General features: G+C 35.4%; 13 protein-coding genes, 1 long non-coding RNA gene and 2 pseudogenes across 28 annotated transcripts; 6 read left to right on the forward strand and 10 right to left on the reverse strand.

Annotated features, from left to right (window-relative positions):
• The first annotated feature begins 5,485 nt into the window (after positions 1 to 5,485).
• On the forward strand, positions 5,486 to 8,537 carry LOC110693846 (scarecrow-like protein 8). Its single transcript, XM_021871005.1, has one exon. It carries the CDS (start codon positions 5,760 to 5,762, stop codon positions 8,061 to 8,063), a length of 2,304 nt encoding a protein of 767 aa, XP_021726697.1. The 5' UTR covers positions 5,486 to 5,759; the 3' UTR covers positions 8,064 to 8,537.
• Positions 8,538 to 13,839: 5,302 nt separating this feature from the next.
• Positions 13,840 to 15,977, forward strand: LOC110693847 (protein PATRONUS 2). Its single transcript, XM_021871006.1, has 4 exons — positions 13,840 to 13,960; positions 14,760 to 15,224; positions 15,320 to 15,378; positions 15,479 to 15,977. The coding sequence occupies exons 2-4, from the start codon at positions 14,801 to 14,803 to the stop codon at positions 15,653 to 15,655; spliced, it is 660 nt and encodes a 219-aa protein (XP_021726698.1). The 5' UTR covers positions 13,840 to 13,960; positions 14,760 to 14,800; the 3' UTR covers positions 15,656 to 15,977.
• A 5,813-nt stretch (positions 15,978 to 21,790) lies between these two features.
• On the reverse strand, positions 21,791 to 23,422 carry LOC110693848. Its single transcript, XR_002505694.1, has 4 exons — positions 22,872 to 23,422; positions 22,610 to 22,668; positions 22,208 to 22,268; positions 21,791 to 22,114 (listed from the first exon to the last, which is right to left on the reverse strand). It is a non-coding gene; the product is annotated as an uncharacterized LOC110693848 (long non-coding RNA).
• Positions 23,423 to 27,764: 4,342 nt separating this feature from the next.
• Positions 27,765 to 34,860, forward strand: LOC110693849. Of its 5 annotated transcripts, XM_021871009.1 has the most exons (6): positions 27,765 to 29,384; positions 29,542 to 29,629; positions 30,002 to 30,301; positions 30,401 to 32,534; positions 32,631 to 33,003; positions 33,101 to 34,860. In XM_021871009.1, exons 3-6 carry the CDS (start codon positions 30,113 to 30,115, stop codon positions 34,533 to 34,535), a joined length of 4,131 nt encoding a protein of 1,376 aa, XP_021726701.1. In that variant the 5' UTR covers positions 27,765 to 29,384; positions 29,542 to 29,629; positions 30,002 to 30,112; the 3' UTR covers positions 34,536 to 34,860. The 5 variants fall into 5 exon arrangements, with proteins under 5 accessions (XP_021726701.1, XP_021726699.1, XP_021726702.1 ...); XM_021871007.1 differs by having other exon boundaries at positions 30,401 to 33,003; XM_021871010.1 differs by having other exon boundaries at positions 30,157 to 30,301; positions 30,401 to 33,003.
• Positions 34,861 to 35,469: 609 nt separating this feature from the next.
• Positions 35,470 to 36,565, reverse strand: LOC110693852 (germin-like protein subfamily 2 member 4). The gene is made up of 2 exons (XM_021871015.1): positions 36,342 to 36,565; positions 35,470 to 36,245 (listed from the first exon to the last, which is right to left on the reverse strand). Exons 1-2 carry the CDS (start codon positions 36,451 to 36,453, stop codon positions 35,704 to 35,706), a joined length of 654 nt encoding a protein of 217 aa, XP_021726707.1. The 5' UTR covers positions 36,454 to 36,565; the 3' UTR covers positions 35,470 to 35,703.
• Positions 36,566 to 38,529: 1,964 nt separating this feature from the next.
• Positions 38,530 to 47,522, reverse strand: LOC110693851 (ferric reduction oxidase 4-like). 2 transcript variants are annotated; one of them, XM_021871013.1, is made up of 9 exons: positions 46,028 to 47,522; positions 44,697 to 44,765; positions 44,466 to 44,565; positions 43,203 to 43,409; positions 42,595 to 42,829; positions 42,095 to 42,422; positions 40,646 to 40,886; positions 39,456 to 40,171; positions 38,530 to 39,369 (listed from the first exon to the last, which is right to left on the reverse strand). In XM_021871013.1, the coding sequence occupies exons 3-9, from the start codon at positions 44,534 to 44,536 to the stop codon at positions 39,230 to 39,232; spliced, it is 1,938 nt and encodes a 645-aa protein (XP_021726705.1). In that variant the 5' UTR covers positions 44,537 to 44,565; positions 44,697 to 44,765; positions 46,028 to 47,522; the 3' UTR covers positions 38,530 to 39,229. The 2 variants fall into 2 exon arrangements, with proteins under 2 accessions (XP_021726705.1, XP_021726704.1); XM_021871012.1 differs by lacking the exon at positions 46,028 to 47,522 and having other exon boundaries at positions 44,697 to 44,905.
• An 11,404-nt stretch (positions 47,523 to 58,926) lies between these two features.
• Positions 58,927 to 63,320, forward strand: LOC110693955 (annotated as a pseudogene).
• LOC110693856 (germin-like protein subfamily 2 member 4) lies at positions 59,896 to 61,018 on the reverse strand. The gene is made up of 2 exons (XM_021871023.1): positions 60,804 to 61,018; positions 59,896 to 60,688 (listed from the first exon to the last, which is right to left on the reverse strand). Exons 1-2 carry the CDS (start codon positions 60,913 to 60,915, stop codon positions 60,147 to 60,149), a joined length of 654 nt encoding a protein of 217 aa, XP_021726715.1. The 5' UTR covers positions 60,916 to 61,018; the 3' UTR covers positions 59,896 to 60,146.
• Positions 63,321 to 63,589: 269 nt separating the features above from the next.
• On the reverse strand, positions 63,590 to 69,689 carry LOC110693853 (ferric reduction oxidase 4-like). 2 transcript variants are annotated; one of them, XM_021871017.1, is made up of 9 exons: positions 69,605 to 69,689; positions 67,726 to 67,791; positions 67,534 to 67,633; positions 67,016 to 67,210; positions 66,664 to 66,898; positions 66,138 to 66,465; positions 65,526 to 65,766; positions 64,358 to 65,076; positions 63,590 to 63,959 (listed from the first exon to the last, which is right to left on the reverse strand). In XM_021871017.1, the coding sequence occupies exons 3-9, from the start codon at positions 67,599 to 67,601 to the stop codon at positions 63,820 to 63,822; spliced, it is 1,926 nt and encodes a 641-aa protein (XP_021726709.1). In that variant the 5' UTR covers positions 67,602 to 67,633; positions 67,726 to 67,791; positions 69,605 to 69,689; the 3' UTR covers positions 63,590 to 63,819. The 2 variants fall into 2 exon arrangements, with proteins under 2 accessions (XP_021726709.1, XP_021726708.1); XM_021871016.1 differs by having other exon boundaries at positions 67,726 to 67,897; positions 69,605 to 69,688.
• A 214-nt stretch (positions 69,690 to 69,903) lies between these two features.
• LOC110693854 (uncharacterized membrane protein YjcL-like) lies at positions 69,904 to 76,151 on the reverse strand. Of its 5 annotated transcripts, none has more exons than XM_021871018.1 (7): positions 74,850 to 76,148; positions 72,731 to 72,957; positions 72,022 to 72,132; positions 71,177 to 71,332; positions 70,873 to 71,114; positions 70,289 to 70,608; positions 69,904 to 70,113 (listed from the first exon to the last, which is right to left on the reverse strand). In XM_021871018.1, exons 1-7 carry the CDS (start codon positions 75,131 to 75,133, stop codon positions 70,101 to 70,103), a joined length of 1,353 nt encoding a protein of 450 aa, XP_021726710.1. In that variant the 5' UTR covers positions 75,134 to 76,148; the 3' UTR covers positions 69,904 to 70,100. The 5 variants fall into 5 exon arrangements, with proteins under 5 accessions (XP_021726710.1, XP_021726711.1, XP_021726712.1 ...); XM_021871019.1 differs by having other exon boundaries at positions 69,905 to 70,113; positions 70,257 to 70,608; XM_021871020.1 differs by having other exon boundaries at positions 70,025 to 70,113; positions 70,873 to 71,105; positions 74,850 to 76,151.
• Positions 76,152 to 77,769: 1,618 nt separating this feature from the next.
• Positions 77,770 to 87,960, reverse strand: LOC110693857 (ferric reduction oxidase 4-like). Of its 2 annotated transcripts, none has more exons than XM_021871025.1 (12): positions 87,237 to 87,960; positions 87,095 to 87,149; positions 84,774 to 84,990; positions 84,027 to 84,117; positions 82,716 to 82,913; positions 82,488 to 82,587; positions 82,136 to 82,327; positions 81,187 to 81,421; positions 80,376 to 80,703; positions 80,031 to 80,271; positions 78,252 to 78,970; positions 77,770 to 78,137 (listed from the first exon to the last, which is right to left on the reverse strand). In XM_021871025.1, the coding sequence occupies exons 4-12, from the start codon at positions 84,061 to 84,063 to the stop codon at positions 77,998 to 78,000; spliced, it is 2,190 nt and encodes a 729-aa protein (XP_021726717.1). In that variant the 5' UTR covers positions 84,064 to 84,117; positions 84,774 to 84,990; positions 87,095 to 87,149; positions 87,237 to 87,960; the 3' UTR covers positions 77,770 to 77,997. The 2 variants fall into 2 exon arrangements, with proteins under 2 accessions (XP_021726717.1, XP_021726716.1); XM_021871024.1 differs by having other exon boundaries at positions 84,027 to 84,541.
• Positions 87,961 to 92,403: 4,443 nt separating this feature from the next.
• LOC110693860 lies at positions 92,404 to 93,404 on the forward strand (annotated as a pseudogene).
• On the reverse strand, positions 93,164 to 105,530 carry LOC110693858 (uncharacterized membrane protein YjcL-like). 2 transcript variants are annotated; one of them, XM_021871028.1, is made up of 7 exons: positions 105,059 to 105,530; positions 104,351 to 104,577; positions 96,536 to 96,646; positions 95,971 to 96,126; positions 95,481 to 95,722; positions 93,652 to 94,015; positions 93,164 to 93,299 (listed from the first exon to the last, which is right to left on the reverse strand). In XM_021871028.1, the coding sequence occupies exons 1-6, from the start codon at positions 105,367 to 105,369 to the stop codon at positions 93,692 to 93,694; spliced, it is 1,371 nt and encodes a 456-aa protein (XP_021726720.1). In that variant the 5' UTR covers positions 105,370 to 105,530; the 3' UTR covers positions 93,164 to 93,299; positions 93,652 to 93,691. The 2 variants fall into 2 exon arrangements, with proteins under 2 accessions (XP_021726720.1, XP_021726718.1); XM_021871026.1 differs by lacking the exon at positions 93,164 to 93,299 and having other exon boundaries at positions 93,413 to 94,015.
• Positions 105,531 to 105,887: 357 nt separating this feature from the next.
• LOC110693859 (probable RNA-binding protein 18) lies at positions 105,888 to 109,482 on the reverse strand. Of its 3 annotated transcripts, XM_021871029.1 has the most exons (5): positions 109,195 to 109,482; positions 108,110 to 108,203; positions 106,790 to 106,863; positions 106,592 to 106,718; positions 105,888 to 106,477 (listed from the first exon to the last, which is right to left on the reverse strand). In XM_021871029.1, the coding sequence occupies exons 2-5, from the start codon at positions 108,122 to 108,124 to the stop codon at positions 106,205 to 106,207; spliced, it is 489 nt and encodes a 162-aa protein (XP_021726721.1). In that variant the 5' UTR covers positions 108,125 to 108,203; positions 109,195 to 109,482; the 3' UTR covers positions 105,888 to 106,204. The 3 variants fall into 3 exon arrangements, with proteins under 3 accessions (XP_021726721.1, XP_021726722.1, XP_021726723.1); XM_021871030.1 differs by lacking the exons at positions 108,110 to 108,203; positions 109,195 to 109,482 and having other exon boundaries at positions 106,592 to 106,702; XM_021871031.1 differs by lacking the exons at positions 106,790 to 106,863; positions 108,110 to 108,203; positions 109,195 to 109,482 and having other exon boundaries at positions 105,888 to 106,488.
• A 2,303-nt stretch (positions 109,483 to 111,785) lies between these two features.
• Positions 111,786 to 116,392, forward strand: LOC110693861 (probable receptor-like protein kinase At5g24010). Its single transcript, XM_021871032.1, has 2 exons — positions 111,786 to 114,503; positions 115,914 to 116,392. The coding sequence occupies exon 1, from the start codon at positions 111,957 to 111,959 to the stop codon at positions 114,441 to 114,443; it is 2,487 nt and encodes an 828-aa protein (XP_021726724.1). The 5' UTR covers positions 111,786 to 111,956; the 3' UTR covers positions 114,444 to 114,503; positions 115,914 to 116,392.
• A 2,444-nt stretch (positions 116,393 to 118,836) lies between these two features.
• LOC110693862 (NF-X1-type zinc finger protein NFXL1-like) lies at positions 118,837 to 123,291 on the reverse strand. The gene is made up of 2 exons (XM_021871033.1): positions 123,043 to 123,291; positions 118,837 to 122,745 (listed from the first exon to the last, which is right to left on the reverse strand). Exon 2 carries the CDS (start codon positions 122,606 to 122,608, stop codon positions 119,084 to 119,086), a length of 3,525 nt encoding a protein of 1,174 aa, XP_021726725.1. The 5' UTR covers positions 122,609 to 122,745; positions 123,043 to 123,291; the 3' UTR covers positions 118,837 to 119,083.
• Positions 123,292 to 126,489: the final 3,198 nt, after the last annotated feature.

A 126,489-nucleotide genomic window follows, 5' to 3' on the forward strand; every position in this document is an offset into this window, starting at 1 on the left:
TTTAATTTAAATTTGATGTACATACAATTTTTACCTTACAATAATAATGCGGAGTACATACAAAACAGTCAAATTTTATTTTACTTATTGTAAGTTAGTCGTAATTCCCTAAACTTTATCATGGTAAAAACCGCCAATTTATTTATTTTATTTAAAAAATCGCCAGTTAATTTAAAAAAGTATTTCATGCAAACTAGCCAACAATTAATCTACGAACAAGACCAACACATATACATGCGGTAGATCAGACAAGGGGGGAGTGGGAGATTTATTCCAAATAATACATATATACACAGTTGTAAAACTAAATATTGATGATGATGACAATAATTTTGCAACACTAAATTCATGAAAGGAAAAAAATAAATTGAAATCTGCACTAATTAGTAGATATAATTAACTCATGACCTTCGTGTGGTTCCTTTGCCTATTAATTAGTGGTAGTTAGCTGTAACTTAGTTGCAAATTGCAAAGGGTAAGAAAGAATGAGAGGGTTTGGTGAGACATTATTATATTTGTTTATAATAATTAAGCTAAGGCACTGTTTGGATTTGGGAGATTAGTTACGTAGTTTGGTATTTAGCCATTTAAATTAGAGGATATATTATTAATTATTAATCAAATTAAATAAAGGGTTTGATCATTTCAGGAAAATTGAACAAGTGTACAAGTTTCTTAAACATGGTTTACTATTAGACAACTGTCAGTGGATTGTCCCTTTATATATTCTATTTATAAGACTACAAATTATATCTCTTCTAATGTCCTTATTTTATTGTCAACACGGCAACACGCAACTAGTTGGATTTGATTAACTCTAAAACATGGAAAGTAAAATTTGAGTTCAGATCTATTTAATTATTCTCTCGAACATATCTTAACTAGTTTTCAATTTTTTTTTTTTTTGTTTCAAATCTCAATCACTTAGGTTATTCAGAATAATTAAAATTATGTAAGTCATTAAACTCATGTTAATGTGTAAGTTTCCAATGAAAATTTACAATTTTTGTATTATAAATTAAGAATATTTAGCAATAAATCAATAATTACAGAATGCTGGACAAATAAAATAAATATAATTTGATCTGATTTGATCATACATGATATAACCAAGTACGAGTATTAGCTTAAATATCTTAAATTAGCTAGGTGAAACTCTATAGTAATTTAACAAGCAGTAAGAAAATTTTACCCCCTAAGAAGGAACTTGTGGAAATGTGGTCAACACCTCACAAACCTTATTCACCATCATTATCATCATCATCAATGGGGAAAAGAACAAGACAACAAGTAAAAAAAGTGAATTAAAGAGAATTTGACTCTTCATGCATTGCATGAAAGATGTTGACATTTGGTAATTTTAAATTAACGGCGATTTTTGTGAATTTATACCATGTAATAAAATAATTAGTTTTCATCTCAAGAAAAACTAATACCCTTCAATTCATTTTTTTAGTGTTGGTTTGTTTGACCTAGTACATTATTTGAAGTTTTTTTTTTTTACCCTAATCAGCTAAAAATCTTGAAATGAAAGTAGAGACAACATGTTCTTTGCAAAATTTGAAAACTCACGTGAAGGAGCATTAAAAATAAATGGTGATTTTATTTATCTTCGAGAGGTTTATTGGCCGAATTGATATTATTCTAATAAATCAAGTTCCACCAAGATAAACTAGCGCAGAAGAGTTTAAAATACTTGATCAATCCCTTTAGGGCCTGGGTGATTACTAATAATCAAGCTAGCTACTAAATGAGTTACATCATAATTGGCAATTACGAGAAAAAGAGACGAAATTAGAGCTTAATATACAACCATTTTTAATGATTAAATCTGAAGGAGTTCTTCCCAACTTCTTGTCTTGGTTTCTTGGATTGCCTTCACCACCTTATTCCACATCACAAATTTCTTTACCAATCATTATTCATTTTGAAAATAATATGTAGTCTGTCATCCTTTCGTAATTAGTTTTTCTATTTTTCTCAAACTTTGCTAATTATTATTTTGAGATGGATTTACCTTATCAATTTTACAATAATACCTTTTTCCAATAGTTGTAGTAATTTGGTGGTTTTTCTTTAACTTTGTTTAAGTATCTAGTGACACTGAAAAATGTGGTCAATTTTAGTCATATTTTTATATGTAACCATTCTTTTCCTATGAAAATTAATTTAAAACCTAATTAGTCAAACCATATTGATCCGTACACTTTTGTTACCACAAGGCCGACCAAAATTATTTTCAAAATAAACCACATCAATGAAGATTAAGTGTGAAAGAATTTCCTTAACAATATTAGCTACACATTCCTGATTATTATGTTCTATTTTGTAAAATAAATCAAATAAATAAAATCTTTTTCATTTTGTATGATACAAAAAAGTGATGATGAATAAAGAATTAAAGCCGGACTCAAACAAATAAATTGCTATATTCTTTATATGATACCGTATAATGCATTATTCCAGTATGAATTTTTCAACACCAAAACTACCCCACTTATCACTTACTTGTTATTATATAAAGTCAATTACATTTTTAAAAATTATGTGTTGGACAAAGTGTAACACTTAAAAAAATAAACGGTTGTAATATTAATTTTTTTTAAAAATCATTATTAAAAGATTTTATAGGGAAAAAATAAAGAAGATTGAAGGATATAATACAGTATTGAATATGTATATAGAGGATGATACGTGATTAATACTCTAATGATGTTGTTGGATATGTGGGAATAATTTAATGGTTGGGGCTTGGCCAACATAAGACTACCTTTTTAGTTTGAAATTTTGCATTTAGAAGTAAAGCCCCGTGATCACACCGACACGTGGCGGTAAATCTCTCACAAACATAATTATAATCATACCCGATCTATCCGAATATGAAGAATTGTGGATACAATTTTATTTTATTTATTTTTATTTTCTGGGTGCACGTTAAATGTTATTTCATGATTTGTTATTCTATAAAATTTGATCACGCACTAAAGATCTTGAATGGGATTTGAGATTTCCATTAGGAATGGGAAATAAATAAATGGGATTAAAATTAATGCACCTTTAAAAATTAAAATTATATACCCATTTGGCCACATGGCTTATAAAATCAAGGAGAAAAGATATAAACCATTAAAAAAAAAAATAACATGCAACCTTTAATTACCTTTAAGTGAAAATAATATATTGTGATCAACATGAGATTTTATCACACATTATTGAATCAATTCTTCAATTTAAATTTTCATTGATTAAAATATAAAGTGTTCTTCTTTTAATTTTCCATTGTTAGCTACCGTACGGGAAGAAAACAATATATAGTTGTTGCTAATTGATTAGCAAATAAGGGATCGTTTGAAGCTAAATGTCATTCGAGTTCCTCTACTAGTTGGGTCGTGCGTTACACAAACATCTAATCCCAAAAAAAATAAAAAAATAATGCTCTTTTTATGCATACTTTATTTTCACTTAAATAGTTTAATGGGATGCATATATTAAATGGATTGTTTCTCCACAGCTATTTTGTCAATCTCTACAAATATTCATGTCAGTGTAAGTCTTTGTCAAGATTAAAGGTCTATAAATAATGAACAATCGAGCAAATGTATTCCAATGTGTATGAGTTTTCAAGTCATATAATTCACAATATTGGATTTTATTGTTGTACTCTTGAGTAGTACTCTCTCTCATTTGCTGTTGTCAAAAAAAAAAAAAAAAAAAAAAAAAAAAAAACAAATTAAAACTTTCCTACAGAAAAGTAAAATACAAAGATATTCTTTATTCACCACTCATCTCGGATTTTAGAGGAGCTAAAGGCTAATATGTTCGGTATATGCTCATGTAATCAAGTTTGGCCATTGAAAATGATATGAGAGAGGATCAATCAACAATGTCCATTGAATAAATACACTTATACACTCACATTGAATGTACAGAAATTTCCAATAATAAACAAAACTAAAAACATATCAACAAACTACAAACTTATGGATTAGTATTAGTTTATGTAAATCCAGTGATAGATAAACCTTAATTTTTTTGGTACCCTATTCCACCTTTAAGAAAAAAAAAAAAAGAAGAAGTTTTACCCTTTTTCCCTCTAAAAAGCTTAAACAATAAGATAAATTGGAGATTAACACACCTATTAACGATATGATAACTATGTTTATGCTATCGATATGAGAAAGATTCAAATGAAACAACACCATATTCAACTATCTAAATTTGATTTTTTTTTAATTTTATTTTTACCCTTTAATTACTCTTGATTAGTTTACATTCTAAAATAAACTACAAACTTATGTATCTATCAACTATTCAATACTATGTTCTCACAAGCACATTATCGATAAAATAAAGATCTATTTTGTACTCCATATAATTAATTACACAATCCATATTTTTATGGATAACCTTACATTAATTGCATGATGATATTAAGCTTTCACTTCCAACAAAGATTTATTGGGTTCAATTTTCACCACCTTCAATTTATATATATATATATATATATATATATATATATATATATATATATATATATATATATATATATATGCTTCATGGTAAAATAGTAAATCGTTATGTGTAAATTAATTTCAAAATGTTTAAAATCTTTCATTTATTGCACACTTGTCTATGATGTATCACTATAATTCCAAAACAATTTTAACAAATTTAAGATAAGCTAAATTTGTACCAATCTATTGAGATGAAACTGTGTATTATCATGGGACCACATACCTTCCCATCAAATTGTAGTAGGCGCTCAAAAAAAAAAAAACAATTATTTATGATTTCACACGCGCCAACGTTAAGAGAGTGTGTGAAGAAATTAATAGCCAGTAGTGGTGTGAAAGAGCTGGAAATTGTACCCATTTATATGAATAATTAATTTAAAAATATTCTCTTCAAAATTTTAAGTACTTCAAAATAGAATACGTGTTTGGTGAGTCAGCACCGTTGGAGTTATTTACTTTTCATCGACGCTAACACTCTTAACTCCCAATCCTACGGCCACTAATACGCAATTGACCCTTCTACAAAATTCAACAATTTTTACATAAATTTTTAATTAAGGCGAACTTTCATTAATTTATTATAGAATGGGTTAAAGCCTTGAAAATTGTTAAAATTATCTTCCTAAATAAAATTAACATAAGTTTGCCCTACACATGACTTATTGTAATTTTTATTAGATTGGATTGACATGTGTGAGGTTTAACTAGATAAAGCTTTCAACTTATCTTAAAAAATCAACAATTATTACAATATTAGTGAGATCTAATATAAGCTTTGAATATATTTCCTAATACAAATTTTTAAGATATTAATATTATTCTGTCAATAATTAAACAATAATTTTAGTTATGGAAGGAAAGTAGTACATAGTAATTACGTGTCGATCAGTGTTATTGATATCAATATGAGGGTTAATGCTTTAACTCGCTTTGATGGGTACCTATAATATTTCCAAAAATAAGAAAATAATAATAATTGAAAAAAAAATACCACATAGGCTTTAAGAAGAAACTAATGTTTTCTCTCTCCTGGGGGGTTATAATTAAGAGAATCAATTCAATATCACAAGAGAAACTCTCCCTTCTTTTAACATTCACATTGATATTCTCTCTCCTTTTTTCTTCCTTACATCACACCAAATGTATGAAATTTCTCTCTCTTAAATTCTGTTTCTCTTCCTTTTGTCCGTTTCTAATGTATTAGCAATTTCTTAACCCAAATAAATTTGAAAGCATTAGAATAAGATGACATCTGGGTATTCCGGTGATCTTTTCTACGCCGGAGGAGGGGCAGGGACGGGTGCAGGGAGGCCATCGTCGTTAGCCGGGATGGCGGGTTTTCAACAACAACAGCAACAACAACAACAGCAAGGGATGTTAATCTCGCCGATTGACCAGATCGCTCAAAGGAGAGCGGATTTGTTGATGGGTAAACGCTCTTTTGGTGATTTTTACCAACAACAAATCATCCTTCAACAACAACAACAGCAACAGCATCCGCTTTTGTATTTGCAAAAACAACAACAGTCGCAGCAACAACAACAGCAATCTCATCAGCAGTTGTCGTTCTTGCAACAACAATACTTGATGCGATCGGTAAAACAAAGAACCAATGCTTTTGCTTCTTCGCCGATATCTCCGCTTTCACCAACCATTGATCTTTGTTCTCCTACTAGCAATAACAATTCTCTCTCTTCATCCTCAACTCGTTTCGGTGTTCCGATTTACCAGCAACTCCGTCAACAACAACTACAACAACACCAGCAACAACAAGCAATTTCTGTTCTAAACAATAACAACAATAATCACCAATTTCTCCACCATAACCAATTCAACAACCCCACAAATAATTGTTTAATCCCAACCCTTTCTAATAATTCCAACAATAACCTCATCAACCCGATTCAAAGCCCGAACGTGGGGTATTCAAATTACGGGCCAAATTCGGTCAAACCGAAACCCGAGCCTCAGCCCGATACTTTTTCTGGTTCTGGGTTTTCAAATTTGGGGCAGAACCCCAACCTCGTTGAGCCGAAGATGGAAGCTGATTCAGAAGATCACAAGATTCTCAACACCCTTCAAGAGCTTGAGAAACAGCTTCTCGATGACGACGACAACGACGATGAAAACGATGCCGTATCGGTAATCACCAACAGTGAATGGTCCGAAACGATTCAGAATCTCATGAGTCCCAGCGGAAATCCAAACCCGAGCCCGAGTCCAAGCCCGAGCCCGAATACCAACCATGCTTCTTCCAGCACAAGCGGGAGCAGCAACACCAATAATACAAATACCATTGCAAGCAATAACAATAACATGATTTCGCCTTCGCCAACATCATCTACTTCATCATGCTGCTCTACTTCGGCTCCATCGCTTCCACCGCAGCAACAACCGCCTCCCGAGACCCTCTCGGCAAAGCAACTGATTGCCGAGGCAGCGATGGCTATAGCGGAAGGGAAGAACGAGCCAGCAACCGATTTGCTGGCTCGTTTGAGTCGAATTTCGAACTCGAAAGGGAGTTCGGAGCAAAGGTTGGCCTTTTACATGGGGAACGCGCTACGTTGTCGCGCGTGCCCCAATGAGATCTCTGCCCCTGTGCATGAACTCTACTCAGAGGAACAAATGCTAGCGATGTACTCGTTGTATGATATCTCCCCTTGCTTTAAGTTCGGGCTATTGGCCGCAAACCTCGTGATGTTGGAAGCAATCACGAGTGCTTTGCAGGAAGGGATTAAGGTTCATGTCATTGATTTCGACGTCGGCCACGGTGCGCAGTACATTAATCTACTGCGCGCCTTGGCTGAGCGTCGGTCACAAATTGTATCGGCCAGGGCCGGGTCTTATGAGCTGAAGGTCACTGTCGTCGAGACAGAGGTTAACAATCGCGGGGTTAAGGAGTCTGTGAGAGAAGGGTTGATCAAGCTAGCTGAGCGGGTTGGTATAAATTTGAAATTTCAGGGTTTGAGTCGGAGGATCACCGAGTTGACTCGCGAGTCACTTGGGTGCGAAGATGGAGAGGCGATTGTTGTGAATTTTGCTTTCAAGCTTCACCGGGTACCGGATGAAAGCGTATCAATGGAGAATTTACGTGACGAGCTACTTAGGCGCGTGAAAGGGCTTAACCCACGCGCAGTTACGTTAGTGGAGCAGGAAATGAATGGGAATACTGCGCCTTTTATGACTCGCGTGAATGAATCATGTGCGTACTATGGGGCGTTGTTGGATTCCCTCGAATCGACTCTCCCTAAGGAGAATTCGGACCGGGCTCGAGTTGAGGAGGGGCTAGGGCGGAAGATGTCGAATTCGGTTGCGTGTGAGGGGAGGGAGCGCGTGGAACGTGCGGAAGTGTTTGGAAAGTGGCGGGCCCGGATGGGGATGGCTGGGTTTGAGCTAAAACCGCTTAGCCAGAGCGTGGCGGAGTCAATGCGGGCTAAGTTAAACTCGGCCCGTGGTGGGAACCCGGGTTTTACGGTGAAGGAAGAAAATGGTGGGGTCGGGTTTGGGTGGATGGGTCGGACTCTTACCGTCGCATCTGCTTGGCGTTAACTTCACTCATTATCTTTCCAAACACACCCTTAAGGAAACTTAGTATTAGTATATTATCGTTTTACTTACTTTTGCCCACAATTGTCATAGTATATGTTTATTTTAATTTAAGTATTAGTATATTTTTAATCAATTTTTCCTTTTTAAATTTTGTTTAAGGGAGAGGGGAATTGCGTAAGGAGGGAAAACCCCACCAAACAAAGTAATAAAAAGAAGGTTGGGGGAAGTGTTTGGATGGATGTGAGCGAAAATTCTTGTGATCAATTATTTTATTTTGTTTTTAATTTTTAATTTTAAGTGGTTAAAGGAAGGTGGGATTTAAGGGATTGTTGAAATAGGAAAAGTTTGTTTGGCAAATTGGGCTGACTTGTATGGATAGGTTCTTCTCTTAATTGGCAAAAATATATTGAATGGGGTCCACTGTTTTATTAGCATTTGTAGCATTATTATTATTATATTATATCATTTTTATTATTTGGCATGTATGTATAAATTTGTTTTCTCTTTTATCATAAAGTTTTTGGATACTTGGATCATATGCTTGAATATGTTCTTTTTAACAAGCAAAATGTAAGGTTGTGTTAGAGAAATAGGGTTTACTTGTCCTATTTTTATTGGCTAAAATAGAACGATAATAATAATTTTTTTTCTAATAATATCTCCAGTTGATTCAAAAACAATACAAATAATTGATTAGGCCTTTTCCCCTATTTTGTGGGCTATGAATGGCTAGTTGTTTATGAGCCTTATAAAAGCATGCTTTGACTTAAGCAGGCAAAAAAATTTAATCTTTTTCACCAAGTTGCAATAATCATTTATGATACAAATTGCAACAATGGTTTTCGTATTTTCTACCTTCATGTACAAACAAGATGTAAAAGTTAGGTCAGCACGAATTGGTTGCCAACTTATTTTGTCAAATGCCAACCAACTATAATTAGAATTTATTTGTTGAACTTATTTCGCCAAATTAATTATCATTTTGGATGCACGTACACATACTCGCTCATAGTCCTCATATACTACGCATATAAATAAGATTGGTTGAGGTTAAAAAATTTCCTCTAAGGATATATAAAAATCTAACCTATTTTTGCAATTAATAGCAGTTCGTACGTACTCCTCTTATCAATTATTTAGTTGGTTCACTAATCACTTGTACGAGTGTACGATGTTAGATCATTGACCTCTTTGCAATACAAAGAATTTCGATCACTTTAAACAGATAATAGGTCGTGGCAATCCCGTCACCAATTACTTTATAAGTTTATCCATATGTGTACTATTTTTTGAGTTTTTGTACAATCAATATTAAATTTGACTATATTTTATGATTAGTGTGTAAGAATAATGTATCTTAAAAAAATTGTTGTTGAGTCAAAATTTTAAAATGTAAACTTTTTATTACTTTAACCTAGTAATTTACGAAGTATAGTTACGGTTAAAGTCTGAGTGTTGATAAACATGAATTTTAAAACATCCGAAAATTGCAAAACGGAGTAAAAATATGTTAGTTATTTCTACATTTTTCTGGCCTTTTTTGGATTAAGGATGAGAGCTTATTGCCTTATTATCATCTGATATGGATTGTAACAAGCTAAAAGGGGAAGTTGGTTTATTTTCCTTGAATGGAATGCAATGTGAAAATATTATTTTACTTATTGCCAAAATAATTGCTTCATTTGCGCTCAATTCAACTATGCAATGCCAAATTGTACTATGCGGTCACTAAGGATTAAGTCTAAATGCGGCTAATCTGCTTCAAGGAGATATCAATCTTCAATTTCAATAATATTACAAAGTCATTTATTAAAAGTTAGGGTGGATAGAGCGTGAATTCCTAGGGGCTAACACCATATGTAGAACTCATACGGGTTTAGAAAAGTCGGAATAACTCAATCAGGAAGTAAAATCGTCAAAACAGTACTAGAACCGGTCAAAATTGTTTGTCAAAAATTTTGCAGGTACGTGAAAAACCAAGGCCTATCCTTGTTTTAAACAAAATTGCAATACCGCAAAATAAAACCGAGGGAAATATCAAGGCCAGCATAAACCAGGCCCTTAACTCCCATTAAATGGTTGGGTGCTTCTAGGTTGCGTGGCCTAGTAGGCACCTGATTGTGTCTCCCCTAAAACCAAACCTAGTGATGGATACCTTTCACGTCTTTAATTACCAAATTAGGTGAAAAATTGAAGAGTCTTGTGAAGTTCCTTATAACGTCCTAGGCATGATACTAAATGGATTAATAACAAACCCTAACATGTCACTAATAATAATAATAATCAAAGTATTAGCCTAAACATGATACTAGAAAACATGATATTAGAAATATTAATTAAGACCCTTACTCAACATCAAAAATCAAAAGCCTTACGTGATTTGAGCAAAAGGATACACTAAGCAATATTATCCATTAGAGGTTGCGGATCACCGATCTTACTTGATTGAATTTTGGTCATTAATATATATATCACCAAGTAAATTTTAGACACTGGACCTATTAAATACAATCAACAACTTTCACGTTGACCTATAGAGGTCTTTTGGTCTTGGCCTAAGGGTTAATTGGCCGGGCTTGTGTACACAGGTTACATGTTCAAATCGTCCATCCTATTTGTTATTCAATTCGTAGGCTACTTTAGAAGTGAAGATGCCTAATAAATTTCATCGTTATAACTATAAAAAATAATTCAATAAGATATTAACAAAAACTCAAAAAAGACACAATATTTAACATTATCAAAGTAGAATCTATACGTTCTATAGGGAAAAAAAAAGAAGTAATTCGTACTAAAGTAGCATTGATGAAATAGAAAAATATGATTTATACCATATTAAAGTAATAATTAATTTATTGTTGATGATTTAATTATACACCATGGTCAAGAAATTTATATTAAAAAAAAAAAAATTGATGCAGAAGAAAATTTTAAAGTATTGGAAGTTACATATGTATAATTATTAATAAATTAATACGGAGTATATAAGTTTAAAATTGCAGCAATCGTATAAAAATAAATAAATAGATAAATAAAGCTTACCAATTGGCCTTAACTCTAGTTAATAAGGCCAAATTTGAACAAGAAAAATTAGTTTTCCGTAGTCCTAATGTATTTAAAATTTTGTAACAACTACAGAACCAGTGGAATAACAAATATTCTAAATTTTGTTTCCAACAGAACAACATTTTGTATGCGTACTTGTGTGAGCCTAAATTACCCAAAAGATGTAAAAGAATGTTACTGCATTTTTTTTCTAGCGTCATAAATGTTTTAAATTCATTAATTGCATCACAATTCACAAACTATTTATTGTGGTACCTTTTTTTTTTTTTTTTTTTTAATTTTATTTTACTATAACAGTTTTCTTTACTAACGATTTGGATATGCTAGCTAGAGCGTTTCATATAAACTTGGATTTTAAAATGAGGAACTATTAGCCTCTAATAATTAGAGTCATGGATGACTCTAATAACACACGATGGATTGGTATTTCACATGATACAAACAACAAATTATATCGAAACTAACAAAATTTATTTACATTCGTTGGTATCACTGAATAAGGTTGTTGGTATCATGATGATACCATCTAAAGTATAATGAAATACCAACACGTGTTATGACATTTTTTTTTCCACGTACGGTAAAATTGAACTGACCAATATGCCCTTATTAGAGGCATTTATGACTCTAACTACTAGAATCTTAGAATTCCTCAAAATGAAATTTACCTTATTGTTTCACACATTATACTTGTACCCTTTTTTTTTTTTTTTAATTTTTTTTTTTTTTTTTTTTTTTTTTTTTTTTCAAGTTGCAAGTCATGGAAATTTTGTTAGAAGCTAGAATCAACTCGATTTCTACCTAACAATTTCCACATCTACTTCACTACTTGCATTTTTCTATTCAATTCTGTTACTTGTATAATATAAGGTTCAGAGTTTGAACTTCAACTATGGTACTATTGTATAATTATAGCTTAAGTTACCTCCTTCCAAATAATATACTAAAAATGATTGTGTTTATTGCAATTCGTTTATCTTCATATACAATACAAGTATCATTAAGAAACATAAAGTATGGGTTGGAGCTAATGATAGGGTCCAACAATTTCGGGTATTGGGGCTGTAATTGGGCCTTTTTGGGCTATAACCGGGCTGTACATCAACCAATTGAGGCTAACTAACGTAGTAACATAGAGTCTATGTCACACGGACTATTCATTTCATCTCAAATATTCATGTCAAATCCTCGAAACTCAGATATGGGTATGATACTTGGACACTTCACTTTTGGTTCAAAACCATGGATTTTTTTTTATTATTATTTTTTTCACAACATAACTGAGTCGGATGCCTGGACACATACCTGTGTCGAACACGGGTACCCGAGTCCATATAACATAGCATAGAGTATTAAGTATAACAAGAATAAAACTAAAAATATTAGTATTCGTTTGTCAATTTAGTAGGTCATTAACATGGAATCAACATAAAAAATAAGAGATTAATAAGCAATCTAATGATTTAGTGAAGGGCTTGAGTATGAAATAACTAACAGATGCGTAATACTGACCCAATAAGTAAACATGAGTGCAAAACCATACTAACAAAATTCTTTTATTGAAACTATTTACTACGTACAATTAATTTTTTTTTTTTTTTTTTTGTTGTTGTTGTTGTTGTTTTTTTTTTTTTTTTTTTTTTTTTATTATTATTATTATTTACAAGATACAATGTAATAATATAACCATTACTATAAAACATGTTGGCTAAAGAATGGCAATGAGTCTAGGATTCTGTACGGTATCTATTAGAGCCAGCCTTTTTAAGGGTCCAAGGCCAAACTTTTTTGGAAATGGTTTGGGTCTTAAGATATTAGACTTTTTTTTTAAAAGTTTTTTTATTTTATTGGAAACCTTACTATACTACTCCGTACGAAGTATTTTAAATTTGATTAAGACATATTTATGAGTTATTGTTTTAAAATGTAACAATTACATAAAAACACACTAAAATGTCATGCTCATGTTTAACTTTTTTTACAAAGTATTACACATAAAAAAAAAAACCCGAAAAGAATACCACGCAAAAAAAAAAAAAAAAAAAAAAATTAATAATAATAAAAAAAATTTAAAAATGTGGACAATTCATTTTGGACACATTTTCAACTGTGGATTCAATAGAACTAATGAATTGTCTGGAACATAGTTTTTTATAACCTGTGGTTTCATGTTAGATTTGAGTCTATATTCAAACATTGAGTTATTGTTTACACAAATCATTGATTAAGGTGGCCTTTTACTAAGTTATTGTTAAACGGGTTAAAGTTAACCTATTAGTATTTAAAGATACCCTTATATATTATAAAAATTACCATTTTTGTAACCTAAATTCTACCCTTGAAAATTGTTTTAATCACCCTTAAATTAACCGTTCTACAATAAAAATAACATAAACCCGACTTATACAAAACTTATTGTTTTATTTATTAATTAAACTCGACCCAAATCTGACCTAGTGCCGTCCTTAATGTTGCTCAATACCAATACTCGGTATATTTTTCTTTTCTAGTCCTACCCAAATGTGGGCAACTATAGGAAAATCACAAAATCAAACCAATCAATAGGCCCATTTTTACGATCCAAGTAGTTTCTGGGCCAAGTCGTACGATCCACAATAGTAAAGAAACAAAAGGGTATAATCGTAAATCAACTCTAAAATGTTACCGTTGTAGCAAAGAGCGCCTTTTTATACACGCATCATAGAGTAACAAATAACTCTCCTTTTATTGCATCTCTTTCCCTGTAAACTCATACTTTGACGTTGAGAGGTTCAAGAATTAAGCGCCAGAAAATCCACTCAAATTTTCGATCAACTGAAGTTTTTACTCAAGTAAGCATCAATTTTTTCTTTAATCTTTCCCTAATTAGTATTTTTTTGGGTACAATTTTTATACAAAATTTCTGCAGCGATTATATGTCAAAATTTGAGAGTTGATTATTAAGTTAGCATAATTATTGATTGTTTCTGTCGAAATTATGTGCAAAATATTAAATTGTTTGCAGAAATTTGGTAATTTTTCGCTTGATATTTGAAATCTGCAATTGCAAAATTTCCGGTTAGGGTTTTAGGGTTTTTCGGCTTTAATTTTTTTGGGGTCTTTATACTTTGTCAGAAATCGGTTATAATTTGTGGGTTTTAATCAAATTTTCAAAGAACTTATGCTATTAATGGTTAATTTTGATGGAATGTAGTTTTTCCTTTTTCTTCTAGAGGGGTTTTTGTGGAAAATGCAGTGGGATTGTTTAGGAAATTAGAGCTCGTCTGGCGGAAAGGAAATTATATTTCTGGGAATGGATTTATATGATGTAAATTAGGCAATTCATTATATTCCCAGTGCATACATAGTTTTGGCCTTTACTGAGGTGAAATTTGCTGGATTTTTGTATCTGTTCTGTATCTTCTTGGTGCTGTCTTTCTTTGTGTAATTGTGTGCATTGTGGTTGTGTTGTCGAATTGACTACCCCGTAAAGGTAAGCATTTTAGGTGCTGTCTTTCTTTGTGTAATTGTGTGCATTGTGGTTGTGTTGTCGAATTGACTACCCCGTAAAGGTAAGCATTTTAGGATGATTCTTGCAAGTTAAAGTTTATGTCTTTATTCTGATTGTGTCACTGGCTGAGTTCCTTGCAGTTTTGAAACAGAAGTGTACTGAAATCTGCCCCTTAGCATCAATGACGTCGTTTGAACCTATCATTCGAATGGATGAAAATGCGTTTAGAGCTCATGAGAAAATTCAGCAGCCTCGAGTAACCAGGAAACCTCTTACTGATATGACCAACTCTAGGAAGCCACCTGCAAAGGACAAGTCATCAGTGAAGAATTTCAATGGTTTCAAGGCTCCAGAGAAGGTGGTGCAGCCTAATAAGGTTGGCAGGAAACCTCTTGGTGATCTAACAAACTCGAAAAAGCTGACTGCTCAAGAGAAATCGGCTAAAAGTAATTGCACTCAGAGTGTTTCAGCTGCTGTCAAGAAAGAGCAAGTCCAGAGTTTTGCTTTAGGGGAAGGTTTTCTGCATAACCATGATGAGTGCATCAAGGCAAATCGACAATCTATGAGCTTGGATTATTTCCTGGAAACTGTTGCCCTTAAAAGAGGTAACATCTAAGCTGAAAGAATTTCTTGCTGGATTATATACTTTCTATTGATTTGGCTGTGTTGATGATAAATTATACATGCTTTTTAATTTCAGATTCTGTATCTGTTGCAACTCCTCAGCACCCTGAACTGTCTAAGGCCCCGAATCTGGAGGTTTGTCCTGATAATGATGTAACTTGGTTTTCTTATATTCTTCCCCAAGCCCCGCTTCTCTATCCGTTTTGCTCATCATACACATGCTTTTATGTTTCAGCTTGAAATTCCAATGGAGATCGAAGAGATGGAATTCGAAACTTGGGATATCTGCGCTCCTGCAAGTCCTCCAGCACCAAAGTCTCCAAGGTCTCCTGATTGGAGTATGGATTTTACTAATTTGGACTTTTCACCCTTGAAGCTGAAGGAGTCACCAGTCAAGAGCCTCAGAACTTAGTTTCTCTGCATGAAAACCCTAGTAATTACAGAGTAACATTCATTTCCTTGTGACATCTTGGCTTTTTCCCAGTACGCTAGTATTGTTCCATGATTGTAGAATAACATAGAATGCTGCTTTCTTTTGTTGCTAGAGGGAGATCAATACTTTCTTGTGTTATCTCCTTACTTTGTTGTATTGATCCAATATTAAAAGTGGAGTATAAATATTAGTTTCAGAGCTCTTTGTTTTACTAGTCTGTTGTATCCTCAATGCACATTTACGCATCACACTTGTACGTTTCTAACAATGCCTGTTGGCACATTAAGAATTGGTTTCACAACTCTGTTTCTGTTTTTCCCATCTTTACGGTTTTCAGCTGAAAAATTAGAGTGTTGTCAACTGCTTATAAGGATTAAAAATGGGTGAGGATGAGGATGTTGGAGTTTCCATCAAAGCCACTTGATTATAGCGCATAATATGAAGTCTTTGATGGGAGATTAGTGCATTTATGTTGAAGAAGCTATATTGTGAATTTTACATAAACTTTCAACACAGTTGCTACAATATTAATTGAAATTTAGCCTACTTCTGTCATAATGTGATCATTTTATACTTCTGCTAAAATGTGTGTGCTCCGGTGCTAGTGGTAGTAGGAGTTCTTGGTCAACTATGAACCATCTACAATAATCTGCAAGATGTTTTTTTTTTTTTTTTTGTTTCTAAGGTAGCATTGCTAAGCAAATTGGTCAAGATCTAAAATGGTTTCAGGTTTGCTGGAAAGCAGGCCCAAAGTTTGTTGCATAATTTCAGTAGCGCAATAACTGCAATTTGGTGAAATGGATGAAGTTGGGCCGAAGATAAGTTAAATGTGGGTTTTTTGGACTACACAAAATGTCTACATAATAGTCAAACCAGATAAATTTAACAGATTAAATTATCAAGTAAGGCCAGTATTTTTTTATGACATGCACAAAAGAAACAATCAAATCATAAAAGTTTCATTAATTTCTTTGGTAGGAATATATATGGTGGTTAGTGTTTCTGAAAACAGAATTATCCTAAACGTGTCAAGGTATCTCTAGTATATAAAGATGTCCTAAACTCTATGTCCAATTTTCCAAAAGTCTGAGAGCTCCGCCCTTGTAAAGGTGTGTCTGAGAGCTCCTCCTTCAAAACAGAGAAGATTAGTTGCCCCGTGGGTGTGACCCGGGAAAGCCCCTTCGATGCTTAAGTCAGCGAATTGCACTTTTAGAGAGAGAAAGTAGAGAGAAGGAGAGAGAGAATTAGAAAAAGTCTCCATCACTAATGAATGATGAGCTATTTATAGATGTACTTTTCAGGTAGCAGTCTTGTACTTGAGTGGACAGATTAGAGGTAAATCCGTACTATCCGTACTTTGTGATGGCTAATGATGGGTTGGATCATGGAGGGGTATTTTCGTCATTTCAGATGACTGGGCTTAGGACATGGACTAGGCCCAAACAGTTAGTTTCTTAAAAAACATGTTTGAGTGTTAATATCCTTAACTAAATACTAGTAAAACTATATATATATATATATGTGAGAACCTTCACTAATATGAGAATACACCTTAGCCGTTGATTAGATTCAATCCAACCGCCCAAAACACGCTACAATAATGGCAAAATTGTAATTTTACTTGCTGATATACCCCCTTCTCTTCTTTCTTTTTCATTGGTTTTTTTCTCTCTCTAAAATAGTCTTCTTTACCTCTCTCTCTAAATTCGATCCACACTTTACATGTTTTTCAATTTCTACTTGAATTTCATCAAATTCGCACTTCAATCTGATAATTACGTTATCCTTTTCAAGATTTGTTTAGTTTTTGGATTGCTTTGTTTGATTTTCACTCTTCTAATTGAAGAACAAAAAACCCTAGTTTATGCTACTTCATGAATTAGAAAATGGTTTTAATTACAAATTCGAATCAAGAACCGACATCTTCCATTCTTACATATGAAAGAAGAAAGTAAGTTTTTGTTTACGAATTTTGATTATATATTACGATTTTTCTGATTTGATTTTCAATATTTTTCGGCAATTTTAGGGTTCAAACTTCAAAGATTTGAGGACTGGAATTTTCAGCGGATTTAAGGTTCGAATTTCAGCGATTTTAACGTTCGAATTTCAGTGATTTTAGTGTTCGAATTTCAGCGATATTAAGTAATTTCAGCACTACTCTTAGATTATTATTGTTTGATTTATTTATTTTTGCGTCATTTTACCATTTTTTTGTGCGATTTATGTGCGGTTTATTGAATAATTTTGTTGTGATTAATTTAGTTGGTGTAATTATTTTTGTTGTTGATAGTTGAATTGTATGATAAATAATGTGTGCTGGAGTACATTTTCTTGATTAGTGAGTGTTTCTTGAATGATTAATCGCACATACTGCTGGTTTTGGATGGATAGTGTGGGTATTATTGATTGTTGCCTCTGGAAAGAAATTCTTGATTATTGTATATGTGATTTCATAACATGTTGCTTGTGTTGATCCTTTCAATTGCTAGTGGTACATATATTAGTGGAGAATTTCTATGAACGAATGATTCATTCAATTCGTTGACAATATATATATGTTGACACGTACTAGCGCTGGTGTTAGTTGTTGTCAAATTAGTGTTCAATTCTAATGGTGGATGGTTTTGATTTTGCTTCCTTTTGTCGGGGTTAGGGTTAGGGTAGAATTAGGAATTAGGATTATGTTGCTTCCTGCCTTGAGTACGTTTCAGAAATCTTAGTTTATACCTTCGAAGATTTGTGTGCTGAAATGCAACTTGTAAATTCAAACTTACCGCTAGCTAATTCTTATAGATTTTTATATTTTTAGGAGAATTTTTTCAAGTTTATGAGTGTTGTTGATCATTCATTACCTGTGATTATTCTAACCACTGCATGCACAAAAGTTTTCTTAGTTTTATCTTCAACACTTTTGATGTTGTGATTTTACTTAATTCGGCTCTACATATCTTCTTTGAGCTGTTAGTTCCATCTTTTGACAAATTGTTAAATTTGTTTGTAATGTATTATATATTTGTGTATGGAGTATTATTTTTTGTAAATATTTTCATTTGGTCCATAATATAAATTAAGAACCCCTGTCATGATTCTTTCTCTTCCATCTCCCATTTCAATCATAGTTCAATTGTGACACAACTAGAGTTTTTGTTGTGGGTTGGCACTTATAAGTGCACCAAAAACAAGCATTAGTCTTGTTTTGATCTGTGTTTGCTGGGTTGAGGGAGTTTACTGTGATGTTTGTGATTATGGTTGTATTGTAGCTCGATCTGTGGGGTTGATTGAAATGGTTTGGTGGTTGGGGTAGGAAAGTAAAGGTGGTTTGTTGATGTTTTTTGTGCCTGCTATAGTTTCGGATGAAAACATCCTTACAGCTAGTTGGATACCCTCTCCCAACACTCGAAAGTAACAACCTAACATGCACTTTTCTTGGAGCTAGCCATAAGACATAGCATGTTTCCTACTCTTGGTATGGTATTGGTATATGTTTAGTTCAAGTACAGAGCTTAATTTGCCCTCCAAATGATCGAATGACAGCCGTTTTGACATTATATTATTAAGACTGTATAACTTATTGCAGTAATATAGCCATGATATATTTCATAACTTGGGAAATATGAAGTTAGTGAGTCTAGTAGAATAAGAACTGTTGTCATGACTATTTCAAAGTGCCAAGAAAAATAATCATTGTGGAGCAACCATCATTGTAAGAGTGAAAAGTGAGATAAATGACAAGGGTAGCAAAATATTGAAGATAGAGGTAGATCTGATCTGGTGCTTTATTTGATCTAGTGATAGTGTCCACAGTGAACATAAAGCCCCATCAAGTAGCTCTAACAGACCTACAGGCAGTACTACAGTGAAATAGAATAGGATCTTTAGAGTTAGGAAAGTAGGCAATTAATTAGGTAAGCAGCAGATGGAAAGTCTACGAGCCACAAGTGACAAATCTTAGCGTTTTTGGCCCTTAGTTCCCACCCCTTTGGCCCTTTCCATTCCCAATCCTCAAATTGCATATATCAGCTAGTGCATGGTACCTTTTACTTTGTTTAGCACAAATATTGGAGAAAGAATTTCCTAAACATGCTTATTTGCTTGCTGTTGCTCTGTGTATGTTTTTCCTGTATAAGTGGAGCACTTTGGAGGTAGCCACTTACAAATGTGAATTTTCCCTAACTGATTATTGTATATATGATTTCAGAACATGTTACTTGCTAGTTGATCCTTTCAAGTGTTATAATTTGAAGTGCAATCAACTACTGATAATAAGTATTATAATTTAAATTGTCCTATTTCAATCTAGGTCAGTCCGAGAAGAGGTGCTAAAATCAGGATTAACAAAAATTCTTCTGTTGGTAGAATTGTTCATTGTGCTCTCCTCTTTTATCTGCCAGAATAGCAAACTCTACCAGTCTCCAATCAAAAGATTATTGTTAGGTAATAAGATAAAGAAAGAAAAAAGGAGCAATACTTCCTTTTTCTCATATATTTTCTGTTTAGAGATCGTTATTGTCAGAGGTGGAGCAAACAAATCTTTGCTCATTTATGAGACGAGCAAACAAATCTTTGCTCATTATTAAATGAGCAACAATTCTTTGTTTTATCAAATGAGCAAACAATTCTTTGTTGTTTTATCAAATGAGCTGATTAAAAATTTATAACATAGAAAATGATTTAAAGCATATGATAAACCTATTAGCTCAAATGGTAGAACACTATGCAAATGCATAGGGGATGTAGGTTCAATTCCTATATAGGTTATCTCTATGAACAAAATTAATTATAAAAAAAAAAAATCAAACTCGTACTAAATTATATGAGCAAAAAAATGGTTTGAAATGATTTATAGCTATATAAACTTTGTTACAATTAAACTCTCATACAAACTTGTGTCTCCACATTACATAAATGAACCTACGTGGCATTCGAACCCACATCTTTTGTGCATTTGCACAATGCTCTACCCTTGAGCTAGTAGGCTAACGTATTTAAAACATTCAAACACACTCACAAATGAGCATTAATTTGACTAAATGAGCAAGAATCATTTACTCATTTGACAAATGAGGATTAAATAGTTTGCTCATTTGACAAAGAAGCATTGAATTTTTTTGCTCATTTGCCAAATGAGCAAAAAATAATTGTTGATTGACAAATGAGTAAAAAATTAATTCCTCATTTTGACAAATTAGTAAAGAATAAATATTAATTTTTGACAAAATGAGCCAAAATTATCTGCTCATTTGACAAATGAGCATTAAATAGTTTGCTTATTTGATAAATGAGCAAAGTATTATTTTGCAATTTTATAACCTGTAATTTTTTGTAAATATCAATGAAGAAAGATCAACTTTTAGCAAATGAGCAAATAGTTAGTTGCTAATTTAACAAATGAGCGAAAACTTAATTGCTCATTTGTCAAATAAGCAATTAATTTCTTTGCTCATTTGTGAAATGAGCAACCATTTGTTTGCTCATTTGTGAAATGAGCAACCATTTGTTTGCTCATTTGTCAAATAAGCTATTTTTTTTGAAGGAAATAAGCAAATTAGTTACTCATTTGTAAGATAAGCAAACATTTCTTTGATCATTCAATTTGAAAAATGGGCAATCAATTTTTGCTCATTTAGCAAATAAGCAAATAGTTAGTTGCTCATTTGTCAAATGAGCAAACATTTCTTTAATCATTTATTAAATCAACAAGCATTTCTTTGCTCATTTGTGAAATTAGCAAATAATTATTACTCATTTGTAAAATAAGCAGACATTTGCTCTGACAGATGTATGGTTTATTAGTTGTTTTCATGAATCACATCAGGCAAAAAACACGGTGTATAAAAGTCGTAATATTTGATAACTGAAGGACCAACCAAATTAGAGACATTCATTTAGTTCAGGGTACATGAAAACAACACAGAGATTGTTTCAGAACGTCTCCCTATACAACACTATTGATATCAAGAGCTATAAGGCAGGTAAAGTTTGATTCAGAATACTTAATTACTTGGCACAGAAGTTTTCTACACAATGTTGTGGCCAGAAGCAGGTCAAATATCCAACTACAAAAACTGACAGCAAGACTAAAAATAGCTATAGTTTGACAAAGAAAAACAATAAGGCAATGCATTCAATGATTTCAATCAACCTATGTGTTGTAGTGGAATCAACTATGTGGACTTCGTCACTATTGACAAACCAATCTAAAATACTCTGAATAAAAGTAAAAGTACGAGGCAAATCCACATATCTGTGATAAACATATAAAATTAAGCTTTAAAAGCACAATGTCAGATAGGCTTATAAAATGCAGATTGCAGAGCATACCCTAAGGGCTACTATAGCATCTTGTCGTTCCTTAATTGACTCAACATGATAAAGAGGCCTTGCAAGCTCTTCCCAAAATCAGTCACACAATGATTAAGCTGGGAGTACAACGTCCTTTATAGATGGAGAAAAAAAAAATCAATCCAAGCCATATTTACCAAAACCAGAAAAGATTTCATCAAAACTCAAAAGTGTAAAGGTACCTACCTAGAGGAGCCCCCATTTTTACTATTCTCAAATATTTCCAGATTCTCTAATGCGGCAGCATCTAACACCATATAAGGTTTCTTAAAAACATTACAGTAATCAAAGCATGGAAGTGACTCTATATAACACATAATATTCAGCAAAATATCATCGAAAAATCGATCGCAAACACAAAATTTGGAAAATAAACAAAACTGAAAACAATTGAACACACACAAAGAATGTATTGAAATGCCATCCAATTGGAAACAATCAAAATCGTAATTTAGCATGAAAAATACATATGATAAAAAAATTAAGCCGAAAAAACATACAAAATATTGAAAAAAAAAGCAAAATTGAATAACATTATGAAAAAAATCGAATAATACAGGAATTAAGTGATTAAATTGCAAAACTTACAACAATTTGATGATGAACAATTGAATATCGCGGATTTGATCTTCATCTAAGTGAAGCCCCTGAGTCGAAATTTCAGAGAGAGAATGTGAGGGATTTGAACAATAAAAGAAATTTGAATTGTGTGATACATATCGAAATCTTTTTCTTCTATCGTTTCCTTATCCAAACAACATTTTAACCTTTTAAAGTAACGCAAGCCAAAATTTCCTAAAAGTACCACATCAAGATTTGTTCTTATGCTGCAAAAGAAGAAGAAACAAACCTCATCCAAAAACACCGAATTCTCATCCGCGAAATCTCATCGTTCTCATACATCAAATCTATGACATCGCAACAAACCTCGATACTCACCATCTCACCAACCTTAGCCACCTCTTTAAGCTTCATCATCAATTCTTCAATCACCAAAAACATCAAATTCTTCGTGGTTCCGACCTCGAAACTCAGGGATTGCAAAAATTAGATTTCGGCGTCTAAGAAATCGATTTTTGTGAAATGATGATCTTTGATGCATTGATCGCCGATTGATTTTAGGGTTTTGAGAGAAAGAGGGGAGAATCGTAGGTTTTGCTGGAAATCCAGAGGGAGATGAGAGAGAATAACTGCAATTGAGGGAAATTCATGGGTTTCTTCAACAATGGTGATGAAGGGGGAGAGAGAAAATAACTTGCAAAATGAAGGAGGAGAGAGAAAACGCTGATTTTTTTTTTTTGGAATTATGTTTGACCGTAATAAATGGTAGCCATTGAATACAATTGATCCAACGGTTGTAATATGCCCTCAAATATATTAGGTTCTCACATAAGGGATGTGCTATATATATATATATATATATATATATATATATATATATATATATATATATATATATATATATATATATATATATATAATGAAACTACATGCTACGACGAGTCTAAAAAGATCCATCTAAATAATTTTTACGTTATTGATCAACGGAAAGATCGGTTCGAGTTTTTAAACCTTTAACTCTCAACAAATATATTCAAACATAAAAAAATGGATAAAGTATTTCATACATCATATAATGCTTATCTCTTTTTTCTCCATAATGTCATACATTGTTTCATCCTTTTCTCTTGTCATAACCAATAGGCGAAAGAAAAATCTTAAACACCTAATAATTTGATATATAATGTTATGAAAATTAGTATAACAAAGATTGATATGTGATTAAGAAAGACTAAAAATAATAATTTAAATATAACGCGTTAACTAATATGTTTGTCATTTGGCCATACTCAGTGGCAGATCCAAAAAAATTATTTAATGGGGTCAAAATATTGATAAATTTTCATGGGGTCAAGTGGGTACTTTTAACGATAAAAAAAATTAATTTTTTTTTTATACAAAATATTTCATTTATCCATGTTCAAGTGGGGTCAATGGACTCCACTTGAGTGTATGTGCATTCACCTCTGGCCATACGCATAGAATAGAGTATGTGATTGTTAGAATATTAACCATTAAATGGTTAAGATAGCAAATCATTTTAATCACTAAACTTGACAAGTATGCATATATAGTAAACAATTACTGTTGCACTTTGTTATGCACTTAACTATCAATTAAAAGAGATAACCACACTAAACTAAATTGGATAGCAAAAAACCATTGTTTATTGTTATTGCTGGTCAATTTGGCTTTCCACTCTACTACTCTAGTCTTCACTCAGTATTGGCGTGAACATGGGATGGTGTTGTCCCCCACTAAAGTTTGGACATATGGTACACTGTGTCACTGCCTCCCCGGGGAAGGATTCTTTCTTCAAAATTAAAAGTACATGTTAGGGTAGTTAGTTTCTCCCTAATGCCAATGATTAAATCTATTAGCTATTATTAAAATAAAACGTTGTTGATGTCATCATTGTCCATATTAGAAGCTTTCATATTACAACTACAATCTATCAATTTATCCTAAAAAAACGAAACAATTGTAAATAGCACACTAATAAATTGACTCCTACATTGGAATATGTATTAGGCAACGTTGAACATGTTTTATATCATAATTTTGATGAAAATCTAAAATTTTAAAATTACAAATATTTTTGTACAAGGTGCATAATTCTTATTTATATTTATCCATTTTTTTTAAATGTACAAATTATAAAAATAGATTTTATATAAACCGTTCTAATCTAGTATAATTATAAAACATACATACATACATATATATACATATATATATAAACTTATTTGTTTATCATTAACAATATATAAATACGGTAGGTGTTTGGGCCGCGTATGCGATAGAGCATGTTTTCTTGTGAAATTTAGCAAAATATCCTTAATGTAGATCTCGAGAATTATGAAGCCTATCTAGGGCTTGTTTGATTGATAAAATAAAATGGGGGAATTGGAAATTCATGGAAATTTGTAATTTGGGTACTTGTTTGGTTGATACAAAACAACAAAAATGGGGAAAGTTGGAATTCATGGGAATTTCTACTTCCCACAAAATATAGAATGTAAATTAGCTAAACCCCCCAAGGTTAATCAAAATTCATGGGAATTAATTTCAACTTCCCATTATCACAACCAAACAATTTAAACAAATTCCTAAGAATTTCATTTGGAAAATAAATTCCCATAAAATTCAACTTCAACTAAACGAAGCCCTAGTCCTTAGGAGCAACAAGTGTAAGATTTTTCTAAAGAATGTCAGCATGTAACTCTATAAATGATTAGTCACTTCAGTTCCCTAATGTCGAAAACTAGGACAATTGGATTTTCCTCTCTGTACACTTTATTTTTGAACGATTTTTTGTAGAAATTGCTTATTTATAAATTAATTCTCTAATTGCATCGATTTAAAAACTTATTTCCACGCTATTGTCCACGTAGGATATGTACAAGGTTCGTATTTTTTTAAAAAATAAAATTATTTTTGGGTCATCAAAGAACCGCTAACGATGTTATCGGTTCTTTGACAAGAACTGCAAATGGCATTAGTGGTTCTTAGACAAGAACCACAAATGGCATTAGCGGTTTATACCTATTTAAATCATCCTGATCGCTAACACCATTACCTTTATTGGTTCCACTTTGTTGTGTACATCATCCTTCTCTCGTGAAATAAACATGCTATTAAGTTTTCCGAGCTTCTCTACACAACCCTTTGCGTTGGATTTTTGATCCATCTCTACTGTCAGCCCAACATCTTCATTAATTGTTAATTGCTGACCTGCTCCTACTTTCTCTCCACCTTCAAACCAGCTTCTCCTTCTCGGAGCTGTTTCTCCATTCTGCTTGCTTTTTTCCCGATTAATTGCTACATCATACTTCACTCCATTTATAGATTCTTCACATTTGGTTTTCATATTAAGGCAGTCGTCTGAGGTGTTATGCATTACCGACTCATTAACACTATTAAAGAGACACCTCCAAATTCACTTTAATACCTTCAAAAAGGGACAGAGGCTCGGATACTCCCTGTCTAAGAACCGCTAATGGTGTTAGCGATTCTATTGTATAGAACTGCTATCACCGTTAACGGTTCTTTGTTGAAACAGAATTAATAAAAATAGAAAGAAAAAAAATGAACCTTGTATCTATCCGATCCTACGTGGACAGTACCATGGGAATAAGTTTTTAAACCGACACAATTAGGGAATTAATTTGTAAATAAGCAATTTCTATGGAAAATGTTCCTTTATTTATTGAATATGAACGCTAGATAGGGTTCTTGAAAATATCCTTAAGGAGTTGAGGCTCACTTTGTTTGTTTTATAAAATTCGATTCGAGCATCTATACTGGTTACCCCCATTTTTTTTTCTTCTCATTACTCGATTCTCACAACATAACATGGCAGTGTAGCAAACTATTCTGTAATTATTTTGTACAACACCAAATTACCTACTTTATATATTTTATAGAATTACCATACAATGAAGACTTAGTATTGACGATTACTTTTTCCTCAATTGAAAGTGACTTTAAAATAACCTTATCTTATCTTATAAGGAGAATAAATTAGCTTGTCATGATGGACCAATTCAATTTGAATCAAAACCATGTTCAAAACAAGCTAATAGCCTAAACAACTAGCATGATCTATTTGAGTGTATGATTGAAGTCAAGCAAGTAACCTTGAGAATGAAGAGTGCTTGTATTAGTCTTGTCATGTTTTTCGAGTCGGTTATGAAATGGTATATACTTTGAGTATTTTTATCATCATCATTGTGCTTTCCTCTTTTTCTTTGATCATCATAAAAGTATTTTATATAATATGAATAATCATTGAAACATCAAAATTGTAAGGCAACAAACAAAACTCATATAATTCACATTCCAAATAATCTAAATATAAGAGTCAAATTAAAAAAAATATGTTCTTCATTAAGAATTTCTACATCAAATACATTCAGGTAATTTAGCTACCACATGCTTGGATTAGTTGGTGAATTCGACATTGCATAACAACTTTCAAATTTCAAGTTCGAGCCTAATAAACATCATTATTTAAAAAACTCGACTTTTTAATATCAAGCATCTTTTTATTAAAAAAGTCAAAAAATAAGGGCCATTAGCCTTTAATATGCGCAAGTGTCAAAAGATTGTTGGTGGAAAGAGGGCCCATAATAATAAAAGATATTTATTACTTCCTCCGTTTTTTTTATTGCATCACTTACTACTTTAGAAAATTTTTATTAGGATAAAAAATATCTATGTTCACACTGTAAATACCCAACATACCCTTACTTTTTCACACTTACTTTTTATTTTATCTTACATTATATGGACAATTTTGTATTTTTACGTTTCTCTATCTTACTTTTTCCCACTACCAAATTTTGCCTCCAAAATCCCTATGATGCAATTAAAAAAAAACGGAAAAAGTATTTTCAATTAATAAAAGGAAAAAAATTCTTTAAATTATTTATTAAAGGAAAAAATAGTTGTTTAATTTCGAGGAAATTTCTCCATAAATTTATCAATCAATCTTCATCATTATAAAAACACAAGATTCCAAACCCACTTAGGTCCACCTCTTTTGCCGTATGAAAGACTCTTCTTTTTATCATTGACTTTTATGAATCCTACTTTGACTAAAAAAAGGGACAATCCAGGTAATTATTCCATACCCCTAAGGGTATTATCGTCATAAAAAGGATAATAAATTGCGTGGTTATCCCACTCTCTCTGCAATTGCATCATCCCACTCATTGTTTGAAAGAAGATTTTAGGGAAGAACACAACTCACAGGGGGAGGAGAGAGAAAGTTAGGTTTATCTTTTTTCAATCGCTGATTGACGGTCCAGATTTGTTCTCCTGATTATCCGACGGCTTACAATTTGTCTTCTTCCTTTCGGCGGTCAATGTTGAAGAAGAGAGAGCGCGAGGTTTTAGAGAGAGAAAATTAGGTTTTTCATTGATCGATGATCAACGGTCCAGATTTGATTTTCTTCTTTATCTGACGGCTCGTAATTCTGCTCTTCCTTGTTGGCGGCCATTAAAGAGGGGTAAAGCAAGGTTGAATAATATTTATTGAGAGATAGTTTAGCGAGGAATTTGAAGAATTTTGCGAGGAGTTTAAAGGAATCGTTTGATTGCTTCGCAGTGGAGTTTTTGTGGTTTTTGAATGAGATTGGAAAGAGGAAAAAAAACTTCACAGGTATTTGAAAACCCTAAGCTTTTTGATTGATTTGTGCACGCTTTTTGTATTCTGGAAATTATAGGTGTTATTTGAATTCAAATCAAGGTTGTTCGTCAATTGAAAAATTGAATATTAAATTCGTCGATTTCTCAAGGCAATTTTTCACCAGATCCTGTTTCTGTTGGTGGATTGAATTAGAAAAACTTGTTTCTGTTCCTGTTTTGGAGAGATGATAATGAATCTACATGATTTGAGTTACTTTCTAGAAGAACAAGATGAGAAAATCTTAGTCTTTAAGCTGCGTTTCGATGTCGGCGGCGAAGAAGTATCTTTAATAACTTGGAAGAGAGGTTTTACAATCTATCCTCGTTTATACTATGATTTTGAGCGAGAAACCAACATTATTAATCTCAATTGGCTTCGCAAAGGCGAAAAATCGAAGATCAGATCAGTCAAGTACTTAGTAAAATAATTAGGGTTTTGAACTTTCAGTTGCCCCCTATTTATATTGCCAATTCACGAGACTTCTGATGTGGAACTATATTCCTTTGTGGATCATGTTGTTTATCCGTGATTCATGTGATTGGATCATCTGTCATCTAATCGCGTCATATGCTTCAATCCATTGTGAAATAATACTTGTATGATTGGAGCTTATTGCTTCAGATCTTTTACTTGGAAGTTGAAGATGATGAACTACGTCTTAGGTGCTTTCACTTGAATTTGAAGATGCTTTATGATTTCTTAGTCAATTAGGTCTTTATCCGAATTGTAGCGAAACAGATACCTCATGGCCCTGAATATGAGAGATATGAGATGAATTTACTACTACTACATTGTGCTGTTATGTGCTGCCTGTGGGTAGGTTGGATTGAAAGTCGTCTGTTAGGTATGCGGTTTTTTTTTAGGGTATAAGTCCGGCTGGGCTGTTGGACTTTTTTACATGACCAGGATGACAAAATTGACATCAAATTGCAACTATTTTGTTTATGCCATATGAAATTTATTTGTTTTAGTTATACCTTTGGGGGGTTGATGATGCATAGATTCATGAATTCCACGAATCTGTGGAATCTGAAGTGTTAAAAAGCTCTTATATGAACCTATGGACATATCACGCAGCCTTGATATCTGGTTCACACAGTTTGCCCCAAGGTAATGACCTGTGGTGGCATGCACTTGTCGACTTGTTTAGTGTTATGGTGTTTTGAAATTTTTGCAAGTTGCAATTATTTGGTCATACTCAGCTTCTATTGAACTTACCGAACATTTTTGTACAAAGGTGTTGATTTATTTTTTGATCTTTTGGTAGGTAAGCTTGTAACGAGTGCTCCCTGCATATACTGGAGGATCTACGGTTGCTTCATCAGTTCAGCCTGTTTGTAGTGCTCAGTTTAATTGTGAGTTTTTATTCCTGTAAATTTTGCCTTGTAATAGGTTTGTTGCTTAATTGGTCATGTTGTCTGTGGATGCATGTATGATTTTGATTTTGGAACTTTTGTGGTGGACATCACTTTTACACTAATTTACTATACTATGATGCCCAAAGTCTTTTTACTTACTTTGCCTGGGGTGATGACCACCTGGATACCTAGGAGAGTTTACTAGGCAGACAACTTATTGTAGTAGATGACTAAATTATATTCATTTAAGATTGGGACAATAGTTGAGGCAGGAAGGGGGGAGGATGACTTTTTTGCGGTTTTGATGACTGAATCGTAGAGGTTTTTTCTCTAACATGTTGTGTCTCTTCCCTTTCTCCTCCCCTGCAGATTAGGTTTGAGCTCTTTCCCTGTGTGTAGTTAAAAAATCTAGACACGGCGTTTGGAAAGCGCTCTGTCAATAGATCGTTTGTTGATGGGATAGAATCCCGTCGTGAAAGCATGACCACAGTTGGCCCAGAACTTACAAGTTTTATTGATCCCAGTTTGACTTGGAAGACAGTATCCAAAGGTAGGAACACATCAAGGCGCTCAAGAAGGTCGGTTTCAAAGAACATGAAAATGGTTCACGAGCATGAGAAAAGGAGCCCAAAACGGCTAAATAAATTGCAATGTTCGGAGACTGAGAAGGTTAGTATTATTATTTGGTTGTTATTTAAGTTTTGAAGGATATGTTTCTTTTCTCTTTTCAATAATGCTTATTTCTAATTGCTCTTCTTTGATTCGCAGTCTAATGCAATGATTCATGGACGGCGTTTTCCTGGCAATATGGAGCATATTCCTATCAAGAAGAGGAGACTTTTCCTTAGATCAGCTTCTCCACCTCTGCAATCTCCAAATTGTCTAGAAGACTCCGAGGACCTTGTTGGTGACCATTGCACAGCAGATCAGCTAACCTGCTCAGATGTTACTACAGAGAGTCCAATTATGGGAGTTAGTTTTTCTGAAGGATCAAAATCCAGGAATTTTGATTGTGATGGTAACATTGACGAGAAAGGTGTAAATTCATTAAATAATGACGCGCGTGGTTTGGGGGAGGATTTTTCAGGTATTGCCATACTTGCTGCTGCAGCTTGTAGTGATCGATTAGATTATTCCACCGATGATGCTGGAAAGTGTCTAAGTCAGATGGGTCTCTTAAATAGGGAGAAAAATGAATCATTAGTTTCCGCACCTGACTTAAAAGAAAACATTCCAAGCATTCAAGCACCTGACTTTCCTGGAAAGGATATTAAAGATGTTGAAGGAGCTTCTGTGGTTGGTTTGCCAATTGATGGCATTCAGGTTGTTAGCGTGAGCAATGATGCTGATGATCTTGGCATGAGCCCAATAAAAGAGTTTCAGAAAGCTGAGCAAAATGATTCAGTTGTGTCTACAGCCCTCAAGAAAGAAAATATTGAAAGCCTTGGATTACCTGCATCGATCAGAAGTGATGCTGCACAGGAAAATAAGGACGTAGACTCTCCCCATGAAGTCGCTGATAAAACAGCAAAAAATTCTGGTGCAACTCGAGATTGTCGATTCCATTGGGATTTGAATACTGTGATGGATGAGTGGGGTAATCCACTTGATGATACTGATACAGATTTTGCTTCCAGTACTCAAGTAGTGGAAGTTACTCCAATGAATACTATGGAATCCCAAATATTTGAGGATGCGGGGGGTTCTGAGGCAAAGAGATTTGAGATCGAGAATGTAGATGTAGATGGCTTGGAGGCAAAGAAATTTGAAGCTACTGTTAGTGGTGATAGAGTTACCTTTCAAGCTGAAGTCTGTGTGGAGCCTGAAAGTAGGGCGTTGCCAGACAACGCAGGCTCTACTAGTGTTAGTACCTCAGTCAGCAGGATGGGACATTGCTCAGATGTCTCATCTGGTTTTGTCACAAGTATCCTAAAGCAAAAAAATTCTCTTTCCGATGTTAATAATCACGTGGTGGAATCTTCAGTATGTGTCACTGTTTCCGAAATTCAACCAAAGGTGGTCAATGAAGGTGCTACTATTGATCATTCCCTTTCTCTAGGGTTAAATGGCACCAAAGCGTTAGCATCCGAAGAGAATATTGGTGCGGGTTCTGAAAATCTAAATGAAGTGGCTGAAGAAATGCAAACTGTCAAGTCTGAGGAGCATGAAATTGGTTTGTTTCTGGCACCGCTTTCAGGAAAGGCCCTTTCAGTTGGGAAGGGTGCTGATTGCAACCTTATTGAGGAGTCCAACATAAAGAATGTTGTAGATGAAAACGATAGAAATGTGGAAAATGTGACGTGTCAATCAACAGCAAATCAATCCCTTGGTAGCAAGTGTGAAATTGCAACCTTATATGCATCCGACAAAGCAGAGGTTTCTTGTAGGGTCAATGATCTAAATTGTCCACCTAAGCAGAACTCTTTGGCTGACAGTGAAGTTAAGCATGAGGAATCCGTTGGCCGATCATTAGAATCTCAGCCTTCCAGCTCTGAAAATTTAATGGTGGAGTCGGAAAATCTTAGTGTTTCTCATTGCCCAAGCAATTCCGTAGATCGGTTTGCAACCTCAATGTCTATGGGTGATGATCAAGCCATAAATGCAGTGTCTGCAAAAGAAATTGAAGAAAAGCCTACTGTCACAGATGTATCTGGAACTGACCCCCTGAATAATCATGGATCTGAAGCTCTTGTGCCTAAAATATTGGATCCTTGTGTTGCTGTTGATCCATGCAGCAAACCTACCAGTGGCCATGTTGGTGGTCATGGATTGCATGTTTCTAATGAAGATTTAAGTCAAGTAACTGAAAATGCTGGAACTGTTACTGAATTGGAAGGAGGTTATGATTCTCATTTGGAAGATGGAGAGTTGAGAGAGTCACACTGCTGGGAGGATAATGAAGGTGAGGATGGGGAAACTGAACATGTGGATTATGATTCCGATAATAGGGATGATTTTGTGTTTTATGAAGCTGCTAATGATTCTGTCCAATTGTCAGGAGAAGTTTTGGTTGGGGAGTCTGAGAAGCAGAGTTATCGATCAGATAATTTTAGCTCTGCTGATGAACAACCAAAGCTTGATAAGAGAGTTGAAGAAAACTGCTCTGTAAGGATTCAGGGTTGTTTGTCCACTGTGGATGCTGTGGAAGCGGTTTGTCCAAAGAGAGATTCGGCCCTGAAGGCATGTTCTGCAGCAAATAATAATTCTGAAAAGGGGGAGATGGATAACAAGGATTGCAGGTCAAGTATAGAAGCTGATAGCGTAGGAAAAGAGTTTGACTGTGATCCTCCACGTAATGCCAGAGGTGCCTCTGCTAGTGGAAGGGATTTGCAATTTTCAGACAGAGGTGCTGATTCCATGAGAAGAAGCAGGTAATTTCATCCCTACATTTTCCTTCTATATTCACTGAATATTCTCTATAATTGTATGCATGCTTTGGTACTGATACATGAGCCGGATTACATGCAGGTCCAGCAACTTTGACTGTATTCATCACACTGATGGTCCAGATGGCTCCTTGAACAGGAGCCAGCAGCCTCCTATGCGAATGGGTCGGTTTGGTGGCCGCTCTTGGAATCCTGAACTAAAAAGCACTGTTGCTAATTCTGCCTCCGAAGATGATGGAGAGAGAATTATCAGAGCTTCAGGTGATACTCCATTTAGAGGTCGCAGGCCAAGAATCATTAACACCTCACGAAGTGGCTACCATATTATGAGAAGAGGATCACCAGGAGAGAGAGGTAATGATTTTGGTATGGGTATGATAAAGGCACGAGAATTTAGCCCCGATAATAATCCGAGGAGCAGGTTTGGAAGATTCAATGGGATTAATAGGGGTTTTAGGGAGGGTGGTTATCGCAGACCAGGGGTTTATGAAGGTCCTAAGTCTGGTGGTGGTGGACCCATGTTGAATCGTTTTGGCAAAAGGGATAGAAGCTTCTCTCCAGTTGGTGGTGATAGATTTCATAGAAAGTCTAGATCTAGATCAAGAACTCGCTCGCCTGATTTCAGGTCTGAAGCTAGAATGGGGAGGGGCAGACTGCCATATCAGCAAGCAACTCACGCAGGTGAGCATATGAGAGAAAGATCACCAGTAAGGGTGTTTAATCCAAATCAGAGATTTGATGCTATTGGCTCACCAGGAAGAATGAGGTCTGATGACTGCATGAGACCCACAATGCGCCCTATGAGGTTCCATGATACTACATCTGGTAGGGCTCATGACTTTGAAGAAAGTGATGACTTCAGGAGAAAACCTCTCCTCATGCGTAACAATCGGAGGTCTCGATCAAGATCCCGAAGTTGCTCTCCCAATTTCAGGTCTGATACTAGAATGGGATCAATGAGGGTTCCCTATCAGCCGTCGGGAGATCACATTAGAGATAGAAGGTCGCCACCGGTGAGAGTTTTTCGTCCAAACCAAAGGTATGAAGGTGGGGGTTCACCTCCTGTAAGATTAAGATCCGATGAGTGCTTGCGACCTATTATGCGACCTCTAAGATTTCCTGATACCGCTCAGCCGGGAAGAGGGCATGAATTAAATAATAACAATAATAACAGCAGTAATAGTAATGGGGATGATTTCAGGAGGAAGCCTCGAAACATTTTTGAAAGAATTCATCCTGGAAGGCATTATGATGTAGAGGGAGGAGATGTTAGAAGGTTCCAGTATGACAGTGAGGAAGGCGCACCACCACCTACTCAAAATTTTCGTAGGCATGATAACTATGGAAGGGCTGGTGAGAGAAGGCCGGTGGAGTTTAGGGGCCCTAGAGAAGAAAGAGGTAATGTTAGATACAACAATAATAATAACTCTGATAGAATGCTCTATTCTGGGCCAAAGCAGTTTGGAGGTATGCGTGATTATGCCGAGGATGGAATTCCAAGGAGACCCCGGCCATGATGAAGATCACTTCTTTGTGAGTATTTATTTTTCATTCACCTGGGGTGTACTTATACTTGTGGGAAAGGTTAAGTTTAAGCGATCCTGGACTAGTTGTCTTCCAGTGATCTTTAGGTTTCCTGTTAGTTGGTTCAATTATTCTCCTTAGTTTGTTCTTATTTGGTTATTTTATATCTTAGATAGAAAGCAGTTTGTTCTTTTGTAACAGTTTTGAGGTGATAAATGAAAGTAATTGGAGCTATTTCTTAGAGCAATTCATTACTTGTAATTTTACTACACACTGACGCAGAGTACATGACATATATATTGCTCCTGTTATCAGTTACTGGGGTGTTACATGTAGGAAAGCTGTTTTTTTTTTTTAAGAAGAAATAAGAAATATATGCCGAGTAACTTAAGCTATTGAGTATTGACAAAGTTGTATGCATTCCTACTCTTACAATAACAGAGAAGTATTCTATATTTTGAATTACGTAGTAATAATCTTGAATGCAATGATACTGTACTGTAGATGAATTTCCGATCTGAAAGTCTGAAACAGGTTCCGGTTTTATTGGTTCAGTCCGATTCAGGTTCAAGCATAAATCAACCAGTAGCACTTTTGCTTGTTTGACTAAATTACAGTGAATGTTGGTACAATTGAATTCAACTCTTAACACTACATAACTTTCCAACTTTGTTACAATAACAGGTTTAAAGAATACAATCTGAACCAATTAATTGGGTCCTATTATGTATCAATAGATGAAAGAGACGAACTCTGTGCTTAAAACTAATTGATAATTTTCACTTATTGATGAATAATTATTTATTAAATCAGTTGTGCAAATTCAATGATAAATTCCTTCTTATTGTCTCTCAAATTTTGCTCTTGTATTGACACGGACTTGCCATTGCTGTTACAATGCAATGTCTGGAAACCTATTCAGAGTCATTTCTTGAACAAGAGAAATAATTGAATGGAGTTTTACAAAAGTGTACTAGGAACGATAGAGTTCGAACAAGTAACAACTAACTTCATTTATTCTGTCAATTACATATACGATGTCAAATAGCATTAATAGTTAATACACACCAATGAAGAATAATAGTCTTAACAAGAAAAACCATATAATCAACATGTTTAGGAACTCAAATTTGTTGAACTTCCCTAAGGAAAAGGCTACTTTTAGGCAGCAAGGCCAGCCTTGATCTTCTCAACATTGTGTTCGTCGATGTTAAATGTTTGAGCCAACACGTCGTTGGACACAGGAGGGTTGGAAGTAAAGAGAGCAGCTGCAAACTGTTGAGTGCCTGGCAATTGGCTGTTAAAGGCAGCTATAACAGAAGTCGGGTATTTAGACTTGTTTTTCTGGTAGTGAGCCAAACCTCTAGGGAAAACAAATACTTCACCTGTCTTAACAACCTTAGAAATGAGTTTGTTACTGGTTGTTATGAAAGCAACGTACAATTCACCCTCAAGAACGTAGATTATCTCAGTGGCACGGGGATGAATGTGAGGTGGATTTAGACCGTAGGGAGCAAAGTCGACTCGAGCCATGGAAACTCCTAAGGTGTTAAGGCCAGGGATGTCCATAACATTTGCCCCAGTGACTTTCGATCCAAGGACTTTGTTGGTGATCTGGCCTGGTTTAGAAATCCCCATGAAGAAGAAGTCTTCCGCGGCTATCATGCTAATATTTTTGCAAGGGAATCCATTCACTAGTATTCCTATGACATATTGACATTGATCAATACAAATGTGAGTTGACATAATTAAGAGTTGAGTAAACATAGAAATGTATAAAATTTTCACTTTGAATATACCTGATTTAGGATCGGCAACACAAACATCTTGAAGCATGTCTGAATCATAGGCTAATCCCCCAACAGTATATGCCAATAGCACCACCAAGACGACTGCCCTAACACCGGCCATTTCGAAGGAATCTTAAAGGAATTAACCACCGTTCACGTTGCAATAGGCTTGTATAAGTGCAAGAGTACAAGAAGTGGTACTATACTCAAGTCTAGGTGCAAGTTGAGTACAAATAACAGGGCACCAGGCTTTATAAAGTACAAAGTACAATAGCATTTTGTAGAACAAGTCAATGATGAACTAGGCAAGGAACATGCCTTTTAAGCCCCGAACAATTCAACACTAATTAAAATTATACAAGACATTAAAGAATTTTATCTCCCCTTTCCTATAAACCTAATGAATAAGAAGAATGAGTTTATACTATTGGTTGACTAAGCTAATACCTTTTTTATACTCCCTCTGTCCCTATTTGTTTGCCCCATTGTCAAAATGTGGGTCAAACTTTGATAATTTTGACCATAAATTCCCGTAGTTCTACCAAAGGAAATGTAGTCATGTGAGATCTTATTTGGTTTGTCTCATTATAAATTTAATTAATATCTACTTTTTATAATTTTTACGCATATGAAAATTATAATATAAACGTTTTAACACATGTCTTGGAGACTGCGTAAAGTCAAATAGGGCAAAAATAAAGGGACAGAGGGAGTACTACTCATATCTGCTATCAGTTGTACAAACTACAAACTGTACTTCCAATTTAAAAATACAATTGATAGGATAAGGATAATGATTGATAGGTTGACATTTTCGTTCTCACCATGTACCATCCAACACGTGTACTAAAAAAGTGCATCTGTTTCGTAATAATTGTAAACACTTTGATTAACAAAACTTCGACCATTAATATTTATACTTATATATTATTAATTTATAAATATAATGAAAATATACATAAAGATTAATTTAATAATATTATATGGCAAAATATGTTTTTTAAATATTGGTAAAAAGTATAGTCAAAGTAAGAATATGAACCGTGTAAAATGCAGGCAATATTCCGTAAGTTGTTATTTTAGTGACAACTAGTGTGTATCCCATGCAATGCCTAGAAATGTTATATTCCATGATTATTTTATATATGAGAAAATTTAAAAATGGTAATGTAGTAAGTAATTGCATGATATTTGAAAACTTTTTAAAACATCTGATTATTATCATAAATAATAATAAGGTAAAAAAAAAAAAGTATAAAATACTTGTTATTACTATAGACGTAGAGGAGGCATGATTAATTGTTGTAAAAAGATTTTTTTATTTTTTATTTTTTAATAAGTAAGATACATGAAGTAGATTAGGAACGTCTTCTCGCAAGACCGTGTCCCAATTTGTCTAAAAGTAAAAAAATAAGAAAATTTGTTGTCCATAAAAGGGTCAATATCTTGGTGCGTCGGACTATAATATCCAAGAGAGGCAACATAATCTGCTGCCCGATTTCCTTCGCGGTAGATATGTTGGGACTTAACGGTTGAGAAAGAATCCAAAATGTGCTTGACATCATCCATCAACAGCTGGAGCTTCCACGGGCATTTATAATGACCCTGCAAGATATTAATAACTGTTAGATTATCACCTTCAATATAAAAATGGGAGATACCATGCTCTCTAGCTAGGAGGAGGCCATTACAAAGAGCAATGGCTTTAGCAAGAAAAGCCGGGCAAGAGCCCAGGTTATAAGTACGGCTAGCAATATGATTCCCTAAATGGTCTCTAATAACAACACCAACAAATGCAGAATTGTTAAGAGTGGAACCATCAAAATTGAGCTTACATACAGTAGCCCACCGGGGGAGGGGACCAAGATATAATAGCAGGGGAGGGTTGAGCTGTAGTGTGAATAGACTTATTGCTTGGAAGATGGACATTATCCAAGATAGAATGAGTTTGCCATTCCTAAAACAAAGAGAAGGCGCGAATATAAATACTATTAGGATTGGTGGTATTATTTTTAAAAATGATAGCATTACGACATTTTCAAATGCTCCAAAAAAGGATGGCAACCTTAGGGAGTGTCCTGGGAGAAGAAATCTTAAGAGACCAAAAAATATATGTGATAGTAGTACAGGAGGGAATCATACCGACCCAATTACGAATAGAATTAGAAGATCAAAGGTATAATTATAAGACTATTGCTTTTTTTTTTTTTTTTTTTTCTTTTTCAAAACCATTTATCGATAATGAAATGGTGGATTGATGGCTAGATGTCTTCCTGAAACAAACATTGAATATTTGCATGAGTGGAGAGTGGCACGTGACAAGTAAACTTTATTTGACATGATTTTTAATATATAATTAGTATTTGGGTTCGGGTGATGCTCCGAGTCGTTACATGGAGTTGATCATTAATATATGTTTTAATTTATGATTTAATTTTCTTGTAATTAAATTTGTTATTTACATTGTCATTCGTTATATATTAATATTTTGTATTCAAAAGATAATATAAAATATCATGTAAGTTGGTGGTAAGACACTTAGTTATAGTTATAGAATTAGAGGTTGCATGTTCAAATTTTGTGGAGAAATAGTATGCTAAAAGAAATAAACATAAATTGTATAATAAAAAAAAGTTCAATCAATGATAAATGTATACTGTAATACATAGTCATCAAGAAATTAGGAGCACATGTCCTTAAAAGCTTTTATTTAATTTTGGACAAGAAAAGAGGGGAATTGAAGGGGTTCATCACATTTCCATTGTTACAAGAAGAGATGATATATAGCAAACACCCTCAAAAGCAAATATATACATCATTCAATTCATACAGACGTAGTATATAGCTAGCATAATCGATCCTTGGTGCTTTAATTTGCTGCAAGATCGGTTAATTAATCACCAGGTGTAGCTAAGGTACTCAAAGTGCAGGTTAGTTGCTCCGCAGCCTGAACAAATTCTAGCAACATCCTGTCTCAGCGCGCTAGGTCCTGCAGCCAACACTCCGACATCCTGTTCTTTGCTCTCCAACAGTATTTCTGCAAACCAATTCATAACCGATTATATAGACAAAATATAATATCATTTAGTTTAAGTTTAAACTGCAATATCTATATAATTTTACTTCTCAAATTAGGCCTGCTTCTGTAATGCACTTGGGTAGCTTGAACGAGGGAGTGAAGTGGAAGACTCTCAAGGTCTTTATTCCCTCCGTAAAGAAACCAAGATCCCGGAGAACTCGTTGGAGTAGGCACTTCCACATTACTGATCTGTTTCTCTTCTGCTGCGAAATTCCTCTTCTGCACCAAAAACACGATGCTACTGACGAGAATGATACTGATACACATGAAAAAGAGGTCCCATACCACCCATGTACTAAAGTTGTATATGCTGTTTGTGTTGTGGTCTATAGGGTATATGTGGTATTGAGTCACAAAGGCTAGGAGGATTAAAAACAGGACAAATGAGGACGCGATTATGAGGCTAAGGTAGAGCCAGCTGTTGGGTCCTAATATTGGGGTTATGGCCGAGTCCATTGGGCTTGGCTTGAACCATTTGGTGTGGACGACTTTCTGGCTATTGGATGTAGTCGGTTCATCCTCTCGAGTCACGTATGCTCGAATTTCTAGTTGGATTTTTGAGAGATCATCCGGCGTGCTTTCCACTGCTGGTAGCAATAGATCGAGCATGGTAAGATCAGCCGCGTGCTTGAAGGCACAGACTAGAAGAACCTTTGGTACCTTGCCTTTCTGTGTATTGGATCGATGGATCATCTCTCGAATTATGGATATAAATGGAGTTATTCCACTGCCTCCACTGATCAGTACAAGTGATTCATGCCTGTTAAAATCGAAGAGAAATAAAGGATTAGTATTCGAGCTAGCTTAGAAGTTTGATGACGCCTTTTAGAAATTATGTTCCAATTCGATCAGAATAATGCCTTACGGATTGGAGTTACGGCACCTCCCATACGTGATGTCATGACTCATGACCACAATATGTTAACATCAAGTAATGTTATTGTGTAATAGTCTCAAATTCAATGTAAATAGATTTTCATATACTTTTTCATTATTTATATTATTATAAAGTATATATAACTTCGTATGTTTAAGATCAAATTAAAATTATGCATTGACATATGTGTCAATCAACAAACTATTGCACGTATCTGGTAATGAGGGAGTATATACGGCTACACCCACAATTTTCATCATCATTATCATGCAATCACTACTATGACTGTATGTACTAGCTTAGTTGTACTTCGTATTATTTAAAGACAAAGCTCGAACGTGTATATATGGCACTTACTTCAAAAAGCTGGTAGAGCCAGGTCCATATGGTCCTTCCACAGAGACTTGGAGCCTCTCTAAAGAAGAAGATGAAAGTTCATTATATATCTTTCTTGTCCAACTCCCTTCACCCTTGAAGGCTATGCTTAGCTTATCAGGCTCCATGTTATTATTTGAAATCACTGTGAAAGGGTGCCATTGTAACTTGGAAACTTTGGGCACGTTTACAAATACGAAACTAGTAACATCGTAATGAACACCTGAAAATTAAATTACACAAATTAAGAGAAAAAAAACAACAAATGTAAATTAAAGGAGATCAAAAGAAAAGAATAGTATATATACTACTATGCTAGTATTGCTTGTGTGATTAGAAATTAAAAGAGAGATTTTAAAATTACGAAATATGTAACTTGTTTCTTATTGATCCCCCCGTTTCATAATATAGTTCCTGTTTTTTTTATTTTGGAGATCTAAAATATTGTTCGTGTTTCTATTTTTGGATAGTATGTAAAGATCATTATACCTTCATTTTTTAAATTTTATTCATTGTACTTCCTAAATTAGCCTTGAATTTTCCACTTGCCTTATACTTTTTTCCACTTGCTCTCTAACTTTTGTCTATAATTGTACTTTTCACCTTTTTTTGTATGTCTCATTCACTTTTTCCTCTTTAACTTTTGTCTATAATTGTTCTTTTTAACTTTTTTTTATGTACTTCATCCACTTTTGCCTCTCATTTTTTAAATACAGTGAAAAAAACACAAATAGGAACGATATATTGTGGCAGAGGGAGTATGAAAAAGCCTATTTGTCTAACAATTTACACAATTTACAGGGGTGGATGTCATTAACTCCCTGAAGGAGCGAACTGCAATAAGTTAGGTTTTATAAGCTTAAATTATGTGGCAAGATAGGTTAATTTGACAATTAATTTGCCATTGGAGTTGCTCTAATAATCCTTTCGTCCCTTAGTGCCTGTTGTCTGCTTTTTTAATTGGGTGACTTATAATTAATTAAATACCTATTCCTATTTTTGTTTCATGTATAATTACTAACATACCCCTTTGTATACTTTTTAACGTACGCAATATTAATCTTCCCTAAGTACCCTTCAAAATTGGTGTCCACATGACCACATGTACTTCACAGTTCACACATGCTTTTTCATTATTATATTGTCCCTACTAGAAAACAAAATATTGTACTTTATAATTATTCTTAATACTTCACACTGCATTTTACACCACTTGCATCAAAACCCGTGAAATATGAAATCCGAATGCTTAATAAAGGAACAAAAGGATTAGTCAATTAAATTGATTATCAATCAGAGAAGAGTAATGGATAGCTCAAGTAGTTAGAGCTTCTCTCCTGATTTCAAGAGATCTTGAGATCGATTCTCATTACTTGCCTTTGTGGCTCTCTAAACATTAAAAAAAAAAAAAAAAAATTGATAATCAATCACCTGGACTCTTGGAAAAAGTCATTTCGATAGTCCCACCAGGAAGGACTCGAGTCGATATTAACCTTACACGAGCACGCGATTGCAAGAATCTGAGGTATCGGTCGATGATAAAGAGAAAAATACCAGGAAGTATTTGCATCGTCCAGGAAACCCCTATGTGCACAAGGTAAATAAAGGTTGCTAGAACGTAAAGTTGATGGGTGTAGAAAAATACTTCAAACGACTTTCTCCTAGTGTACGCAAAGCTTGTAACCCATATTGCTATTAGAAAAACAAATGATATTTCCCCTGCCACGTTTGACACATAAGTTTTGCTCCATTCTTTCAGCTGCATGCCACATCACAAACATAATACACTAATTAACTTCAATGATCGATATAATTAAGCAAAATTAATTAAGGTAATCTTTGCAAATAATATACATGAAACAAAGGTTGTATATACATTAATTAAGTTCAAAGATCTTACTAGCTGATAGTCTGATACATAAGTACATTACCTCAGACATTTGGTTCATAAAAGCCCAGTAAGTGATAAAGCCAAGGCTATGTAATGAAGAAAGAATCATCACAATTTGGCCTATCCATACATGATATTTGATGCTAGACTCGTATGTAAGACCAACCAGAGGCAATATCGAAGTTAATCGGGTTACTGGAAAGAAGAGAAACGCCCAAGCAATATTCGAGGCATATCCTAATCGTAGCGACACACCTCGAAACTTCTTTTGCCACCTGCGAATTGAAAAATCACACACAAAGCATCAATGCGGGCCTTATGTATATATGTACGAAACCCCTTAATTAGCTACAGCTAGTTAACCTATTTAGCCTCACTCATATATACGTACAAGAGGTGTGTTAGAGGACTAATTCAACCAAAAGTTTAAGCTGATAGTTGATTTAAATCCAAGATTAGCCGTGATAGAGTATAAAACATATTCCTGACTCCAATCATTTCTTAAGTTTTTAGTTGCATTGGTCCTTTAAAACACATTTTTGGGTCTTAACAAAAAACTTAAGCTGATGATTAAGGCCCAAGAATATGCTTTATACTCTATCAGGTTGTTTATATGGATATTCTATCTAGGTGATTTTTTATACTCACGGTTTTCGATAGTCGGGGCCGTGTCCCATGTGTGGATGCTTAACACTGACATAGTAGTAGCTGCCGAAGTGCCAACACACAAGCGCAATACCCATAATCCCAAAGATGAGCTCCAAAGCTGTTACAATTCCTAGAGGCCCCATCACAATAATCGGGCGTCTCAAAGAGTTGACTTGCGGCTGTTGCTCAGATGATTTAACGCTACTACTGTTACAAAGATTCAAAGCAAAAGAGTACGTATCAATAATTATACTTTAGTTTCGTGTATTTTGGAAACCATGTGTATGTTTATAATATATCTAAGCTTTTCTAGTTTATACACTTTTATTTATAATGAAAAGACATGCATGTCTTGTGTATATATACCGTCTTATTATGAAATGATATGAATATGAAAAGGCTTCCCAAGATATTTCTTGTAAGAATTTTCTTCTAGAAATCTGTTTTAAAATTCTTAGATGTTTTCGAATATACCTAAAATTAGATGTACCACTGAAGATGTGGTTTTTTTTTTTTTTTTTTTTTTTTTAAAAAAAAAACAATGGATGTAGGGCTCCCGGCTCCATATAAGCAGCCAAAATAGTCTTGATTACTCTTGCCCAACACTAGCTAAGTAGCTAAGTGTACATAAGAAAACAATTTTTTTTTTTCCTGAAATTTTCTAGATTTGTCCAAAATAAGTAGAAAAGAACACTTATCTAACTAATCCAGTTTTTTCTTTTAGAAACTCAACTAGGGCATCAATGATATATAGACCTACTTTTTTCATGAGACTCATTGTCTTATTCAAATTCTTGGGTGTTTTCATTAGATTTCTCGGCATGACCAAATTAAAAGATTAGTATACTCACCTAGCTTTATAATGAACTAATTACTCTGTCAGAAAATAAAGGAAAATCATAAAATAATTTAGCTCATTTTTTTTTTTTTTTAGGAAAATAAAATTATTTAGCTTAGTGCTGCCCAATCTAAGCAAAAAGAATCTCTGATCTATTTGACAAACTAATCAATTTTTATCCTAGAAACTCGACTAGCATATCATAGTATGCTATGATAGGGCACGAATAAGTTACTAGCATATCATAGTATTTATTTACTCCGTATTTTTTAAAATTTTCTTATGTGCTCTTATCACATAGTCCTTTTAGTGAGATCAATTATCTAATCCAGATTTTTGTATACGGTGATAAAATTTTGACAAGGGGAACTAGAATGAATGTTAGTGATCATTCGAGTGTATAATAAAACATAAAAACTAAAAACCTTTTCAAGGAGAACCCTCTCTTATCTTTAAGATGAAGATAGATAGAGCCAATGACAGCAATCAACATCATGGGAAATGTAAGTAAAAATAGATTTGTTCCTGCAATTCAATAGCAACATAATTATTTGTTCCCGCAATAAATTTAAATTACATAACATTAAAAGATAGCTAGTTAATATGAAACGGAGAGAGTGCTATTAATATATATAGCCGGAGGAGAAAATGACAACCTTGTTCTCCAATGTATGATGCATCTAACCTCTTTGCTAGCTTAGGAAGCCAATTATACTTGTAAAATTCTGTTGGCAACACAATCCATATTATCATCCATCCAACAAACACAAACAGACATATAAACTTCAGCAAAGCAAGGCTGCTCATTTCCTTTTCTAAGGAAAAAAGAAAATTTCAAACCCTTTATTTTTGTTCTATTTTCTTAATTAACCGATGGTTGTGATTAAAATGGTATTAATGTTCATATATATATATAACGCGATTACTTGAAAGAAAGAAAGAAGAAATATAGCATAACAAATCTTGCAGCTAGTACTCGGATCACCAGGAAGGCATGTTTCTTGCTGTTTGTGACTATTAGAACAAAAAATAAGCAGTACAAACTACAAGTACATTACAGTTTCATAACAACACAATTTATTAAATATTGAGCTGTTAATATAGAGTATAAAGACCTAAATTTAATGAATCCTCCAATAGAATACACGGAACATTTCTAGCCCTAGGCGATATATGATCTATACTATACTAAAAGTGTAATCATGTCAATTATAATTCAATGTCTATTTCACAATGACCAAGTAAAGCTATTTGTCAACCCTGGTGGGAGATATTTTTAAACAAAAAAAATTATTTGACTTTATTACATTAATTAATTAATAAGTCTTGTGTAAGGCAGACTTAAATTAATTACATTAATTTTATTGTAAGACGGTCAGTTTAAAGGTAACTTTAACAATTTTTATGATAACTTTAATTACTTTAAGGGTAACTTTTAATTGTAAGAAATTTGATTGTATTTTAATGTGTAATTTCTATTGGATACAATGATACATGCTATGAAGGCTTATATAATTAATCTAATACATTATAATAACTGCTTTTTAATAATAAAATATATGTTAGGATAATGACAATGCAACTTTAGTATTATATAAGTATTACTTTAATACTTTTAAGATAATTTTAATCCGTCTTACAATAAGTTAATGAAAGTCTGTCTTAATCAAGAATTTGTGTTAATTGTTTTATTATGTAATCAATCAATAACCACAATGATTATAAATGTTATATAGAGATTTGGCTAAGTTGTAAAAAAAACCAAGTTCGAGGAATATATTTCAGAAAACTGTAATTGCTCTTATATAATACTTCTTAAACAATTAGTTGCTTGGAAATAAAAGGCATTATTGGATATAAGAAAAAATAAAAATATTAATTTCGCAGTCATAGAAATGTCAACAAAAAAATCATGCCACATATAACACAAACTTTCACCGCCACATCATTAACAAAAAAAAAAAAAAAAAAAAAAAAAAAGTCTTACACCACAAGTCTTCTTTCTCCTCCAAGCCAAACCACTCATCACTGATGTATGAATAGTCTTCTCCTCTTTCTCAATCTCCCTCTTTCTCTTTGCAACAAATACCCACTTGAATTTTTGATGTATGAATAGTCAAATTGGTAAGAAATTTTTGATTTTGACCTTTTTTTATTGATTTAATTTTCTGGGTTTGAGGAAAATTTGACATTAATGGTTGATTAATGGTTATGTGGGTATATGTTTCTTGCACGCCATTTGCTAAATTGAAGTTGATAAATGGTTCTATTCTGCTAACGTTGTTCCACCACCACTGATGGCGGCGCCGCCGCTTCTTTCGCCGGTGCAGACAACTACCCCGTCTATTGGATCTCGATCGGTTCGAGTGATCGGGGTTGCTGGAATTTCAATTTCTTTCTCTCTCTCCTGAATCACCAAGTTTCTTTCTTTTTTGGATAGAAAACTGGAGTATCAAATACTTGTAATTTTTTTTGTTTTAAGGTTAATTGATCACGGGTTACTAGATCGGGCAGTGGTTACTTGGTTAGAGGTTACTTAGTCGGTTAGGAACTACATGGTCAGTGGTTATTTGGTCAAGGGTTAATCAATCAGGGGACTAGATCAGTCAAGGATTACTTGGTGAGGGGTTACTTGTGTGCTAGCTGGTCACACGGTGTGGCCAGCCACACACAAAATCTGCTACACATATAATAGATGCTATGTAATATGTATGTTTCCAACAAGCTAGGCTGGTATGATCAAAATAATGACAATCCTAATTATATTATTGATTTTTAAAGGGCCATAGTATTTGGTTGAATTGGTCCTTTAACATGGTATTACAAAGCAATGTGAAAAAAAGGTCACAAGCTCAAATTTTATACTTACTTCAAGCTGTAGTGTTAAACTTAGTCATGCGCCTCAAACATCAACTTAAGTATTTTTGTTGAATTACGTTTGTCCAATCCTTAAACATGGTATCAAGATTCAGCGTGATAAAAGATTACGAGTTCAAATGTCATATGCCCTTACTTGCAAGCGAAATATATTTTACACTAGGTATATAGAGGCCCAAGATGCATCTACATGTCAAGCCCAACAAACTCTTGACCATGGGGGTGTGATTACAGCTGTCAATTTAGGTAAACAAGTCGGGTTAGTGTGAGTCAGGTAAATTCGGGTTAATGTCGTAACATATACGGGTCGGGTTTGGGTTGGGTCATGCTTGAATCGGGTCACGTCGGGTCATACATCTTGTCGAGTTTAGGACGGGTCAGTAACAAATCGGGTTACATTCGGGTCAGGTGAATAATAGTCGGGTTTAATTCGGGTTTTAACGAGTTAAAACGAGTTAGGGTCATTCACGGGTTCAAGTCGGGTTCGGTTCAAGTCAATAATTTGCGGATTATAATTAGGTCAAGTCAGTTCGAAGTCGGGTCATGTTCGGGTTCGGATCTCAAATATTGAGTTAATTTGGGTCTCGTGTTGATTTCAGCTCGGGTCATATCGAGTTTGGGTACATTTTTCGGGTCGGTTTGTTATCAGTTCATATATTGACGTTTACAAAGCTAATAAATTTCAAGGCATTAACCTAAGTTATTATTTGCTCTAATTATTATTGTTTAGCTAGTAAAAATGATTCGATCCTGATTCTTGGGTATCTCTTCCAAATCGAGCTAGGTCAAAAGGATTAGAAAAAAATTAAGGAAATTAGTCAAGCAAATTAAGGGAGAGCAAATAATATTTTAAGTTATTATTAGAATTAGACCCAAAAAGACTACATCTATGGCTATAATTGATTTTAGAAAAATAATAGACAAGCTTATGCGGTTATGCCAATATAATCTGGCTCTTAATGAAAGATTGAGGGAAAATTTTCCATGCTTATCATTAAGAGAATAACCGCATATATAAAATGTACATGCCTTCGTCAATCATCATAGGCTAAACTCTAGCTAACTATATGCAGATAATTATTAAGCTAATTATCTCCTTTGACTATATAACAATATATACGGCAATATACTAACTATAGGGTCATGCTTGAGTCGGGTCACGTCGGGTCATACATCTTATCGGGTTTGGGTTGGGTTAATAAAAGGTTGGGTTACACTCGGGTCGGGTGAATAATAGGTCAGGCTTTAACGGGTTAAAACGAGTTAGGGTCATTCTCGGGTTTGATTCAGGTTCGGTTCTAGTTAATAATTTACGGGGTTATATTCAGATCGGGTCATCTCCAGGTCGGTTCATGTTTGTGTTCGAGTCTTAAATACTCGGGTTAACTCGGGTCTAGAGTTGGTTTTAGGTCGAGTCATATCGGATTCGGGTCACCATTTTTTCGGGTTCAAATAAGTCGGTTAATAATTGGGTTTGGGTAAATTTTTCGGGTCGGGTCAGCTTTTGACAGCTCTATATATGATAGAATATAACCATCAGCTTAAGCTCGTAATTTAATTTTTTGGGAAGTACATAGTTACCAACATTTTGTCTAAACTGTTATCCTTTGTTTCGTGGCTCTAGACAAAAATTGAAAAACAAATGTTTTAGAAAAATCCAGTATACAGTAATGTCTGGTGGGAAGAAAAAGGAAAGAAATATGGGTATCTTTGAGACATTATGGGTAACTTTTGATAATTTATGGGTAACTTTTGACGGTTTTATTGATAATTTTGTGAGAATAAAAGGTACTGGGCAATATAGGTAATTTTTAACAATTTAAGGGCAATTTTATGATAATAAAAATAATTGGGTAATAAGGGTAACTTTTATGGGACTAAGGGTAACTTTTGTGATAACATGGATAATTTTTTGTATACAACATCCGAACGTACGTAAAATTTACTGTACATCCGAAGCATGCAAAAACTTTTGAAAGCATAAACAACGTTATCTTACTAGGCTAACATTAAAATAAAAATAAAATAAAATAAAAAGAAAAGAAAAAAAAGGAATAACAAGTTTTTATTTAATCTTATTTCCCAATTATATGGTTTCAACTTAAGATAATGAAATTCTATTTCAACAAGCAGACTGGTTCCAAGTCCAGATTTTTTACAACAAGCAGACTGGTTCCAAGTCCAGATTTTTTACCTATTACTCGTACATACTTCGACCCTGTTCTTTTAAGTTGCTCTGCTCGATTCTGTTCTGCTGAAATTTGCTCTACATTGCTGACTCAATCTGCTGTGCTCTGTTCTATTCTGTTGAAAAGAACAGGGTCTTTCTCCATCCACATTAGATGTCATATTTTGACTTTTGACACTATTCACTAACTCTACTTTGACTAACTTTTGTAATTTATTGATAAGAAAAATCATAATCATGTAGGGTTTTGTTAGATTCATATTAATGTGTATTTTCGAAATATCAACTTTTTATAATTTTTACTTAAATATAATTAGAGTTATTTACATTGACAACCGTGATAAACAAAATGTGTCATCTAATTTGGAAGGGAGGAATGGGAGGAAAACTTTAACCAACTAAGCTATCCCCCACTCTCTTACCCTATCATTATTATTGAAATTTTTGAATAGCAGTTAAAGATTTATCTCATTTGATTAGGATTAAGAAAAACTTCTACGGAGTATATGAAATGTTTTGTTAGTTTCATGAGGCGAAGGTTTAATTTTAAAAAAGTTAATCATACAATTACATGCTCAGCCATAAATTAAAAAAAAAATCTCAACTTGGCTATGAATATTCATGTAAGAAAAAAAGAAAAAAGAAAAAAAGAATAGTCCCACTTTCATAGTATTTTAAAGAAAGTCGCCTATCTTGGAATTGAAAGGACAATATAAATATACTAGATGGAAGCCCGTGCGATGCACGATTGTATTTTATAATTTCAGACAAAATTACAAAAGTTTAATATTTTTTTTACTATAATTTATAATGAATTTATTAAATATAAATAAATTGTAAATATGATATTTTTTCCGTTATATAAAATCTTTAATGTGAAATGATAAATTTTTAATAATTTAAATCCTAAATCATTATTCATTGTTTTACCATATCTTTTATTTCGATAGAATCACCAACCTCGTCCACAACCAACCTACTACATCAATGGATAAATTGAACCGTGAAATGTTAGCCAAACTGAAATTGATATAAATTAAATCTTTACATTTATATAAAATAAATCAATATATTTACCTATAAATGAAAAATTGTTGCGATATAAAAGCAAATCTATGCATTGGAATTTTTTCATCATCTCCAAAAATAACCAAAGTCATCCATATATTAAGTATACAACATCTAATCGTATGCCATTACTTAAACAAATAATCGTTAAGTATCCTAAATAAATACAATGTAACTAATAATTACAAATATAAATTTAAACATAAGATTTTAAAAATTACCCGGACATTGATGACCTAAAACTAAGACAAAATTACTAACACAAAATTCACTTGATGAGGTTTAGTATTGATACGAAATTTTATTTGTGTCATATGATGTGTTAGATTTGTATGTAAAAAAACATTTAGTAAATAAAACATAAACATATAATCGTTGATTATCCCAAATTAATATAATGTAAGTAATAATTAGAAATACTAATTTAAACATAGGATTTTAAAAATTAAGCTAAAAATTACCTGGCCATTGATGACCAAAAATTAACACAAAATTACTAACACAAAATTTGCTTGATGGGGTTTTTTTTTAATGATACGAAATTTTGTTTGTGTCGTATGATGTGTCAATTTACAATGGTAGGTATCACAAATTTTAATTTAATTATAATTAACGAACAATTTGTATTTCTTATCATAAATACTATCAAAATTTATCTTAATGATAGGTATCAAACTTTATTATAAGCTTTTATCATTTAAATATTTTTTAGTATATTTTTTTTGGATTTCTTATACTCGTAGTATTGAATTAATAAATTTATCTTTTCCTATATTTTTATTTTATTTTTTTCATTAAAATAATTTAATTCGTGGATTATAATCTACGTGACATTAAAATTATAGATATATCAAATCTAATTCGTTACTTTTATCTAGGTGGCGACACAATTTTTTAATTCAAAAATAAAATACAAATCTTTCTTCTTATTGGTTGAAATAAGTATATTTCTTACGTGGCGCTCCAAATCTTCTCCAAAAATGACTACTTTATTTATATATATAAGATTTTTAAAAAATGTCATTAACTAAAATAATCTAGGAAGGAATTTTTCATGAGAACTACTTGAAATGTATATATTAATGATATTAGCAATGACTTGTACTGTTTTAGCACTTCTTTTTAAATTTTTATTCTTTTTATTTTGAATCAATAACATAATAATAAAACAGACACCGGGAATGACACATGTCACTTCCTGTGGTCGTTTTTTCCCTCCAAAAACCTTTTTCCAAAAATAAATATTATTCTCACTTTTTTTTTTCTTTTTATATCTTTTTAACTGACAACTTATCTATGACAATAAAGTTATATATATTTAATTTATTTATATATTATTATAGCAATTAAAATTATTTGCTTAAAATGATTTTTTTTTTCCCGATCTATTACACTCAAATGGATTTAATTTATAAAATGAAATAATAAAAACATCTTTATGTTATATTGTATTAAATTGACTTTAACACAGAAATCTATAACTATATATTATATTAAAGGTGAAACCAAGAATGACATATGTCATCTCCTTTATTTCCCGCTAAGATATATATATATATATATATATATATATATATATATATATATATATATATATATATATATATATATATATATATATATATATATATATATATATATATTTGCCAAAGCTTCTTAGATAATATTTAATACTATGCAATTATATTTCCTTTACTATTTGGTAATTATATTCCTTTTATACACATTCTACAAAAAATTTATTCTTTTATTTAATACTATGCAATAATATTTTCCTACATATAACTTTGTGACGTAATCTGTAATTATTTATATTAGTCGTGCATGAGTTACTCCCACGATTTTCTATAGTATGATATAATTTTATTTTTATTTTTATGATTACGAATTTTTCATCTTATTTTGCATGCAATTAGATAATTTTTATAATTAAATATAGTGTTAATCTAATAATAAATTACCGTGCATGGCATGGGACCTAATCTAATCTAGACAATATTTATAAGTTGAGGTCATTTTCTAAGGTGTTGGTTGACTGACATGCGAAAAGCGAAATGAGTTCTCATAGGAAAGTAGATGAAAGCCCGTGCAATGCATGATTTTTAAATACATAAAAATCTAAAAAATAAATATTAATAATTGATAATTAGATTCTAATTAAGGTTTTTTTTTTATTTTTTTTTATCACTATTATTGGATACATTTTATTATAATTTCAGACAAGAAAAACATAATAATTTAATTAAATAGTTATTAGAAAAGCATAATTTTTTTGAGGTAAAAATAAAAAAAAAGTATAATTTTATTAGGATAAATTTAATGAGAATTTTTTTTATTTTTTAAATAATTTAAATCCTAATCACTATTCGTTGTTTTTTACATTTGAAATCAAATTCTCACATCTCATTTGTTAATTTTGCTTATGTGGCGATTGAATATTTTAATTCTAAAATAAAATACAAACCTCTTTTTAATTAGTTAAAATAAGTCTCTTACTTATGTGGAGCGCCCAATGCTCCCAAAGATTACATGCCTTTATTTATATAAATACTAGATTAGACTTGTGCGATGCACAATTTTCACAAATAAATTTGTTAGTCATAATTACAAAGTTATTGGACTAAATTTGGATATTAATTAATACAAATTTTCAAATTACAAAAAAATGAATAGTGAAATAGATGACCAAACTAAAAAATAAAAAATAAAGCGATGGCATCACATATATTTTAGGCTGGAAAATTTTCTACCACAACCTGACATGTATACAATTAGGATGGGGATGATGTCAGCTGTTTTTATTTTAGTAATAGTTATAGATTAGATTTTATATTATGGGAAGTAATTTCCCTTGTCCAATTTCTAGGAATTGACCTAATTAATTAGTTTGTTTGGTTGGTAATAATATAAAAACTTAAATTTTCTAGGAATTGATTTCCTATGATTTATTAGTTAGATTGCCTTAAAAAAATTAACTTATTTAGCGAGAGAAAGAAAGATACTAATAAAGGTTTGTTTAGTTCATACTATGAATTTATGAGGAATAATAAAATACATGTATTTATTATTGAAGTGGGATGGGTTGAAAAATAAAATATGATAAAACAATAGTTGGTAATAAGTGTGGAGGAGAGAGAATTTATAAAAAAAAAAAAAAAAATTAAGGGGGACCAATAGTGGGGAGGAAAAATAGTAAAATATTGTTATAAGTTTTCAAAAATTAAATGGAGCATTTATTAAAATACAGAAGGGGTAGGTAACTTATATGAATTGATTCGTCTCAATGACTAATTTATTAATTTTCAACAATTTTATTTTTAACGAATATGAAACTATAGATATTTAAAGTCAAAGTAATGCATTATTGGTAAACTATAGATATTTGCCGTACAGTAAATAAGAGAAGTACACAAAGGATTATTTTTAGGAAAAATAGTTTTAATAATCCTAAATTTAGCTGATTTATTTTAATAATCTCAACTTTTAATTATATCTAATAATTTTAACTTTAGGCTTTGTTTGGTTCAATATTAGTAAAGGAAATTAAGGGAAAGGAAGAGAAGGGAAAGGAAAGAAACTATATCATCCAATGTTTGGTTTGATATTAGTAAAAGAAGGGAACTGAGAAGAATCTATCTATTGTTTGGTATATAATAAGTCATAGTTATATACGATTTATAGGCACATTTATGCTAAGTTTATAGTTGCTTTTTAGGGTATTTTGTTGCTTTTTAGGTTGCAAATGCATAAGTTTTTTGTTTTATACTCTAGTACACCCCATTTGTGTTTTTCTTACTGTCTCAGGTGATTTCATAGTCATTTGAACGCTTTCGTAGTGTTTGGAGTTAATTCGTATGATATTTGGATGGAAGTCGATGAATTGAGTTTATTAATCGAAGATCCCATGTTCGTGGATGTTGATTTTGATTATTATGTGCATGAGAAATGAATATAACATACAAAAGGGTCGCTATGCATCTTTCGGAAATGAATTTTAGTTTAAAACGAAAAAAGACGATGGTTTACAAAGTGTCAAAACAGACCTTTGCTCACTCTTTTGATCATAACTTGAGTCATACAGATCGGATTGATGCGATTTAAGTTGCGTTGGGAACTAGACTTGAATATCTTTCCAATAATAGGTCACTCACCCAAGAATCCTTCTAGAACATAAGTTATAGCCATTTCAATCCAAGAGATATAGTTAGCCACCCGCAGCCAGCCCTGCGGGTCTGTCCCGCGCCCACTCGAAGGCACCTGATGTTGCTGCCAGGCCGCAGCCAAACCTGCGCGCGCAGGTTTTGGCAAGTGATCTTGACGCCACAAGCAACCTTAGCAAATCCCTAGCAGCGATGAGGCAACAAATCACTTTCATCTTTCGACTTCGCATGCCACATCATCGTCTATCGTCCAATAATAATACAGCTTATGTAGTTTATATTTTCTTATTTATTTTCTTTATTTATTTTTAGATTAGTTTTAGGATAATATAAATACCTCAAGGGATTTTATTTTTCCCTTATGCCTTTTATACCTTTTATTATTTTTAATGTCCTTAGGAGTTTTCTCTTGAACCCTAGTTTCTCATGGCATCTCCATGAATTCTTCCATGGATGATTCTTGGTATTTAAATTTTTATTTATTGCTTTAAATTATGTTTTATTCCTTAGATCTAGTGTTTATTATTTATTTCATGCTAGAGTAGTTTATTTCTAAGGTTTGGGAATCCATGTTTATATAATGAATTTTGATTGATATTATTGATATTTTGATTATTGATTTCTCTAATTGATAGTGTTTTATTGTTAATCTTGCAACCTGATCAATTGTTTGATTTATTATTGTTAATAAGCGTTTGAATCGAAAGATCTTACTTTTAGAGGCTTACCTACAATAAGCAATTCTGATTATGTTAGCGACCGAACTACATATGATGAATTGAGAGCGTTAAGACTCGACCGTAGGCTTAGCAATTGCTCTTGATAATTGATTGATTGAATTGTTATTGATTTTTTTTTATAGATTTAGAGCTATAAACATGGTGAACCATAACCCTAGGTCTTTTTATTAATTGTTTTATTCTTATTTTAATTTAGACTTTATTTTTATCCAAATTTCATGACATAGTTTAGTTGATCCACACCTTGAAAGCTAGATTGAATATCATCTCCCTGTGGATTCGACCCTACTTACCCTACTAAATTGTTAGTTGGTTTTGTTAGGAATTTATTTTTGACAGGTGTATGACAACCTATCAATATAACATTAGTAAAGGAAGGAAAGGGAGGAGAAAATTAATTTTAAGTTTAACAGATTCAATTTCTTTTTTTCCTCCCAAATTCCTCCAATTTTGGAAGGAAAGGAAATGGAAGATTTTTTGAAGGGAGTTTTTCTTCCATTTCCAATCAAATCCCATTTAATTTTTAGAACCAAACATAGTAATCCATTTTTTTCCTTTCTATTCCTCCCTACCAAAACGAGCCTAGGGGTATTCACCTTCTTTGGGCCTAGGTGATTACTCATGACCAATGAACAGGTAAATTTTTTTCCACTAATTTCAAGATCAGCACCTTCCTCTTTTCCAGCAATCCCCTTCCCCTTTCTTTCTCTATTGTTTCGGTGGTGGAAATGGGGTTTTGATGTTTCAGGAAGGGAAAGGGTGGTATTAGGTGTGGGGGAAGGGAGAGGATGGTGGTTTCGGTGGTGGGGTGGGAGGGAGTACCTTTTGAATTTCGATACGTATAGGGTTTTTGCAATCGAATATGAAAAATTCAGTTTAGTGTCCAGGGTTTTCGATAAGTTTAATTACACGTGTTAATACAATACTACACATCATGTTTAATTAAATGCTACATCCGTCTCAAATTATTTGCAACGATTTGACATAAAGTGTGAGTAGAAAATGTCTAATCATTGCAAATTATTTAAAATGGAGGTAGTAGGTTGGGTAAATGTTGAGATTCCCAACATGAAATTGACACGACTCAGCCCGCTTAGAAAAAAAAAATTATGGAATTATCCATAAATATATTAAACGTGGTTAATACTTTTTCATATAACACGTCACAAACTGGACACGGAAAAAGCATATCAGTGTCAAGGGTTTCCGACGCGTTTAATGAAATGGGTTTACATGACATGATACATTAATATTTATTAAATGGATCAGGTTAGTGTTGAGAGGTTCCCTAATAATTCGTTTAATTCAAACACAAACACGCATGATCATGACATGATTGTCAGCTCTATTGCTATCCATTTAAGGGGAGGAGAAATTAATAAAAGTCAACAAATTAGAGAGTGACACATGGAAAATGAACTAATTCAATCGGTCATCAACAGGTCAAGGTCTAAAGAAAATTATGTGCATGCTTTGTTTCTTTTTCTATGGATTCGCGAATTAAATACCCATTTTGATGTTGTAAAATTTAAAATTAAGTTTGGATGAATTTCAGCAGGGTTTGTTGAAAGAAAGAAGGTTTTAATAATGTTAAGATGGAGCTTTGAGAAATTTGTGGAAAAAAATGTGGAGAGAAAAATGAATTTGAATTTCTAATATTTTTGGGGTTCAATTTTATTATATACCTATTGATTTTTTTTGTTTCTATATCGCTTTAAGTTGTTGTAATAACATGAGGGCTAAATGGCAGCCTCGACCCGAGCGGAAGTGCGATGTGTCTGGAACTTGGGATCGTAAATGGATTCGGGTACCATTCTGATTGCCTCTTTCATGATCATCATCAGGGACTCCCAAGCACACAAATTCATTAGAAATAAAGAATTGAAAGCCTGTTGGTGAAGAGAAAGACAGGGCAAGAGGAAGATCTTGGCGTATCAGGGACAAATTCCACAAAAGTAGTTGTTTTCGCGTCTCGAGTTGTTATCGCAATTGCTGCCATTTTCATATAAAAAAAAAGAAATAAATGGAAGAGGGAATCACTCAGAGTTTAAATAAGATCATTAGGAAACGCATTGATAGGGCGCCTCAAACAGAGGTAGTGGCGAACAGGTGTGTAACGTGTGGAAATTTGCCTAACAGTTCGTGCCAAATCCACAATAAAGCTAAAAAGCGTTGTTTGATGAGCCTGCGTAGTATTAGGTAGTTGGTCAGGTAAAGGTTGACCAAGCATATTTGATCATTTTGGATGATCAACCACACTGGGACCGAGACACGGCCTGGACTCCCACGGGGGGCAGCAGTGGGGAATCTTGGACAATAGGCGTGACTTTAGAATGGCCGGAACATCAGACTTAGAAGAAGGAGCTCCAGCACAAAAACTTTAAAACCTTCCTTCTCTTTTTCATCATGTCTTCTTTATAACAGATTTTCCAATATTAGTACCACGTGGTGTTTACTTGGAGTTCCATTATACGCTGATGAATGCACTTCCTCTCAAGCTAGAATTTCATTTGCTAGATTAAAAAACAGGTCCTCAATGTGTTACAAGTATGAAAGACCATGGAACTTATTCAAGGCGGAATCGAAATTCGCAGGATTTTTCGTAAGCCGCCTAAGAAAGACTTCCCCCCTAGCTCCCTCGAAGGGGGGGGGGGGGGTTCTTTCCCGTGTCAACGAAGACGAGCTCGTATTCGGCTGTAGTTCAGTATTCGATCGGTAGATCAGCATTAGAGCTGAAGGATACTTTCTTTCTGGTTGGACTAGAAATATAACAGCTACTCCCTCCATTTTTAAATATATACTTGCTCCATTTCTCCATGCGCGGAGTTTTAGAAGAAATTGGAGAAAGTGATAAAATATGGAGGTAGTGGGGTAGGTGTTAGGGCTGAGCAAAATCGGGTACTCGGTCAAAAACTAAGGACCCGGTCCCAGAACTGGTTAGTACCAGGTCTAAGATTTTGGAACCGGTATCAACCGGGTCCCAAAATTTTAGATCCGAAACCAGAACTGATGGGAACCGGTTCCAAAACCTGGTACCCGGTGTTATATGTTGCATATATATATTGTTGAACAGCCTTAAAAAAAACTTGAAATCATAGAAAATTCCAGAATATTGAGATGAAAAAATTCCAGAGTAGATCTAAAGTCTAACCAATACATGAATATACATAGCCAAATAAGTATGAGTCAAATAATCTATATATGTTACAATTTAATATATAACCGAGCTTCTTCTTCGGGTTACCGCCATTAACTATCGCCTCTTCTCTCGTTCTCTTAACATTGGCGTGTTCTCCATTGATGTGGTGGTTTCTGGCTTCCTCGGATGCCGTGGATTAGAATTTGTGAGAGAGAACAAGTTCATAATTTGTTTTGCATGAAAAAAAATTAAGAATTTGATATAGATCTAAGAATTTGGAAAAGGGTGGTTGATGAATTAGATGATGGTGGCTGGTGAAATTTGTGAAGATGGTGAATTTGGTGGCCGGTAAAGAGTAGTTTTAGGGTTTTGAAATAATAAGTACTCCAGAGGAGTTGGTTGTGAGAAAGTGGGCTGGTTATTACAAAAATGGCCCAATGTTTCATTTGTTTACTCAAGTCCAAAAATTCAGATGACTTAAAGAACTGGTTTTCAAGAATTGGAACCGGAACCGGTTGTAATCAGTTCCTGATTTTTGGATCCGAAACCGGAACCGGTGGGACCAGTTCCAGGCCAGGACCGGCAAGGTCCATACCGGTTTCGGGTACCCATTTTTTTTGCTCACCCCTAGTAGGTGGAAGAACTAAAAACTGTAAGCAAAAGTAGTTGAGAGAATTGGAGGAGAGAGAATATGAAATTAATCAAATATGATTTATGTTGGGTCCACTAGTTATAAGAAGTAAATTAAATATTGTAAAAGCTTTCCAAATAAGGAAATGAAGCAAGTATTTAAAAACGGCCGGAAATAGATGTGGAGCAAGTATTTAAAACGGAGGGAGTAACCAAAAAAGAAAGAAAATTTTCTTCTTACTCATGCTCGCACAATACAAGGTTTTCCACTCACTCTATTGAGTTACAGCCCTATTAGGTTCTGCAACGAAGCATCTCGATAGGTCCGCAACCTGTGCTGTGGTTGATGCCCCACCCGAGCTCTAATTCCATACTCGATTTGCCGATTCTTCGTTCGAGCGGCCCTCAGAGGATGCGGAAAGCCAACGATAGGAGTGGTTAACTGGTCTATTTTGAGGATGTATTAAAAAATAATAGAGAAATATATTAAGTCAATAGAATGTTAGTTTTCCAAAACAGGAGAATCTATAACATCGGAAGTCATAAGTCCTGTTATTAGTTATTACTGGAGTCCGTGAGACCGGGGCGGACTCACGAACGTAGCTACTAGGGGACATGTTGCTTAATCGATAAATCTGTTTTTTAAAAAAGCTTTGGAGCTGCCGCTTTCTATCTACGAATTGAGTGATCCCCACGCAAGGATCACGAATGTCTAAGAAGAAGCGAGTAATTTCCTTCCTTGCTAAGGGACTAAGCTAGCAACTCGTTCTGTCTCAATAAGCCGAGGAAGTCTTATTTGATGTTCCTTTTTTCATTGGATTGCACGAAACTTTGAGAAGAGAGAGAAAGGAAAGACAGATGGCAGAAATCAATCCTTCCACCAACCTGCGGAGTTGAACACAATACTAACTTCGCCCAGGTTCTTCCAGATATTTTCTGGCCCTTGCTTAACTCCTTGCATGGTACTCTAGGAGTACCTAATACTAATTGTTTGGTGATCCCCCCAAGTTCTCTCGAGTTTCCGTTACTACAATAATTGAATGTAATTGAGGATAAAAAAATTAAAGTAAGGACATGTATATGATACCAGATACTCAAATAGCTGTATTACACATACAAACATATTACACACTAACGAAAGCACAACTGTTTCTACAATAATGGAAGATATAGTATATTGATTTTTCAACAATCACTGCTATTATTATTATAAATATTATCAACCAATGTTATGAATGAATGTATTTAATTAAGAACTTGGATTCAGCGAAATTCCCTAAGGATTGTAAGGAAACACATCTCTTCTAGGCAGCAAGGCCAGCCTTGATCTTCTCAACATTGTGTTCGTCGATGTTAAATGTTTGAGCCAACACGTCGTTAGACACAGGAGGGTTGGAAGTAAAAAGAGCAGCTGCAAACTGTTGAGTGCCTGGCAATTGGCTGTTAAAGGCAGCTATAACAGAAGCCGGGTATTTGGACTTGTTTTTCTGGTAGTGAGCCAAACCTCTAGGGAAAACAAATACTTCACCTGCCTTAACAACCTTAGAAATGAGTTTGTTACTGGTTGTTATGAAAGCAACGTACAATTCACCCTCAAGAACGTAGATTATCTCAGTGGCACGGGGATGAATGTGAGGCGGGTTTAGACCGTAGGGAGCAAAGTCGACTCGAGCCATGGAAACTCCTAAGGTGTTAAGGCCAGGGATGTCCATAACATTTGCCCCGGTGACTTTCGATCCAAGGACTTTGTTGGTGATCTGGCCTGGTTTAGAAATCCCCATGAAGAAGAAATCTTCCGCGGTTATCATGCTAATATTTTTGCAAGGAAATCCATTCACTAGTATTCCTGTGACATAATCAATACGAAATATGAGTTGACATATTAAGTTATTAAGTAGGTGTAATAAAAAGCAAGTTGACATACATAGAAATGTTCAACATTTTCACTACTTTGAATATACCTGATGCATCGGCAACACAAACATCTTGAAGCATGTCTGGATCATTGGCAAAGGACCCAATTGTACATGCCAGCAGCACAACCAAGACTACGACTGCCCTAACACCGGCCATTTCGAAGCTTCCCTACTCGTTCACGTACCGTTGCAATAGGCTTGTAAGTGTATGAGTACAAGAAGGGTACTATACAAGTCTAGGTGCAAGTTTGAGAATTAATAATAGGAACCATGCTTTATATAGTACTAGTATCATTATATAGAAGAAGTCAATGATGAGCAATTAGGCAAGAAACATGCCTTCTTAGCTCTGAACACTTCAACACTAATAATACAAAACATTAATAAAATTCCATTTCCCCTCTCCTTTAAACTTAACAAGTAAAAGATTGATTTTTTTTACTATGTGCTACTTCTATATATCAATTAGACAATTATATACTATTAGTTGACAATCTATGGATTTTTATATTATATACTATCAGCTGTACAAATTGTACTTTTTTTTTTTTTTTTTAAATTTTTGAATAAGTACAAATTGTACTTCGAATATAAGAACACAAAAATGATGGATAACATAAGGATAATGATTGATAGTTGACTTTTTATTTTTGGACAACATTTTTTTTTTTTTTTTGATAACAGGTTGACATTTTGTTTTGGTTTTAGAAACATGAACGTTTTCAAAAACAACTCACCAAAATTTAGAATTCAAGATTTTCTGAAAAAATTCAATTTACCAAAAGAACAAAAGTGCATATGTACAACGAATGGCTCTGAGCAAACCTTTGTAAACTCTTTTCCGCAAGACTTAATCGCCTTGGCGGAACATGATCTCGTTTGATTTAATCTAATTTGCTCCGAGAGCTTCCTTTCAAAAAAAAAAATGCATATGTACAAGTACAGCAGTACAAATTTATGTTGTTATATTATAGCAACATGCCAATAAGTATAGACTCCCTTTGGGTTTTTTAAGTGTTACACTTTGACCAAACGCACATATTAAGACACAATTTTAACCATAATTTTTTTTTAATTATATGTTAGTATAAATAATAAAGATTTTGATATTATAAAAGTATTTATTGTGACGAATTCAACAATATATATTATACAATAATTACATTTGTAATTTATATACTTTGTACTTCCTCCGTTCTTTTTTACTTGATCTGCTTTGACTTTTACACTATTCACCACCTCCTTTTTTGACCATCTTTTATAAATAATATGTAAGGAAAACATATTTATGTGGGATCTTTTTGAATTCGTCTCAATATGTACTATCATAATATATAACTTTTATTATTTTTACTTATGGAGAATTAAAGTTATTGATCGTTAAAGCTTTGCATTGATAAGCGTGATTAAATAAACAGGTCAAGTAAAAAAGAACAAAGAAAATATTAGTTAAATAGCCAAGTCAAAACCATTACATGAATTGTACAAAAAGGCAAAGTGTAACACTTAAAAAAACGGAGTAAGTATATAAGGTTGTGACCTCCCCTTAGAAATTTATCAGCACTATATTTTTATTTAATCATGAATCTTGAGGAGGGCGTGCATATTGTTGTTTCTACTCTAGGAATTGGAGGCTCAAGGATTTGCTTGTAAAGAAGTTAATGAATCTTGATAACAGTATAAATGTATGTTTGGATGAAGCTGATCGTTTGCTCGATTTAGGTTGCAAGGATGATGTTAAGGAAGTCTTTGGTCACTTCGAAGAACAAAAGGCAGACAATCTTGTTCTCTGCTACAATGCCAGCAAAGATCCAAAACTTTGCTAGAAGCGCGATGGTTAAGCCTATTGCTGTTAGTGTTGGTAGACCCGGGGTTGCTAATCTTGATATCATCCAAGAAGTAGAGTATGTGAAACAGGAGGCCAAAATGGTTAACTTCTCAAATGCTTACAGAAGACTCCACTCCCGGCTTTAACATTTTGTGAAAACAAAGCTGCCGTACACGAGTATCTCTGATTGAAAGGGGTTGAAGCAGTTTCCATCCGCGGGGGTAAAAGTCATGAGGAGAGATAGTACGCGATAAAATCTTTCAAAGCAGGGCAGAAAGCCAGAAAGGTGTCTTAGTAGACAGACTAGCCACTGATGTGGCCTCAAAGGGGCTGGATTTTCCCCACATCCAGCATGTCATCTACTATGATATGCCTGCAGAGATTGAGAACTATAACATCGTATAGATCGGACAGGAAGACGTGGTAGAACTGGAGTTGCATCGACATTTATAAATAAAAACCAAAGTGAGACTACACTGCTTGAGACTACTCCTGTACTGACTGAACTAGATGATCCAACAGCGGATGAAACAGAGTCAATTGCCTTAGTGGAGTTAAAAGTTAAGCGCATTTGGACGGCTTGGTCATAGGATTCAAAAGTGTCCTGAATTGGATTTTCAAAATTCACTACTTGTCAATTCTAGGAAGGATTTTGGTTGTGGTGGTTATAGGGCTGAAATATGAATTTGTTCTGATCTCAGACAGTTATATGCACAGAGTATCCTGTTGAATAATTAGTATGAATATTATGTATGGTAAATAAAATTTTGACATTATTTTGTATGTAAATCTTTTAGACGAGAGGTGGTTGAGATCTGATAGTAGATAGATTCATAGATGAACCAACTGTCTATGTAACAAAGATTGAAACATAATATGAACATTTCAAAAAAAATTTAATAATAATAAAAAATTAAAATAAATTAAAATAAATAAAATAAAATAAAGAACAGATCTAGATTTGTCACAAACAAGCTCTGTAACACTTGCGTTGAAGTGTTGATTGAGTCCAAACAAATCGTCATATGACTCATATCACCATAATCAAGATCAATACTCCATGAGAAAATTGCTATACAAAAAAATTATACTTACTGCTTTAATTGTTGAGCCTGGTTGCAATTTACATACAAAATCTTAAGCAAGACATTTCAATATGGTAAAAGAACAAAAGAAAGAATTAAGAAACAAGTATAGAAAGCATGCAAATCAAACTATGCAGCGCGATCAGAATCACCAGTTGAAGCTAAGGTATTCGAAATGCAGGTTGGTTGCACCACACCCTGAACAAATTCTTGCAACATCATGTCTTAATCCCCTTGGTCCTGAAGCCATGACTCCCACATCGTCTCCTTTGGACTCCAGCAATATTTCTGCCCAAATTCCAAACAAAATTTTAACTGCTATTCGAAGACAAAAAAAAAAACATTTTTTTTCCTAGTCTAAAACTTATTTACAACCCAAGATGGCCAAGAATATTCATCTTTAAGAAGGTATGTGTTTGATACTTTGTAAATTTCAACTATGAGCACATAGTCATTAATATGAATGCAATATCATTTGTTGGTTCAATACAGGAATGCACTATTATTTGTCAAATTTGATTGATATCAATGATATAATTAATTGAAATGCTTGATAGCAATATTATTAATTCAATTATAACACGTTTTGAAAACTTGTACTCCTATATAACCTTGTATGACATGACATATATGAAGAGGTATGTAAAATTTGTAACAGCCACGTAGTATATATAGCAATAACTTACTCTGGAGATTAGGCCTTCCTCCATAATGCACCTGAGTAGCTTGAACAAGAGACTGATAGGGATGACTTTCGAGCTCCCCGCCCCCACCACATAACCAAGATCCTGGAGAAGTCATTGGCGTAGGCACCTCCACATTCATGATCTGCTTCTCTTCTAACGCGGCCATTTTCTTCTTTTGAATAAAAAAGATAATGCTACTTATGAAGATAATGCTAATGCACATAAGAAACATATCCCAGACAACCCAGCTAGTGAAGTCATATAAGCTGTTGGTGTTTTTATCTATGGGGTAGATATAGTATTGAGTCACTATGGCAAGGAGGATAAGAAACAGAACAAAGGAAGACGCGATAATGAGGCAAAGGCAGAGCCAACTGTTGTGTCCCAAAACCGGAGTGATGGGTGAGTCTAATGGGCTAGGTTTAAACCACTTGGTATGAACTAACATATCCTGGCTATTGGATGCAGGTTGTGCTTGATCCTCTCGAGTCACGTATGCCTGAATTTCAAGTTGGATATTTGAAAGATCAGCTGGAGAGCTCTCAGCAGGAAGCAAGAGATCGAGCATGGTGAGATCAGCCGCATGCTTGAAGGCACATATAAGGACAACTTTTGGTACTTTGCCTTTTTGGGTATTTGATTGATGTATAATCTCTCGAATTATGGATATATATGGGGTCATACCACTTCCTCCACTGATCAACACCAAACTTTCATGCCTGGAAGAAGGAAAAGGTTTTAGATTATAGAATTTTATAATTAAGCTGGCACGTAGAAAATATAACCATCCACCATCCCTTCTCAATTCTAAGTATTTGATGGAGTTAATTCAATCTTTTGCACATTACAAAAGAAAAGAATTAGTCCTAGGCCAATGTGTGTTCTCCTCAACTAATTTTCACTAATGAAATATTTCAAAAAAAGCAGAAATACTGAAAACTGAGATAAAATCCGCATAAGGATTACCCAAGCTTTTTCCATAACTATAATTAGATCATCATAAAAGTTTTTTGGAGAAGAAAACACATCCTAAAAAGGTCTATACTTTGGTAGGCATGGTAGCCCGAACCCAATGAAACATTTAGGGGCATACTAGAAGCTGAATCTATATCAAATCGCAACTTCTTTGAACATACAAAATTGAGCTAAATTTTACCACTTTACTTACTTGATGAAGCTGGTAGAAGCTGGACCATATGGCCCTTCAACAGACACTTCAAGCCTGTCTAGAGAAGAAGATGACAGTTCTTTGTATAGCTTGGTTGTCCAACTCCCTCCAGTCTTGAACACAATACTTAGCCTATCAGGTTCCATGTTATCATTTGAGCTCACAGTAAAAGGGTGCCACTGTAACGAGGAAATTTTCGGCACACTCACGAATAAGTTACTTGCGACATTGTAACGTAAACCTGTAAAACAAAGTAAAATAGAAGATTTAGCTTTTTTTATCTCAACAATCACTCTAAAGTTTTTGTTTCTGAAAGAAATACTTCATAAGTTCTACAATGACTCCTATTTTAGTATTTTGATTGTCATTTACAATTTTATTAGTCAATAAAAGATCATTGCATGTTCTCTTTGACTAACAAAAATAGTATACAGTAACAATTCTAACAAATGAGAATTAATTTTCCGATCCTACTCCGAAATTTGATTTTGACACTTTCATTTATAAGTCAGACAGAAGTGTGAGGCCAAAACCAATCTAATAGTGTATAAATCACTACCGGTGGATTAGCAAAAATCAATTGTAGACAAATGTTTAAAGTTTGACAATCACCTCGACTTTTGGAAAATGTCATCTCCACAGTCCCACCCGGAAGAACGCGAACTGAGGTTAACCTTGCACGAGAGCGTGACTGTAAGAACCTTAGGTATCGATCGAGTGTGAAGAGGTAAATTCCAGGAAGGAGTTGCATCGTCCAGGCAGCTCCTATGTGCACGACGTAGAAAAAGGTGGCTAGGGCGTAAAGTTGGTGAGTGTAAAAGAAGACTTCGAACGACTTTCTTCTGGTGTATGCAAAGCTTGTTATCCACATTGCTATCAAGAAAACCCAAGATATCTCTCCTGCTATATTTGACACATGAGTTTTGCTCCATTCAAGTGCCTACATAGCAGAAAACCCTTGTTAGCACCAATTACCACAATAATATGCCTTAATAATATAGGCCAGGTTAGTTTGGCTTCATTCTATTCATCTGAATTTCCCTTGTCAAAACTAATTAGCTTTAGTCTAAATTAGTAGATTTGAAATAAGTGGCCTGCGCTAAACTTTTGTTTACATTAAGCTTTGAAATGAACTTACCAGATACAATTGGCTAACTATAGCCCAGTAGATGAAAAATCCAGCACTGTGTAACGCTGAAGTTATCATGACTACTTGCCCAATCCATATATGATACTTGATGCTAGACTCAGATGTGAGACCAACCAAAGGCAAAAGTGACGACAATCGTATTACAGGGAAGAACACAAAGGCCCAGGATATGTTTGAGGCATAACCAAGTCTCAGTGACACAGTCCGTAATGTAATTTGCCACCTGAAAATCGAACAAAAGAAGAAAAGAAAAAAAAAATGAACACAAATTCTCCGGTGTTAGTAGTAGCACACTAGTACGTAATAGAACTAGCACGAAAATAGTAAGTTTCACACGTACTTTTTTTGATGCTCACGGCCATGCCCCATGAATGGATGCTTAACACTGACATAATAATAATGGCCAAAATGCCAGCACACAAGTGCGATCCCCATAATCAAAAACACGAGTTCCATTGCTGTAACCACCCCTAGAGGTCCCATAACTAGAAGAGGACGTCTCAACATTGCCAGATGCGTCTGAGGTGATGAAGTCCTATGTACAAAGATGATTGATTCTGTTAGCTCTTTGATAGACAGAATCATCAACTTTATTATAAAACAACCAAAAACCGAAAAAGAAAAAAACTGCTCTGCTCAAATTTAATTTAAGCCATACACAAACATAATTGTTAGATGTTTGATCAATATGAAAAGGCCGAAAGGCTAATTGTTGGCAATCAACCCAAAATCAAACAAGGCCATACCCAAGAGCAATTCTGTCACATATTAATAATAATTATTGAAAGGGCATGTTGGTACAATGTACGTAGCAGTATAACACTATAATTAAACATACAATGTAAGAAATGAATAAACCTTTCCAAGGAAGATTCTCTTTTATCCTTCAGATGAAGGTAAAAGCAGCCGAGAACCGCGATCAACATCACAGGAAATGTAAGGAAGAAAAGATTTACTCCTGCAAATAATGAGGTTAATCATTACATTGATTCTAACTATAAACACATGCAAAGTACAACATCAATAAAAAATTTAAGCTTGGTTTTATACCTTGCTCTCCAATGTATGTTGGATTGAAGGATTCTGCTAGTTTGGGAAGCCAATTATACTTGAAAACTTCCAAAGGTAACACAATCCATACCACCATCCATCCAAGAAAAACCAGCAGACATGTTAGCTTCAGCAATGCAAGGCTGCTCATTGATCTTTTCGTCTTTAATTTCTTAACAATAATTCACCCGTTAATTTCAGTAGTATATGCTTTAAACAATGTACAATTCTTTTTTTTTTTTTGTTTTTGATGAAAATAGTTTCTTACAAGACATATATATAGATGCAAAATTAATGTAAGTCAGCTTTGTTGTTACATCATCAGGAAATCTTGCAGTTTATGATGCTTAACCAGAAAGGCATGATTCTTGCAGTTTGTGACTCCTATCATATAACATATACAAAAATTTCCAATTTCAATGTTTAATTATCAAATAAAGACACAGTTCTTCAAAAACATATAAAAAATTTGACATATTTGCCAAGTCAAAAATGAGTGGACTTCAATTCAGGCTCTTCAAATTATAGTGGACTATATGTTTTACAGCCCCAGATTAATGAAGTCCACCCAATGTTAATATAGACTCAAGTACATTAATACATGTGTGTGACGCAAGTAGTCAAGTACATGTCCTAGGGTTAGACACAGCTACTTTGTGGTAAATAGTCAAGTGCTTAAAACCTAGACACATTAAGTTTCAAATTATAGAGGACTATATGTTTTACAGCCCCAGATTAATGAAGTCCACCCAATGTTAATATAGACTCAAGTACATTAATACATGTGTGTGACGCGAGTAGTCGAGTACATGTCCTAGGGTTAGACAGCTACTTTGTGGTAAATAGTCAAGTGCTTAAAACCTAGACACATTAAGTTGAAGTATAACAATCAGACGAAGAGTCCAAATACAATAGAATTACCATACATCTCTCTAATATATTGCTTTGACATCTTGCATGTTGGAGATATTTTGTCTAAAAAGATGATTAATCTATACAGTTGAATAAATTAATACTACACATCATAAGAGAATGATTCAGGGATCCTCAAATACAACTTCCATTGGATGTTAGTACAGTTGACTTGTGAGTTCTCAAATAGTTCTGTACTATAAAGTAGTACTACACATATACAGAGCAATCCTGGATAGCTTAAAAAATAATTTTATGAGAAAATGACAATCTTTCATTGATTCACCTATCCAATCTCTATTATTAGGGACATGCACTACTTGTACTAAAGCTTTGACTAATTAAGCCTCATAGATATAATAATATATATATACAAAGAGATTGACTCAGAATATGGCCCCTTGAGAGTAAAAATAATTAAGAATTATAGTTTGATAATAACTTTTTTAAAAACATAAAAAAAAAAAAAATTGGTCTAGGCTTTCAAAATTTTGAGGTTGTTTTAGTTATTGTCTCAAGGAAAGACTTTAGTGAAATGTATATTAATTAGTGACAAATTGTACATCATACGTAGTAATATATTACTAAGTCCCATTATTTTTTTTTTTTTTTTTTTTTTTTTTGAAGGAATTACTAAGTCCCATATAAACCAAAGTCAAAAAGCCTAAAGCCATAAAACAAAAAACCTTGGATCTATAAAATCACTCGATTCAAATAACTAATAAAAAAATTATCATAAAAAAAAGCTCGGAAAACCATGCCCATCATAAGTCACAAGAAACAGAAAACCCAATTATCAAGTTAGCATCGCCATCAAAGAATTATAACATCATTTCTGTTCTATGTGTAACGCATCTCCCTATCAATAGTAAATATTCTTAAGGTGCCTTTTATGAAAATAATCCATAGAGCATATAAGTTGCATTTAAAGCAATAAATAGATCATACTCAGGATCAGACTTCCTACTTTGATCAATCCTTCCATGATTAGTTTCTTAGTGACTCCTCATTTTCTTCAGAAAGCTTCACGGCCCCTGTAGCATATATTATCAATCATCATTTTAGAAGAAACAACATTAATCAAGCCACGAAATTCAACTCCTTAAGAACAAAATAATTCAGCAGAATATATACCCTCTTCGTTTCAAAATATGTACAATAAAGCTCCTTGACATGCAAATTTAAGAAAAAAGAGAGGGTAAATGGACAAATTAATTAAAGAAACCTCTAACCCAACCCACCCATTTACCGCTGTGCAACTTATTTAGTTTTAATCTGTCTGTTTACCCTCTCTTAAACTGCATGTCAATAAGTAAGGTTGCAAGCATTATGAAACAAAAGTATATATTATGAAAAATAAATGACAAGAATAAAGATAAGAGTTCACCTTCTACCATGGAACGTGGAAGATAGCTTATTGTGGACAAACAAAACCCACAGATTTCAGGGTTGCTAGTTTGCTACTAAATCCAAAAGCTGTATTGAAATTAATGTAGATAAAAAAAAAAACATATTAGGAGGGGAGGGAAAGGAGGTGGTCTCTTTGTCAATATTAAATAATTCAGATTCCATAACTTATGAAGGATATTCAACAGAAATATACTCAGATAACAATCTACCATTCAAGCATTAGGTGTGTTTGTTAATTTACATGTGCTTAAGGACTGTTAATCCAACACCAATAGCAACAAAAGTTGCGATAGATATGCCAAAAATGCCAACAAGAATCCCAGGAATGATCAAAGATTTCCACCCTTTGGATGTGGCCATTCCTGAAGCTGTAGTAGGGCCTCCAATGTTAGCATTGGAAGCCAAAAGCAACAACTTAAGATCAAAGTTAAATATCTTCCCTAAACCTAGAATGATGAACAGATGGACCATAACTTGTACAAATGCAAACAAGAAAATACTTGGCGCGGTGTTGATAACACTCCAGATATTGCCACTTGCACCAATCACAACGAAGAACACCTATTATTGCATAAAAAAATAAGTCAATTCTGAAATGTCAAATCAATATATGCAAGCACCACTACTAAAATCTCAAGTCTTTCCGTAATCAAAACAAATCCAATATGGGAATCAATGTGGAAAATAACTGAGAATCTATAAATTAATATAGAGTAGCTTGGAAAGACATATTTTATCATGAAAATGGCAAATGGCACATGGTCAAATAAGACATGGAGTCCTATGAACAAAAAGAAATGTAGGCTTTTTTTTTTTTTTTTTTACCTGCATCGAAACTGAAGATATAACCTCTGCAGAAGGTGCAAGGTAGCTAAATACTGGGGGGCAAACAGTAGCTAGAATTACCATAATTGCTGTAGCTAGTGGAATAGTGCCTCCTTGGATTCCAGATAACTTTGTAATATAGGCAGCACAGCTGCATATAGCGAAGGATACAGCAATAGCAGTGGCAGTAGGTAGCGTATGGAACTTAATCTCAGTTTTACTCTCTGAAGTCACTGCAACATCTATTCAGCCAAAGTCAGTTTCTATTAGATGCAATCACTACTCTTATAGTAAATAAACATACCTGTGGTGGATTTTGAGACCTCGGGAGGTATTCTGGACGCTATTGCAAATAACACCATAAAGTAAACAGCACAAATGACATTGTCTGCAGCTACTCCAGCAGCCACATTTGATGGGGAAATGCCAAGAATCTCTGAAATTGCAATGTAATTGACAGCTGCAACATAAATCGTATTAAAATCATCACCAACTGATGATAGAAACTTGAATTAATATTTCCACAGTAAAAGTGTTCAGAGTTTAATTGCACAAAAATTAAAAGGTCTCCCTTAAACAACATTAGCTACTTAGAAAAGCATAAATATTAATTTGTATGATGTATTATTAAGGAAGAGGGGGGGGGGGGGGATCCGGGATTCCAATAAATATCTAGTAATCTATAAATAATTTCAGAAGACTAGTTCCAAATTCTTGTGAAAAGATCATCTTTAGATGAAGTATTACTGCAAAGAGGAGCACAGAAGCCATTCATCTCATTTTCTACGTTAGAGCCTACAAACATGAAATATCCATCAAGAGAACTCAGCAACAGATGCAATCACTTCTGGTCCAGGGGGGCTACAACAAGATAATGATCACAAACTGGCATCAAATGCCATATTCTTTGCAAAGAATAACTTTCATTAAAAAAAACAGGCTGCTTTGAACGGTAAACCTACTCTCAACTGACATCAGTGAATTGTAGAGGAGCATAGAACTTTAGGAGTGAATCATATAAATAAAATAATGTAGAAAATATTCATGAAGCTTAAAAGTTAGTGAACCACACCAATGGGATTAAACCTAAAGTTATATGTAAAAATGTGAAGCAAAACAAGCTTGCAATTATTGTTTCACATAGCTTACATCCACCAATGTAACTGCCCATGAGTGCAGTAGCAATTTTCCAACCATCAGCACCAAGCGAACGCATGGGAACTATAAAAAATGCAACTACTGTCCCAATCACTGTAGCCACTGCAATAAGAAGGTGAAACAAGCATTCAGGAGATGAGGAACTTAGGAATTGTAATGGGATACTATTTGACTAAAATTAACAAAACACTGGGTAATACAGAATTACATAAGCAATAATATCCCTAGAGCCCTTTAATTCTGTTTTAATGCATTATTCAGCAACTCGTAACAGAAATTAACCATCCTGACAGGTACAAATAGCTTCTACATAAGATAAGAAACTATAGTTTGCGAGTTTGTGATCCATTAAGACGATTTAAGGGTCCATTATGTTCAAATTTATAGTTTCAAACACAAAACAAAAGTAAATCTTTCTTTTGCCTTCCTCTGCATCAGTAGGAGATCCAGCAACCTATGAGATAGTCTAAACTGAAAGCACCATAAAATTTTATTTTAGTAATTACTCTGCTCACAAGACAGTCTAAAAGTCCAAGTATTTTTATGAAAATATATATACACCTCTTAACAAAAACAAACATACCCATTACTCATCAAATACACCATTGATCATCTGAAAGTTTCAGGAAGCATATATAATTGTTTTCTCTTCAATAACACAATAGAAGTTTAAACACATATATCTGCAAAATAGCACCACCTGATCCAAGCAAGAATGCCAAAAGTAACCTCCCAGTTGACTGAGCAAGCTGACGCATATTAGCTCTGAACAAGAGCAAACGAACAGTTAAGGGTAACAAGTATTCCAACACAATGGAATACGTTTTTGCTTCATAAGGAATGATCCTCAGATTACTTGCTGCAAGGCCAATCAAAATGCTCACTAGTGCAGAAATGATCATGCTCCCAATCTTTGTTTTCTCCGACCTTAAATCCCCAAAATACTCATTTGCCTCCATTTGATAGCAGATGAAATGTAATTAAAGCAAAAAACAATATCTAGAATTACCTTTCTCCTTTGAAAAGAAAAAAAGTACATCTTACCAACAATGTCATACATAGCAAACTGAAGTTTGATACGAACAACCCAAAATATGTTATGATTTATGACCCATCTCCAATCCCACCATTCAACTACATAGCCTTTTATCGACTTCATAATTAACAAATTGAAACCACAGGAGACAGTGGCATATTTGTTTTTATCTTTCTAAGTTATGTACATACATCCAATTTCCACAGAATTTGAATAGAGAAAGTTCGAGGTAACATCATTTTTGTTTTCAAATCAAAATTGAAGATGCATAGATTGACAAAGAATAATTGGAACAGTCCAATACTCCACTAAAATATACCAAAATTGAAAGTAACATCGTCAACTAGTGACACAATTTAAAATAGGCCAATTCTTTAAGTTTTTCAGCACAGATATCACACCTGATAATGCTAAAACCGGTAAATGTAGATGTTTTTTCAGTTCATTCATTAAAGAAGTCAACATGATTAACTCTCAGTCTCTCACATGCTTTTAAAGACGGCAAAGACTCGATCTCGTGACCTCATCATTATTATTACATATACTTCTGTAACTTCACTAACACAAATTATCGTCAAAAAATAAGCTAAACACATAAAAAGCTACCCTTATTTTTTTTTTTGTTTTTGGTAAAGAATGATAAGTTTTTTCCATATTTTGCTTACTTTTTTATATCTATTGACTAGTGCGGAGTACTCCCTCCGTTTTTTTAAAGTGCCCCACACCCTTGGGCACATAGTTTTAGGTAAAAGAATAAAATACAGTAGTATATAAGTGGGTATAGTTAGGAATAAAAAAATTGGAAAGGTAAGAGAGAAATATGGAGGGGACTATTAGGAATAATGTGAGAGGGAGAAAATATTACTTCCTCCGTTTTTAATAGTTGACACCATTTGACTTTTACACTATTCACTAACTACACTTTGACTAGCTTTTGTGATTTATAGCTATGATAAAACATAGTCAAGTGGGATATTGTTTGAATCGTCTCAATGTATATTTTATTAAAACCCACTTATTATAATTTTACAATGTCGTTATTTAGAGATATCAAGCATTAAAATAGTGCATTGGCAAGCGTGAAAAGAGAAAGGTGTCAACTAAAAAAACGGAGGTAGTATAAAAGAATAGTGAGGTTAAAAGGAAGAGAGAAATAATATACTCCCTCCGTCCCAATAATGTCCTATATTATAGTTCGCGCTTCCCTATTTTGGAGATCCAAAATGTTGTTCCTATTTCTATTTTTGGATAGTATGTAAAGACCATTATACCCTCATTTTTTTTACTTTATTCATCGAACTTCCTAATTTACCCTTAAATTATCCACTTGTATACTTTTTTCTACTTTCTCTCTCCAACTTTTGTCTCTAATTGTACTTTTCACTTTTTTCTCCTTAAATTAGCTTTATACTTTTGTCTAACTTTTGTTCACTGTTAATGTATTTCATCCACTTTTTCCTCTCATTTCTTAAATAACGTGGAAAAACACAAACACAAACTATAGGGACAGAGGGAGTACTTCGTATCATGCACACCCCCAGTGTACAATGCTCGCAGTGCACCTGTTTTTAAAATAAAAACCTATGTTATCAGATTCGAATGGGAAGAATATATTCTTTGGGGATTTGAACTATATACAAGTATTAATTAACAAATATAGGTCAACAGAAATCAGTCAAATCACCAATTAGGAAGCAATGCAATCATCAATGTTAAATTGTTAATTCCAAAGAAAAATAAAAATAAAATCAACAAAATTGAGTGTAAAAGTGATTAAAATTACCAGAAACTGAAAGCTCCAGTGGAGAAAAGAACAGACCATAAACCCCAGTGGTCATCCGGTGAAATGATTGGGCAACTGAAATTCAATTGCGAATTAATTCTTAAAGACGCTCTCAATTTCGTATTAGTAGATAAGAAATTAACATTATAGGATGAAGGAGAAGAATAAGAATGAAGTTTAGAGGATGAGAGAGTTGAATTATGGAAGATGAGTTTTGGTTTTGGAGGTTTAAGGAGAGAGAAAGGAACTACTGGGTTGCTGATGGACATGCTCAGTGACGCCATTAATTTGATGTTTGGTGATATACTGATATTGCTAGAGTGATGGTGGTGGAGTAGCTGGAAGAGAGGAGAGGGAAAGAAGCGGAAATGATTTTGGCACGCGTTTATGTGACGAGAGTGTAAACAACTGTGCTCTAGCAACGGGTTTGCAAAATCAATATTTGGAGTCCAAAATCAATAATCTAGAAAGAAAGTGGCTCTTTTATAACAAAATGCAGAAAAAATCATAATTCTCAATACTATTCATACTAGTAAATATCTTTCGAAAAAAAAAAAACAAATTCATACTAGTAAATAAAAAGTCAAAAATACCCTAAAGATGAACATTTCTATTATTCTTTGTTATAAATTTGGATTTTCTCGTATTGCTAAACCTTTTGGTTGTAGAGATATTATTAAAAGAGCAAAAAATCAAGTGAAAAAACAACGGATTTTTCACCAAATACCACCGAGTTAATGCGTAATTCACCATATACCACACAAAATTTTCTAATTCACCATATACCACTGAGTTAATGTATATTAACACAGAATGCCCTTTTTGTTAACTGTCGTTAGTCTGCCCTTAACGCCGTTAGTAATTAAGGTTAATTATGCCACGTGGTTGTCACATATTGGCTCTTATTAATATTATCTAATTAATTAGTTAAATAAAGAATTAAAAAAAAAGCCACCACCTCCTCACTCCACCAACCCCGACACCCCCTTCCCCCACCAGCCCCGCTCCCCCTCCCTGCCGGCGGCCTTGCCCAGCCTCCTCCCTCGCCGGCGGCCTTGCCTAGCCTCCTCCCTCGCCGACCTTCCAGAGCTCCCCCTACCCCTGCCATCTCCCCTTCCCGTCCTCCTCCCAAACCACCAACGTCTCCCAACCAACCACCACCCTATCCTAACATCCCCTGCTTGCACGAAATATGACTAGAACCCTCAGCCACCACCCTATCCCGCCCCCACCCACGCCGGCGCCCAACCTTTCTCTCGCCAGCGCGTCGGCCTCCTTCTCCCCCTGAACCGACAACACTCAAAATCTGCAACCATACAACATCAATTCGACTTATCAGCATTTTTTTCGAACAAATTCGCTTCTAATTCGACCTTCTCTCTCTTCGTCAAGATTTGATGGGTGGTTTCTTTGCCGTCGATATTCCAATTGGGATTTGAAAGAGGGAAATTGAGGATTTTTTTAGGGTTAGAGAGATCGGGAATCGGGGAAGGGGAGTCCGGCGAGGAAATCGGGAATTGGGTTACAGGTGGGGGATGATTTTCGGGGAAGGGGAGTAGGAGTGGGATGGTCGCCGGCGTAGGGGGAAGGGGTCGAGAATGTCGCCGGCGGGGGGAAGGGGCCAGGGGAGGGCAGTCGCCGGCCATCTGGGAAGTGGCTGGGATCGCAATTGTTGCCGCCAGGGGGATCGATGAAAGTTTGAAGCTTTTTGATTGATTTTGGGGTTCGATTTTAATGGAAAAGAACAGATAGAAGCTTCAATGGAAAGGGGAAATGGGGGTCAATTTTTTCAAACTAGAAAAATTATGTTTGGGGGAGTCAACCCTATCAATGGCGCCAGTTAGATGTATAAGGGCATAATGGTAAAGTCCCCCAAACGGCAGACTAACGGCAGTTAGCAAAAAGGGCATTTTGTGTTAATATACAATAATTGAGTGGTATATGGTGTATTAGAAAGTTTTTGGTGGTATACGGTGAATTATGCTTAAACTCAGTGGTATATGGTGAAATTTCCGAAAATACAAGTTGATCTTCATAAACAAGAATTGTTTATCTTGTGGCTAAATAATTGCAATTTTTTTTTTTACTGTTGATGAGCAAAACGCATCAAATCGCTACTTGAAATAGTGATTTTAGGGAAAAACCGTTATTTCCCTCTACATAAATCGTTTATCAAGAAGATCAATGGGGGCTCCCTCAAAAGACCAAGAAGTACGGAGTACTACCTGAACTATATTTGGTTTGGGTGAATCATCATTTAGGGCGAAGCCCCAATTTCTCAATATGTTTCTCAAAACGACATATACGTAATAAAATGAAGTATATTAATATTTTATATTTTATACCATAGTGACTAATGAAGTCTTATGAATTTACTTCACAAATGACTCGTTAACTTTAGAATGAAACTCTATTGAGCTTGTGTATGGCTTGATGCTTCCTAGGTGTTACCTAAGATTACTCGACTCCATACCCTTAGTTTGGCACAATCTAGCATTGGTAATATTGATTGAAAAAATTTACCAAACACCTTGGTTGGACTAACGAAAACGGTTTGTGGGATCAACTTAGAGCTCGGTAATTTCACGTTGGATAATTCTCGATTTTAGATATTCTGTGACCATTACTATTTTAGATTCAAAATCAACTTTTATGTAAGGAGTAATTTTTGATAAAAAAATTAATTAATTAATTAAATTTGATCATTTTTGAGCGAATGAGCGGTATTATTTTTGTATTCAAAACCTAGATTTTTCAGATTGGTTTTAAGTCAATTTTGGGCTGATATCAAGTCTATATTCTTGCGACTAATGCTTATGCAAGCTTACTTTTGAAAACATGTCAATGAAGAGTAAAATGGGTGACTGTGTTTGTATGACACCGAGTTATGGAGTAATAGACACAAATCACACAATCAACATATTTATCCAAGTTCTTTTTACCGTTGTGAACGCCATAAAAAATAAATTTAAAAATAGTCCTAGTTCTTTTTGGCAAAGTGCAATGAAAATTCACGCCAAACAGCCTTTCGGGTTAAATACAAGTCATGGCTGAGTATATATAACAAGTGAAGCAATCACATATTACAAGAATGTATGATACAGAAAATGAACAAAAATATCCTATACGTTGTTCCACCGGGATCAGATTACCAGTTAAAGCTAAGGTACTCAAAATGCAGGTTCTTTGCAGCATTACAAGAACAGATCCTTGCAACATCATGTCTCATACCCCTAGGTCCAGAAGCCATGACTCCGACATCCTGTCCTTTGGATTCCGACAATATCTCTGCAAAACAACAACCAAATTAAATCATTAAACTTTCATACAAACTGCTCCAAAAGAAGCCACAACACAAGATGAAGCACAACAGGAAAAAAGAGTAGTTAGTTCGGTTAGTACTTTTGAGATCAGGCCTCCCTCCGTAGTGCACTTTTGTAGCTTGAACAAGAGACTGATATGGAAGACTCTCCAGTTCCCTATCCCCACCAAGGCCACCATATAACCAAGATCCAGGAGAAGTTACAGGTGTTGGTACTTCAACGTTCATGATCTGTTTAGCTTCTGCTGTGATTTCTCTCTTTTGCAACAGAAAGACAACACTGCTGATGAGAATAATACAGATACACATCAAAAAGAGATCCCATAGGACCCAAATAGTGAAATTGTATTGGCGGTTTGTTCCTTGATCAATAGGATAGATATGGTATTGAGTCACCAAAGCCAGAAGAACAAGAAACAGGATGAATGAGGACACAATAATGAAGCAAAGGTGGAGCCATCCATTGGGGCCCAAAACAGAGGTGATGGGCAAATCTGATGGGTTAGGCTTGAACCATTTAGTCTGGACGAGCTTTTGGCTATCTGATTCAGGGGGCTGGTAATCTCTAGTTACATATGCATGAATTTCAAGTTGGATTTTTGAGATATCTTCTACAGCGTTCCCAGCAGGAAGCAAAAGATCGAGCATGGTGAGCTCAGCTGCATGCTTGAAGGCACAAATGAGCTGAACTCGAGGGACTTGTCCTTTCTGGATATTAGATTGATATATCATCTCACGAATTATGGGTATAAATGGGGTTATCCCACTGCCTCCACTGATCAACACAAGCGATTCATGCCTGGAAACAGGGAAGAGAAATAGTTGAGAACTCACATTAATAATACCCATAACACATTCAAATAATTCGAGTCGGTGGCAATGTAAAGAAAGGTGAAATGCACACAATCTCACACTGAGGTAAACGCAGTGACTGGGTAGAATTTTACAATAGATAGAAGCACAAATAGTTTAAAAAAACCATTTTCCATAATACCCAAAGTCAAATTGTGATGAATCTTTTGCGTCTACTGCAGGAACAAAAACAAGTTCTAAGCACATCTGAACATGTTAGGTGAGATTTTACACTTGGACATAGAGTTAGTAAAGCTAACCTTCGCTAAACCTAAACTATGCTTCAAATTATTGTGTCCAGGCTGACAGTTGCAGCCCGTTGTACTAAATAGGTTAACTTGATTAGCCCAAATTAGTTAATATCAATAATATCAGCTTGTTTGCTTGCTCTACTTGGTAATGACTAAGGTAAGACTCCCTATTTCAGATTCCTAAACCCACATAATAGGCGAGGTTCTTGCACTCCGATAGTGTTGTGTTCCTTAGTTCGATACAAAAGTGAAGCTATTTTCCCATAGGTCTTTTTGTAACACTATGTTTTCTGGTCTGAATTAGAAACTCATCAGTTTGCATACGCCAGGATTTATGAAATGAATCAGCTTGAATTTTAACAAAAAAATTTCTCACTAAACAATATTGGCGATAATCACAGTGGAAACCACCGATTACAACCTAACCAACATTCGAGAGGTTGGGACTCTCCCTAGCCAACATTCCAGAGGTTGGAGCTCTACAAAGTATCTCCATCTTAACAATATTCAACATCCTGATGTCTCCCTAATTAACTCTAACTCTAACTGGTTTCTTTTTCAAGCTTCTTGACAATCTATTTATTATGCAACTACCTAAATTACCCATTCCCCTAATATCTTATGATAGCAGAAATCCATGACATAAATAACAGCAATTATTCTTGTAGTAAAGTTGTGCGAACATTTTTTTATATAGAAAAAATGGAAAAACAAAAAGAACATGCAAATTAAGAATCTGAAAAGTTTGTGCCATACTTAAGAAAGTTGGTCGATGCAGGTCCATATGGTCCTTCAACAGACACTTCAAGCCTGTCTAGAGAAGATGATGAAAGCTCTTTGAATAGCTTGGTTGTCCAACTCCCTCCACTTTTGAAGACAATGCTGAGCTTATCAGGCTCCATGTTATCATTTGAGGTCACAGTAAAAGGGTGCCACTGTAACTTAGAAATTTTGGGCACATTTACAAATAAATTACTAGTGACATTGTATCGCACTCCTGAAAAGAGGGAAAAGGGGAAGTAATTAACCAAATTCTTTCTAAAAGCTTACTAAGAAGAGCTCATTCACACATGTTAGACAAATCTTCATAAGTCTAATTACCTGGACTCTTGGAAAAGGACAATTCAACAGTCCCACCAGGAAGAATCCGAGCTAAAATCAGCCGGGCACAAGAGCGTGATTGTAGGAACCTTAGGTATCGATCGAGTGTGAAGAGGAATATCCCAGGAACAATCTGCATAGTCCAGGCAACCCCTATGTGTATAACATAAAAGAAGGTTGCCAGAGTATAGAGTTGGTGTGTGTAAAAGAAGACTTCAAATGTCCTCCTCCTAGTGTAAGCAAAACTTGTCACCCACATTACCATCAAAAACACCCATGACATTTCTCCTGCTATGTTCGACACATAGTCTCTGGTCCATTCTAGCATCTGCAAGACAGATGATTCTATTACTACACACAGCTGAAATGTAACGGACAATTTGATATATGCTAGAAGCCTAGAATTACCATTAGGAAGAGCAAAGACTGTTCGATTGGGAAAAAAGCTTTCAGAATTCAGAGTGAGTTTTATTATCTATGAAATTACATTCTAAGAACACCAGTTATCGAACTTCATTTCTCTTTGTTTGGTCCTTGATAGAAAGTTAGAAAAGAAGAAGGGAGATGGAGGGGAAGAAATGAGGAAAGTAAGGGATGAGCAGGAAGATGAAACAACCCTTCCATTTAAGGGAGTTATTAAATTAATCCCCCAACTTTACAAACCAAACAGGAGAAGATTGATTTTCCTGGAAAAGATTTTCCTTCCAACCAAACACAGCCTTATAAAGAAACACAATTTAGTCACCACAATTCTACAAAAGATGGAGACAATAATACGATGAGGAAAATATACAATCACGTGCACAAATACCTCAGACATTTGGTTAACCATAGCCCAGTAGATGATGAAGCCAATGCTGTGTAGTGCAGAAGTTATCATGACTACTTGCCCAATCCATACATGATACTTGATGCTTGACTCAAATGTGAGACCAACTAGAGGTAAAATTGAAGATAATCGAGTTACAGGAAAGAAGACAAAGGCCCAGGCAATATTTGATGCATAACCAATTCGCAATGACGCACTTCGGAACTTCAATTGCCACCTGTGGAAACATTTAGTGATATTTAAAAGCAGATAAACTTTTCAGTTTCTTAGTAATGCAACAAGAATATCCCTCTTCTATATTTAATCACTCTAGCAAACCAGGATGCTTGGGGGTGGTGGGGGGAACCTACAGCCTTAGACTTTAAAAATCTCCATTCTAGATGAAGCGTAATATTGGAAATATTGGATGAACAGTAGATTCAAATCCAGCAGCCAAAAGTTCAGTACCATAGAAAGCGACAGAAATGTGAACAACTGCAGTAATGCCTATCAAAATAGCATCAAGAAAGCCTAACAGCAGATAGAGAGCCAATAATAAAATAATAGGAAGGAATTATAAGGTAATAACTATACATATGTAACCCTTCATATGACCTTTTCCACCGAGAAAAATAGGGGGGCTTCAAGAAAGTGATCAAACCATGCAGATGTTATATCAGAATTCAGAGCATTGTTTATGCCAAAGATTACCAAATTTTTATATATAAGCTTTATTCTTCATTTCTCAATATTCTGTTTATGTTCAACAGCCACAACTCTACCACTTTAACAGTGTGAAATATGCTTATACAATTTTGAATTGTTTATCTTTTAAGTCCTGCAGTAGCATTTTTGTTTAGTGATAGATAACTACAGCATATAAATTGTGCACATATATTCATGTTGAGGAGATTGGAGTTTTTGAAGGAAGATATGAAGAAGTTCTACTTACGGTTTTTGATGCTCTTGGCCACTCATCATGAATGGATGCTTGACACTGACATAAAAGTAGTTGCCAAATTGCCAACTTACAAGTGCAATACCCATAATTAAAAAGATGAGCTCCATTGATGTGACAACCCCTAGAGGTCCCAGTACAAGCAGTGGGCGTCTCAAGGAAGTGAGATGCTGCTGAGTTGAAGACCTGCAACAAAATTATCACAAAGCATACAAGACTAAATAATTTGAAAGGAAAGAGCCAAAACTAAATACAACTCAACAGGATTGTTGATATTATGCGTCAATAAGCAGGTAGTAACTATATTAAAAGATATGCTACGCGAAACACAAAATGGAGAAAAAACCTTTTTGAGGAGGCCTCTGTTTTGTTTCTAATATGAAGATAGATGCACCCAAGGACCGATATTAACATCATGGGAAACGTAAGCAAGAAAAGATATATTCCTGAAAAATAAAAAGGCAATGTGATTATTTACTGATAACCTGACCCCGACCCCCCAAAAGGGTGAGAAAAGAAAAGGAGGAAAAAAAAGAAAGAAGAAATTCATTTATGGGAAGGAGAGAATGGAAACCTTGCCCCCCAATGTATGATGGATTGAACATCTTTGATAACTTGGGAGTTGAATCATATTTAAAAAATTCCATGGGCAACACAATCCACACCACCATCCACCCAAGGAACAACAGAAGACATATTAACTTCAGCAACACAAGTCTGTTCATTTTCTTTTGGATATTCAGAAGATTGATTTTCAGATGGAGAATGCTGACTTCGAAGGTCGTACATATATATATAACAATAGTGAACCAGTTAAAAAATCTAGCAGATCTTGATAACTAAAATGGCATGTTTCATGCAGCTTTAGACCTAAAAGCATAAGAAACTATACTCCGTAACAGATAATAATTGAAAAGAAAGTTCTAATTTTGACAAGTAATTGTATAAAAAATTATTTTATGTATAAAGTCAAAAGATTTAAACCTAAATGAAAGCGCTCCCATCTGAAAGAAGGAAACAAGTAGTTAAAAGTTATAAGATAAGGGAGTATAATGTGGACGTGCTATAGTAAGAAATGCTAGTATCAGGATCACACGATGTCAGACCCAGCTTTAGCAAAATTTATATCGGATTGGAGGTAGTGATTGTCGCTGTTATTATTGTTTATTACTTTGTGTAGACTGGCAAGAGATTATATATCATGATAAAAAAATGTAATCAATCGTATCTATGGGAATCTCAACTAATTACAACTTCCAATAGTTAATACAGTTGACTAGTTTCTCTGGTGCAAGTGCAAATGTACTACACAATGTACTACATAACTACATATAGCACAATCCTGGATGATTTTACAGAAAACTATATTCTATCTTTCCTTGGAAAATGACCCAGTAACGAATTTCCCAGATCCAGATTCCCTTATAAGATGACCTGATATTAGGAGCTTAACTAGTTAATCAATAAAGCATGTATATTGACCATGTCCACCCTTTCAAATGAGTAAAATTATCAGTTGACTTATAAGAAAAATTTATCAGATGATTAAGGCCAGCACTATTATAATTATTTGTCAATATCAGTTATGAGTCTTATGACAATATGAGAGCAAGCACAAATATGTCTATATAATCACTAGACTCAATATAATACGTAGTAAATGAACAATAATTGATACCAAATAAGCTAAGAAAACCATACCCAAAATAAGTCACAAAAAACGGATGACCTAATGATCAAGTTTAAATCGCTAACAAAGAAGTATATCATAATTTCTTCCTTCTATATTATGTAGCACATCAAAACTAGAAATTTTTACAGTGCCTCCTGAGAATATTATTTATAGAACATATAACTAGCATTTAGAACAATTGATAGATCATACTCAGGATCGGACTTCCAATTTTGACCAATCCTTCCATGAAAAGTTTTAAGTGAGTGCTCAATCTTCTTTGAGATGGAAAGCTTCACAATCCCTGTCACATGATTAGAAAAAACAACACAGCTCGAGCTGCAAAATTAAATTCCTACTGACAAAATAATCAATTGAAAATATACATATGTTTCAAAATACTTGCAACCAAGCTCCTTGGCACACAATTTATGAAAAAGAGAACAGAGGGTGAATGGAAAAATGAACTAAGTAATTTATAGCCTTTATAACCCAACCCAACCCTCTTACAGGTGTGTGAGGTGTTCCAATTAATTTGTCCATATACCTTTCTTTTCTCGTTCTTATATTACATGTTAAAGAGTTTGGTTGAAAGTATTTTGAAATGAAAGAAGTCTATAAGTATTCAAAATAAATTAATAATAAAGAAAGAAGCTCACCTTCTACCATGGAAACTAACCTATAGAGGACAAGTTCTTGAATTGTTAGTTTGCTACACAGGCCAATACCTAAAAGTTATTTATTAAAGGGGGTGAGGGGGATGGTTTTTGTAGAAGGCAGATGATTTTGATTCCATGTTAACTTTTGCAGAATATTCAACATCAATATACTCAGATGACAATTTGCTATTCAAGCAATTATCGAATTTGTGAATTTAAATGTGCTTAAGGACCGTTAATCCAGCACCAATAGCAACAAAATTTGCAATAGATATGCCAAGAATGATCAAAGAATCCCAACCTTTGGCTTTGGCCATTCTTAAAGCTGTAATAGGGCCTCCAACATTAGCATTGAGAGCCAAAATTAACAGCTTCCGGTCAAAATGAAATACCTTCCCTAGACCTAGAATGATGGCCAGATGAACAGTAACTTGTACAAATGCAAACAAGAAAATACTTGCCGCGGTGCTAATAACACTCCAGACATTTCCACTTGCACCAATCACAACGAAGAACACCTATTATTGTATTAAAAATATAGGTCAATTCAAAATGTCAAATCAACATATTCAAATTATATACAAGCACCACAAGTAAGAACTAATACTTAAGTCTTTCCATAATCAAAACAAGCCCAATACAGAAAACAATGTACATGAACATATTCCTCTCAAAAAAAATTGCAGATGAACAAATAATTGGAAGAGACTAGTTACAAATAATGCAGTGTAGCAAGCAGAAGAAATTTTAAAATTTCTTAGCAAATCTGTCCAGTGTTTTAATTTTCAAAATCTTTAAGCTTCAAGTCAGTAGATTAAGAAACCCCTCCAACAACATTAGGTATAACAGAAAAGCATACAAACCAAGTTTGGAGAGAGTGTGTGGTAAGGTAAACTATCTACATTGCAAGAAAGAGGGAGCAGATCAATGACTCAAAACTTACAAAAAATTTATTAATAACACCCATATTTTTTGCTGGAATCCAACATATGGTGTTAAGCTTAATTTCGACCATTTCTTTTTAAAAAATATTTTTTTAATAAGGTGAAAATGGGAAGATAAGGTGTAAAAGAGGAAGAATAGAAAAAATATGGGGAAAATCCCAAAAAGATGGGAAAACTATGGGGAGGGATGTTTGACAGATTTACATTTTGGAAGCTCGGGGGTCCGAGGTGCTCGTTTTTTGGGGTTCAAGGCTTGTTATGCGTTGGTAAAGGGGCAAGGTGATTATGGGAAGATTGTTGTTTGTGTAGGTAATGAGAGGCATTGTTTACATAAAATATGCTCGTGTTCAAGTAATTTATTTTTATTCATAAAATATAGTACTAATTTGCGTAATTTATTTGATGAAAGGAGGAAAATTCCAAATCAATGGGATAAATAAGGGAATGTACTCCATGTAGGGAGTAAAATGTGATGATTTTCACCCGTAATGATTGTTCTTGTCAACCATGAGATTAGGTCTCAATCATAATGGATACTTACACGAACAACATCAACAAACGTAAACAACCAAAGTCAATCATTGTAATGGTGTGAGTAATGCCAATACAATATTAACAATTCCATGCATCAACAATGGTAAGTAATGGGTGTATTTGGGTTTGATAGCACAATGAAGGATTCTCAAGGATGCCAAGTTGATAGTTGGAACCATCTCTTACATCTCTTAACTACTAATAATACAACATAATTTTGAAATAGTCCTATAATTGAACCAAACTTGTTATTGAGACTTTATAGACCTATTGTTAGACCAATATGGATACTACACCAACTTTTATGACCCCGGGGAAACCATCTACATTCACTTTAATTTTCGGAAGAAAAAAAAAACTCAAAATTGGTCCAAAAGTATGGATTATAGTTTATACCCTTCAATTTTGGACAATTTTCCACTATTTCTCGAAAGGAAAGAGGTTTAGGTGTTTCCCAAGAACCTCACAAGATTCCAGGAGGCCATTTGGGTGGTTGAAACCATCCACTTTGCCTTTGATGTCAATTTAGCCGGTTATATACACGTCTCCCTTCATTAACTCAAGGCAACCGTAAGCCTTGTTGTGACCAATTGGTGGCCTTATATGGCTCTTAACAATATGATTTGACCCTGTGATGCATCCCTTAACATTCACTTGAATTTTGAACATTGGGTCCCAAAATTTACAAAAATGGTCTGATTTCATGTGAAGATTAATTTCGGATCCGACAAGGTTATGTGTTTATGAATTTTCGACATTGGGTCCCAAAATCTTCAAAAATCCACCTTTTCTCTTAAACTCGGTCCATTTTTTACACTCTCTTACTTTATCCATCTTTTGCTTAATTACACACACTCGCTACATCTACATTATCTTTCAAATTGCCTTAATTTGTGTGCAAACCGCAAATACAAAGAACATTGAGAAACGAAAGCAGCATTTTGATATACATGCAGTCGGAATTCGATTTCAAGTCTTAAATTAAACTAAGTCAACCTCTACAATATCCGCATTTCAACGTATTATTATAATTTAGGATAACCAAAATCAGCAACGCAATATTCAATGTCAACTTCAAAGCAATCTTAAATAAAAAATAAAATATTAACCAAATCATTGAAAAGTGTAAAAGAGAATTTATTACCAAAGACTGAAAGCTCCAGTTGAAAGAAGAACAGACCATAAACCCCAGTGATCATCTGGCGAAAAAATAGGGTAATTCAATTTAAATTGCGATTTAATTCTAAAATATGCACCCAATTTCGAATTCGTAGTTAACAAATTACCACCATACGAAGAAGAAGCTGCAAGAATGTCGGAAGTATGAAATTGAAGTTTAGACGACGAGAGAATTGAGGTATGGAGGATGAGTGTTGGTTTTGGAGGTTTGAGGAGAGAGAAAGGAGATTGTTGCTGGGGATTGTGGTGACTGACGCCATTAAAATTTGATGATGTGCTGATACCGGAGAGTCGACTGCCTTTCTTGCAGGGAGAAAATGGGCCAAATATTTAGCAACGGAGATATTTTTACAATTTTTTTTTAGGAAAAATTGTGTGAAATAATTACACCTTTACGCCGTCAGTTAAAAATAATCCCAGCTATGAGTTATTTTTAAATAATTCAACCTTAATACCCAATTCACTCCCTAATGGTCCCGAGTGATCAGTAACCGGTTGAGGAGGTAATTTTATTTTTATCAAATTTAATTTACACGTGTCACAATTTACTGAAGAGGTAATTTACACATGTCACAATTTGATTTGTCCAAAATAAAAATAAAAAAAAGTAAAGTCAAATAACAAAAAAAACCACCACCACTGAAGTTTCAGCCACCACCATCCCCGCCACCACCCAAACCCAAAACCCAGAACCACCACTGCACCAAACCAGACCCCAGCCAACCCAGGAACCACCGCCACCACACTAGACCCGAAACCAGACCCTGGAACCACCGCCACCAAACCAGATCCCAGCCAAGCCAACCCCAAAACCCCCTTCGAAAAATCAAAAACCCACCAAACCAGACCCCATGAAACTAGTTGGGGAGGTCGACACGTTCGGAATGGGGGACAGAGAAGGTCGCGCGTGGCCTGTTAAGAGACGGGGGAAGGGGAGGGGGCTAGGATCGGGACAGAAAAAGGGTTTTCGAGGGTAGGGGGTTGGTGATTCAGGGGAGGGGATCGGTCGCGACGTCAACGTCGGCGTCGGTGCTGTGGTTAGGGGCTGGGTGGCCAGAGCCGCGGGAAGGAACAGGCTCAGGTAGCTTGTGGGTGGTGGGTGGTTTTTTTTTTTTTCTTTTAAAAAATCTAACTTTTTTTATTATTATTATTTTTTTTTACCAATCACAGGTCGCCACGTGTAAGGTAATTACAGGCCGCCACGTGTAAGGTAACTTGTTATAGCAGGTTACATGACCGGTTGGGACCATTTAGAGCGGATTGGATGTAAATGTCGGATTATTTAAAAATAACCCAAAGGTGGGATTATTTTGGGTGGACGCCACAAAGGTGGAATTATTTTGGGCAATTTTTCCTTCTTTTTATTCTTTACGTTTTGAGTTTTGACCGTTTTAATTTTTAAGTTTTGACCTTTACGGGGTGTTTGGCATGTGGGGATGGGAATTTGGGGATTATAGAGTGGGAATGGGAATAAGTGATTGGGAATTCATAAAATAGTTACAATCCTTTGTTTGGTATGCATTTGGAATAACTTGTGTGAATTTTACTTAAATACCCTTGTCAAATAATTTTCTCTTTGTTATAATTAATGGCAATTTGGTCTTTTCACTCAATTTCTCAATTCCCATCTCTATTACCTACCCCCCTAGGTAATAAAATTATGAGAATAAACCTATTTTATTCCCATTCCCACAAAACAAACATGAGACTTTAAATTCCCATATATTTATTCCCGTTCCCACCTTCCAATTCCCACCAACCAAACACCCCCTTAATTACTTCCTCTAACCCATATAGTGGTTACTTTGTTAGTATCATGAGAGTTACTCATTTAGTATTACAGAGTTTACTCGGTCATTTTTATGGTTACTTTGTTCTTTTATAAGTGGTCACATGCCACATGGTATGGCCAGCCACACACAAGACGAGCAGATTTTTTTCTTTATTTTTTATGAAATTAAAGTAAAGCTTTCACCAACATGCAACGAATTGAAATTTGGCTAAAAAAGCTTTAATTTGGGCTATAATAAATTAAGGTTAAATTTTAATTTGAACTAAAAAAATTAAGGTTGGCAATTATGTTGAGGAGAAACCTCTTCAAAAAGGAAAGTTGTTTTTATAGAAAGTAAATGACGTAACAAAAATATGATTCTAGGTAAAACTCCAAACTAATTTGAAACTGATTGGAATGGAAACTGGATTCATGAACATTGATGGACTAAAGTTTGGATTGACATTTTAAACTCCTACCCGGCTAGAATCTCACAGGTCAATCTAGCCCGAGTCAAAACTTAAAAAGCAAGTACTTAATTGAAGTTTATTAAATTGCAAGCAATCAATCAATAACATAATACTAAAACAGACACCAGAAATGATACGTGTCACTTCCTGGTGCTGTTTTTTCCCTCCAAAACTCCCCCCTCCTTTTTTTTTAAGCAAAAATCTTTATTTTTAGAATATTTGTATAATACAATTATAATAATATATTATTTAATTTTATATATTATTTTTATAATCATTGTATTCCTTTTTATTTCATGTTCTATTTACTTAAAATAGTTATACAAGATTTTGAGATCTTTTAATTAAGGAAGAATAAACTATAATTTAGAAGGTTGATAAATATGGTGGAGAGTATAAAATAACGGAGCCAAAAATACAATATTAACATTTATATTACTATTATATAGTTCTACAATAGTGGATGAAAAAAAAAATTATTTTTATTCATGACTTTGATTTGAAATCTTATGAAATAATAATAATTAACTTATACCTATTTTTCCTCCAAAACTCCCCCCTCCTTTTTTTAGCAAAAATCTTTATTTTTAGAATATTTGGCTATTTCACCAAATGCCACTAAGTAATTGCGAAATTCACCAAATGCCACCGAGTTTTAAGAAAATTCACCAAATGCCATTAATGACTAACGGTTGTTAGTTAACCGTTAGTTGACCCACCCCTTGCCACGTGTCACCTTCTAATTGGTCCGTTTTTAAAAAAAATTAAAAACCAAAAATATTTTTATGTTTTAATTTTTTTTTTAAATATACTATTTTTGTTTTTTTTAAAAAAATATTTAATAAAACATGCTGCCACGTCAGCCAGAGCAAGGTCCAGCCAACGCAGCAGCAGAAGCGTAGCAGCAGGCAGCAACCAAGAACAATCACAGCAGCAAGAGGCTGAATTTCCAGACAACGCAGCAGCCAACGATCGCAGGAAAAACGCGAGCCAACGCAGCCAGCCGAAACGTCAGTGGGTTCCAACGCAGCAGCCAGGAACAACTTCCAGCCACCAAACGCAACCACGCCACGGTGCCGCGACGAACAAGAACGATGCGACCCAAAATTCGAACAATTTCAAATAAAATCACGATTTTCTTGCGGTTTGATGTTCGATTTTAATCCCAAAACAAGATTTTGGTATCAATTATCAATCTTATTGAATTAATTTGATGATTTTCATTCAAAATCAAATTGGGGAAAAAGTTAGGGTTTTTTAAAATTTGAATCAAACTCTTTGATTTCAAAACGAAAATAACAATTATTTACATGATTTTTCAATTGAAATCAAAAGAAAACAAAGCCCTCAATCAATTTCGACACAACTTGACGAATTGAAGATCAAAATTTCATTGTTCTTCCTCTTGTACGAACGAAAATATTCCCCTTTCATTGTTCTGGTCAGATTTTGCTCCGCCAAGTGGTGGCTGGCTAGGGTTTCGTGGGTGGGCTTGTGGCTGCTGGGATATGGGGTTTGTGGGTTTTTTTATTTTTTATTTTTTGTAACTTTTTATAAAAATATTTTTGGTTTTTAATTTTTTTTCATTTTTTTTTAAAAAACGAACCGATCAGAAGGTGACACGTGGCAAGGGTGTGTGTCAACTAACGGTCAACTAACAACCGTTAGTCATTAATGGCATTTGGTGAATTTTCTTAAAACTCGGTGGCATTTGGTGAATTTTGAAAAGTTGGATGGCATTTGGTGAATTTCGCAATTACTTAGTGGCATTTGGTGAAATAGCCGTAGAATATTAGTATAATACAATTATAATAATATATTATTTAATTTCATATATTATCTTCATAATTATTCTATTTCTTTTTATTTTGTGTTATATTTACTTAAAATAGTTATACAAGATTTTGAGATCTTTTAATTAAGGGAGAATAAACTATAATTTAGAAGGTTGATATATATGGTGGAGAGTATAAAATAACGGAGCCAAAAATACAATATTAACATTTATATTACCATTATATAGTTCTACAATAGTGGATGAAAAAAAAAAACATTTTTATTCATGACTTTAATTTGAAATCTCATGAAATAATAATAATTAAGTTATTTTTCTGTTAAATATTTCTATAATAATTTTACCAACTAATAACTTTTTTTTCCTTCAAAAAATTAATAACTATTACTAAAATAGGTTATGCTTACATCGATAATTTTGGACATATGTCGCTATCATTAAAAAAAATTCCGCCAATACAATATATGATGTGAGCTTTAAGGTTTTTTTTTTTTTTGTTGTAATGATTCTACTTAGCTTATTTTTTGGAAGTACATTGTATAGTTTATTTTTTGGAATCAAATTAATTCATTAATATAACGTCATACGACATATAGTTTTATTGGGAATAACATGCATCATTAATGTAATATAATGTATACTATTTTTTTAATATTTTCAACTAACTAATCAAAACTAATTTTTATTTTTTTCTCAATTGTAATTTTAATAATTTTTGCCTTATCATTTCATCTTTCATATACGCATTGCATTTGTTTATTTTACACCAGTTGCTTCATTTTTATATTATATTATAAATTAAATGGGACAAAAAAAAATATTACTACAGTGCATCGCAGAGACACTAATCTAGTTAGGAAAAAAAATTAAGTTTTTAGTTATTATGGTTAAGAAGCCGGAGTGATGCTTTGATGAAATGAATTACTAATTTACTATGCCATTTTGTTGAAGTGGTCAAGCCTAAGAAGGCATGTTCCTTACATTACATGGGAATTAAATTCCCATAGAAAATTGCATTTCATGGGAAGTTATTTTCCTAATGAAATTCCTAGGAATTTCCTAAATTTGTTTGGTTGGCAATGTGGGAATTTAGAAATCCCATGAATTTTAATTGACCTAGGGAGGCTAGGTATTTACTTCCCTGTGAGAAGTTGAAATTCCCATGAATTTCCACTTCCCTCATTTTTGCTTTTTTGTGTCAACCTAACAAATCCTCAATTTATCAAATCCCATAAATTTCCACTTTCCCCAATTTATGTTGTCAACCAAACAAGGCCTTAATACGACGGCCTCTTCAATTTTAATGCGATGGCCTCTTCAACAGACTGATTATTAAAATATAAGTATATAACATGATGATTGTTATCTTTGTTCTCAAGCCTACTATACTTTAACATACTAGTTCTTGTACTTTAGCATATTATTATCTTTGTTCTTGAACGGTAGTTAATTACTCTTGAACTTCGAAATGGCAGTTGTTACCACAATCGTCTTGGTGATGCTTCTGGCAAATACAATTGGGGCCTTTGCCAATGATCCTGACATGCTTCAAGATATTTGTGTTGCCGATCCTACATCAGGTATATTCGAAGTGAAAATTTTGCACATTTCTATGTCAACTCGTTTTAAAGTACCCTTACTCATGTCAACTCATTCTTGTCTTGATCAACTTTACAGGAATTATGGTGAATGGGTTCCCTTGCAAAAATATTAGCATGATGACTGCAGAAGACTTCTTCTTCACCAGAATTTCTAAACCGAGCCAGATCGCCAACAACATCCTTGGTTCAAAAGTCACCGGGGCAAATGTTATGGACATCCCTGGTCAACACCTTGGGAGTCTCTATGGCTAGAGTCGACTTTGCTCCCTACGGTCTAAACCCACCTCACATACATCCTTGTACCACTGAGATGATCTACATTCTTCAGGGTGAACTGTACGTTGGTTTCATTACTACCAACAATAAGCTTGTTTCCAAGATTGTTAAGGCTGGTGAAGTATTTGTATTTCCAAGAGGCTTGGCTCACTTCCAGAAAAACACGTCCAAATATCCAACCGCTGTTTTAGCTGCCTTCAACAGCCAGCTACCAGGCACTCAGCAGTTTGCAGCTGCTCTCTTTGCTTCTAAAGATCCTGTGCCCAAAGATGTGTTAGCTCAGGCATTTAACATTGACGAACATGAAGTTGAGATGATCAGAGCTGGCCTTAATAATTGTTTAGAATTGCAATAAAATATCTTTCACTTTTCTGTGATTCTGCCTTAAGTTTTCCATTGTTTAGAACATTGTTCGTCAATCGTCATTGATGTATAATAACATAGTAATTCTGCTTGATAATATTCTATGTTATCTGACAAAGAAAATTATTGGATGTGGAGTCTATTATTTCTTGTACGTCCTTGAGATTTTCTCAAAACAAAACTTTAGCTGACTGCATTCTGCTGAGGTACTTGTTGGCTATGCAAAACTAAAGTTGCAAGACTTACAGCCACCAATTATATCTGACCGGAAATCTGCGGAGGTTGTTCACATGAGTCGGAGAAACATAGTACCAAATCCGTAACCAAGGAAAGTTGCTATGGAAATACCGAAAATTCCAGCAAGAATACCAGGAACTACCATGGAATGCCACCCTTTTGCAGTTGCCATTCCACCGGCTGTCGTAGGACCCCCAACATTGGCATTTGAAGCTATTAGCAATAGCTTCAGGTCAAAGCCAAAAAGTTTGCCCAATCCAAGAATCAGACCAAGATGGACAGAAATTTGGACAAGGCAAAACAAGAATATACTTGGTGCAGTGTTAATGACACTCCAAACATTCCCACTCGCCCCCACCACAGTGAAGAATACCTGTGTCAAAAACAATGACAAAATAGATGTCAGTAGATGAATAACCGGAATCAGTGAGCATCAGAAGTGTTGTACCAAAACCTTTACCATCCTAGGCCAGAAATTTTATTCAAGGTGTTTTTTAATTGATTAGATGATTGAGGAGAACAGGTACCTCAATGTGGTGCCTAATCGAATCACAGAAGAGCTAGCATGAAAAGCAGAAATCACAGGCAGAAAGACTCAGTACTACACTACATATCTGAATTTGGTATAATATGTCCCTAAGAAGGTACAGAAATTAACAAAGAAAACTGAGAGAGAGGCATCTAAAAAGTGTAGCTGACTAGCTGTTATACTAGGCAGTAGGCATGCAAGTAGATAGAAGGGCATAGATCATAGTTATATCCAGAAGTTGCAGGTCATGGAAAATTATCGCTAATTAATGACAGCATTAACATGCACTTTAAATATTTAAATGAGCTGAACTCAAGAAGTCAAGAGAAAACATCATTATCTCAAACTTCTCTGATTACAAGGGCCCAATGAAAGGTATTGACATTCCCTCCATCCCACAAGAAACGTAGTTCTAGAACATAATTCATAAGTTAGAATGTGGTTTGTGGCATTTTAAATCAACTGGTTAAAGTACTCTTATACTCCCTCTGTCCCTTAAAGATTGCACCATCCTATAAATTTTCACGTTATTAAGAGTTGTATCGACTATTAAGTGGATTGGTTGATTTGGATTTTAGTATGTGAGGTAGTAAATAAAGTAGAGGGGGAAGGTGGGATTGTACTAACAAAAGGGGAAGTAAGGCAAACTTTTAGGGACGATCCAAAAAGGGAAAATGGGGTAATCTTTAAGGGACAAAGAGAGTATAATTTAATTAAGTAGGAGATTAAATTGGGCATTTATAGATAGCGAAGTAAGTAAGTGTAGTAGCCAGTACTCAGTGGAAAAGTTTGTCAAAATCTTACACGGTTTCACTGTATTATAGAAACACATTTCCTAAATTAGTAGTGGTTTATTATTACAACTCCCAATATTTGCTACTTAAGCTAAATGATGAGGATCAAAATAAATAAATAAATAAATAAAAAATGATGAGGAGATAATAGGAATCACCAAATATTTTAGAGGATAATCTTGACAAATTATGTCATAACTAACTTATGAGGGTCATAACCAAAATTTATGAGGTGTTAGGATAATGTGACTATTAATTTTGGATGAAGAAAGTAGATCCTAAAACAATTATGTTTCTGAAAACAACACTTATTGAGAGATGGATGGTTTACATCAAAAACTTACACATGCATCCAAGACAATACTAAGCTTATGAAGCAAGAATTGGAAAGGCAAATGCAAGCACTTTCCTTCTTCAATGTCCAGGATGGCTACGTTTTGCAGTTCCCAGAAAGAGAGTACATTAAGAAAACAGTAGCACATTCAACATGTTCAATTAAATCAGAAACATAGTACCTGCATCAAAACCACAGCCATAACTTCCCCAGAAGGCGCTAACTGATTAAACTGTTTTGGGAACACAGTTGCCAAGAGGACCACAATTGCCGTTATTGCAGGAAGCATACCACCCTGAATTCCGTAATATTTGGTAAGAAAACTTCCAGCTTTGCATATTAAAAAAGACACTGCTATGGCAAGTGCAGACTGTAAAACAGGGAGCTTGTCACCAGAGCCAGAACTCATGTCCGTCACGCTATCTGTTCAGTGAGAAACTTGCTTAAGAGGAAAGTTTTGGTAGCAACTATACATTATAATGATCTTCAAGACAACAATATATATGAAATAAAATCCTGCTCTGCCCTCATTCAAGAAAGTGAAAGGAAAAACGTAACTGAAAAATAATTTTATACAACCTCATAAAGGAAGAAACGAAGAGCATCACAAGGTCCACAATAAAAACATCTCAGTTTTATTGAGAAAAAATGGTAGATGTTATACAACATACCACCAGTTGATGCTTCAGCTTCTGGAGGCACTCTGGATGCTATTGCAAATAGTGTGGCAAAATATACTGCACATAGAACGTTATCTGCAGCTAGTCCAGCAGTTTGCACTGATGGAGAGATCTCCAAAGCTTCCGCAATGGCAACATAATTGATAGCTGCAACCATTACAAACAAGGATATTTGAACTAAAATTCTCAGCTTTGAGACAAAAATTCCACAAAATTAATTAATGACATTATTTTCACAAGAAGAAACTCATGATAGAAAGGTGAAGAATACAAAATATCCAGAAAATTGACTGTAACAGACAAGAAAAGTTAAATGAACATTGAGAAATATAAAATTTCAGTCTTCGAAACATTTTAACACCAGTTTACTTGTGCAGATCATGTAAGCCTTTTGATCCAACCAAAAAACTCAGCACTAAAGTATGAGGAATTGTAAGCCCTTAGTTGAATGACACCAAGTTTACCAACACATCATTTGCAAGCGGAACTTGTTCAAGCTAACAAACATATATCAAAGAAACAGCAACAAACACCAGTAAAGTAGCAAGTACATTACCTCCGCCAATATGTCTACCCATGAGAGCAGCAGCTATCTTCCATGCATCTCCACCAAGCGACTGCATTGGCACCAAAAAGAACGCTACAACAGTTCCAACAGTGGTGGCAACTACAGATAAGGGAAAAATTAGCCTAATAAAAAAAACAATATCCAACTACTGATTACTAATACAAAGTATAATCTATAAGAAAAAGATGACAGACACATAATTATAAGAGAACTCCACAACAATTGGATAAAAAGATAACATATTCTAACTCTTGGTGGTTTCTAATCATTTGTCTGAATGCACCAGTGCATGCATTCAAGGAAAATTGGGGAGAAATTAAATCTGTGATCATCTTCTTTTCCAAGATCTTGAACTCAGGTTGGAAGGAGATGTTCATGAAAAGTCTTAACTAAACTACTTCTCTATATGAAATCAACTCGGGCCAAAAATAAAACATAAATAGCCATGAAGGAGTAATATACTAACTTGTGAAAGGAACATTTCATTATATGTTGACAGCATTCTCAAACTTATTACTTACTGCAGCATCCTTCTGGTTGCAGCAACCTAGTTCCATCTCCCAGTAACTTTTTGTCTTTGCTCTGCTGAAAGCTTCTACCATGTCCTCATTCCTGGAAATCTCAATTCTCAGCTGCAATGCATTCGCATTTAGCCAGAAGAGTTCGTTGATAGTAGCAGACATGTCCATTCAAAGAAATATGGATTTTTTACGAAACTAAGCCTTATTAGTAAACTATTTACGAATATAGACGCGTGGACAAACTATTTACGAAACTGAGCTTCTGAGGTAAAACGCTGCCTCGGTCAGCGTTTTTCCTCATTTTTATTTATTTAATTTGTTTTGAATTATGTATTTTGTGAAATACAAAATAAAAAAAAAAAAAAAAACTGAAATACACAAAAACGCTGCCTCAGTCAGCGTTTTTGTGTTAGGCTATAACAGGCCTTAAAACGCTGACTGAGGCAGCGTTTCATTAATACTAGAAACACGCTGCCTCAGTCAGCGGTTTTGCCTGGTATATTCTTCAGGCAGACGCAACGCATTCACTCTTCCTCAAAACTAAAAACTCAAACTCACTCTTCCTCAAAGCTCTGTCATCGCCGTCGCTGCCTCTGCCGCCGCCGCCTGCTGCCTGCCACCGTCGCCGCCGCCTACTGCCTGCTGCCGCCGCGCCTCTCCTCTTCTTTATAATCACATTTTTGGTACTTCTCACTTATTTGTTTTAAAAATTTTAAAACCTAGGTTAGTTTGATAATTATATAGTACATTGTTTTAATTTGATAATGTTGTTGATTATTCTAAGTTAGTTTGATGTAAATTGATAATTATGTTGATAATTCTAAGTTAGTTTGTTGTAATTTGATAATAGTTTAGTATAAAAGCCCTAAATTGATGTTAGTTTAGTAAGAAAGTTTATGATGAAATTGTGGAAATGTTTGGTAAAAATGTTGAAAATGTTGATGAAATTGTTGATATTGTTGATGAAATTGTTGTTTTAATTTGATAAAATAGCCTACATTGTCGTTTAATTACGAAAATTATGTTATGTAGAATACGTTGGTTGTTAGTGTGAATATGTTCGTTGTGTACTTTGTTTTGGTTGTTATGTGAATTGGAACAATGATGGTTAATTATGTTTGTAGTGTGAATTTCTTGGTTGTTATTGTGCGAATTGGTGGAGATTGCATGCAATTAAGATGTGTTTTTGGTTGTTGTATAGAATATGGCTGCACAAAATGCAGCTTTGTTATGCCAATGGGGGGGTGAATTTGTGTCTGATGGACCGAATGTCCAGTATAGTGGTGGAAATATGGAACCATTGCCACTTGGACCAGACATGACTTTCAACGATCTGATGAACGAGGTTCATAGCATTATTGGCTTTAACCGAATGAATGTACAACTTAACATTCAAATGAGGTTTGAGACTAATAATGCGGTTCAAGTGTTACCTTGTTCTAACGATAGACATTTGAAAGCTTTGAGGAGCGCTGTTTTAATGAGGGGTTATCCACATGAGATATATGTAGAAATAGTGTCTACGTGTACGCAACAAAGTACTCGACCAGATCAACAAGCTACCTATTTTTCCGGTTACACAGAGTCCTTCCGAATGCCCTCACAAGACATTCCATCAACTGAATATGGGATGGGGTCCTTCAGCAGACTGCTTCATGACGATCGGTTCCAGATGCCGTTGAGTTCACATATAGCTTCACCTGTATATGGTGGAACATCTACGACAATGTTTGGCCAATCTGGGCCTTCGACATCGAACACAGTTATATCTTCTCCCATGCAACTCCAAAGTTATTCACCTACGCAGCATGATGATCATACATCACCGTCTCAACCATTGGTAATCATCTTGAAAATCTACAACATATGGTGAATAACGAGTTGTCTCTGTATGATGCGCTCCGGGAAACAAATGATGAGGCTGAGAGCGAAGAGGAACCAATTCTGGATAACATGGATGTTGATTCTACAGACATGGAAGGTGGGGAGGCCATGGTTAGAACTCCTATTCCTTGGTTAAGTCAAGTAAATGAGAATTATGAGGTTGATCAATATTGGGCCGAATCAGGTAGTCATACAACATTTGTGATCGGGGGGGGGGGAGTTTGAGAAGGGTATGTTCTTTGAATCTAAGAAACTGCTTCAGGAAATGGTGAAGAAGTATTCTATACAAAGGAACCAATTCTACACCACAGTGACCTCGAATGAGAAGGTCCTTCATCTGCGGTGCAAGAAGAATTGTGGTTGGTCGCTACGAGGCACCAAAAAAAGTGAGCACTCAGATACCTTTACCATAGTCACATACAAAGGCCCGCACCGGGACACCTGTGTCACTGAAGTGTTATCTACAGATCATGCACACTTGGATTCATCCTTAATTTCCGATTTTGTGAAGTCTTTTGTGCAGAAAGATCCATGCTTGAAAGTTGAATTTATACAGGAACTCATATCCAAGCATTTTCAGTTCGACGTTACTTATCGAAGAGCATGGTATGCTAGGGAGAAAGCCATAGCTGAAGTATTTGGAGATTGGGAGAGTTCTTATGGCCGACTTCCGCACTTCATGGAAGCACTCAAACAGTCAAACCCGGGAACCGTTGTTGTATGGAAACACAAAGCTCTGGTAGACGATGTTTATTACAGCAACATGGAAGTGTTTGAACGAGTATTTTGGGCCTTCGGCCCTTGTGTTGAAGGTTTTAAACATTGTATGTCTGTCATCTGTATCGATGGGACGCATTTGTACGGGAAATTTAAAGGAACATTGTTGGTTGCTACAGGTGTGGATGCAAACTTCCAAGTATTTCCGCTTGCATTTGCGTTAGTCGAAGGGGAAAACATTTCCAGCTGGTCTTGGTTTCTGGGCTGCATTCGGGTTCATGTCACTCAACGGGATGGCCTCTGTGTTATATCTGATCGACATGCTGGGATCATTGCAGCAATGAATGACCCTAACGTTGGATTCACCGAGCCGCGAGCCTATCACAGGTTTTGTGTTCGGCACTTGGCTTCTAACTTGAAGACTCACGTGCGAAGAAACGACATGAGAGATATGTTCAAGGCTGCTGCGTACCAAAGGCAGGAAAGAAAACTGGTAGCTGATATGAGTTTGATCGGTCAGGCGTGTACCAAGGTCATACAGTATATTGTCCAAGTGCCCTTGCCTATGTGGTCTTTGTTTCACGATGCTGGTCGCAGATATGGGATATGTACTACGAACTTCTCAGAAACATTTAACAATGTGTTGAAGGGTGCTCGATTTCTACCTATCATGTCCCTTGTTGAATTAACATAGAGTCAATAAGTATTTCACTGATAGAAGGGAATTATCTCAGACTAGATCTGAACAGGGACTTGCATACTCCCCCAAAGTCACATCCATTATGGAGAAAAACATTGCAAAGGCTAGATATCACAAAGTGGAAGCGTATAACTGTCGACTGCATATATATCAAGTTGAAACAAAGAGGGGAGATAGAATTGGTAGAAAAGGAGGCCATAGACATACTGTTAACTTTCAGTTAAGAACGTGCACATGCAATAAACCACGGATCTTCCACCTCCCATGTTCTCATGTTCTAGCAGTTTATGTGAAGTATTCGATATCAGAGCGGCCATGGATGGACCGGGTACTGCAATCAGAGGCCTACGCAAACACATACGCTCCCCAATTCTGGCCTATCCCTTGTGAGACGACATGGAGAGAGAATGGAGGGCCTAAACTCATTCCCGACGACAGCATGGTACGAGGAGAAGGTCGCCCTAAGTCAAGACGCATACGCAATGAAATGGATGAGACCAACCGTCCCGCGAGCAAATGCGGCCTCTGTCACCAGCAGGGTCACAACAAGAGATCGTGTCCCTCTAGATCGACCGGGCACTAATTTTTTATTTTTTCTATTATCTAGAGTGATGTAGTAGAATAGTACGGTGATTGTATTTCTACATTTCAAATGATTGTAACAGTTGGATTTTTAGATTGAAGTATGAGATTTGAAATTCTGTATTTTGTTATCGCTTATATGTAATTTTTACTTTATAATTGTTGGATTATAACTGTTTATGAACAGATACCATGGACACCCGAGATAGGACACCCGGACCCACCGACCCTTCTGTCCTTACACTACATGACACACATCGTAGCGTTGACATTTGGAGTCAGTCGGTTGATCCGGCGGGCATACTGACATGCAGGCACTACACTGTTGCGTTCCTTGGCGATTGGGTTATCGATCCCCGCATTCTGCCTTTCGTGGAGTACGCTGGCTTCATGGGTATACATCGGATGGCGTTCAGAGAGGTCGACCCAGCGCTTGTTACTGCGCTTGTGGAGAGATGGAGGCAGGAGACGCACTCCTTCCATCTACCTGTTGGGGAGGCGACCTGACGTTGCGAGACGTGGCGATACTCACACGGCTTCCCATTCATGGGAGTCCTGTGTCTGGATCTGCGTTGGCCGATCCCCCCGGTTATGTAGCTCAGGTTCTCGGGGTTTAGCCAGGACCGGACGATATCAGGGGCGGCGGATTGAGGACCGGCTGGATACGCGACACTTTTCGTGTGTTGCCTGATGGTGCTGATGAGGCCACTATTGCGAGACATGCTCGAGCGTACCTTTTTCTGCTCATCTCGGGTGTGTTGTTCGGTGGCAAGAGTGGCAGCCATTTACAGATCATTTACCTGCAGCTGGTAGACCACGACTGGGAGCATATTCGTGGCTACAGCTGGGGCAGTGCTTGTCTGGCGATGTTGTATCGCCATCTGTGTAGAGCATCCCGCCGGGGTTCTCGTGAGATCAGCGGACCGTTATTTTTGCTTCAGGTAACCTACCTATCTGTTAACAATTTAATTTGGAAAGTTCTTACTTAGTTTACAATTAACCTAGTTTTGTGTGTTTGATGTCCAGTATTGGTCTTGGGAGCACATCCATGTAGGCAGGCCAGGTAGGCCTGCTATACATCGTCAGGGGCAGCAGGATCAGGACCAGCAGTATGAGCGGTACATTCCTCCACCACGGCCTTCCGCTGACGAGGCGTACGCTTGCAGATGGGCGGTCCCCAAGCTGACATATGCGCATGCGGAGAGGGGCCTGCCGTACTACCGATACGCCCTTGATCGACTTACCGAGGATCAGGTGAAATCTTTAATTTGTTTATGAAATTGTTATTTATTATGTATACTCTTAACATATTTAATATGCACTAACCTGTTTATTATGTTACTTTTTATGTGTTATCGCAGATGACATGGGACCCGTATGAAGCTGATTTAGTTGCTGTCATGCCTCCACATCTGCTAGATCATCAGGCGCAGTGGCGTTCTAGGGTCCCCCTGATCTGTTTTGAGGTCGTCGAGGGTCACCTACCAGATCGAGTCATGCGACAGTTTGGACTGCGACAGACTGTCCCCCAGCAGTGTGACACTAGTGCCCGGCTGCACCGCATTGACCGTCGGGGAAAGAGCGACAGGAACTGGCGGACGGAGCATGCCCAGTACATTGACTTGTGGCATCGACGGTTGGAGTTCGTCGTCACTGGTGACCCCATCCACGGCGTTATGGATCCATACGATCCATACATGGAGTGGTACATGCGGATTACACGGCGTTTCATCAACCCCAGCTACACACCGCCATCCGCACATTACCATCCATCCTTTGACGTGATCAAGGGATATGTAAGTGTATTTGATTAACTTATCTTTATCAATTTTAAATTTGTATATCATTCAACTAACTCATCCTTAATTACTGCAGGCGTTGGATATGACGGCGATGGTTAACGCACTGTCGGACGTCCTTCCAGGCATACCTGAGCCGCCCAGAGCACAGGTCGAGCGGGTGCGAGATATAGGCATGGCTACCTTGCAGAGATATGGTCACGCCTATCTCGTCCACCCCCGGGACGATCATGGCGGCCACTCTAGTCACTCACAGTTCGAGGCTGGCAGAGTAGCTGTGGGGGTGATCCTTCGTCATTCACGGGCACAGAGGAGTACGACATTCGCAGTTCCGCGACCCTACGTCATCCTGATGACCCATCTTCTAGCCAGCTGACTCCGCCAGTACGCCCGAACCCATTTACCACGGTCCGTCACTACAGCCGTCGTCAAAGGCCGAGAGTGGACATACAGGATAGAGAGCCGTTACACCAAATTGATGAGTCAGAATAGGATAGAATTATCTGATTTATTTGCTGTAATGACCTTCTCTAGTTTGTTGTACATAACACTTACATTACATTATTATTTTAATAATTATTTGAATGAATTTATGTCTTGTTTGAATTTCAAATTCCTTATTTGTCCACGTTTGACTCATTTCGTTCAAAATAAATTGTGGATGTGGAGGTGGTGGATGTGGAGGAGGATGGGTGGTGGATGTGGAGGAGGAGGGTGGTGGAGGTGTTGGAGGATGTGGAGGAGGAGGGTGGTGGTGGTGGTGGATGTGGAGGAGGAGGGTGGTGGTGGTGGTGGATGTGGAGGAGGAGGGTGGTGGATGTGGTGGATTTGGAGGAGGAGGGTGGTGGATATGGAGGAGGAGGGTGGTGGTGGATGTGGAGGAGGAGGGTGATGGTGGTGGTGGATGTGGAGGAGGAGGGTGGTGGTGGTGGTGGTGGATGTGGAGGAGGAGGGTGATGGTGGTGGTGGATGTGGAGGAGGAGGGTGGTGGAGGATGTGGAGGAGGAGGGTGGTGGTGTTGGTGGATGTGGAAGGGGGTTGCACTGGCTGCTGTTGGGGGCCTGCTGTTGCTGCCTTCAGCCAGCAGATAAAACGCTGACTGAGGCAGCGTTTTATGCTTAGGTGTAAAACGCTGACTCAGTCAGCGTTTTTCTCTGTTATGGATACAAGAAAAACGCTGACTTACTGTATTTCCAATTATTTTTTTTAAATTTGTATTTCACATAATACGAAATTTTATAAAAAAAAATAATAACCAAAGGTAAAATTTCGTAAATAGTTTGGCCACGCGTCTATATTCGTAAATAGTTTACTAATAAGGCTTACTTTCGTAAAAAATCCAAGAAATATAGCACCAACTAACAAATTTCAGGCAACCAGTAGACCACCTGACTACTGGATCCTAAAGTGGTTGTACAAAAAGGGTGTGCTTAAGGTACAGGTGTGCCAAATGCCCCACTTTACTACGGGACTGACTGAACATTTCAAAATCTGAACATGACTACATAGTCTACATCATAAAAAAGACCAAATAAATGTCCAGGATTCCACATAAGGGATTGCCAGTACACATTAAATCTATAAATCTAAAGAATGCTACCTGATCCAATCAAGAATGCCAAGAGCAATTTCCCAGTAGATTTGATCACACTACGTATATCTGCTCTATATAACAGCAACGGGACAGCCAAAGGAAGCAGAAAATCCATGACAACTGAATATGCTTTCGCTTCAGAAGCAATAATCCCCAAGTTACTTGCTGCAAGCCCAACTAGTGTAGCAACTAACGGACCACTCAGGGCGCTTCCTATCTTAGTCTTCTCTGACCTGCAACCATGAACAACATTAACAATACCACAATTGATTCATCAACAATTACCCACCAACAACAAATATAACATCTGTGATCTGTCTCAATACTCTACTCAATTTTTCCAATGGCATCCTTCTCCGAGACAATGTTCAGATGGAATTTACGCCTTTCGTGTACAACTTTTCTGGATCAAATGACTACCACACCCTTTGGATAAATTACAAAAACTTAATTTGGGATGATAGAAATTCCAATTTTCTCACTATTGCACATTTCATGGTTAGGATTTGGAAAGTAAAAGAAACACCTATTTCAATATACTCAATACCTAAACTTTCGCAAACTTAACCTAAAAATCCAGTAATCTCACAATATCATACTTCTCCATACTAATTGCACATAGTTCAAGTACAAAATTTTCTCAAAATAGTATTCAATCTACAATTGGAAAAATTCAGTTTACAGCTGCTGAATTAGGAAGGAGAGAAAACAAACCAGAGACCGAAAGCGGCTGAGGCGAAGAGAGCAGTCCAGGTGCCCCATGAATCGGTCGGAGATATGATCGGCGACGACAACGACGATTTCACGGTGGTCAAAGGTTTGACCGACCTAAATTTCTTCGAAATTGCAGGGAAACTGAGCTTACGGTGATTGAGAATGAGGTTATTACCGAGGAATTCGGAGTTTGATGTCGACGAGTAGCTCTGTAAGTGTGGATTTTGATGCCGGAGACTCGCCGCCGCCGGCGATAAGTAGTGTGATTTTTGCGGCGGTGAAAGTACCGCCGATGGGAAGATTAACGGCATTGCCGGCGGAAGGTCGGCAGAGAGTGGCAATGGAATAGTGGTAGTCTAGTCTTCAGGTTGGCAAAGAGATTGGAACTCTGATAGTCTGTTAGAAATGGCCAACGGAAGACTTCCCTTTTTTTAAGTGCTCTACTTTTGACTTTTTGCGCTATTTATCTACTCAAATTTTACATAATGCTTCCTGGTTACTTGTGTGTTTTGGTTAATGACAAGCATGTTGAAACTTGAAACGCTAAGGGCTATGGTAACATTCAAGCAAATTATGGTTTACTCGTATCAGTTTATGTAAACGTTAAGGTACTTGTGAGATGCTTATGGTTTATGTAAATACTTGCATATTGAATCGCAAAGGCAAGCAAATTACGCGATTATTTTTACCAGCTCATGATATGGCTTGTTACACAGATCTTTTGATTCTATAGAATTCGCAGAAAATGTACCAATTTTTAAATTTGCCTTCATTCTTTGTCAAAGCTATTATGAGAAAACGAAATAGCAAAACTAGCAAAACAATCTCAAGGAGTAATGATCATTTGGAAGCTTCAAAATTTCATATCTGTAGCAACTTTCATGAAAGCTGATTTCTAACATTAAAAAATCCCTTCCCTCTGACAACTATATGATGCATAATTTATTTGCTCGACAATCAAATGCAAGTAATAATCTACCAAAATAATTTCTATAACTTACTCCTAATTTACAGAGAATCAGCAAGGTGCAGAAACAGTCAGGCTGTTACAGTAACCAACAGAGCACACAGGTGTAAATGTGCTAGTATCGCTTTCACTCATGAATCATTACGCCACGTTACAGATGAGAAACCATTGTTAAAGAGCTAGGATGAATAGTGCTCAACCTGCTTCTGCTTCTTTGCTCTACTGCCATCATCTTCCAGCACCTTCAACTTATTCTTTATTGCGGCAATTTTTGCACTTCGACTCATTTGTCCAGAAGAATTGCCTGAATGGATTGATCTGCTCACAACTCCAGCAACCTTAGATGAACTTTCCACCGTTTCAGCAGCAGATTTCTCGTTAGCAAGGCGTACAACCAAAGGGCGTCCACAAGCCAACCTCCCATGCATCTTCTCCTTGGCTAGTCTAGCTTCCTGCATGCTCACTTCAATGAAGAATGTAAGAGATTGTTTTTGATTCATCTTCTTAGCAGACCAACAATTAAAAAGGAAATTACAAGGATGGGCTTCAGTATATAAGCAGCTTACCTCTTTCGTGCTATACTGGACAAAAGCAAAGCCACGTGGTTCTCCTCGTTTTGGTCCCCGGGTGTGCAACAAGAAGTCCTCAGATTCAATCTTCCCAAATGGAGAAAACATCTTGAGCAGAGTAGCCCTTAATTGAGAAAAACCGCGTCACAAGGGCAGAAAATGGAGAACTTTTAAAATTTTATGCATAATACTTACTCAGAAATTCTATGATCAATGTTACCGACGTAAATCCTTCGGTCAGAGGTCTCGTTACTCATACCATTTAAATCCTGTGCAAAGAAACACCCAAAATTTACAAAGAAGATTTATTTCAGAAGAATGTTTTTGTCACTATAACCAAGTAAATGTATCCATCAAAAAAGGCACTTGAGAGCTAGGTATTTGTCAATGTATCCAATCACATATAACCAAACCGCTTCAAAAGCAGCAGTCCAAGAAATTTAAGATACATTGGACCACCAAGCCTTAGAAAAAAATAAATTAAACGAACCCAGGGAAAGACTTAATTCCTGATAACATGTTTTGACAAGAATTAACAATTTCACATAAAGTTCCAACTTCCAAGTACTGGAGTATGGACTCTATTACCCAACGAGCCATATTTGAAGTGATGGTAAAAAAAAAGGTTTTAAAAAAAATGATACTCCAATATGCAGACTATATATATACACTTGTACTGTATTATTTATCATCTCATCTATCAAGTCAATTCTTAAATCAGAAGTCAAATGAATTTGAAACATGTATTAGATATCATGCTGATGAGTGATGACAATGTAAGATGACCTCTCTCCGATTCTCCATCCCCAAAAAGGTCTAACTTGCTATTTTGAGATATTGAAGAAAAAAAATTACAAAGTTTATAAACAAAGGCTCCCCTGTTTCAGTAATATCTGTTATAGCAACATTCTTGGCAGTTGGCAATCACTATCCTAATATCCTCTGTCATAAGATTTAAAATCAAAGCAAAGCAAATTAATTGAGTATGAGAAACTAAAATCTTAATTAAAGTAGTAAGTTAGTAACATAACTCCCTCAAAAATGGAAGTAATATATGGAATTCTTAAATGACTTATAGGGAAACAGCAGTAGGTTCCCAAGTGTCTAGACTCTACAGCAAAGGATGGAGGTAATATATGAAATTCTTAAATGACTTATAGGAAAATAGCAGTTGGTTCTCAAGTGTCTAGGCTCTACAACAGAATTACGAAATTAAACAGTACCTTACGAGAAGACAGTAACAGAGTACATGCCATTAGATCACGAAACAGGGAAACAAGAAAAGTCCATCACCACAAGCTAAACAAAGACAAAAAAAAAAAAAAAACTATGACAATGGCATCAATAATAGCATTCGACCTCACATCAGTTCTAAAGTGGCCAGTTAGCCACCCTCTATAAGATTTGAGGCCACTAAGCTTTACATCTAGGAGTTGTGTGGTATGTGCATGCAAACTATTCACACATAGACAAGGCTATAAGATATCTTGCATTTACAACATGAAAATACATTACCATAATCTTGGACATGGAAAATGATGCCAATCAAGCAATGGTACCCACAAAGTCAGCAGCTAATATGAACCAGAGCATCACAATCTCTCTTCAACTGCATTCACAGATATCAAAAATCCTAATCAATTCACAAAAGAGTTTATTTCACATAAGTTAACTTCGTATGAAGATAACATCAAATTAAATTAAATACGGAATGCAGAAAATGGTTGTGAAAGGTAAGTGATTTATCAAGTAATTCAATCCTTGTTCCAACTCTTACAAGAAGCTGCCAGCAGAAACAGTTTTACTTAAATACCATGCAGTGCATCGAAACAGTTCCATTTTTTTACTCAATTACACAAGTTGATAGTACCCTTTCCTCCACCCATTATCGCAAATCTACAACTATAGTTAACTTCTAAATAAGTCTGCACTTAAATTGCAAAGGAATGAACTCTTAGATAATAGCATAGGAAAAATTGATAAAAATAATCCCAACTTTCGCCCATTCGCTCAAAATAATCCCAACTTTCGCCCAACCTTAGGTTTTAGAGAGGTAACAAATGGGTGGAAACCATTACCTTAGGTAATGGTAATTGTTACTCAAACCTTCCAACTAAACACTTAGTAACGGTAATGGTTTATTTGAATCCAATCCATTTCCAATCAAAAAACACTCCAACCAAACATGCTCTCAATGTGACTTGAATTCGTGAATGTTCATCCAACATAAATAAAGCTTAGAAAATTACAAGGAAAAAAAAATTACAACCATACAACTAATTATTCAATGATACTTGATGACAAGATTTGTTCTTTTGCCATTCCCATAAAAATTAACATATGCAAATTAATTTTGTAAGAATAACTCATTCAATTACATAAGAATGATTGCATACAACAAAATCAACAAACCCAAACTATAAAGTAAAAAAATCAATAGGAAAAGTTACAAAACCCTGACAACAAATATTTAAAAATTAAAATCGAATCCAAACATGAACTGGCAACGCAAAAATCACATATAATCTGAAATTCAATCAACAAAAGCCAAATAACGATATTTGAGTTGAAGAAGTATGAGACGAAGAAAGCAAAAATACCTTGATAAACGAGCTCCAGATTAATGGATTGTAGCTAACGATGTGATGATGGTAAGTATGAACCGACCGAGTACGATGATTCAAGGGTTTGAAGCGCCGACGATTACTGTGTCTCTCAAAATTTGGGTTCAAAGCAGGAATTTGGAAATGGTTTCTTTTTTCTTCACTTTATTGATTAGATAGGTAATTTGACATGTACTCCGTAAGGGTGATTCGTGATTGTTTGGGTTGATCCAGGACAAGATGGGAAAATTAGGCCCGGTACGACCTTACATGAAAAAGTTTGTGATACGGCTCGTGCCTTGCCTAAGCCTATGTCGATTCAGCAAGTATTTCAGAAATGATCTTATTAGGTCTTTTTATTTACGTTTCATTTATCACTAAATATATTCGTGATTAGTAAAATTATGCAAATTTCATATTTGGAAATCTATTGACCTCTCGTTTGATAACTTTTAATGTTAAAAATTATCAAAACAAATAAGACCAAAGTTTAGTCAAATATAGAAATCAAGTCGGATTGGATAATTTTTTTTTTTTAGGGCAACAGCCTAAATTGTGGTTTAAGATTAGCCAGCATGGCAGCATTATATTACATGTTACCACAAGCATGATTTTAAGTGTAGTTGTTGTCTAAATAAACCCAAATGAATTGTTGGTCACATGGCCCAACATAATCCAATGTCAAGCCCATAAGTACATAATGGGTTTTTAAGTTGATCATGTGGAGGAATTAGGCCATGTTTGATTTAGTTTATTTTGATTTTATTTAAGAAAAACAAGCTCAAATAAGTGAAGACAATAAATTCAAATAAAACATTAAGTTCATATAAGTTCAAGTAAATTTTTTTTTCAAATGAATAACACAATTTTTAGACAAAAATAAATTAAATCGGATAACATAAGATTAATATTAAAAGAACCTTACCTTTTGTTCTACTATAATGATACAATTTAGGCTTGATAGTCTAGCCAAGTTTATTGGGTTAAAAACTTTATACCAACTTGTAAAAACTATAATTTCTTATCAATAAGAAAGTGTTTGGTTCCCAAATTCCGTGTATAAAGTACTCCGTATTAGGGTTTGTTTGGTTGTATGTAGGAATTGCAAATACCTTGGAAATTTGATTTCCCATAAAATTGAACTTCCTAGGAAATTCTAAAAAGTGTTTGGTTAACCAAGGAAAGTGGAAATTCCCATGAGAAGTTCCACTTACCTAGGTCCCCCTACTTAATTTAGTTCCTTTATTTTGTGGGAAAGTGAAAATTCCTAAAAATTTCTACTTCCCATGAATTTGTCAACCATACACCATGGACTCTACTTCAATCCTAATTCAATTACACTGATTTTCTATTTAGGGTGTCTAATTTATATTCTCATTTTCATGTTTGTAATTTTTTTGCCCTAATTTTTTTCTCTTGAACTTGATATCACATTTAATTTGCCCACCCTTTTTTTTTTCCCTTTTCATTTGTCATTTGCTTTGGGCAGTTAGTGTTTGTTTAATAAAATAACAAATTCTAATGGCATCCGGCATCCCACATTCTTGGCCCATGCCCATCCCCTTCATCGGTTCATCCGGCTCATCCCATATTCCCACATACCAAATACTCCTTTAAAGTAGTTGAAAAAAGGTGCATTCCAACTAATTCATGGTTGTCATTATTCTCATTAGCATCCAAAGAAAGTCAGCAAAAGCTTATCGCAAGTTCAATGAGATTCTGCACTTTTATGGTATTGCTACTTCCTGGTGGAACTTGTGCCTGTGATCACTACTTTAGGCTTTTAGCTACCAAAATGGATTACCCATTGCCTATCACATTATCGGAAAACAAATTTTTTTTTTATTTTTTTATTGTTCACCTTTAATTAAATTTTTTTTTTTTTTTTAATTAACAATCTTATTCAACTTATTTTGGCTTCTTCTCCACAATCCAAGGTAAACTAAAGCATACTTCCTCCGTTTTTTTATATTTGCAACACTTCCTAAAATGAAAATATCACAATACTTGCAACACACTATAATTAGTACTCCTAACTATCTCTCACCCTCATTTTAAGTGTATTAAATCATACGGGCCCCACTTTTCTTAAAAAAAAACAGTAAAAAAGTATGTGTTGCAAGTATAAAGAAACGGAGGAAATATGATATACAATTAAAATTAGATTAAAATTATGCGAGTACAAGCTTAACATAGACCATGTTCTTTTAAACTTAAGTAAGATGAATTGAATTGAACTAATTTGAATTGAGCTAAACTACACTGAACTAAACTGAATTGAAATTAAATCCTGAAAATAAGTTCGAATAAATAAGATCATAGCCTAAGCCTATCCATACATCATCGAAAATCAATTACATCACCATTAATCGTTTACACCGTATTCGGGTTATGTGCACATAAATAACACAATCTATGACAAATAATCCAAACCCTTAAGTCAATCTGCTAAAGAGTGCAAGAAATTTCATTCATATGAAAATGGAAATGTGAATTTTTGACAAAGTGGTCTTTTGGGCCCGCCATAAAACACGCGTCTTCCAAAATGTTGCATAAAACAATTTTCATATCCATGTGAACTCAATGCTGGATACACCAACGGTCCAAATTCTTCTTTTTTGTCAAATATAAAAATTCCTTAGTTTTATTCTAAAGCTCAATGATTTACATCACACTCACTCAAACAGTACCCATAATTTGCTATAATGATATGAAATTAAGCTAAATAACACAATTTTTCAGTGAAATCTAGCTAAAATATGGATACCCAGATGAATAATTTCCTCTTTTCTTTGCTAATTTTCTGTTTAATGACCTCTTTTTCTGCTGCTGACTTTAATCCACCTGATAATTACCTCATAAACTGTGGTTCAAGCTCAAAATTTACAATTGAAAATCGTGTTTTTATTGGAGATTTAACAAAACCCAGATTTCTTAAAGTTGATTCTTCTTCTAAATCATCACCAATTTCAATTTCTAACCCAAAACCATTACCAAATTCTCCCCCAATTTACAACACTGCTAGGGTGTTCATAGGTGGGTCCATTGCTACATATGAATTCAGCATCAAATCAAGGGGTATTCATTTGGTACGTCTTCATTTTTCGCCTTTCAATTCACAGAATTATAATCTTAGTTCTGCAATTTTTAGTGTTTCTGCAAATGGGTATTCTTTATTTCATGGTTTTAGAGCTTCTAAGTATTTTTTGAGGGAGTTTATAATGAGGGTGGATTCTGATACGCTTAAAATTGTGTTTACTCCTGATGGTGCCGAAATCGGGTTCGGGTTTGTTAATGCTATTGAGCTGATTTCTGCTCCTGATAATTTAATTCTTGATTTTGGGGTGATGTCTTTGGAAAATTATGGTACCAAGGAGTATAAAAACATGTCTTCCCAAATTTTAGAGCCTGTTTTTAGAATTAATGTGGGTGGTTTGAAATTAACCCCTTTTAATGATACCCTTTGGAGGAATTGGATTCCAGATGATGATTATCTGGCTTTACAATCAGCTGCTAGAAAAGTAAGCACAAATCATGCTCCTAATTATAAACTTAGTGGTGCTAGTGAGGAGGTTGCACCAGGTAATGTGTATATGACTGCACAAGAGATGAATCAGAATAATATGTCAGGCCTTTCTGATTTCAACATAACGTGGAATTTTCCTGTGATTGATCATGTAATGTATCTTGTGAGGCTGCATTTTTGCGATATCGTGAGTATTGGGCTTAATCAGCTTTATTTCAATGTGTTTATCAATGGGATGATGGCATATAAAGACCTTGATTTGTCGGCCCTTACATTCCATACGCTTGCATCTCCTTATTATCTTGATTACGTTGTGCAAATGGACCATTCAGGGCCTATTCAAGTTAGTGTTGGTCCATCTTCATTGAGTACTTCTTTGAAGAAGAATGCTATCTTGAACGGAGTTGAGATCATGAAGGTAGTGAACAGCAAGGTTACTGAAGCCGGATCCAAGAAAAATCATATGTGGGTCATTTTGGGTTGTGTCCTTGGAGGTTTTGCTGTTTTGAGCCTAGTGTTGGTTGCTGTTTTGCTTACACTAAAATGCAGGAGGAAAAAAAAACCTGCATCAGAAAGTTTAGGTTGGACTACCTTGCGTGTGCCGGGAGGAAGCGTGTATAGTAGAGTTACAGAAAGTAGTACCTCTCCGCACAGGAATGGATTGAAGATTCCTTTTGAGGAAATACAGTTTGCGACCAACAATTTTGACCGTACTTTGATAATTGGTACTGGCGGATTTGGAATGGTGTTCAAAGGGGTTCTTAGAGATGGTACAAAAGTTGCTGTGAAACGAGCCATGCCGGGGTCCAGGCAAGGTCTTCCAGAATTCCAAACGGAAATATCAGTTTTATCAAAAATCAGACATCGCCACCTTGTTTCAATGGTTGGCTACTGTGAAGAGCAATCAGAAATGATCCTAGCATATGAATACGTGGAGAAAGGACCGCTGAAGAAGCATCTATATGGTGGTAAATCACCTCCATTGTCTTGGAAGCAGAGGCTTGACATTTGCATTGGTGCTGCTAGAGGTCTTCACTACCTTCATACTGGTTTTGCTCAGGGGATCATCCATCGAGATGTCAAATCAACAAACATTTTACTTGATGAAAGTTATGTTGCCAAAGTGGCTGATTTTGGGCTTTCAAGGTCTGGCCCCCATCTTGATCAGACCCATGTAAGCACGGGTGTAAAAGGTAGCTTTGGTTATCTAGATCCAGAATATTTTAGAAGACAGCAGCTAACAGATAAATCGGATGTATATTCCTTTGGTGTCGTGTTGCTCGAAGTTCTTTGTGCTAGACCTGCAGTAGATCCCCAGCTAACAAGGGAACAAGTAAATTTAGCTGAATGGGCATTAGAATTTCAAAAGCAAGGCCTTATAGAGGAAATTGTTGATCCCCATCTCAAGGATCAGATAAAACCAAGCTCACTAAAGAAATTTGGAGATACAGCACAAAAATGTTTAGCTGAATATGGTGCTGATAGACCAACTATGGGAGATGTTCTGTGGAACTTGGAGTATGCATTGCAACTTCAAGAGGGTCAACCTACTACAGAGACAGACGATACTAGTGACACATTTACTTCAGAGATTTCTGTAACTAGAATTGTTCCTCGTGGTCCTAACAATGTTATTCCTGTTGGTGATACAAGTGATGAGAATTTAGGCAAGTCTACTAGTGACGTTTTCTCTCAGTTGGTGACCAATGAAGGCAGATAGTCTACACTGTGGTCCAGCAAGTTCTAGCTTGTAAATGTTTTTCAGCATTGTATATTATCGGTAATCATCTAAAATTTCATACTCTTTGAATTTATTTTGGGGTTCATGATTGTATTATTTGGTCATAATTGCTTCATAATTGCATACTATTGTTGTTTTTACCTGTAAGTGTGTGGTAGTGTGGATGCTATCTGCAGTGTGCTCTAACTCACAAATCTATTCTCAGGATATTTATATTAAGGTCATTAGCTACAAGGGAAAAACATACGCCCTCTAATTCAAAACAAAAATCGTTTTAACAATTTTTCTCACATATCAAGAAGCTGATTAGTGTGAGTTAGTAATTCAGTATTGTTGAATATTGTGTGGATACTATAAAATCAATCAATCAATCAATCAAAGCTTTAATCCCATAAGTGGGGCTTTGATTGATTGATACTATAAAATGATTTATAATTTTTTACTGAAATTATATACTTGTATTAAAAATGACAATTGAATGTTGCATAGGTGTTACATATTGCATTGTAGCTGTAGTAAATGGTGGTCCCTATGTATCTACTATGGGGTTATCATGCCATTTGCTCTATAACACAAGTTGCATAACCACTATAAACAAGCGAGGCATTCCACCTACATGAGCTGTTGAGCAAAGCACTTTTAGACTTTTATGTGGTTGCTCATCACTATAGTAGCTCTTGTATCTACTGCTTGCAACTGAGTATTGTAAAACTCACGAGGTTGCATAAAGTTTTGGGCTGAAGCTGATTCGGTTGGGAGTTTAACTATGATTGGTGAGCTTATCTTTTGCTGCTATCGAGTCTTATTCCCCATATTAATAAGCTGGCTCCCGTAGCAGTATTTCATTTGTAGAGTAACTGTACTCTTCAATTGAATCTGCCATTGTAATGTTGGGGAGCCACTGCGAGTTGGAAAGTCCCAACTTCTGCGGAAGTCCTTGGCTGCTATTGTTTACCAATTAGGATCTGCTTTATTGTAATAAGCTTTACAAGGGAGGAAGATGGAAGTTCATGTTTTTTAGACTGTCTTCAGTACGTTGGCAAGGATTTCACTTCCTATTTAGTTACATGCTTTTAAATTGGATAAACTGAGTGACCTTGTTGAAAAATTCTTTTGTACTTTTGTTCTTTGTTATAGTGCATATATTCCTTAATATCACTTCATTTGCCTTTGCTAACAAAACCGAGCTTCATTGCTTTGCCAGGACTCAGAATTTATGCCACTTCTTGTTTTGGTTAAACATTTATGGATTTCTCCAAGGTTTCTTGTACTCCATACTAATCATTAATAGCATATAATTTTTTAATGTCAGATTGGATACTGAACCGTTGGCTATCAGAATATAATTATCCTGTTACATTGCATTTAGTTTAGAGAGCCATTTTCTTCGTTACAAAAAGTTGCTTCTTTTGGTTAGTTAATTCTGATATCTTGTGCTTATTGTAATAGATTATAGAAGATGGCGAGATGCAGCATAGGTAATGCCAAGATGAGGTCTCATGTTTGAACGAATTACAGAATTCTTGGATGATTACATCAGGCTAAAATATGGAGGACAAGATTGCAGTTACCTATAATCCGTTTGGTAGATAGTAATGGTAATGAGCTTGTGTAAGGAGTTCCTCATTCCAAAGTCCATGACACTGCAATTCTGTTTGGCTTGTTATAGGGAATATTTCAATTACGAAAGTGAGAGTAATATGATTCAGGCATTAAACATGTTCCAATACATCTAGTTAGGTGGTTGAAATTTTGATTCTTTGTAAATTGTAAAGGCAATAGTACACAATTTGTTCCTCTTGCCACAGATTGAGGTCTACAATCTATATCCACACGTTAAGATATTGTATGTACGGTATGGATGTCCATGTTTGTATTAATGAACATCCGTGAATTCAAAAGCAGATGTGCAAATTAAATTGCTCATACATTCATCCTTGCATTCCGCCGGTGATCACTTATTCTCTTCTTACACCACTCTGTACTTAAAAGCAGTTCTATAAAACCAGATGGCGACAATATATATTACAAACTATTATACAGAACTCCAGCTTTTCCTGAATTTCCATAGAATTCCATAATTAACACTAATCAAACTGGATGGATTTCTGGGAAAGGGTTGATCGAGAAGAGTAAATAATCATCAAAGATGAATTAATAAGAGCATTGATGCCATAAAAATTGAGGTGGCCTGCGAAAGATGCAGATGTCTTGCTGCCGGTAAACAAAAAAAAAAAAAAAAAAAAAAAGAGGAATAGGAATTGGAACATTAATGCCAACCTGACTTCCAAAATTCACTAGGATCAAATTGAAGGTCAAGCAGCAGGAGGAGCCTATCCAAAACCAGGCAGAAGAAATTAAACTAACTAGCATAAGGAATTAACAAAACATAACAAGATAAGTTAACTAACAGAAGTTTCTGCACCTTATCAAGGATGTAGCAAAGCCAACAATCTCTACAATATGGATATCATCAAATTCAACAATTTCTTTTTTCTTTTCTGCATTGGATTGCGGGGCAAGATGAGGGTGTATTAACAAATAAGCCAGGAATAAAAATTGAGGCTCTGGCTATTTAGTGAGACACCTTATTACAGCATCCCCTACTGTAACATAATTAGATACACATGCATCAAAGGAGCATGCTAATTTACAAATATCATTCACCAAGACTTGAGTTTCTGACTTATCTATGGATCTGTATTGGATTAAAGCAATGAGATGGAGGCAATCTGTTTCTACCTCAATCTTTGTGAACCCCCCCTTCAAATGAATACCTCAGACCGCACAAATAGATGTTGCATCAGATTGTGCTAGAGCCATTTTCGCCACCAATCCTCTCCCTATGGCCATGGGAACATCCTCCTCCCTATCTCTTACCACCATGCCCTAACCAACTCTGTTACCCATGATTGTAGCATCCAAGTTGAGCTTATACCAGCCTGCATTAGGTGGCTTCCAAACAGCTACTCAGTAGTGGCTCCAGGCACTCTTCACGAGCACACAGCTGGTTCAACTTTATCAAGAAATCTCAGAGCTTTTGCACATACCAAGGGGGTTCTATCCTCCTTTTCTCAAACATCTGAGAGTTTCGGGTGTTCCATATTTGCCACAGAAACATCATCAATATCTCCCAGGAGCCATTAATGACACATACCTTCACAGCATTTTCGCACCAAGCTATCATACTTTTGAGGACATTCCCCTTTAACTCCAGCCTAGCATGGGATAAGCACCATAATATTTAGCCTCTGCCGAAAAAGAAAAATAGAATGGTCATAATCCCCAAATATTCTGACAATAAACAGAAAAAGAAAAATGATTGCAACTCCTTTAGACCCTTAGTCAATTTCTGCACCCATATTCTGGATGGCCTATGTGAAAATATTTAATCATCTATGATGATTTTATTTTGAAAGCCATTGGATCATTCTAAGGCTGAATTTGATGAGCCCATAAAGAACCCAAGCAGTACAAATTCCAAATGCTTAAAATTACATCTCTGTCTGATGGATCAAATGAGATGTGCTGCTGAACTAGTTTTAGCATATAACAGGCCTTTGAAACATGAGTTTCCTGGGTATTGAGAATTTCCAGATAACCTACATTCAGGACTAACTCTATAACAGGTGGCACAGCAAGATGCAGCTACAGAATTAAGTTTCAATACCTGGTTCGGCTACTTGCTCATGACTGAACCAAGGTCAGCATCAGGTGATGTTCCTGGCTTTCTGCATTCACTTTCATTGCTTTGGCAGCCTCAGCCAACTTGCTTTCCCTAATAAAATTTACATAAGTTAGATATTACGACAGATATTTACTTTTTTTCATGATAAGAAGAGCATCTTCAACTTAAATGGAATACATCTTTGTGGTCTACACAAAATATAAATCTTGTGGATAAAATAGCTATTTTCTATTCATTTACAAAGTCATGAGTATGACATAACTCAAGCCTTAAACAAATGGATTATAGATGAATTTGCTTCAGTATTGCAATTACAACTTTTTTTTAGAGAGAGGTATTGATCCAGAACCAGGATAGGATGCACTTGACTTTGTACATTGCATCAGAGCCTACTTATGATATAATTTGCAACAAGTGCATAATAGCTAAAAATTGTATTGTCAGCATGCACAAGCCACTAATGGGATGCAAAGCAAATAGCAGTTGAAATTCTTGAAAAACAGCAGAATCTGGGGATGTGATTAGACTAATGGTTCATTCTTCTCAACGCACATTCTCCATACAGTTTACCAGCTGTTTCTCTGGTTGAAAGTCTAATCTTGATCTCAGTCTCCTGATGAAATATGGTTCATTCTTCTAACCTAAACGCTCTTAACAAGGGAGAGATCAGGAAGATACACCATATTACTTTAAGGTAAATTGCTTTTAAAACACGGCAAACTGTACTTTGTAACGAAAACACTGTTAACAAGGGAGAGATTAGGAAAATACAGCATATTTCTTTAAGAAGGCAAATTGCAGTAAAAAAAAAAAAGGCAAACTGCACTTTGTGGCCAAAAAAGGCCTATTTTCACAATCTCATGTTCTCTTCAAAATTAAGTAAATGTGGGAATACCAGCCCTAGGCTACTAACAAAATAAAGTACATTGAATCACTCATAAGCCTTTTCCCAGTCATCTACAACTTCTGCATTGTCATCAGGAGTGCCCATAAGCTGCACAGTTGCACTGCTTGATGGCACAGTCTTCATTTCCCTCTCAGAAGTGGATTCAGCAGCTGCAGTTCTTTTGGCAAAGTCCAAGGCTCTTGCTGATGACTCTATTGAGCTCAAAGAAGAATCGGGATTCAGAACTGTCCAGCGGTTTGTTGTCGAGGTAACTGGGGCCTCACGACCTTTAGATGATGTAGACGGTCCCACATCAGCAGTAACACTGCCACCGGACCAGTCCTCTTCACCCCATGAATCTTCAACCCAGCTATTAGTTTCCTTTACAACAGCTTTTTTCCAGGGATTACCCTTCAGAGCAGAAGAAGCTGCCACCCCTCCCCAAGCAGATGCTGCAGCAGCTCCAGCACCTCCAACACCAATATGTTGAACGACAGCAGCCCCTTGATAAACAGATCCATTATCTAACCTTCTCATAGCAGTAGCTGCACGAGCAGGATCGCTGAAAACAGCAAGAGCATTCTTGTCATTCAACCACACCAGTTCACACTCACCACCAAAACGCAGAACCAATGTGCTGATGTCTGCATCACTTGGGAGGTCAAGCAGGGCAACAACATGCCTAGGATCCATATCCACCAAAGGGTCAAAAACAGGTGGGTGGTGGACACTCACTGCAGCTGAACCCTTGGGCCCAATAATACGAGCTGGAGCTTTGGATTTAGCAGTGGCATGAACCACTATGAAACGCCTAGGCTCCCAACCAGCAGCATTGATTGAGAGTTTCCATCTCTCCGCTATTAACCGGATTGCATCTCGCTTATCCTTCAGCATTGGACAAAAGACATGAACTTTAATATTGCTGCCACTACATCCTTTGCCTTTACCAAGTACCAGGTGTTTGCATCTCTCCTCCACTGCGAGTACCCATTTTGGATCACGGCGAAGTAACTCTGAAACCACTTGTGAAACAGCTGCATTCTCTCCAAAATGAAGAGCATCCAGACTAGGCTGAGAAATATCAAAAGCATCTGCAAGAACACGCTTCCTCTCAAGCTTGGCACATTCATCGTCACACATGAGCTTCCTCTGTCCAAGTGGAACTCTTTTCTCATTTGCTTCCACAGGCTGAAGTGGTGCTGGCAGCTTCTGTAGAGTAGAAGCTTCAAGCACATTAACAGCACTAAAGCCTAAATTGCTTCCCCCAGCATCACAAGGCACCGTTGCAGTAATTCTGCCACAAGAGCATGTGATTGTCACAGGAAATTCACATCTTGACTCAGGACAAGGAGTTGTAGGGTGGCAGAGAGCTTGACAAGTGTGTCTACAGTCTCTCCTCGGAGCACCGCATACTTGCCCACAAGAACCCTTCACGGCAGGATCTGACGGTCCGCAAGATGGATCACATGGTGCCGGGTGGCAACTCCTGGAACAAGAATGCAGTCCACATCGCCTCGTCTTTCCACAAAGTTTGTTACAAGTTATGTCCTTTGACCCACAAGGAATGTTGCGAAGAACCACATGTCCACCAACACATTCCTTTGCTATGGGAACTGAACAAGGAGGGCAGTCTCCAAAATGGCAGCTGTGAGTAGATTGGTGGCCACAAGGCTGAGGAACTGAACATGGATATTGGCATGAGGGAGGAGGGGTCCCACAAGGTAGGGGTGGCGGGATTGAAGTCCTTCCACATGCACATGTAAGGTCAGTAAAAATAGTTTCCATGCAGGGAGGACAATGACCACAGTGACAGAAGGCTTCACAAGAATGCTGCCCGCATTTCAACTTCTTTCCACAAGGCATGGAACAAAAGTGTGGGTTCCAATCACCAGATGCAGTGTTTCTAGAATCAGAAAGGGGGCAGCAGCGCTCACTACACCGATGCCTTCCACAATTCTTCTTACGCCCACATTGCCGATCACAGACAAATTTCTCACTGGCAAGGGTGGTCTTATAGCATTCCACAGTTCGAGAAGTTGAACCACAACGGCATTTCTGAGTGACTAGCTCAGAGCAAGGAGGACAATTTCCAGCATGACACTTATCCTTACAGTAATGTTTATTACAAGGAAGAAGCTTGCCACAAGTACCTGAACATGTAGAAATTGGGTCCAGACAGCTCCTTCGCCAAACCCTGAGGTTTGTCTTGCCACAATAACAGGTCTTTACTTTGCCGGGCAAGAATTCACACTCCCCACATGGGCCTGGGTGACAAATTTCAGCACAAACATGGTTTCCACATTTCAACTTCTTTCCACATGTAGAACTACAAGAGTAAAGACCATCATCCGGCCTTATCTCTCCCTTCAATGACAATTCTCCACAAATAACCACCTCAGACTTCTTCTTACAGAAGCAAGAGGAATCTATGGGAACCTGGCAAGGCTCACATGGACCCACATGACAAATTTGATCGCAGTGATGACGCCCACATTCAAGAATCTTATTGCATACCTCACCACAAGTATAAACAGATTTCCGTTCAGAACATCTCGTTGTAATTACTTTCTTACCACAAGGACAAGGCCGAGGAGGAGCAAAAGCCTTGCAAGGTGGACAAGGACCAGGATGGCACTGCAACACACAAAGATGGGGACACATATCCTCCTTGCTTAAATCAGCTCTAGGAAGTTCCCTCTCCAGTGATTTTCCACAAGGCTCACCGCAAGAGTGCGGTGTCAAGTATAGATCAGATGGAGGATCATGCCTCTTCCCACAGAAGCAAATATAACGAATATCCTTAGATGTTGTTAGCTGCACTGCCTGACATCCAGGACACCGCCAATTATATCCCTGAAGCTTCTCTGCAGATGTATCAGCAGAAGTTGGTGCACGAGCCCATTTCTTAATACAATTCAAATGGAAAATAGAGTAGCAACTCGAGCATGACCAAACAGGAGCGTTCCTCCTCACCATATCATAACAAATCATACATTCCACAATCCCCTTGCTTAACTTCTCCTGAATTTCTTGCACCAACTGAGGCAAAACCGAATCCACAACATTTCCTCCCCATTTCTTCTGATTACTTTTATCCTTGTTAACAGTTCCTCCTATCTCTCCCACACCCTCCCTTGGCTCATTTCGCTCTCTTCTTAAATAATGTGGTCGACCCATATGACTACGACCCCCACCACCACTGCCGCCACCACCTCTAAATCCTCGACCCCCTCTACTATTCATTTGCCCTTGCCTCTCTCTGTAATCTGTTTGCCCCTGCCTCTCTCTACTATCCATTTGCCCCTGCCTCTCTCTACTATCCATTTGCCCCTGCCTCTCTCTATTATCCACTTGCCCCTGCCTCTCAAAGACATTGCCATCGTTTCGACCAGCATACACATTAAAGACATTGCCATCATTTCGACCGGCATACACATTAAAGTTCGACGGCGGGGAGCTCAAGATCCCAGGAGCTCTTGCGACCCACTGTTGGGCCTGGGCCTGCTGGCGACCATTTTGTCCAGAAAACCTTGTACGATCTCTACTATCAATCTGAGCTTGAAAACTCATAATTCCAACAATAATCCCCAAAATCACACACTCCTCACTCACTCACAAAAATTACCCTTCAAATCAAATTGGGTATGTACAAAATCCACACAAAAAAAACAACCCTCGAATTTAACTTTTAAGTTTCTTCTTACACCCTGAAATAATTCCATACAATTAATCAATTACAAAGAAATTCATACATATCGTTACAAAATATAACAAACCCCACATTATATATAACAATTCTAAACATTTTTGGTAACTTTCCGGATTATCTAGCAACCCTATTGCCCAATATTGAAATACCAAAATATATAAATATATATATAAATAAATAAATAAAATAGCAAGAAAGTGCAAAGTTCCCAGAAAAATTCAATCAAAATCAACCAAAAAAAACACAAATTCATAGAAAATATAAGCAGAAATCAGCATGAACAAAGAATACTAACCTGGGATAAAATTTGGGAAAAATTAACAATCCAATTTGTCCCTTCAAATTTCTCTTTTCTCTCTCTCTCTCTCTTCTCTTTCTCTTGTGATTGAAGAGACTTGGGCAGGAGAAGTTCACGGAGATCTTCTGGAGAGAGAGAAATGGGGTGCGCTGAATTTATACGGGAACCCAGAAAAATCAATACTTGGAGACCAAGCGAAAGGAAAGAGAGATGAATAAGGATTCTTGTAGGCCAAGAGAAGGAGTCGCAAAATATGACTCGTGTAGAATTTTGATAATAAAATAAACGGCTATTTCACCAAATGTCATTGAGTAATTTCGAAATTCACCAAATGTCATCGAACTTTTCCAAATTCACCAAATGCCACCGAGTTTTAACAAAATTCACCAAATTTCATTTCCGTTAGTTGCCGTCAATGTCCGTTAGTTGACCGTTAGTTATACCCCACCACTTGCCACGTGTCACCTTCTGATTGGTCCGTTTTAAAAAAATATATATTTTTTTAATAAAATTAAAAAAATAACAAAAATAAAATTAAAAACTTTTAAAAATAGTAAAAAAAAATTAAAATAAATAAAAATTACAAAAAAATAAAAAAAAATAAAAAAAAATAAAAAAATTAAGAGGTGGCAGCCACCACCTCCTCCGTGACTGCCCACCCCAAAACCCTAGCCACCACCACCTCCTCCATGACTACCCACCCCAAAACCCTAGCCACCACCACCCCTGCCGCCAGGGCTAGCACCGGAAGGCGCGCTGGCCTCCGGCGACCCCTCCCCTACCCCGTTGCAACCCCTTAACCCGCAAAACCCCACCCCCCTTCCTCCACCACCCCGAAATACAGTGGGGACTGGGGATTCGCCGGTGGGTCGCGACAGGAAAGGGGAGGGGGCTGCGACGGGGGGAGGCGAAGGGGAGGGGGGCTGTGACGGGAAAGGGGAGGGGGCTGCGACGGGGAGAGGGGAAGGGGAGGGGAGCTGTGACGGGAAAGGGGAGGGGGATGCGACGGGAAAGGGGAGGGGAGGGGGTTGCGACGGGATAAGGCTAGGGGATGGGTCGCCGGCGGCCGGCGCGCCTGCCGGTTCTAGCCCCGGCGGCAAATGGGTGCGGCGGCGGCGGCTTCGTGGGCTGGCCGGTGGCAGGCTGGTGGTGGCAGCAGAATTTTTTTTTTTGTTTTTTTTTATTTTATTAATTTTTTCAAGTATTTTACTATTTTCCATTTTTTAAAAATTTTTTCAACTTTTTTTTTATAATTTTTGTTTAATTAATTTTTTTTAAAAAAATGGACCAATTAGAAAGTGACACGTGGCAAGTGATGGGGTCCATTAACGGTCAACTAACGGTTGTCAGTCATTAATGGCATTTGGTGAATTTTGTTAAAACTCGGTGGCATTTGGTGAATTTGGAAAAGTTCGATGGCATTTGGTGAATTTCGAAATTACTCAGTGGCATTTGGTGAAATAGCCGTAAAATAAACCGACTTTTGTTGAGCCCATATTGTGTAAGTTGGGCTATCTATATTTTTATGGTACATTTTTATCCTAGGACTAGGATCATGTTCTCTATCCCATCCCACCTTTTGTTATGGTGTTCGTGAAAGAAGAAGGGGTGTGCGCGATACTAATGGGCATTTGAAAAACCGAAAAAAATGATGTGAGCGATGATGTGTGATGATGGATTGTGTGTATGTAATGTTTTGATTTGGTGCATCGACAATGTATATGTATGTACTCTAAATTGTATTATTGTCACACGTGTTTAAAATAAATTATGCAAATATATAAAAGAACAAAAGATGTGTGAAGACAACCTGCATATGTTGAGTGTTGATTTGACAAGATTTTGCATATACTATGCATGTATTAGTGTAATGCATATTCCATTGATGGCTTCATAATGTCCATCATATTCCAAGAATTCGGGACTGGTTTAGATTCATGTTGCCTAATAAGCTGTAGGGTTGTATGTTGGATAAACCTATTTTGGTTGCATTAAATAATGAATTGTGAAACCTATTTTGTATGTTGGATAAACCTATTTTGGTTGCATTAAATAATGAATTGTGAAATTGAAATTAAATACAATAATAAAGCATCATACTGAAAGAAAAAAAAAAGAAAAAAAGTCAATTAAGGATATATATTTTCCATGTTTGCTCTTGCATATTTTGGACTCTAGCTAGGTCATACGTGCATTGCACGTGTAGTTATTGAATATAGAAATATAATATTGGCTTAGATTTCCAAAATCATATAAATCGTTACACGATGTGTAGAATTCTAGATCATGAAACATAATTACAATATTTTGGCTAAATTCCTATGGAAAAAGTCACTGATTGATAAGTGTTGTTTTATTTTGATGTAGTGATTATTATTACTATTCACATCCAAATTTCCAATATATAGGTGTAGAGTTAATATCATAATTGCCAATGCACTTTAAAAACGAGTGAGAACTTACAAATTAGGGGGTGTTTGATTTTAGGACATGTTAGGGAAGACCTTTAGAACAAGCAAGGTCTGTAACACCATTATTTATTTTGTTGTTTGTTAAGAAATTTTAATCATTTTCTTTACGCACTTTATTTTATCATGATTTCTCAACCGCCTTGCGAGCCCCATACTCATCTACGTCCGCTAAACTTTCACCAATGTCGACTACCATGTTGGCTGACAGTGACCGCCCTATAAACACCTCTCGTATTGAAAAGTTCGCAATTACAATGCAATTTAGCGGGTTTTGGGAATGACGTTTATTTTTTGCATGATCATAGACTCGGGCCTGCTCAAAATGGGCTTGGTTTTAAGCCCAAGACCCATATCATAGCCATCTCTGCCAAAAAGGGGGAAAAATATGTAAATTAAAAAAAGTAGACAAGTAGAGGTGGCATGATAGATTCATGACATACATATGTTAATACCAGCTGTAACAATTTTAGATGGGTGGTTAGTCACATAACATGTGACAAAAGACAATGACACTAATTAGTGGGTTAAATAATGTTGGTGCATGGACTTCGTTGGACTTGGGTCGGGCCCACTTACCTTTTTATATTACCAACCCTACTAATCCCCTCCTCACTGCCTCAAATCATGCCATGCAGTAGCTTTTCCCTTTTTTTTTTAAAGAAATAAGATAATATATTAGTAAAAAAAATAAAAATTAAAAAATCTTGAAGCAGCTTACTAATTATCCCAGGCAGGCAGACAAAAAAAAAAAAAAAAATCACAATCTTCTCTCTCCTTTGACCTCTCATTATAGATTTTTTTTTTTTCAGTTTATCGGGGAATTAGAGTTAGTTGCTACCTAATTTTTAAAATTTATTTTTTTGGTGTAGGTAAAAGGGATTTTATTTTTTTTCCATATTATGCAACTCTAAACACTAATCATAGAAAGTTAAAGTGAAAATTTTGGCAATACAATTCATATAAATAAACATAT

The sequence above is a fragment of the Chenopodium quinoa genome, unplaced genomic scaffold (assembly GCF_001683475.1).
Source record: "Chenopodium quinoa cultivar QQ74 unplaced genomic scaffold, ASM168347v1, whole genome shotgun sequence".
NCBI classification, from domain to species: Eukaryota; Viridiplantae; Streptophyta; class Magnoliopsida; order Caryophyllales; family Amaranthaceae; genus Chenopodium; species Chenopodium quinoa.

Coding starts and splice junctions, on each gene's coding strand:
- LOC110693859 (XM_021871029.1), bottom strand. Junction 106,719..106,789: donor ATTGATCATAGAATTTCTGA/GTAAGTATTATG, acceptor TTCTCAATTAAG/GGCTACTCTGCTCAAGATGT. Junction 106,478..106,591: donor TCCAGTATAGCACGAAAGAG/GTAAGCTGCTTA, acceptor GTGAGCATGCAG/GAAGCTAGACTAGCCAAGGA.
- LOC110693852 (XM_021871015.1), bottom strand. CDS start 36,453: ATGGCCGGTGTTAGGGCAGTCGTCTTGGTGGTGCTATTGGCATATACT. Junction 36,246..36,341: donor TGTTGCCGATCCTAAATCAG/GTATATTCAAAG, acceptor AATATGTCATAG/GAATACTAGTGAATGGATTC.
- LOC110693856 (XM_021871023.1), bottom strand. CDS start 60,915: ATGGCCGGTGTTAGGGCAGTCGTAGTCTTGGTTGTGCTGCTGGCATGT. Junction 60,689..60,803: donor TTGTGTTGCCGATGCATCAG/GTATATTCAAAG, acceptor ATTATGTCACAG/GAATACTAGTGAATGGATTT.
- LOC110693862 (XM_021871033.1), bottom strand. CDS start 122,608: ATGAGTTTTCAAGCTCAGATTGATAGTAGAGATCGTACAAGGTTTTCT.
- LOC110693849 (XM_021871007.1), top strand. CDS start 30,113: ATGACCACAGTTGGCCCAGAACTTACAAGTTTTATTGATCCCAGTTTG. Junction 30,302..30,400: donor AATGTTCGGAGACTGAGAAG/GTTAGTATTATT, acceptor TTTGATTCGCAG/TCTAATGCAATGATTCATGG. Junction 33,004..33,100: donor GATTCCATGAGAAGAAGCAG/GTAATTTCATCC, acceptor GATTACATGCAG/GTCCAGCAACTTTGACTGTA.
- LOC110693846 (XM_021871005.1), top strand. CDS start 5,760: ATGACATCTGGGTATTCCGGTGATCTTTTCTACGCCGGAGGAGGGGCA.
- LOC110693861 (XM_021871032.1), top strand. CDS start 111,957: ATGGATACCCAGATGAATAATTTCCTCTTTTCTTTGCTAATTTTCTGT.
- LOC110693851 (XM_021871012.1), bottom strand. CDS start 44,847: ATGAGCAGCCTTGCTTTGCTGAAGTTTATATGTCTGTTTGTGTTTGTT. Junction 42,830..43,202: donor GGCCCCGACTATCGAAAACC/GTGAGTATAAAA, acceptor TTCAATTCGCAG/GTGGCAAAAGAAGTTTCGAG. Junction 42,423..42,594: donor TTATGAACCAAATGTCTGAG/GTAATGTACTTA, acceptor TGTGGCATGCAG/CTGAAAGAATGGAGCAAAAC.
- LOC110693853 (XM_021871016.1), bottom strand. Junction 67,634..67,725: donor AACATACATTGGAGAGCAAG/GTATAAAACCAA, acceptor CATTATTTGCAG/GAGTAAATCTTTTCTTCCTT. Junction 63,960..64,357: donor AGGAAGGCCTAATCTCCAGA/GTAAGTTATTGC, acceptor GAATTTGGGCAG/AAATATTGCTGGAGTCCAAA.
- LOC110693857 (XM_021871025.1), bottom strand. CDS start 84,063: ATGGAAGGATTGGTCAAAATTGGAAGTCCGATCCTGA. Junction 82,588..82,715: donor ATCATACATTGGGGGGCAAG/GTTTCCATTCTC, acceptor TTTATTTTTCAG/GAATATATCTTTTCTTGCTT. Junction 81,422..82,135: donor GGCCAAGAGCATCAAAAACC/GTAAGTAGAACT, acceptor ATGTTTCCACAG/GTGGCAATTGAAGTTCCGAA.
- LOC110693854 (XM_021871018.1), bottom strand. CDS start 75,133: ATGGCGTCACTGAGCATGTCCATCAGCAACCCAGTAGTTCCTTTCTCT. Junction 72,133..72,730: donor GGCATTCTTGCTTGGATCAG/GTGGTGCTATTT, acceptor TTCTTATTGCAG/TGGCTACAGTGATTGGGACA. Junction 70,609..70,872: donor TATCTTCAGTTTCGATGCAG/GTAAAAAAAAAA, acceptor ATGCAATAATAG/GTGTTCTTCGTTGTGATTGG.
- LOC110693847 (XM_021871006.1), top strand. CDS start 14,801: ATGACGTCGTTTGAACCTATCATTCGAATGGATGAAAATGCGTTTAGA. Junction 15,225..15,319: donor AACTGTTGCCCTTAAAAGAG/GTAACATCTAAG, acceptor TTTTAATTTCAG/ATTCTGTATCTGTTGCAACT. Junction 15,379..15,478: donor CTAAGGCCCCGAATCTGGAG/GTTTGTCCTGAT, acceptor TTTATGTTTCAG/CTTGAAATTCCAATGGAGAT.
- LOC110693858 (XM_021871028.1), bottom strand. CDS start 105,369: ATGCCGTTAATCTTCCCATCGGCGGTACTTTCACCGCCGCAAAAATCA. Junction 96,127..96,535: donor GGGTAGACATATTGGCGGAG/GTAATGTACTTG, acceptor TAATGGTTGCAG/CTATCAATTATGTTGCCATT. Junction 95,723..95,970: donor AGCTGAAGCATCAACTGGTG/GTATGTTGTATA, acceptor CTCACTGAACAG/ATAGCGTGACGGACATGAGT.